The 124,599-nt window shown below is 47.9% G+C and overlaps 3 protein-coding genes and 2 long non-coding RNA genes across 16 annotated transcripts; 4 read left to right on the forward strand and 1 right to left on the reverse strand.

Annotated features, from left to right (window-relative positions):
- The first annotated feature begins 16,227 nt into the window (after positions 1–16,227).
- On the forward strand, positions 16,228–54,291 carry UNC93A (unc-93 homolog A). Of its 7 annotated transcripts, XR_011535665.1 has the most exons (11): positions 16,290–16,428; positions 19,423–19,524; positions 20,533–20,675; positions 26,065–26,246; positions 27,217–27,446; positions 29,076–29,201; positions 34,400–34,614; positions 36,723–36,858; positions 37,211–37,342; positions 50,289–50,363; positions 52,038–54,291. XR_011535665.1 is itself a non-coding variant. In XM_070603322.1 (10 exons), exons 3-10 carry the CDS (start codon positions 20,589–20,591, stop codon positions 45,771–45,773), a joined length of 1,374 nt encoding a protein of 457 aa, XP_070459423.1. In that variant the 5' UTR covers positions 16,228–16,428; positions 19,423–19,524; positions 20,488–20,588; the 3' UTR covers positions 45,774–46,302. The 7 variants fall into 7 exon arrangements, 6 of the variants coding, with proteins under 6 accessions (XP_070459423.1, XP_008512677.1, XP_070459426.1 ...); XM_070603322.1 differs by lacking the exons at positions 50,289–50,363; positions 52,038–54,291 and adding an exon at positions 45,508–46,302 and having other exon boundaries at positions 16,228–16,428; positions 20,488–20,675; XM_008514455.2 differs by lacking the exons at positions 50,289–50,363; positions 52,038–54,291 and adding an exon at positions 45,508–46,302 and having other exon boundaries at positions 16,249–16,428.
- A 3,589-nt stretch (positions 54,292–57,880) lies between these two features.
- Positions 57,881–62,992, forward strand: LOC139080840 (uncharacterized). Its single transcript, XR_011535666.1, has 3 exons — positions 57,881–58,333; positions 58,416–59,774; positions 60,798–62,992. It is a non-coding gene; the product is annotated as an uncharacterized lncRNA (long non-coding RNA).
- A 10,650-nt stretch (positions 62,993–73,642) lies between these two features.
- On the reverse strand, positions 73,643–114,081 carry TCP10L (t-complex 10 like). Of its 6 annotated transcripts, none has more exons than XR_011535663.1 (13): positions 113,997–114,081; positions 113,423–113,486; positions 102,536–102,665; positions 98,896–99,114; positions 96,228–96,350; positions 94,875–95,033; positions 94,162–94,342; positions 92,463–92,563; positions 91,196–91,300; positions 89,038–89,205; positions 85,560–85,644; positions 76,021–76,154; positions 73,643–74,856 (listed from the first exon to the last, which is right to left on the reverse strand). XR_011535663.1 is itself a non-coding variant. In XM_070603321.1 (13 exons), exons 1-13 carry the CDS (start codon positions 114,028–114,030, stop codon positions 74,667–74,669), a joined length of 1,605 nt encoding a protein of 534 aa, XP_070459422.1. In that variant the 5' UTR covers positions 114,031–114,081; the 3' UTR covers positions 73,643–74,666. The 6 variants fall into 6 exon arrangements, 4 of the variants coding, with proteins under 4 accessions (XP_070459422.1, XP_070459421.1, XP_008513040.1 ...); XM_070603321.1 differs by having other exon boundaries at positions 76,021–76,138; positions 94,162–94,270; XM_070603320.1 differs by having other exon boundaries at positions 76,021–76,138.
- On the forward strand, positions 89,958–92,222 carry LOC139080841 (uncharacterized). The gene is made up of 2 exons (XR_011535667.1): positions 89,958–90,371; positions 90,679–92,222. It is a non-coding gene; the product is annotated as an uncharacterized lncRNA (long non-coding RNA).
- GPR31 (G protein-coupled receptor 31) lies at positions 110,762–113,823 on the forward strand. Its single transcript, XM_070603326.1, has one exon. It carries the CDS (start codon positions 111,112–111,114, stop codon positions 112,252–112,254), a length of 1,143 nt encoding a protein of 380 aa, XP_070459427.1. The 5' UTR covers positions 110,762–111,111; the 3' UTR covers positions 112,255–113,823.
- Positions 114,082–124,599: the final 10,518 nt, after the last annotated feature.

Consider the following 124,599-nt stretch of genomic DNA (forward strand, 5'->3'; position numbering starts at 1 on the left):
AAGAATCGTCCCGTCTTTCCTGGTGGTGGAGGGGAGCAGAGTTTTTCTTGTGTCTGCCTTTCTCAATGGTTTCAGCTCAAGTCCTCCTTATGCCAGAGTGGCATCTTTGGGGTGACACCTTCTGATGCCTCCAACGGCCAGCCAGGGAGGTGGCTAAGGTGCTGTGTGCGGGGTTTGGTTCTTTCAGTTGCTACCTGGAGGGGTGACTTACTGATACGTCTGTACTAACGTGGTCGGACTGTTCATTTTTAGCGTCTTCATGTCCCAAACGGTCAGAGTCAGCAGGCCTGGCTCTGCGTAAGTCACATGAATCTGCGAACTTGCCGGACCAGCTGGTTTCCCCCCAATTACACCTTCCCCTCCAACCAGAAGGAAGGGGACACCCTGCCCCCCTCGGGCTTTGTGGCTTTGCTGTTGCTCCTGTTCCGCTGAGAGCAGACGCTGCGCTCCTCTTGAATGGCAGGCCAGCTCTGGCATCTGGAGAATGAGCCTGTCCTTTGATTTGGATCTGAGCTAAATGCTCTGGGATGAGGAAAAAGAGCAACAAGCATGGGCTTTGGGCACCTTGAAATGAGAATAATTTAAAGGCATTATCAGTTGCAGGGATGATAAGAACTTTAAAAAAAAAAATTAAGAAGAGAACTTTGGCAAGACTCTCAAAGAGGAGGCCTTTTCTTTACCTCATTGGAAAAATCCCATCCTGCACAGGAATATCAAGGGAACTTGGCGTTTTGTTTGTTTAGGAACCCCAGAGGGAATCTGACCCTCCAGGTCTCCCCCAGGCTGAACTGGACCACAGGCAGGAGAAGCAGGATAACCTCTTGCAAAGGGAAGTGGGCGGGATGCAAACATCCCCTGGGGGAGAGAGAAAGGCAGATGCAGGTCAGACTAAGGCAGCTTTTCAGCCTTGTGGTCCAGGCCTCTCTGCAGCCCCAGATTTAAAATCACCTGGGACTTGATTAAAATGCAGACTCAGAACCAGGCTCACTGACGGGAGCCGCTGGACGGCCCTGGAGGAATCTGCCCTTTGAAGAGCTGTTGTCAGTGACCTTTAGGTTCTGACGCCTGAAGACCGTGCATCTAAGGACATCAGCAACACACAGGCCAGAGAAAGGCAGTGTTCTCCTATTTTCCACTAACTTCATCTCCAAGGGAATATGTGCTAATTCTCAAAGAGGGTGGAGAATGGATTAAAGAGAATGACTAAAATGAGAGCGTTTTAATATGGAGAGCATTACTGGTTTCCTTTTATTGATAAGATGAGGTTTCCATATTGGGGGCTTCATATAAGAGAGAGATTGCCGACAGGAGAGGATGCCCCCCCAACCCTCTGCTCAGCCAAACAGCATAATGTCTCAGGGCGTGGCCGGTGCTGTGGGTCAGGCTGTGAACCCTGAGACCAATCTCTTAGCAGCCCAGTGTCCACAAGACCAAGGACCGGCTTCCAGGAACTTTACAGCCTTGAGGATCTTTTTAAGAGAAAGGGACATTTAGGGGCCAGTAACTCTCTAGCAATTACTCTGGAGGCAAAAATGCTAATCTTTTGTGACCCATTCCTTATCCTCTTTCAGGTGGGTATGTACTCTGAAAAAAAAATTGGATTAACAATAGAGCAAACAATATAATTATTCTCTTGTTTATACCAGTTTTCTCGTGTTTTTAGAAGTTCGAGTATGACACATCACCACTTAGCATTTCCCATGAATTAGCTCACGTGGGGACACCCTAAGTGAATTGAGGTTCCTGTGGGGTCCCTTCTGACTTTCGGGCTCAGACTCAGTCCTTGGGAGGGAGGCTAGTAAGCGATCCTGGCTTCTTGTGCTCCCATCTTAAATCCCAAAGAAGAGACATGTTTTTTGACTTGCTTCCAACTCATGGGAGCGGAGGGGAGGAAAAAATTCTCCTTTCTTTGACCTCCTAGATTCTCTGTCTGGGACCCTGCAAATCAGACTGACAAAAGACAGATTAACGGGAGAAAAATAAACAGGAGTTTATTAACGAGGGCAGTGGGCATGCACACCACGCAGGAGAACTCAGTGATTCAGAACTCAGGGGGGTGCTTAGAACTCTGGCTTCTATGGCATCTGAGCAAAGGAACAATAAATTTGTAGAGAAGTGACAAGACAAAGGCGAGGGGCTTTGAGTTTCTAGGGTGACAAATTGTGGGAAGGCAAATATGTGGGGGAGCTATGGAAGAAAAGGGCCACTTAGCAAAGTCTGTCTGCACAGGCTTGTTCTCCGTGCCGCCCTGTTTCCGGTGATAAGATTGTTCTCTCTCGTTCTGGCACAGGGAGGGGGGACACCCTCACAAAAGGGGCTTACGTTCTGCTTTCAGACAGGTTGGGGTGGGGCCAGAGACCCTATTCTGGGTCTGCTTTTTCTCAATTGCCTTTGGCTCAAAATCTGCCTTAGGCCAGAGCAGCGTATCTCGAGGTGGTGGCGCCCTCTGACCTCTCAAACAAGAATGTGTTCAGCGGCAGTCACACCAGACCCAGCCAGGAGCTGCCCCACTAACAGACCTGTGTTCCTCCTGCACCAAGAAGTCTGGAAGCAACTTCTGGGCTGGTGCAGGGCCCCAACTTGTCACCAGGGACACGGCTCCCCCTCCCTTCCTGTGTGCATCCAGTGCAGTCGTCACCTCTGGGTCACCAGAGGGCGGAGGGGCAAGAGTGCAGGTGCAAAGGAGCATGCTAGTCAGACAAGCCTCCTTTGAAAGGTTTTCTGGACATAATTGGTCATGATCACCCTTGGCTTCAGGAGACCTGAGAAGTGTGCGTATTTCTTGTGGGTACATTGCTCCCTCAGACAGTTTAGAAGATTCTGGCAGCAAGCGAGGACCGGAGAATGGATGTTGAATAGGCAACCAGCATCGGGTGATGTAGGGCGTGTCCCACAATTGCAATGGAACATGAATCTCACAGCCGCCAGGGCGGATTCCCAAGTCTCAGCTCCTCCCAGGGGACCAAACTTCCCTGACGTCTCCTGGCGACAGAGTTCCCGAGAGATGCTGTCTCATTGGAGCCCCTCCCCCATCACTCAGGCTTCATCCTGCAAGCCAACTTCAGCCTCCAAGAAGAATTGCTCTCAACTATTAAGTGCCTGCTATGCCAGAGGCACTGTCCTTTCTTAATCTATAATTGTTACCCCCTTGCATAAATAGTATTATTCTTCCCGTTTTACAGGCAAGAGGATTGAACTCAGACCGTGTGAGTAGCTTATTAATGGATCCACGGCTTGTGAAGTGGCCCAGCCTAAAATTGCCATCGTGTCTGACAAACAGAAATGGTAAGCAATAGGAAATATTAGAGTATATGAGAAAGCCATTTGGTGTAAACCTATTTCAGCCTGACTTTGTTTCTTCCAAAAGGGCCTGACTGTGGCCATTGAGCATGCATTGTATATCTGCTTTGAACATTTACTATGGCAAGAACAAATGGCCTTAAGATAAAGGTGCAACTTCCCCCCACATTGGCACTCACCTTTGACCACCCAGCTCACCTGTGACCCACCAGCTCGAGACAACAGACCTACCAGCCTGCTGTGTCCACCGAGACAGCAGACCTACTGCTGTGTCCATCAATCACTGTGCCGACAGAGCAGTCTCGCGACTATTGTAAAAGAGACATTTCAATCCTACGTGACACGTCCTCTTTGGGGGTATATAACCACTCTGTACACCCCACTTCTTTGGTGCCCTTTCTTCCTTCGGGAAGAAAGTCCCCAGGCCATGGTCCTCACATTTTAGCTCAGAATAAACTCACCCAAATTTTCATTTATAGATTGGTTATGGATTATTTTCATCGACATGTCCAAGAAATGTCAAAATCCTCATATTTTTGGCCGTGCTGCTCTCCTCCGCTCTGCTGGTCGGTTCTGGGGTATAGTTTATCCCAGTCCTCTCACATCCCTGGAAAATTTTCACAGGACACCGTTGCTCTTGTGTCTCCTCTCTTTCTCAAGTGTAAACAAAAAGTTCCATGAGGAGCATTCTTTAGAATTTAGATTTGTCAACTGTCAGGAAGAACTTAGACTTTGTCAGTCTCAAAGCCAAAAAGGATTATGGAATCCAGAGGGCTGCCCAGGGCTATCTGACCACCAAGACACCAGTAAATTAGCAAATTTGTCAGCTGCTTTCCCACAAGAGGGTCCTTCTCAGGAAGCCCTTCTGACGGGGCTCCAAGGAAGCCTTTGACTGTCTCCAAGGAAGACATTGGCCCCCAAAAGTGACAGCTGATATTCTGCTGCTCTGAGAGGGGTGTTGTGAAGGTTCTGCTTTCTGCCAAGACCCCCCGACCTCTGTTTTCTCATGTGTTGATGATTGCTTTTCTTTTCTTTTAAGAGAGTTCCAGAATCAATAACACTAATCTTAGCCCGAGAGATGTAATTCCTAGGAAATGTTATCATCCATGCGATGGGCAAAACTTGTCTGTTCTTTTTGTTTTGACTTTCGCTTCTGATTATTCATCAATTCCAGTGAAAGTCTTTTAATGGAAATCTTTGCTCTGAATTTTGAAAGTGTGGACAGCAACGTGTGTCACACAGGAAGATTATCTTTGTGTCAATTAAAGGATGTTAAGAGTAATCCCTTTACTGGAGAATTGTATGAACCAACTAAGATGTAACAGTTAGATATGTAGGAAAAAATTTTTATGTTTCAGTGGAAAACTAGAGCATATGCTTCCAGACTGTTCATTGTCTTTGAGCTATTTTGCAACTCTTTGTAAACTATAGGTAACTGATAGATATATAAATCCTGTCCTACTTAATAGTAATTTTAACTGGCTTCCTCCCTCTGTGGGAAATCCACTTTTGTCCTCATTTGTAATGTATTTCAAAATTCCTTTACTCCGGATACATTTGTGCTGTTTTGACTTTTCCTTTGAACCAGTTCTGACATCTATCTGGTTGCCAGCCATCAAATGCCTGAAACAAACTCTTTAACACACGTTATTTTCATATCTAGATGCAAGTCATGATTTCACTTTTTCTGAAAATTATCTTTCAGACACAACGCACAGAATATATTATACAGTTAGACTTGTGATCCGTTGCTAGTATTCTGCTATAGGTGAGTGACGTTTTAGACAACGGGCTTCCGGGAATCAGAAAACGTATTCTGCTCTTGATTTTGTTCTGAGTATGATTGCAATGAAGAGCCCCATACTTACAGCATGTCTGCAGAAAATACTCATATATTTTGCCTCAGGCAGAGCACTGCCACAGAAAAAGCAGTGGACAAAGCATTTAGTGAGCACTGATTATGTCCCCCCGCAAAGTGGAGGAGAGCAAAGAAGCCAGACGCCATCCTTGAGAGTAAAAGGGGAAAGAGTAAGAAAGGGCTTAGAACACCCTGGTCTACGGTGAGATGTCCAAAATGTGCTGGTGGAGCCTGAATCTGATTTTCAGTGGAATCCAACTGGGAAAAGCAGACTGTGAAATCCCCAGAAGATAATGCAGGGCAATCCACGATGTATCGTGAGCTAGTGGAATAGAACATGTTCTCGAAGAAACTCAAGAAAGCGCAGTCATCGGGAGCTCAAGAAAACGTCTGCTCTGGGTGAATCCCAGGACCCTCCTCTCGTCTTCAGCTGCTATCACTGGCCTTTTGTTGACACCTTTGTCTGAGCTTTCAAAACCCAAGCTCATCTTTCAAGCTACAGACTCAACTGTATATTAGACATTCAAATGCAGAGAACCAGTTCCCAACGTCTGCAAAACTAACCCCCTGCCTCGGGCGGCAGCCTCATGGCCCCCCTACCGCATGGGTCTCTTCTGGCCCAGATGGATTCCCTTTCAGGCATCTGTAGAGATTGGGGAGGGGGTACGAGCACATACTTGCTTATGAGAAAGCAAGCTACCTGCTTTACAGGGAAAATGCTAAGTTGATTACAATAGCATCCTAATTGCTGCCTTTCAGAGAAGGCTTCTAAATAACACTGTCTTTCAAAGCTGACATCCGTCCCTGTGCTTGAGATTTCTCTTCAAAGGGCTGCGCGAGTTGGACCAGGAATGTGGAGAGTTCTTTGCATTTATGGTCCTGCTATTTCGAATGACAGTTAGAAAGAATTGTTGATATCCTGGTCTTTAAGAACTTCAAAGACAGCCTGAGGCAGGCTCCGTTTAGGGGACCTGAGTGATTCCCTTTGTGGAACGCAGCGGGCTCAAGCCAGCTCCTGGAAGAACAAAGCACAGGGCCCTGAATGCCAGAGACCAGGACTTCCAGACCAGGAATGTGGGGGGGACCCCCCTGATCCTGGCTTTTCTGCAGCAGATGGATGTGGCTGGCAGGGCCTTCCTGTGCCTGGGGTGAGTCTGGACCCCAGAGCCAAAGCTGGAGGTTGCAGAGGGCGTAGATGCCAGAAAGAGTAGGGGATGCAGGTACCAGCAGGAAGAGGGGATGCAGGTGCCAGAAGGAGTAAGGATGCAGGTCCCAGAAGGAGGAGGGGATGCAGGAGCTGGAAGGCCCCCACCGAAAAGTGGCAGAATATGACACCCCAAAATATGCCTGTTTGGCATAAAGATTATTTGAGCTGATTATTTTGAGAAACAGAAGTCACCCTTTTGTAAGGGACATTTACATTTACAAAGGAAATCTTCGAGTGTAAGGGTGTCTCCCCCTCTGTGCCAGGAAGAGGAGGATGACTCGAAATCACAAGAGATTCTGGTCTGTGGAGAAGGCAGACTGAAATCCGCATGACAGCCCCACCCTTGTTTACTGGGCTTTTCTTGGCCACCTCCCATAAGTGGCCTCCCTCATACCCTTCTTCCTCTGTCTTTAGCTGAAGATGGCATTTAAGCCTGAGTTCTAAGCCATTTCAGGGAGTTACTCATTTTCCCTGAGTTTCTCCCATGGACACATCTGGTATACAAGTTAATAAACTTCGGTTTGTTTTTCTCTTGTCAATCTGTCTTTTGTTATAGGACTGGATTCCCAGAGAGAACTTAGAAGGGTAGAGGGAGAATTATGTTTTCCTCCCTACATCACCCAAGTTCTCCTGCCCAGGCCAAGCAGCGTCACTTTCACAAAGTCAGGGACGGGAACTCAGGACTTCTCTTCCTTTCCTTTGGGTGATTGAATAAACAACACAAGCAACTTAGCAAAACGTAAGGTCGTTTGCAGGATGTAACTGGGAAATGTACAAGATCAATACATATTCGTTCCCTCCTTCTCAATTTATTGAGCGTTCTGCCAGAGGTGGAGAGTCTGACGGGTGACATGAGGAAGACGCTGCTACAAGGTAGACTGAGGCACAGTAAAAACTTTGAGTTCGTGCAAGCAAAAGTTGATTCAGATTGGGCGGCGACAACAGAAGTGCTCAGCAGTACAGAAGCTCGGAGAAAGACTTGTATGGAGAAGGTGCTGAAGCGAAATAAGGAAATTATGGATTGGCTGGGGCTCAAAGCCCAGGTGGCTGTTTGTGGTGGGCTGTCCTTAGGTTTTGATTTCGTAGCCTGTACGAGTTTAGGTTTTGGTTTGCTTATGTGGCTGCAAAGATATCAGAGCCAACTTGGTCTAGTGGCCTCCTTGTTTAATTAATTTAACGAATAGACATTTAGCAAACCACGGTAGAATAAGAGTTGTATCTCCAAATTTTATTTAAAGTTGATAATTCTGAAGACACGCTTGTTTGAATTAAACCAACAAAACTTAAACCAGCTTTTATTTACCGAAGAATATCCTAGATCACATGAACTCGAAAAACCTTGGGGTTAGTTTCTATATTTCTGAAAGACATCTTAATTTTTATAAGCACTTATCTTTCTTTAAGCCAAGAGGAACTCACACCTGACAAGGTGGAGGTTGCTGGAGCCCCGTGTCCCTGGGGAACCGCGACAGTTAGACCGTGCCAACGTCTCGTGTTCCACGAAAGGACTCGTCACAGAGTCCCTTCATCACATGACATAGGTGAGACCCTGTCCACAGTTTCTCACGACCCCATAACACTCACGATGACCCCTTGTGCACCCGAGACAAGGCAGACCCCGCCCTCCAGCTCCTATTCTTTGGCTCATGGTTGATTAGCTGAGATTGGAGCTGTTTGCCCCCTGAAACCAGCCAGATGTCGAGAAAAGCATTTCCTGACCAGCTCACTGCCTGAGACTCCCCCGACTGTGTGCACCCCAACTTCAGGTGGCCCATCCACGGCTTGTCTGCTGCTCCCCAGGAAAGTCCAAGGCCAGCTGCCCTGCCTGCTCTGACGGGTATGTGTACACCCTCCTGTGGCAGTGGCCGGAATGAAGCCATCTCCTGCCCTGTGTGGTGTGATCTCTGACATCACACGTGCATTTCTGTGAGTTTTATGCAAAGACTAGGAAGTCTCTAGGTCCTCTTTCTCAGGACATAAAGAGAGCAGTCGTCCGCACCTGAACATTATTTGGAGTTTAACTGTTCCTTCCCAGGGGCATCTTTAAGGCTTTTACTAACTGAGGGCTAACCCTGTGTCCTCTGAATGTCAAGGTATGAAGCAGGGTGAGAGCGGGGTCTGCCCTGAGGGTCTGCTGCCCAGGCCCAGCCCTCCTGCCGGTGTGGGCATGTGGCCGGCTGGACAGTGGCCAGCTTCTGAACCGCCCACTGTTTGGCAGGACTTGTGGGACACTGGCACCTGGCAGGAGAAAAAGCCCATCCACGGGGCTGGGACTGCCACCTCCCCTGGGTGCTCTTTTGGCAAACCCTTGGCCCTCCCGGTTCTCACCACGGGGCCCGGAGTCTCCCCTCACTGCAGACAGACCACGTCATGAAAAGTCACATTTTATAGAGCCTTAGCTGCCTGGCCAGGCATTATTGCTGAGAGGGCCCCTCCATACATTTTCCTCCCCACCTCAGCCTCGAACGCAGCTTTCCAAGGGTTCTTTGAGGCTGGGAGTAAGTGTGGGGACCCTGCTCTGGTCCCGGGTCTCCAGGTTGCCTCTTATCCAACGAGGCATCAGCCCCCATACCTTGTCCTCCACACCCACTCATTCTAGCTCCTGATCAGTGAGGACAGCTGAGATCTTCTGCTCTAACAGGGCACAGGCAGCTCCAGGGGAGGGGGACGAATTGCTGATGTGGCCTCCCGGGGCTTCTCCATGGATGGCCTCCTGGGCAGTCATAAATTCATAACAGGACTTCAACCTCAGTGGAAGCTTCTAGAAAATAGGTCAGTTTGCTTGTTTGTTTTCCTAAGGGAAATACACAGGGCAGGTGTTTGCTGTTGGGGACGATTCCTCGTGCAGGTAAGATTGCGGAGCAGTCTACGTTCCCTTCCTCCGTCACTCCCACAGCGAGGTCAAGGGTAAGGCTGCCATGATCAACCTGGATCAGACAGGTTACCTGACTCAGCCACCGCTCTATTTCCCTAGCAAGAAAACTCTCTTTTCAAGTTTTCTTTCAATTCCACCCCCTAAGCAAAGACTACCTCCACTCTGACAGTCCCAAAGTAAAAATCTTGGGAAAGAAAGGAGCAGATTGGGACCAGCTCCAATCAGATATCCACTGCTGGTCTAGTTCACTCACGGGTTGGGGTGGGGGGTGTTCAGAGAGCACACGCCTGGCGTGAGGCAGTCCCTGTGATCCCTGTGACTGGAGAGGAAATGCCCCAGGAGGATGCGCATTGTCCCAGGGCCAGGCGAGGCCCAGGTGGCTTCCTCTGCAAATGGACCTGGGGAAGCATCTAGTCCTGGTCCCTGCAGGCATTCTCCTCTCCGTGTGAGGCCAGCAAGGATGTCTTCCCTTCCTCAGAAGCCTCCATTTGGATTCACCCAAGGATATCTATAGAGGGACAGCGTGTTACACCAGTTCTTCTGTTTATCTCTCTCTTACCAGTGACAGTGAGTCCTGAGTAATATTAACTTGGTATTTTTAAACTCTGAAAACATATCAACTCACTTGCGATACGACCTTGACTCAGAGCAAATTGTAATGTAAAAAAAATCATGTTTGCCTTCTAATTGACTTTAAAGTCTCCATCCCGGGGGCATATTCAACATTCCCATCAAATTCAACGCGTCCCGACAGCACCAGCAACTCAGCTCGGCAGACTGGAAGCAGAAGCCCTGTTTCTGTCTCTTGTCTGAAGTCAATTATACTCTGTTCACCCTGGAGTCCTGCTTCACCCACAACTTTTCCTACAACCAGAGACGCTGTGCAAATGCTTTGCCTCACTTTGCTTCCACAGTGATGGCGGACTGGACATGTTGCCTCTGCTCCTTTCTCTCATTTGGGCTTCTTATACCTCATACTTGCTTCCCTGAATGTTATTTATTCCTTCATGGAGCAGGTATTTGTTGCGTGCCAGTGATGTGCTGGGATCTGGGGAAGGGACCAGAGACAAAGCTGGGCGCAGTTCTTGAATTCTGGCCCCCATATTTGCGGGGAGAGTCAGACAACTTAGGCATTTATCTTGTGACAGTAGAAAGACCATGACTCAGGACAGACAGGTGCACTTGTAACAGCTACAAGGACATGTGGTCTAGATGGAGGAGGAAGTGGTCCATAGGGTGGCGTGTAACGTGAGGGGCGCACAGCAGAAGAGGATGATTCTCCAAGTGGAGGGAACAGCGCAGAAACACGAGAGGATTCATGGCTCACGAAAGCAAATCAAAATAGCTCAGCGTGGCTGGTTGGAGAGGCAGGAAAGGGGTTAGGGATCGGAGGGGTCAGGTCAAGACTGGAAAAGCAACCTGGGCTTCCAAGGCCCTAGTTCAGAGCATGGACCATGTTAACACCTGTAGGCAGAAGCAGTCAATGTCGCGTCCCCTGACCCCTACCTCTCTCTCTGGCTGTTTTATGTCTGTCTTAACTCATACGCAGACCTTTTTTTATATGGAAGGTATTATTTTATATATTTTTTCTGCTGTTCATCTTTTCAATTTAATAAAAATCTTGGCCATATTTTGACATGACTAGATATAGACTACCTCTTTCTTTGTGATGGTTGAACGTATGGCCCACCGTATGGAAGTATCATAATTTGTCTGGTAGCCAGCCTCTATCAACATGGAAGCTCTTTCTAGTTTTTTGCTATTCTAAACAAAACTATGGCAAGTATACTTCCATACCGATTTTTGAACACATGTGCATGCATCTGGAGAAGAAATGTATAGAATCAGAATTACTGAGCATGAACGTGTTAAATTTTGACCTCAACCAATTGCACCCCAAAAGGTTACACTGACCAGCAAACACATGTAGCCGTGTCTGTTTCCCCAGCCCTCCAACGCACTATTGCTATCAGTAGTTTTAATCTTCCATTCTATTGGGTGAAAAGAGGTGTCTAGGTGTTTTACTTTGCATTTCTTTAGTTAAGTGAGACGCCACATGATTTCCTATGTTTGCAAGTCATTTGTGCTTCTCTTCCTATAAATTGGCTTCTCGGATCATTCATCTGTCATTTCGCTAAGTCTCTTGTTAATTTCTAAGTGTTCATTCATTGTTTGCTAAGAAACCCACACCTGGAGGACTTCTCAGCCTCCGTAATTACGCGTGTGAGACAATTCCTTAGGTGTATCTCCTCAGTTCTGTTTCTCTGGAGAATCTACTAATGCGAAGAAATTAAGGTACTTGCCCACAGTCAAACAATAGCCTGGGGCGACACAGAATTCGAGGATGCTTTGGAATACACATACTGTGTCGTATCTGAGGGATATTTTGCAGTTTCACACTAATACTGAACAATAGTATAAGTTGAAAAGATAAAAACCACTTGTAAAGTAGGAAAATGGAAGCTCAGAGAGTTCATAACGTGTTTTTTCAGCAGTGGAACGGAGGCCATGGCCTGGACCTGACCCCAAAGCAGATCTCCTGACTGGGGGAAGCCGCCTCTCTGCTCATCCCTTTCTTTTGCATGGTGCTTGCTTTTGCCAAACCGTTTATACTATCCATTTTGGAAGAATGATGCGGTGACGTCCAAAGGCAGGGCTGTGCCCTTCGATTTAGGGTGGAGGAGTGACTCTCCCCGTCATCGAGGCCATGCTTCTTCTAGCTCACAGGATGGTCTCCGTGGTTCCTGGCTTCCTCTCCTTGGCCCTCAGATAACCTCAGAGTCTACACTTTCAAATCCCGGGCCGGCTTCTGAAAACCACCCAGTGCAATCTGTTCCTGTGCAAGAGGACTGGGGCCTCGCTGTGGCGGATGACAAACTCAGCACGCCAGTGCGTGTGACCTCTCCTCACAAGAGACTTCACAATCAAGTTCCCACCTGGTCTTCACCAGCCGTTCCCCACGGCCTCTAGCCTACTCTCAACAAAACAACCACAGCGACATAAAATGGCTTCAGCCACATGCTGTTATATACGTATATGTCTCAACGGCGTTGCTCTGACAGCCCACAGTTTACGGAAGTGCAGGCGGGTGGTTCTGAGCCTATTTATAGCCAGCAAGTAAATTCCGTCATTTTAATTGCTGCCGACAGTGAGATCGTAAATAAGTTTCTTCACCAAGGCAGAGGGTCACCTACAGAGAGGTGATGAATGGGAGGGCGCCTCGAATCTGAGAGATCAACACTTGCAGAAAGAGGAAACCGCAAATCTGCAGTGATTCAGGGGGTGTTTGCATCACATTCCACTTAAATTTAATGCCATTCAGAATTTCACACATGCCCGGTTTCTTATGCCTTGACTCATTAACCGGGTTGTGCAAACACCACACGGGGGAGCCGGTTTTTTTCAGACCGCTGCAGCAGGAGAGCCCAGATGTGCCGGTCAGAGTGGGCAGGGCGGTTGGCCTTGCACTTTTCTGGGGAGAAGCGGACAGGCTGCGGACACACCATCTACAGTTGGGGTGCTCACGGTCTGAGGGGTGGTGGTTCTCAGGCAGTGAGCTGATCAGGAAACATTTGGCTCCGGGCCAGCCCTGATGGCCTGGCGGTTAAAGTTTGGCGCTCTCACCACTTCGGCGGCCCGGGTTCGGTTCCCAGGCGTGGAACCACTCCACTCCTCTGTCAGTAGCCATGCTGTGGTGGCGGGTGGCTCACACAGAACTAGGACCTACAACTAGAATATGCAACTCTGTCCTGGGGCTTTGGGGAGAAGAAAAAAAAAGGAAGATTGGCAACAGGTGTTAGCTCAGGGTGAATCTTTCCCAGCAAAAAAATATATATATACATTTTTCTCTGTGTCCAGCTGGTTTCAGGGGGATAAACAGCTCCAATCTCAGCTGAACAACCATGAGACAAAGAACAGGAGATGGAGGGTCAGGTCTGCCTTGTGACAGGTACACAGGGGTCATCAGAAAGTGTGGACGGGGTGTCACCAGTGTCACCTGAGGGAGTGGCTCTTTGTGGTGAGTCCTTTCCTCAGACACAAAGGAGGGGGGAAGATTTTGGGAAACAGGAGCTCAGAGGATTTCATAACTGGCCCTGTGCTCCCATCCGGGACCAGGCGGCTCAGGAAAAGTTCAGCACTGACAGTGGAAAAACAACATCTTTCACAGTAAATGTTCAAGGACGGTAAGATTTCCTTGTTTCCCCAACCCCAGGTAGAAGTGTGGACTCTGCATAACAAAGTAGAGGTGGGCAAAGTGGTAGGAGAAAGATGTATGTTGGTGGTACGCCTGCAAATTATTTGTGGGATAAATCCAGCCTTGAAATACGCTTACCCCTTACCCGCCCCACTGCCTACCAGCTAGAAGGGAACAGGATAAAAACCAAGATACATGCACGCTCATGCACACACGCATGGACACACATAGACACACGCATGCACACACATGTACACATATACCCATCCATCTTAGCTTTCATTCCGCCATGGTGGGTCTGAAGAGCAAGAGGCCAGGTAGCAGACATTCCTCGTAAGGATGAAAGAGAAGTTCTAACTGCTAATTGTTGCAAGAGGGTGGTCACAAGAGAGAGCTTCCAACCAGCAATAGCCATCATAACTAAGGATGCCCCAAATACGGTAATTGACAAAACTTTCAAGGATAAATGGACTCTTCCAGACACCGGGGCCCTTTGGGACATGATGTTATCAAGTCAGAATCTCACGGAATGATAAATCCTTCCAGGAACGTTAAGACTCACAGGTCAGGTGTTCCCCCATTCTGGTGGAGTCTGTAAGTTCTGCCAAATCCAAACAATACTTACTGAATGCTGAGTGCAAAACACAGGGCAGAACGCCCGTCAGACCCAAGGGCACCTTGCTGCGGACAGATGGATGGACGGTTGGCCCTTCTGGGCGTCCCGGCTGGGGCCGCCCTGCAGAGCAAACCTCAGCCTCTTCCGGTTTAGAGACTGGAGAGAAATTGCAGGACCGCAGTGACATTTTCAAACCCTCGTATGTCTTCTCCTGCAGAAACCAGAAATGTAACCTTCCTCCCTAGGTCCTTGGTTTCATTCCATTTCACAGAAAGAGCTCCTGTTGTCCAGCTGAGCAGGTACGGCTGTTTTTGAGCCCCTGGGAATACACAGTGACATACCAAATCAATAACTGAGTACATCAGCTTAAAAAAAAAACCACAGGATACCAGGGATTGCTTAGAAAACATGATTTTGCTTGTAGCGCTCAGGCACGGCCCATTTTCCCAGGAAAAGCCCTGGTCCCGAGTTCCAGCGCAGACCTGCTGACGGGGATTCAGACGGTCAAATTGGCCAACTGGGTGTGCTGCCAATTCTTGGCTGTTTTAGACCATTCAGGAGAGATCTCCGCCATGGGGGTTCTTGGGTTCTACACCAGCCAGGTGTCCCACCTTGGGGACGCTGGTCACAGGCTTGCAGTGATGGCACCCAGACCCACAGAGGCCCAGCGCTCCTGCAGGCCACACGCTGTAAGCACGGAACGCTTACTCACCCTTGTGAGTCACAATCCTTTCAGTTCTCAAAACACATCAACAGCTTGATTTCTCCTGACCTAAGCAAGTCCTGAGTGGACTTCCCTCCCACCCGCCATGGCTTCTGGCACTACTACGGTCCCTGTCATAGAGGGTCAGGATGTGCTTATGGACGAACAGGATGAGTAGGTATGTGGTCCTCTCCCAACGGGAGGGCAGAGAGCGATGTCCACGCTGAGAGCAGTCCGTAGCTGCAGGATTTCAGGCTGAGAGAAGGGGCCGTGCCTTCTGTCCATCATACGTCTGTCTTCCCCGCATCTAGCGCACAGGAAAGCTGGGAATGTCTGCTGGATGCGGGATAGCTGTGTGCACGGCTGTCTGCCAGGCCTCCCCCAGGGTCCCAACCATGCCTCTGTTCTTTCTAGCTTGCCGTAGACAAGCCGGGCCTCAAGGAGTTGCCCATCCATCCAGTGGGGAACCAGCTGGAGCATAAATGACCATGATGAAACAGGATCACGGTGCTAGGACTGCGTGCCCCAGGAGGACGTCCTGCGGGGGCATCCAGGGCTGGGGGGGAGGGTGGGTCAAGCTCGGTGGAAGCACAGGAGGGTGTGAGTGGGGCTGTGGCTCCAGCGGTTTCAGCCTGAGCGCTGTAAGCCACGGGCATGGGGAGCGCTGGAGAGAAACTGAGGGGAAACCCATTAATGACGAAAACAAGAGGCCTAGCAAGAAGTTGGAGTTTTAGCTTAATTTTTAAAGTTCTTTATAACAAAATTTCTTTCTAAAAGTATACTTTCCTTTAAACATTTTTATTATTTTAAAAATTAGATGATCTTCCTAAAAATATGGAAATAGTATATAGGTGCATCCGATAGAAAGTGTACACGTGGCCCCTTCCTTCCACAAGGTCTATTGTCCAGAGTCTGTTTGTTTACAGACTTGTTGTATGTAGGTGTACAGATGTATATAGCTCACTGTGTGTGCATATGTATCTATTCATATTCATATGTGCACACACACATATGTGCATGATTTTTTCATTAAAATGAGCTCTTACTATTTTCTTTTTTTGAGGAGGAGGATTAGCCCTAAGCTAACATCCACCACCAATCCTCCTCTTTTTTGCTGAGGAAGACTGGCCCTGAGCTAACATCTGTGCCCATCTTCCCCTGCTATATATGTGGGATGCCTACCACAGCATGCCTTGACAAGCTGTGCACAGGTCTGCACCCAGGATCCGAACCAGTGAACCCCGGGCCCCAGAAGCAGAATGTGTGAACTTAACCACTGCACGGCTGGGCCGGCCCCTCATGCTATTTTTATTCAAGAACCAAGCAGTAATTCTCAATAGAGGTCTTTCTAAAACGTTCTCAATCACGTCAACTACTCTATCTATCAAGCCTATCTTTGTCCAGCTTGCCAGAAATTCCTTCCCAAAAAGGGTTAAGTAGTTCCCAGATAACCATCTGCTGGGGGAGACCTGTGGTGTACAAACATCCTGTGCCATTTGCTGAAGCGCAAACAGGTGTGATGCAATGATTTCCCAACGTACTGTTGGAAAGAGTCAGTCACTTCTCTCGCAGCCAGAAGCAACCCAGGAAACCGTCTCAGCTTCTGACACTCTCCAAGATTGAAGAAGCCATGAGCCACGACAGCAACAGGAACTAAGGAGGCTGCAACACTAGGTAAAATCGACATAGATAACGTTATTTCAGTTGGGGACAAAATTCACATTTTTTGGATGTTTGTGCATTGTGGGAGCAAAGACACAAAATTGTCTTTGCAGATTGACCCACGTAATCTTATGTCACTGTGGCTTTGACTTTACAGACAAAACAACCAATTGAAAAGTACCTAGACAGTTCCAGCATATACGCTGTGTATGCCCCTCATCTTGGCTTCCTGGACGCACACGCATTTGGCCCTGGGCCGTCCAAGTTTCAGCCTGAGTTTCCCTAGCGACCTCGTTAGAGCTGCTCGCTCCGACCTGCTGGCTCCCTCAGATGGTCCGGGAGCTGCAAAACGGGAACTTTCAGATTCTGTTGAGAGAAAATCTGTCTGGGTCAGCGTCTGTGGAGCTGAGCAGCTGTGCCAGCAGCTGGTTATCACTCCTCCGCCTTTGTGGAGATGTGGGGGGGCCGGGGGACCAAATGGGACCACCCTCCTCATGATTTCTATCGTGTGACCTGCTTTGTTTGGGGAACGGGACATGTCACCGTCTGAATTTGTTTGATTACTCTACTTGCATAGTTGCTTCTTGTCTGTCTCCTCCACTAGAATTAAACCTCTATGAGGACAGTCCCCTCACCGTTCTCTCAGTGTGGTGGTCCTGGCACTGGAATGATACCTGGCACAGGGTGGGCATTCAACAAGGGGTTGGAGAATAACTGTAGAAGTTGGTTCTATATCTAGGGCAGAAGAAGGCTCACTGGAAAGGGAAAAGGGATTATGCATTTGGAAAACAAAGAGGGGTGTGCGTGTGTGTGCGCACCTGTGTATGCCCATGTGTGTGAAGACTTTACCATCTCTGACTCATTCAACAGAACGTGTGAAAGATGCCTCAGATGTTATACCTGAGGGCCTGCCAGTCTCCTCCACTCTGGTATGAAATAAGGGTGCATAGACTTCCCAGATGCCAGGAGTTGGGGGCTCTGCAGATTCCCATGGAAGATTCTGGCTGCAGAGTCAGGCTGCTCAAATGTCCCACAATGAAATGAGTGCTGAGGACCCCGAGGGCAGGGAAGACGGAGAATCTCATGACAGCTTAGAGGGGTGGTATGATTCAAGAGTATTGTGAGGGTGAAAGTATTTTGGGCTATTTCAAGCCTTTTCCTGGGCCCCACTTCTGCTGAATTTGCCATGAGGAGGTCCCTGCTGTCTCTGGTCAGTGATGGGAATGAGGTGGAGAGAATTCGGCCAAGGGAGGATGGGATCCAGGAGAATCCCCATTCAACTCCGGGGGTCTCTCGATCCCGGTTCATTGTCACAGCCCGTCTCACCCACGGGTCAGCTCCGGAGCCTGCCTCTCCAAGCCTGCAGCTGCGTGGGATGCTAGCTAAGGGAAAACCCTTCTCCAGTCAGAGCTGTGCCTGAAACACAATTTAAAAATATAAATTGCTTAAAAAGAAAAAAAGCTCCAAGTACATTTATTTCCAAAGCATAAGAATTCTCAACTTAGGCGATAATTTTTTCCATTCCTTATACACACATTTTTCATCTTTATGTAGATGAAAGTCTGAATAATGAAGAGGACAGATTTGAATTTGTTTGGTGCTGCTTTTATTAACGAAGATGTCAGATTTAAATGTCAAGAAAATTGATATTAATTTGCTTACATAAGTATTTTCTCTAAAACAGCAAATCATTGATTATACTTGCCTTAAAGGAAAGGCAATCTTTATCTTCTTAGCGGGAAGTTTGCTGACTTAAAATGTGCGCAGAGCTACAAAATCATCTTTTTTTCCTCCAAGTGACATAGAGTTGATGTTAATTTTGAGGAGCGAAATGATTCTTGGTATCCTTCGAGTCATTTCTACCTAAATCGCTTCAGCCGCTTGAGGTTGGCCCCGGCCCAGGTTCATGGCTGCAGGAACACGTTGTCCACGATGCTGAAACTGGCTGAGGAGTCAGGGCAGCTTTTGGGTTTCTGGGGTTTCCCATTCTTGTCCCCAGCCCAACCACAGATCTGCAGGAATGGGTAAGTTATCGGGGACACACTTCCAAGCCCGGGTCCCTTTGATGTGAGGAAAGCATTGGTGACTACCTCTAAAACTGTCCTCAGCCTGTAAACAATCGGGGCACGGTGCCAGTGGACATCTCTTTCAAGAAGCCAAGGCAGACTGTAAAGTGTCTGTTTATTTACAAAATCCCTCTTAAGATAAATGAAGGGGAAGAACCGGGAGGGAGGGTGAAAAAGCCAACAGGAGTAAAGCAATTATGTCAGCGATGAATTCCTGACCAGAAAGAGCACAGCTAGGGGACGGGGAGGGCAGTGACTTGCAAAGACGGAAGCAGACCTCTGGGGTTCCTTTGCACAAGCACACAGCTCCTCAGCAGATGCTGGTTGGCTGTGCAAAGGGCTGGAACAGTAACGGGAGGAAGTTGCTCCCCAGAGCCAGTTGGCAAATCCAGAAGATGGTTCTGGTAAGCTTGAACAGTGGGTAGTGAGGAAACCTCAGGAATCTCCTAGTATCAAAGTACATCATTTGTGGGTGGTTGCAGACGGGCCAGAAGGGAAGTCAGCTAAAGTGATGCTGAAAAATCAAAAGGAAGCTAGAGTTCATTAACTGCTAATGAGATTCCTGTGGAATAGTCTGGGTTAGGCTAGGTGTTAAATTTCTTTAAATATTGCTCCAATGGGTATTTGCTCTGAAAGTTAAAATGTCATCTTAGCCGATCCACATTAACTGGTAATGACTATGTGTTCCAGGGGCTTTCATAATTATTAGCTTCTCCAACTTTTGCAACCCTCCTTTTTCAGGAGGAAGCTGAGGTTTAGAAACTGAGATGGCCCAGCTGAGGAGTTACAGGATGACATTTTGAACCTACACATCTCATTTGGTTCTGTGGTTAGCACTCCTTTGACTAGACTTTGCCGCTCACATGTCTGTATAAGTGTGATAATCCACATTCAGTCCATACATAAAGCCACTCTTTTCCTAAAAATGTTGTTTTCACAGGAATAAGTTAAGTTGCAAGAGCGATTACTTCATCATGCTGTTCAAATGGCATGACACACTTCCCTGACAGCACTGCCACCACGTGGTGCCTTTACCAACGCTGTAAGTTTCACCTTATTCATCCAAACTAGATAAAGATAATCAACTTCACAGAACTTTGGAAACTATCTTCAAACTAAGTTTTACTAACAATTAAATAAAACAATTGTACTAATAATTGGATAAGCAAATGATTTTGCTTGCTTATTAGCTAGGCGATATAGGGTTAGTTGTTTGAAATTTTAATTAATTAGAATGAAATGCAATTATGAATTCAGTTCTTCAGTTGCTGTCACCACATGTCATGTGCTCAGTAGCCACATGTGGCTGGTGGCCACCATATTGGACAGTGCAGGAAGTTCTCTTGGACAGCACTGCTCTAGACCTGACGTCTAACACTTCGGAAGCTCAGGTCCCTGTCTGCTAATGAGTCTAAGAGTTCTAATGATAATTATCAGAGCACCGTTGTGGGACAGCAGAAATGACGCATGTAAAAGTTCTATACTGAGAGAAGTTTGGTTTTTAATTATTGCCGTGCTATAAATCACATAGTCTTTGAGATGCTAATCCTTTGACCCTTGGATCTTCTAACCATGTTGACTCTTTGTCAGAAGTTGACCTATGTATCTTGAAGTTCACATTTATACTTTGTTCTCTCAGACTGAAATATATCCCACATTTTGCACCATTGACAATTTCTCTTAATGTGGAAGATACCATTATATCTACAATGGTGTATATAGAAAATATTATATTACATATACAATTGTATTGCACAATATATGTAATTATATTATGAAATATATATAATATGAAAATCATCACTTTATTGTAAGGACCATATCTACTAGAAACTGTAGGAAAAAAGTACAAGTACATACAAACTTTGGCCCTGTTAGAAAGTGGTGGTTGTGGATGGCAGAGAGGGTGAATGAATAACACGGTGGCACTCCACGGTGTCAGTGATAACCAAGTCCATTAACTTGTGACAGCCTTAATGACTAACACATGTCTAACTCAAACCAGGGAGAATGTGACTTCTTACACAGACTGCTTTTTCTGTGCTCCAAGTGGTTTCTTTCAAGGAACTACGAAGCCACTGATGGTTGACACCTGCCCTCAACACGATGGAGAGCAGCCTGAAGAATGTTCTGGTGGTTTCCTTTGGATTCTTGCTTCTCTTTACTGCCTTTGGAGGGCTACAGAATCTGCAGGTAAGTCACAACCGTCACAGTGTCTTGCCTTCTGAACGCCTCTTGGCCTCCAAGAGCCCCCATGGTCACTGAGGATGAGGAACGTGGGATTTCTTGTTACCCAGTTCACCCCCCGCCCCCAAAACGCTCTAAAAAAAAAATGGTGGTTTTTACCTGCCTGCGACAACATGCAGTTCCCACTCCCATCCCAGCAGGATTGCCCAACAGCGTGGGTGGTTGACCCTTGGGCTAGGAGATCGAAGGTCTTGGCTTAGCAATTTGATAAGATACTCTTTGCCTTTGGCTGGTTAAGAGGAGACACAGGACAAATCATCGTGAAGTCTATGCTTTCGTGCCCTCGGCTTTGTGGTCAAGGGCAGTAAGGTGAATTTATCAAATTTCGCTAGACCTTGTAGATTCCGTCGCTGCGTTAAGCACAGCCGTGGACTTGGATGAAGTGATCTCTGTGCAGTTGGATGCCCTGTGGCATTCCTCCCTCCTTGGGTCTCTCTAAGAGGTGGTGGCAGTGGTCACGTGTGCCCAGGAGTACACCTGCTGCATCTTCCCTGGGTAGTTATGTTTTAAGTCTGATCTTTAACTGTCTATGGAACCTCCAGGCATTCCAGGGACCTGTCACGAGGCCCCGGGTGCATTCCTTCTCCCAGCCTTGTGCCCTGGGGGCTGGGGGCGGCCACATAAAGATTTTTAGAACTTCTGATGACAAGTTGGTGTGGTCTTGCACGGTTTGTCAATCAGGAACAAGAGGTAGGCACCCACTGTGTGCACAGCAGTGAACTGGAAAAGCACACACAGGCGCTCAGAATCAAAGGGGCAGGACAGAAGGGGAGAGACTCGAATTTCTGTCCTCACCTTGAACTAGTGGGCTGTCAAGGAAGTTCAAATTCAGCTTCAAATCCTAAGTCCATGCGTTCCTCAGGGAATCGCTGTTCGGTCTTGTTTTCCATCAGGCTCGCAGAGAAGGAAACTGTAGATATTGGTGATTCTCAAAACCAAGTCTAAGAGGAAGCAGTCTCCTTTCTTGCCAGCATGGTTCACGGCTTTGTCGTCATTGCCTCTTCCAGGCCTTTCTGATGTTGTCGTAAAATGTTAGTGTGTAGGAGACACCTGCTTTGCTACATTGAATTGCGCTCACGTGGAGCACAGTATGTGCTGTCTGGAAGGAGACTTATGAGGGTGTGGACCCATCAGTAACACTTTCCCCAGGGAGAGCCTGCCCCACAGAAGGAGACCCTGCTGCTACACCCGCCCCAGGCAGGGCAGCTCCTCTGGGTTCGGGGCCTGGCCGTCATGGGCGTCCGAATTCTCAGGAAGCAGTTGTGGATCTGACAGATGCTCAGCTGAATGACAGCAAATTGGCCTCTAGACTTGAAAGTCCAAGGAGGGAGGGAGGGAGAGCCTTAGCAGCTCCCCAGGGGGGCTGGTCTCGCAGGCTGTGACTATGGCACGCTGAGGCCACAGACGAATGTGGGCAGACAACATTTGCCTCCGTGGCCCCCAGCTCTGTGGGAAGCTGGTTCAGGAAACACTCAGAGTGGCACCAGCACAGCACAGGGAGAGCGGTACAGCCACGGGGAGGCACCACACTCGTATCCAGGTCCTCCCCAGTCCCCCGAGGCTCTTGGAAGCAGAAGCACGTGCTGTCATCAACGTGGTCCCTTCTTCCTTGTAAGATGGGAGATGTTAAAGAACCAGATCTCCCACGCTGGCTTGGAACAATCCCACCCACCCACTTACCCACCCTCTGTCCCAGACCACCATCTTTCCTTGCCCGCTGATCCAGAAGACGTAAACGTGGTTTTACTGGGGTAATTACCTCTATCATCAGGACTGGCTTAAGCGAAAGAACATAATGACGTGGATAGGAGTGTCTTCAGAAATGACTGCCTCCCGATGATCTTGGAGGAACCTGCCTGTCCCTGTCATTTCCTTCTGCTTTCCTCTGGTTGACTTCATTCTCAGGCCCCAGAGGAGTGGCCAAGAGGGTTGCAAGCATCCGCACGGGCCCAGCCTGGTCTGGATTAGGTTGTGCACCTGTCCCTGGACCCAGACATGCGTCTACACAGCTTCTTCTGCAGCAGCTGCCTCTCTGTCACTTTTTTGGCTACTGATCTTCTGTTTATCATTCAGACCTCAACTTGAATGTCACTCCCTTCTCCCCCTTCCCTGTGCCCTGGATCCGAAGTCTGGGTGAGGCACCCCTGTGTCCACTCCCAGTGCTGTGGCAGGCACCACATGACACCTATGAGTTCCATGACTCCAGGACCATGCCCATCACTCTATGACCATATCCCCCTGCCTGAGACCGTGCTCCACACACAGAGGCACCGGATGGTCAGTTGGTGAATGGAGAAGTCATTGATGTGTATCAGCCTCCTGCTTGACACCCTTCGGGGGCTCTCCATGGCTTAGAGGTTCAATCCACTTCCCCAACTCAGAATCGGGGCCTGTGTAAACACATCCCCGACAACATCCCCATCCCACGCTTTCCCTGATTACCTCCTAATCCTCCAGATCTCATTTGACCCTCACTCCTAGAAAGTCTTTCTGACTCCACTGAGCTGGTCTTAGTGCCCCCCGCAGCCCCCCGCCAGGAGCTCTAAGCCCCTGAACTGCCCCTCTTGTGGGACTCCCAGCCCGATTGCAATTGCCTGGTTGCTGCTGTTCCCGACTCCTGTCAGGCCCTGGCCACCACGCGCTCCCGGAGGGCGGCGGCTGCTCGAATTGCTTTTGCATCAGTAGGGCCGTGCGCAGAGCCTCCCCTGAAAGTGCTTCGGGACCCATTTGTGGAATGAGTTGTGTGAAGATTCTAATTGTTCCTGCCAATAGTCTTACCGCATTCAACACTTGTTGTACTTATCCTCGTGCCCGTATTTGGTAGGCTGACTCCTAACACGTGCAAATACAGGTGTTTGAACATGGCCATTCAGGTGAAAAGAAATTGACTTTAAGATTTTGGTTCCCACTTTGGATATCGACATCTGGCTCTCTTTTCAGTGGTTTGCAATCTCCCTCGATTGTAAGCGACAAACAGACCTGGCCACTTTGCAGCAGCAGTGCTGTGAGTGGGAAGGAGTTCCAGGGCGCAGAAGTGCTGCAGGCTTCTCGTTAACACACAGAGGCCAGCTCAGGAACACAGGAGAACGCGATACCTAAGTACGAAGAGAGCCAGGGCTCGGGCTGGCCACATCTCTCTCTCACCCCACGCTCCTGCAACTAGAGCGACAAACAGAAATGTCCAGAGAGCCCCCACTTCAGAGCAGAGTGCTCCGTTTCCATCTTCTAACTAGATTTCAGAATTTTCCTGGGATTGGCTGTTCTTACTTTCAGTTTCAACTAATCAACAAACTTTTTTTTTGGCGAGGAAGACTGTCCCTGAGCTAACATCTGTGCCAATCTTCTACTTTGTATGTGGGACACACTGCCACTGCCACAGCATAGCCTGATGAGTGGTGCTAGGTCCATGCCCAGGATCCAGACCCACAAACCCTGGGCCACCAAAGCAGAGCATGCGAACTTAACCACTTTGTCACCAGGCTGGCCCCAACAACAAACTTTTTTTTTTTTTTTGGTGAGGAAGATTCGCCCTAAGCTAACATCTGTTGCCAATCTTCCTCTATTTTTTTTCCCCAAAGCCCCAGTACAGAGTTGCATATCCTAGTTGTAAGTCCTTCCAGTTCTTCTATGTGGGAGGCTGCCTCGGCATGGCTTGACAAGCAGTGTGTAGCTCTGTGTCCAGGATCTGAACAAGCGAACCCTGGGCTGCTGAGGCAGAGGGTGCAAGCTTAACCACTCAACCTTGGGGCTGGCTCCAAATATTTTTAAGTATCCGTTTTGGGCAAGAAATAGGGGGCGACTCAAAAAAGTGGAACATCTCCTCTGTATTCCACAGGATTGTTGTCAGCTGGGGTCACTTCCAGGGTCACCAGGTGGTAAGTGCTAAAGGTCAGGTGGCTGGTGGGGAGATAAACTCCAGCACAAGATGGAAGCAGAGATCTCCACAGATGGCGTTATTCAGGGAGGGCCTTGGGGACCCCTGATCTGCACTTGAAGAATGGGTGCTATTTGGGAAGAGGATGAGGATGGTCAGAGCATGTCTGGGATGGGGGTGGCTGCAGAGAGGAAAGGAAGAGAAACTCCTGGAGTAAGAGCTCGGCTTGAGGGATTTGGACTCTCCAGTGGACAGAAGTAGGTGAAAGGGAGTGTTTCTGAAGGTTGCACCTGCCGCATGGTACAGGATCTTTTGCTATAAGACATTGTGTTCTGTCAGGTTGACCAGGTAGGAAGGAAAGTCAACCGTCCAGGTGTTAAAGTAGCGGCTGTCGGATCTTCTAGACTAACTCGCTGTGTGTATAATCCTACAAGGTGTTCCACGTCTCTTTCTGCACCTTCCCCATTGGGATAATGACGTCTCTCTCAGCCATAAAGGAGAAGGAATGTAAAAGCTCTTACTTCTGTGTCCTCACGTTGTCAACGCTCCTTAAACGGTGGCGATCTGAGATTTGGGTTCTACCTTCTGCAGGGGAAGACGCCCTGTCAGGGGCATTTTTTCTCCTCCGGTGTCTGGTCCACCACCTGGAGCACACCAGGCCCTCACGCCATCACTGATTGTGGGGTGGACCCAAGCTGTGTGGAGGCAAAGGAAGCAGAGATGGGGGGAACACGCAGAAGGACCGTTGTGCAGGAAGATCCTGCGAATGGAAATTGTTCTCTTCCTCCACGCTCCCCTCCTCTATCTTCCTCTCTCTCCTCCTCCCTCTCCTCCTCCTCATCCAGGCCTTCCTTTCCCTCCTCTTCAGCCTCTTCTTTCCTCTTACAAGTGAAACAATAAGAAGAAACAATTATGCTGGGATTTCGTTCACAGCAAAAGCCAAACTTCACCCCTGCCATTGCCTTTGCCAGTCTGGTTCTGGTTACATATTTGACTTTTTGGTCCCTTCATACCAAGCTACACTAGGTGCTTAAGGGACAAATGACAAAAATATGAAGACTGTGAGTCTTCACTTACAGTGTGGAACGGGACCTTCGCTCTCTGCCTCGGGCTCAGCTTCCATCTTTCTCTCCTGCAGGTGCCCGGAGATGCTGCGGCTCCCTCATCGTCCCAGCAGCCTCTTTGCATTCTTTAGATGAAGGCAGTTGTCCCAGAGAGCAGAGGGCCCCTTTGCCCTCAGGGCCCACCCCGGCCCCAGCAGACTTTCCCTCTCCCTCATTTCTAGAAGCCGTGGACTCACTTTACTCAGAATTTACTGCAGTTTCCTCCCACATGGCACCGTCGGCTGGAGAAGAGGCCACCTGCCCAGGAAAGCCTCTTGCTGGTGGTCTCGGGGACCTAGAGGTGAACCATGCCCTTCGCCATGGGATTCTCTAACCAGAGCTGCTTTTGTCCCCACAGAGCAGCCTGTACAGAGAGGAAGGCCTGGGGGTGGCAGCGCTCAGCACCATCTATGGGGCGGTGCTCGTGTCCTCCATGTTTCTCCCGTCAGTTCTCATTAAGAAGTTGGGCTGCAAGTGGAGCATCGTCATCTCCATGTGCTGCTACGTGGCCTTCTCCCTGGGCAACTTCTACGCCAGCTGGTAGGCCCCCCGTGGCTCACGGCCCCCAGCTTCCCAGGCTGGGGACCACTAGCTGGCACACAGCTGGCGCTCGCCCCTACTGCTGCCCACCACTTCTGCTTTAAGATGAGCTCTGCTTCCTGAAATTCCTTTCTCAGATTCTGGGACAGGAGGATAGAGTGGCTTTCTTTCCGTTTTTCCCGCCAAGACGTCTCTGCCCCCCTCTGCTGGGCGCATCGCCTTCTCCTGATTCCCAATCCTGACCTTTTCCTGAGGTCTGCTGTGGGCCTTTAGCATCCCAGGGCACTTTTATGGTCCCAGGAAGGAGGGGGACGATCCGACTAAGATGTCGAGGGTGAATTTCAGGGAGACTGAGCAGAACATGACCAATGGACCCAACACCGTACCTCATCTGTGTCATAGAAATTGGATGAGGCAGGGCTGGAGCTGGTGCCAGTGCCCGGCCTGAGCTCTCCCTACCCCGATGGGAAGGGGTCCTCGGGGTCCCAGTTCTAAGCTCCTGGGCCACATGCCTTTGTTCCCAGGACATTCATTCGAGCATCTCTTAGAGGGATACTCCATTGCTACCCGGGACCTACTGATTACGACAGCTTCATGTTGTTCTTTTTCTCCTTACTATGGAGTTTTCATACAGAGTCCTCATTGAGGAGGACAATAGATAAATAAATAAATCATTTTTTAGTATAAAGCTGTTAGAAATATTTAGAAACCATCCCAGCTCATTGCTCATACTTGCATCACATACAAAGAAACGTCACTGGCACTGAATTTCACTCTTGCAAATGAACCTGACCCAGAAGAGGCACTGGTTTTGCTCATTTATCTTAGTCTAATGAGAATCCATCAATCTAACCAATCCATAAACATAATACTGTGCTTACAATGGGCCAGGCATGGAGCTTCCTTCTCCCCAAACACAGGGGAGAACAGAGGCGGGCAAGGCGCCATATGCTTTCATTTCTTTCTACAGGTACACTCTGATCCCCACCTCCATCATGCTGGGCCTCGGAGCTGCCCCACTGTGGTCTGCTCATTGCACGTACCTCACGATCATGGGAAACACACATGCGGAGGAGGCAGGAAAAATCGGCAAAAATGTGGTGAACCAGTATTTTGGCATCTTCTTTCTCATATTCCAGTCATCTGGTGTGTGGGGCAACCTGATCTCGTCTCTGGTGTTTGGCCAAAAACCCACTCAAGGTAAAAGGAAACGAGGCTTGGTGGTGGTGACTCGGGGGGCTGGATCCACCACCAAGAGTGTCCCCGATCGCATTTACGCACGTCTTTATTCTGTGATTCGAGCAGGTTATCACATGAGGCCCTGAAGACGTTCTGCTCAACCGGGTGGTGCCTGGCTCTTCCCCCCGGACAGTCTGGGTGGGTCTCATGGTCTATCTCATGCACTGGTGCTCAGAGGTTCTGTCCCATCCCTCCTTTGGGCAGAGGGAACCCCAGCAGAGGAATGCCCTGAGGAAACTGAGGGCCACCACCAATGGAACTTGGGTTCATGGAGTCATCACTGTTCTTTCGAATGTCTAAGAATGGGTTTGACTGACTTATTGTCCCACTGACTTGATCCATTGACCAGTGTTCAATGTTACACCTAAGACCACTTATCCTTAACTGCTTTGAACATCTGATGAGTGATGTCTGAACTCATCTGTCTTTATCTGACCTTGCCCAGACGTGGATATATAGCGTGTGTCTGTTTTCTGCCTGCAGCCTTTGATGTCTGTGTTGAGGATTTAAAGCAAAAGCAGGGGAAATAAATCTCTTCGACTCTTTCAGGAAGTCTTTATCAACGGGGGAAAATGTCCTAACCCTCCAAACTATTTTCAGGATTATTTCTCTCTCTCTGTCCTGGTGTCCCACATCCAGTCTCGCCTTTGGGAAACTGTAATCAAAATCCTTCTTCCTTTTTTTCTCATGCGGTATCATCACTTGCTAAAGGCATCTGAAGAAGAGAAACCATAGGTTTGATAGATACCAATTTTTACTTATTGTCGCTGTCCCCATCAGCAATAATTCAGCAGAAACTGGGCTTAAAATTCAGTCTCTATCACGACTGGTGTGAAATGGAGTGAATGAGTTGACTCTTACAGACATTTAGGCAAGGGAACTTAATTCTCTGAGTGATCACAGGACACAGATTTGAGGGCAGGAGGCATCTGGAGAGCACTGAAGGCCTTCTCAAACTTTTTATGCCACTGGCCTCCATGCTGCCTTCTCCTTCAATGAGCTGCACAGCTCACCAGCCAAGGGGATTTTGGGGCACTTTATGTGACGATATTTGTGTTATGAAAACAAAAAAACACTGAATAGTCTTTCTTCTACAACAACTTTCCCCTCCCTCTGGAGATTCTGACATGAGTCTGACTGAGAGTCATCGATAGTTCAAATTCTATTCATTTAGCAGATAAGGACACTAACATTCAGAAAAGGTTTGGAATAAGCTGCCTGCAGTCACGGAACCAGTGACAGACGAATCGGCAAGAGAACCCAGCGGTCCTGACACCCATTCTAATGTACTTTATTTCTTCTTGATTCATTTTGGAAATTTTCAATTATGTCAGGAAAGAAATACACCAAGTAACCAACATGTATTGTACCTTTGTCCAGTGTCTTAAAATCAAGTATACGGACATGTGCCTGTGGGCAAGTATGTTTGGAGACACTTTGTTAAACCCATGTCTTGTGACTTTGACCTGTTGTGATGGTGTGCCTTCAGCATATCCACGCCCTATGCACTGGGCACATCCATTCTTCAGGTCCCATATCCTATCAGATTACCTGGGTTCTCATATCCCCGCTTTGCTTCTGACTACACAGCGGCCATCCCAGAGGAGAATCTCCTGTCCTGTGGGGCAAGCGACTGCCTGATGGCCACAGCGTCCACCAACAGCACCCAAAGTCCCTCCCAGGAGTTGATCTACACCCTGCTGGGCATCTACACAGGTACGTGCTCAACAGCACTGTGCAGTGTCTTGAGGGAAGCTAACCCAATTCCTTCTGTGTTGAAAAAGACCATTTCCCCAAAGTATAACTAGTCTTTCTTTCTCTGAAAAAAATCCCTGCAAAATGTGTTCAGTTAGGGCATACTCAGGTATTTTTCACATGAAATCAGGTACACCAGACCACTGCTGTCTGATGGAGTCTCCAGTGATGATGGAATCATTTTACATGTGTACAGTCCAGTGCAGTAGCCATTACTTGTGCTTATCTAAATTTTCATTAACTAAATTAACAATACCATTCCTAAGCCACAACAGCCACATTCCAAGTGCTCAATGGCCATCCAGGGCTAATGGCTACCATATTGGACAGCACCGTGGTGGACCATGGCATTGGTGGCTTGGCTGGTTGTCTTTCAACTAACGTCCAAGTGACCTGGAAATCCAAAATCCCTATAAATTGCCAACTTTTTCTCAGGAATGAATTTGGATAGCTCCTTCTGCAAGGCTGGTGTTGGGCATGGGTCTCTCTTGCACCCACCGTCCTTGAATCAATGAGGCCTCAGGGCTCTCAACTCCTGGTCACAATGTAGCTGAAGGCACACAGACTAGAATTTCATGAAAAGGTGGTTGCCCAAAAGGAGTTAATTTTCATCATGATTCTTATCCTTCGAAGCTCATTTTAATGGAAAATATTTGTATTAATAGTTTTCTAAATAATTTAGAAATTCTAAATTTTCTAAATAATTTAGAAATTTAGAACCTTTGAAGTTGTTTGGATTTTTTTTTTTTTTGACCATTTGAAGGGAATTTAAATCTATTCTTCATCCTTGTTGAATTTTGGGCTTCTGAAAGGTCTTGGAATGTGCCCTTCTTACAGATGGAGAGTCTGCTATATGTTGGATTTGGTGGGAGTGAGTCCAGCATTCTGCTGGAAATTAAAGGTTAGAAAGGCTATGTGTATTGTTAGAGTTTGTCTCCACGGTGTGACAGTAAGCTGCCCCCAATACTCAGGTGTCTTTCAAAGTCACTTCCAAATCAGAGGTGCTGAGTGATCACTTGTAAAACAGTCAGTTTATGGTGCAAAGCAGAGGGGTGCAAAGCATGTGCCTGGCAACAGGCTAGCCCTCATGTGGTCCAGACACTAGGAAGACAGGAACCTCACCTTTAAGCTTAGAGTCCAATAAAGGGGACAGATACACATTCAACTCCCCACAATTTGATGTGACAAGTGTTTTGAACAAAGTTCCCAGTCGATGTGTAGTTACATCGTCTTGGGAAATTGGGTTCCAGAGCAGATTTGAGAGGAGGCGGCCCCTGGGCCCGTCTGGAAGGAGGGATAGGGTTTTACCAGCAGAGAGGGGGACGTGAGAGGGCACTGAAGGCAGAGAAGCCCAAAGAGGAGCGGGCGTGGCTGGAGGACAAGGGCATGGGAGGGGACAGAGGAGCCAGAGATGGGGGTGACCAGCTGTGGCCCATTGTGGAAGAGCTTGACACCGTGCCAAAGAGTCTGGACAGGTGCAGATTCTTTTTCTAGACGGAGTCTAATGTAGGTGTGATTTGGAAGTGCGGAAAAACAGTGGGCAGAGCAGCCAGTTAAGGGAATCCACAGGAGGCAGGGAGGATGACAGTGGCAGAGTGAAGACAGAGGGGAGGGCAAGAAAGTTTAGAGCAAAAGCCAATAGGACTTATCTATGGATTCGACATGGGATGTGGGAGAGAAAGGGGCTGGAGAAACCCTGAAGTTGAAAGCAGAATTCGTTCAGTTTGGGAAATGTCTCGCCTGATGCGATGGCAGAATGATGGGTCCACGAGGCAGCCGGAAACACTGTGTTGGGTTCAGGACGGAGGCCCGAGAGCAGGAGTGCATGCAGGAGCGTCTTTTTATGCGATGGTTGAAATCTTAGTAGGAGATGAGAGTCTTAGGGAGAAAAAGAAAGGATTGTTAGGAAGAAGTGGGTACGGCCCGGAACCCTGGGTGCACCAGCACTCAAGGCCGGGGAGAGGGTGGCAGCCTTTGAAGAAGGCAGGAGACAAAATCAAGGGCATCAAGGACTCCCGAGGTGGCAGCAGCAGTGAGGTGGGGGCTGAGATGGTCACAAGTGACAAAGGCTCCTGGGACGCTCAAGGATGAGGTTGGACACCAACAGGCTATTGACACCCATCAAGAACGTGATTTTGGTTGATGCTTCTGTGCCAGGGCCAGGTTGGAGTGGTTTGAGAAGTGAGTGGAAGGCGGGGCATGGGGAACCGGTGGAAAGTAGGCCCCAGCCTGCTTCCACCATCTCCAAAGCTTCTGCTGACCTGGAACTGCTTGTGGCTTTTCCCATCGGGTCCCAGTGTATCCATCAACATGGTGAGGATGGGAGGTCACCTCGCTGGTCCCTTCTCAACAGTCCCTGTCACCATCTCCTTCACACGGTGGAGAGGCTGGGCCTCATGGAAACGACTGGACTGAGTCAAGGTCCTCAGGTCCTGCCCCCAGCTCTGCCACTCCTAGTCATGCAGCCACATGCATGACCCTCCCATCTGTGACATGCAGTGGTCTGAGCAGAGGTGGCCAGCTTCTTCCACAAAAGGCCAGACCATAAATATTTTAGGCTTGAGGGCCGTATGGTCTCTGTTGCAAGATTCAACACTGTCTTTGCCGTGGAGAGGAAGCCACAGACAATGTAAACAAATAAGCGTGGCTGGGTTCCAGTAAAACTTTATTTACAAAATTGAGAAGCCAGCAGGCCTGGGCCCAAGAACTGTGGTTGGTTGAGCCTGTTCTCCAGAAAGAGCACTAGCCGCGGAAAAGCACATTTTCTGCATTTCAGGCTCTTTGTTACATTTCTATCCTCAAAACGTGGCTCTCTGCGTGCCTTCCCCAGTGAGGGTACGCCTCATGTCCCTGAATCTCCACGTGTCCTCTGGCAGCAGCCCCGGGCCCCACTTAGACGTTACACACAACTCCTGGTTCGCAGAGTCAACAGCCTAAGGGAGTGGGGGTCCAGACGTTTATGTAAAACAGAGACCATGTGTATGAAATATGGAGAAGCTGTCTCTTGTTATTCGGTTGTGGCTTTCTTGCAGGTTTTGTGTCTCCTTTCTCTAAGCAAGGCCATGCTACCAGAGAGACAAAAAAATTAGGAGAGGAGAAAAATGGACTAAAAAAAGGAGAAGGTCACCCCCCTGGAGTCATTTCCCAGGATTTCTGAGCTTTGTCCTAATGAAGTTTCTTGGAAAGCCATTCTCTTTAGAATGCAGCTTCTTAGTCGTGCATCACCAGCAGTGTCCCAATTCATGCCCCTTCGAAAGGTTCTGGGTCACGGGACAGCTCTGGACACACACATAGGAAACACGTGGCTTCCATATGGATGACTCACCTCTCATAGGCTCTGCTGGGGGGTCAGTGTCCTAGGGGGCTGCTCAGAGGCCCTCCTACAAGGTGAGACATGCTGTGGCCCGTTAGTGGAGACCGATACACATTTTCACGTGGTCCACACACAGTTAATGGGGTTGGTGTGGAAGAGCGATTTACAGTTGAAATGCCCAGAGTGCCCTTTGCCCAGGCGTGGTCACCTGCTTTGACAGTTGAGTGGCCAAGCACGACACTAGAGGAAATGAACGGTGACCATGGAAGGACCGTGCGCGACAGCGTTGCGGGCTTTCACAAGGTGTTTAATGAATTTGATTAAAATGCTGAATTAGTATGAAGTTGGGGAAGGGTTCTGTAGACAAAAATAGAGCTTAGAAGTCAATTAGCACTTCTCTGGGTGGAAATGCATTAATAGTGGAGTTTTCTGAGCTGGCAGCGAGTTTTACCGTTTCTGCAAACAGCTCGGAAGAGGGCCGACTCTGTAAACCCCATGGTCTCAGTCACGCTCAGCCAGCCAGGCGAGATCGAGGCATCTGTTGGCTGTAAGAGACAGAAAAATAGCAGATACGGTTGGTGAGATGAAGGAAAGAGAGAAAGTCATCAAATCATCTTTAAAGGATGACAGGTCTCAGCTATTCAAACTAGGAATAAGTGATTCAGATCTTTCAGAGCCGTTCTGAATGATTCTGACCAGCACCAGGAGACAGGCAAGATGGTCTGGTCACTGCTCTTGAATTGATCTGTGATTCCCAAAGCGCCATGTACGATTATCATCGCCTGAGTGAAGAAAAACAGGGGAGACATAAAGATATCAGAAAAGGCACCTAAAATCATTGAGAATGAAAAGTGTTCTATGTAAAGAAAAAAAAGGCATAACAAATGTCCATCCTCCATCTAGAGAAAGGAAGGTGATCTGATAAGGCGGTGGGTGGATGGGAGGGAAAGAGGCTAGTCATTGCAGCTTGGAATTGTGAAAGTACAGGATGTCCTCTCAAAGGAGGAAATGAATAGTTTTCTTTTTTAAAAAAATTGTTTTTGCATAGATAGCTCATTCACATGGTTCAAAATGCAAATATTGGAAAAGGCATGTGGTGGAAATTCCCCTCTCACAGCTGTCCCTTGGCACTCAGTTCTCCTGTCCCCATAGGCAACCCACATTGTCTTTAATTCCTAGACGTATTTAATGAACATATAAACAAATACATCTTTATGTTCCTCTTTATCGTAGACTCACAGTTCTGCATCCTGTTTTTTTCTCTTAGCCATTTCTCTTGGGAGATTTCCCCATCTCAGTATGTAAAGAACTTCTTTTCCTGTCTTCAAATGCACAACATCCCATTGCACTTGGGATCGACTGTGATATATGTCACCAAGTCCTACAGCAGGACTGTTAGATGAATAGAATTGGAATAAATGAAAAGCTTAGCAAATGGTAACCTTCCAGAATGCATAATCCTGGGAAGGGAGACTGGCTGTTGGTAGAAATTATTCTGAAGGTTAGGATGAGAGAAAGAGTCGATGGTTAAGGACCCTGAGGACATCTGGGGTCTCTCCCCAAGATTTTGTATTTTATGTCACTGAAGGCAATCTGGCTGACTGTGGCAGGTTTCATGAGAAAGCCTGCCAGCCACAAGTTAATTATCTACGGCCACGTGTGTAGGAATCCAACGTGACATTGGAGATGTGAGGCTTGGTCAGGCCCGGCTTACCTAGTTTCATCTTAAATCTGGATTTGAAATTGACCCGCCAGAAGAAGAGGGGACTGAAGTCACGTGTGCCCAGTGACCACCACCTCCTGGATCTTATAACACAGCAGCGTTCACTCTTTATTTTCCTTCCAGGGAGTGGCGTGCTGGCAGTCCTGCTCGTAGCCACCTTTCTCCAACCCATAAAGGATGTCCAAGAGAAAAGCAAAGGAGAGGAAAAGTCGTCGTCTTTTTGGTCCACTTTGCTGTCAACTTTCAAGCTTCTCAGAGATAAACGTCTGTGTCTCCTCATTCTGCTGCCCGTGTACAGTGGGTTTCAGCAAGCCTTCCTCTCGGGTGACTACACGAGGGTACGAGAGCAAGCTAAAAGCCAAGCACATGTACCACAGTGTACTGCCACACCTACCTGGGTTTGGAGGTCTCAGGGCCACCTGCCCTGAGCCCGGGCAGGCAAACGTGGCTGCTGGTGCTGTGCACGTCCTTATGATAGCTAAATTTATGGTTTAAGATATAGGCTTCCAGGTGACTGCAACTGACCTGAGTATGGCCTTATCTCCGGGGAACATTCTCCCTTGACGTGTATCTTCAGGGGCAAGGACCACAGCTATTTATGAGTCATCACGTGTAACATTTATTTGTGTCACGCCTGCCTGCATCTCACCCTGTGTCCTTATTTTAGAGAAGAGATAGGGGAAAACAGTAATCCATGAATAACACTGAAATTCCTTATCACTCTAGTTTTCAAATTGTGTGTTACAGTCTGGAAACAGACATGGCTCCCAGGCATTGTCACCCTGTCTGCTCAGATCACCCTCTTTCCCCAGATGCCTGCCTGGCCCACACGCTGCCTGCCCGCTTTGTCAGAAGGGGGAAGGTCTCTTTGGGGTCGGCCAGGGCAGGGCAGGAAGGCTGGATGAGCAGAGAGACCCTCATCCGCCGAGGTTGACACAATTGGACTCATGGCCACCTTCCATCATGGATCTCTCATGGAGTCTCTTCTCTCCAGTTCCCCTGCCCTGGTGGTACCCCGTCCTGAAGAACATTCTGGGATGCCATGAAAGGGATGCCACAGACAGGGATGTTAGAGAATAGAGACCGTTTTTCCAGAAAGTGTTAGATAGGAGCTGGGCGTGGTGGGAGCTGGAGAGAGGCAGGGTCAAGGCTGGCCCAGTCAGCCTGCATCCCAGGGGCATCCCTCGGATCACCCTCCTTATCCGGGAGCTTTCTCCTGCTTCATCCACACCATGGCTCCCTCCCAGGCAGAGTTGCCAAATTAGCAAGATAAAAAGCACAGTGCTCAGTTAAATCTGAATTTCAGATAAACCACACATATCCTTTAGAATAAGTATGCCCTGTGCAGGATTTGGGCGTCCTAGATTTTCTCTGGCATCCCTGCTCCCGGGACCATCTTGACGGAGAGTCTTAGAGTTCTAAAGAGTAAGGACACGATGGTCCCTTGGTGTTTGGACATGCCCTCATGTGACCTCAGCCGGTGTCCCCACCATCCAGATGTGGTGGGGCGTCCTAGCCAGTCCCCTTGTCTATGTCTGTGCTGATTCTGCCCAAGGAGAGGATCGGTGGGCACGCAAGGGTAACAGCTGGAGCCCAGGCTGACCCATGGTCCTGGCTGGGGGGCCACTTCATCCCTCACTGTCTGGTTGAGGAGCATTTTTCTTTCTTCTTGACTCTACTGGGAGTCCTTTCATTCTCTTTCCATCTTCTTCTTATTCTTATTTTATTAAGGCTTTATTTTTTAGAGCCATTTTAAGTCAGTAGCACTATTGAGAGGTAGGTACAGCGTTTTCACATGCCTCCTGCCTCCCTACACACAGCTGCCCCCATTATCAACATCTCACAAGAGGGCACATTTGTTACAATTGATGAACCTACACTGACACACCGTTATCACCCCGAGTCCATAGTTTATGTTGGGGTTCACTCTGGGTGTTGTACATTTTGTGGCTTTGGGCAAATGTATAATGACATGTATCCATCACTATAACATCTTACAGAGTATTTCACTGTCCTAAAAATCCTCTGTGCTCAACCTAAATTCATCACCCCTTCTGTCTTCTTTCCACTGTCTTATAGGCCCAATAGGAAGTGTTCAACCTCAACAAGAATAGTTCAAATTCGCCCTTAAGTAAATAATAAGTATAGCACAGCAGAGGGCAAAGGATGTATGGCAGGAGCTTGCCCAGACATCTGTCCAAACCATTCCTCATTACCTCTTACCCAAAAGGGGATTTTCCTTACAAGCATGGGCATTGTTCTCCCATGCTGGGACCGCGAAACCCTAGACAAAGGTTTCAGGCCACTTCAGCATGTCAGCTGTCACACAGCAGAATGCGTTTGAGCATAAATTATATTCCAACCATCAACGTGCAAGTTCAGAGCCAGGCCCTGGGGAGGCTTGAGACAAGCATCGGCTAACATCGCTCTGTGCTCCCTCCTCCAGTCGTACGTCACCTGCGCCCTGGGGATCCAGTTTGTTGGCTACGTGATGATCTCCTTCTCGGCCACCAACGCGCTGTGCTCCGTGCTGTACGGGAAGATCTCCCAGTACACGGGCAGAATCGCTCTCTACATGCTGGGTAGGTACACACGTCTGCCAGATGCTGGCAAAAATGGTGACGTGCAATAGAAAGAGCATGTGCCACTCGGAGTTGGTGTGAGGGCTGAGGGTGTATGTGGGACTGCTTTGAAATCAGTAAAGCCCCATGGCAGTCCATCCAGGGTGCACATACGTCAACCTGCACATTCAGTGTCAAAATCTACCTGAAGAAATGAGTTTGGAGTATTCTCAGGATACGTTGTTTAAGCCAGGAAACCAATGATCAGGAAGCTTCCTTTGGCATGAACGTGTCTAAGATGTGCTCAGCTGATGGTATGTCTCGTCTTAGAGCTGGCCCATCTTGGTACTCATTTCCCTCTGCACACTCGTAGGCACGGGCATCCACGTCTCCTGTGTCATCGCCCTCTTGCTGTGGAAACCACACCCTCATCAGCTGGCCATGTTCTTCGTGTTTTCTGGCCTTTGGGGCATGGCCGACGCCGTCTGGCAGACACAAAACAATGGTGAGTTCCCAGCATAGAGCACTTCCTGCTTAGGGCTCCCTCCCTCAGCCAGCTGTGCGGGGGACACATGGCGGGTGGAGGACCTGCCAACTTGGGGCCACCTGGGAAGACGCAGGGACGTGGCCTATCAGGAGAGTGTGGAGCCCCAAGAGGGCTCCTACTTTGTACTCTGAAGGTGAAGTATTTTCTCTGAGCATTTACTCACATGTATGATGCAAGAGAGAAAAATCACCCCTCGGTTCTTCACGGAGAGATTCTCCTTGGGATGGGCATTATCCTGCTTGAGTCTGGATGAGCTTCCACCCTGGTGGAAGACTACCTTTCTTAGTAATGGCAGTTCCTTCATGGCCTTCCACTGGAAAAGCATCTCTGAGTAGTGGGATCGCTCCCTGCACGCTTGGTGCTGGTGTACGCGGACGAAGACCCCTCCAAGGTGCTCTCAGTCAAGATGGGGAGATGGATGTGCAACTTCTGGAGCAGAAGTGCTTACAGATTCCTATAATAACGTCCAAGCAGGCTGCACTGGGGATTGGGAGCTGTCAATTTTCTGGGAGAATTGAGTTGGGGTTCCTCCTTGTCTGGGAAACACCTGGGGACTAGACATTGGGTCAGGCCAATCCACACACAAGCCACAAGCCAATGTTTCCAGGGACGGAGGCCTGGCTGGTGTCCCCACACCTGGGCATAGCAAGTGTACATGACCTCATCCATTGTGAACTCAAAACTTCGGGATGGCTACCTCCTTACGGTCTTAGGGTTGTCACAGCTTATAGACCAGCTGAAAAAATATCATGAACAAACCTAGTGCTGGTGGATTTAAAGGTTTGGGTTTCACAATCCTTTCTCAGTAATGCAGGGGGCTTTCCTGAAGTTTGAGCCAGATAACAAACATGTGTTTGGCTCAGTGGTAGAATCTGGTGTGTTTGGATCAAGGTCAACACCTGGAACCAATGACTACAACTATTCCCATGCTAGACTTGCAATATTGCTCAACAGTAGTCAGCGGAGGAGAGAGAAACAGAAACTCACGTCAGCTTTTCTTGGCAGTCCCAAATTATAACCCAGCGACAGGGCACGTTACCTGTCGGAATACTGGGCGTCTTACCAATGAGCTTCAGGAGAGAATTTCTTTCAGTATCCCCGTGGATTGGTGAAAGACACAGTATCTTACTGAACGCTCCAAGTGCAGATGCCTCTTGCTGTCTAAAACGTTAGCTGACGTCTCTGAACTCACTTGAATTTTAAAAAGTATTTACACATTAAAAGTCAAGTAAGGGACTAGAGTAAGTAGCCACAATACTCCATACCGTAATCCTCCAGGGTTTTCAAATGATTGCAATAAATATACTTGGTTTTCTTCCTCCCTGAGATACAGGAATAAATGCTTTAATTCACTCTCCTTTTCTTTTCTTGGACCTAAGAGACAGTCAGGCCAAGCTTTGGTCAAGATTGTGCAAAGTTACATAAGGTCCAGTGAATAACTCAGACCTTCAAGCCCAACGAGTAGCTTGAATAAAGAATCTCTTGAATAAGGGATGCTAATTTAAAATGAATTATTTCTGTCTTTTTGTCCAGGTAAAAAGTAAATTTTTTCAAGGAAAAATAAGTCATTGGGGAAAACTGTTCTTTTCATATATTTGAGAACTTCCTTTGGAGTCTACACTCGCCATCGTCTCTGCCAGGAGTGGTGTTTCAGGAACTGCGTTTCCTGCAGGCTGGCACCACCAGGCTCTCATAGAACTTGCCTGCAACATGGCACATCCGTGTCCAGTCTCTATTTTTTAAAAAACTAGAGATTTTGCATAGCTTTTGCCACCTCCCCAGAACAACTTGCTCTCATTTTGTTTTCTTAAATAGCAAGTTGGATTTCCAAACCTATTCTCCTTGAATGGGTGCCTCTCTTTTAAGAAAATACGTGAGCCCCATACTTTCCTAACTAATGAAATGGCATACAATTCAGTGCAATTTAAGCCTTCTTTTCAATCATCACGGCTCAAGGTAAAAACTGGTCACTCCAGTTCTCCAACTTAGAACCAAACCAGATGACAGAACCATGCGAGCTCCTTCCTGGGGCAGAATTGGGCAACTTGCTGATCGATGTTTCCCACTGGGCTCCAGTAATCCCTTTGGCCTCTGGAGCAGCAGATAGGGGCCAGTGACTCCTATCTGTTTATTCACCCTGACAGTTCATGAAAGATGGGTACTGTTGCCACGGCAACCCTTACAAGTCAATGCGCTGCGTTTATGATTCACAATGTCTGGTCTAAAAATATTCTTTGGCCCTGTTAGAGGTCAAAGGGGCTGTTTTTGGGCGGATAGGCTTGGAAGATCTGACTCCTCTTACATGCCCTGTTCATTTAACTTGTCTTTTCCAGCCCAAATAAGACTGTCCGACAATTTGTCCACATCCCCTCATCCGAGGACAGGAGTCAGCTTCCACCCAGTGCCTTCCCCGGACGATGAGGCAGACAAGTCAGGCAGGGAGCGAGGCTTTTCTCTTTCTAAATAAACTTTTCATTTTGGAATAATTTCAGGTTTACAACAGAGTTTCAGAGATATAGCATAGAGCGTCCCCCTATACCGTTCGCTCAGGGTGCCCTCGTGCTAACATCTTGCAAAACCATGGTATGTTTGTCCAAACCAAGAAATTGACATTGGGACCTGACTGAACTAAACTGCAGACTTTATCCGGGTTTCTCCATCCCCCACTCCAGGATCCCATCCAGAGGGCCCCGTTGCGTTTGGTCTTCACATGTCCGTTGTCTGGTCTGTGACAGTTTCTTGTTTTCCCTTGTTTTTCATGGCCTTGATGCTTTTGAAGAATACTGGTCAGGTATTTACTAGATTGTCCCTTAATTCGAGTTTGTCTGATGTTTCCTCCTGATTAGGCCAGGCTTTATGGGTTTTGAGGAGGAAGACCCCAAAGTCGAATGCCAATCTCATCATATCACGACAGCAACATGACTGATCACTGAGGATGTCAACCTCATTGATCGCTGGCCAACCTGGTACCTGCCAGTCTTCTCCAATGCACAGTTACTATTCTTTCTGTTCCCCAGCCAATTTTTTGGAAGCCAGTCATCACCAACTCTAGCCAACCATCAAGGGAGAGGTAATTAATCCCCGCCTGCTGGAGGAGGAGCGTAGACATAAATCATGTGTAATTCTTCTATAAGGAATATTTGCCCCTTCTTTCCAATTTATTTCGTTATTTACTCAACCATTTATCCACATCAGTATGGGCTCCTGATTACGGTACCCTCTGAGTTACAGTCCAATGCTACCGTAATTGTTCTGTGTCTCTGATTGTTCCAGCCTTGGCTGTTGGAATCTTTCACTTTGACACCTGCGTCCTTTGATATATTCCATCTATTTTTTTTTAGTACTTCCTTATTTTCTGGCACTAAAAAATATTCCAGGCCCATCTTGTAATTCTCCCCTGCTAGACCTAGAATCAGCCATTTCTCCAAGGAGTCTGGGTCCATTGTATCGGGTAATGGTGTTATAAACCAAAGTTCGAGTCCTGGGTGTGCTCATTGCTACTGAGGTAATGTTTCTCGGCCCTCTTGGCGGGAGTGAGAAGAGGTGTGTATGTGTACTGGTGTTTCTGTATTTGTGTCTGTATCTACACTCTGTTTATATCGTAAACAAGGATGAGTTCACACTGATGTCCTGACTCTAGTCCAGCACCACAGGCCATTCTAGCTGCCCCTTGCGGACATGTGACTTCTCTCTCTGACAGAGAGAAACCTGGCCCCCACAATGCACCATATTATGTACTGGTTCAATCTTAATGTACACGGAAAGCAACTTTAGAATCATTGAAATATTGTTTTTAGCCTACTTTCCTTTTCTTTCGAATGTCTTTCTCCTCTGCCCACCATGTCCTTACCTGTTGGAATTTGACACAATTAATGTGCTGCTTTCTTTATGTTTAGGTTAAAATAGGAACCAGAGCATAAGAAATTTCCCCAAAAACCTGTGTCTAATCTTGACCGGCTCTGCCATCTCCTCCTTCAGGCTGGTCCTGAGTCACTCAGGCATATGCCCAAATGAGGAAAATGGATCCCTCCCACCCCTGACTCCTTTCTCTGCATCTCCTTGAAAGGCATTCTGGCTGCCGACATCAGGGTCCTTTGGCTCGCTCCTTCTCCTGGCTCTGATCAGCTTTGTTTGGACAGAACTAAGCTTAGGAGGGAGGAAGGAGGAAGGGTCCCACCTCTTGTTCAGTTGCCACACATCTTCTTCAGTCTCTTCATTCCATTGCACAGCCAGAGGCACAGCCAGCTTTCCAGCCAACTTCTGGGTCCCAGGTCCTCCCAATCTGAACTCCTCCTGCCTCTCAAGCACACTGAGGTTATCCTGAACCCAAGAGTGCCAGCTAACAGACATCCCTGATCTCTCTTCCCTGCTGGTGTATCTCCCCAGTAGGGGTCAAATTTTAGCATCAGACTCAGAATGTCAAGTTCCTCCTTTGGCATATATGGCTAGAAAGTTTAAGTTGATGAAAAAACTCAGAAAGCTCAGGAGTCCATGGGTACTTAAGAGGCTGAACTGGACTTGAACCCACCGGAGCTTGATCAGGAGAGAGCGAGGAGAGAGTCCCCTTATCCTGGAGCACAGTGATTTATAATCATCGCAATCTAAATTTCATCTTGAAATCCCGAAAGACACCAACCTGTAGACCAAAAACATTAGTTTAAAATTAGGGTTGCCCATATTACTGGAATGCTCATGAAATTGGGCTGCATTTGCTCTGGCCCCACAACCCGTTAAGGGTGCTGTTGGACCTTCTTTGTCACAGAACATGACATAATCGACCACGGGTGGCCAGTGTGTCTCAACTCGGATTTTCTTCCCTAGTATCTTGTTTTTGTATCCAATCTTAAGAGTCACCCTCCAAAGAAAGACAAGAGATGTCTAAAATAATCCTTGAAGCTGACTAAATCCCCCAAATTTTCACTGTTAGATTCTCTTTGCACATTGACGTTCATTACGATGGATGCTTTACAGTCTCAGAGAACAAGGGTCCCTTCTGAGTGTTCCAAACAGCCTCTTGTTTTCCCAAACACACCTACGTTGTTTAAAATGTGTATCTTATCTCCTCTCTTACATCTGCTCAATGACCTCACCCTCCTGAATCCCTCCCATGGTAGACAGGTGGTTGAGTGACCAAAAGCCAAGAAGTGTCTCCTGGGTGTTGACATTTCCTGGGCAGACTTGCAGGGGACCTTGCTGCTGTGACCCCACATCTTTCTCCCCATTGCTGGTGGGGCCTCTCCTACAACCCTCTTCCCTCCCCTTTCAACTGTAGGGAGAAGGGGATGGCGAGAAGGAAAGGGACAGAATGAAGGCTGAAAAAGAAGGTGTTTGTGACAGTTCCATTGTCAGCGCTCCCTCCCACAACTACCCACCTTGTAGGAAACAGTTCTAAGAAAATCTCCCTCACTCTGCAGACCTCAGCTGCCCCTGGGAATAAACGCTCCATGGTACAGATGGTGTCTGGTCCCCCTGGGGCCGGGGGCAAGGGCCATCTGTCCATCCTGCCCCGTGGTGGGGATCCACACTTGGCATTTGGGTTCACTCATTATCTTACTCACATGCAAAGGTGGTTGCCCGTCCTGTATTTCCTCCACTCCCTCCCCAGGTGGGCTTTTTGGGTTATAACAGGAAGGGAAGAAGAGGAAAGGCAGCTCTCTCTTCCTTGGGATTGCCCCGCCATTTCCCCGTCTTCTTATTCATACTTTGAGATGGAGTGTTGGGTCTCTGACCCTGCAGGACGTGGCTTGGTGTCTGACCTGTTGGTGTTCTGCTCACCTCGTGAGGTCACCCTCCAGCCATTGGTCCACTTAGTCACTCAATAAGTATTTTTCCTGACCTTCGATAGTGTTGGAATAGCCATTCTAGATAAGAGTGGAGTCCACAGACTAGTCAAGCACAGGTGGAGAAAAAATAATGAGTGGCGGGAAGCGGGTGAGAGGCCTGCCTGAGTGCTATGGGGAGAAGGGCGAGGCCCTGAGGATGCTGGTGAGATGGCAGTCACGGAGAACTTGACAGAAGGATCACGGGGGAGAGGTCACCAGAGAGGCCTGGCAGAGCCCTTCACGTGGGGCCTGTCACCTGCACAGACACAAGGACCGTGGGGCTGTAATGGGGGCACTCTGGACTGTGGCAGGTGGTGCTCCGGAGGGACAAGGCCAGATCATGGAGGGACCTGCCCCCATCATGAGGTGCTTGGTCTTCCCCCAAAGCCGGGGGGTCCACTGAGACTTCTCAGCATGGGAGTGACAACATAGTTACATTTTAGAAAGATTATTGCAGCAACAGGGTGGAGGATAATTTGGAGGAGAGAAAGACTGGAGATGAGGAAGAGATGACTCCAGAGGTGACAAGAGATGAGGCAAGAGATGCACAGATGGGCCAGACAGGTGGGATCGGAGAGAAAACCCAAATGTCCGGGAGTCCAAGTCTGACAAATGGGCCACGAGCTTCTGGAGAGCAGAAATCACGGCTGTCTCTGGGGTTACAGAGCTCGGTGCTATGATTGTCGCCATATGGTAGGTACTTAGTAAATGTCAGAATGGATGGATAGAATAGACCAGACATTGGTGTCGGTGGAGGGAGGAGAGGAAAGGAGGCCTGAATGCGGCTTGCACGACCGTCAGAAAGCCCCGAGTTTGCTTCTGGGCTGAAGCGGGGGAGGAGGTAACAGAATCAGAAGGTTCAGGAGAGGGGCTCGAACTGATGGTATAACATCCCCGAGGGGACAAGAGCGAGTGGGGCCTCTGTGCAGGGACCCCTTCCTGGGCCTCGGTGGGAGGAAGGAGAGCACAAGGCGATGGGTCTGTGATGGTGGCTTAAGAAGAAGTTCTTTGTGAGAAGGCAAGTCCCTCGACAGAGAGGGGAGGGCGTGGGGACCTGGGCAGTGCGGGAGAGAATGGAGCAGGACGGGGCTGGCCCCAGACATCGGCCAGGATGCTCAGGACGGTGCCTATGCATCAACTTGTCTCTGTTGAACGCTGTCAGCTTCCTAACTATTAACCTTCCAGAAGATTCTTCCAGTCCTCCCCCAGGTATATCAAAAATTTCACGATGCTGTGAACGGGAAACAAAAAATCATTTCCTTTCATCTAGAAGCATCATCAGATTGTACTATTTTGCTGGGCTGCCATAACAAAGCACAACAGAGTGGCTTAACCAACAGACATTTATTCTCTCTCACTCACGGAGGCTGGAAGTCTGAGATCCAGGTGTGGGCAAGGCTGGTTCTCCTGAGCCCTCTCGCTTGGTGTATAGATGCCCTCTTCTCCCTATGTCCTCACGCAGTTGTCCCTCTGTGTGTGTCTGTGTCCTCATCTCTTCTTACGAGGACAACAGTCACACTGGGTTAGGGCCCACCCATATGACTTCATTTAACTTGATCACCTCTTTGAAGACCCCACCTCCAAAAACAGTCACATTCTGAGGTGCTGGAGGTCAGGACTCCAGCATATGGATTTTGAGTGGACACAATCCAGCCCCTAACACAGACTCAGGTCATCTCTCTCCCAAACCTTCAGGCAACCACCTGAGGGTTCTCAGGCCTTTGATCGAGGCCAGGTGTGAGCACTCGGACACTGCAGCCTTGCCTGGCTCAACGCTTGCTTAAGTCTCCAGGATAGGAGGGAAAGTCCCATACAAAGGTCCATTACTCCGCTGCGGTCACCGAAAATTCTGGGGTTGGCATCACTTATCTCGTAAGCTAGTGTGCATGTTTCTGATGACATTCCCTAAGAGAAAGAACAAATGTCTTTTCCTGATAGGATCTTTCCATTTGTCTTCGCTTGTGGACTCTGATGAGTGGCCACGCCTCCTCTTACACAAGTCAGATCTGCAAGCTTTGTTTCTCTCATCTACAAAGTGAGGGCTTGGGCCAAGCTTCCCTCCAGGGCTAACATTTCACAAATTCTCCGTTTCTTGTGTATATGATGGTTCTTCGCTGCTGGAGAGTGTCACTTGACTTGCTATAATCCACCGTGCGCAATGGTTCTGTTTTCTAAAAAGGAATAGTTCCTGATTTCATCAAGAAAATGGGGTAGTGGGATAGCTACACTATTTTCAGCAATAATTGAAAGCATTGTCGGAGGTTTCACGGCAATGTCTTCCTCCCATTCTGTCCCCTGCAGCCCTTTATGGCGTTCTGTTTGAGAAGAACAAGGAGGCTGCCTTTGCCAATTATCGCCTTTGGGAAGCCGTGGGGTTCGTCATTGCGTTTGGATACAGCACGTTTTTGTGCATCTATGTCAAACTCTACATTCTGCTGGGAGTCTTGAGTCTGACGATGGTGGCGTATGGAATTGTTGAGTATCTGGAGTCCAAGAACCTGGCCCAGCCACTGGCTATGGAAGAGACAAAGCCAGCAGAGGAAGGAGAAATACAGACAAAACTGTGAAAGCAACCCCCCATGGGAGGTGAACTCAGAGGGCAGCAGCAAGAGAGTCTTGTTTGAAGGTGCCTCAGAGTTTGTGGTTGATTCTTCACAACTATTTCAGCAATGGATGGCCATTCTGAAGACAGAAAAAGGTTTCATTTTTTAATGTATTTTTTTAATTCGATCAAATTTTCAGTCCACTATCTCATCAGTAGACATTAAGAGTATCCGTGAAGGAATCAGTTAATTTCAGATACAAAAGAAAAAAGTTTAGGGTCCAATCAGCCAATTGGAACTTGCTTAGGATCACAGAAACAATGACTTACACTTTTCTTTGTGGTTGTCATGGTGGTTGTTTTTAAGAATTGGGAGCCTGCTTAAAATAATGCAGCCCAACACCATAATTTTACAAATGGGTAAACTGATGTCCAGGCAGGTCAGCTGACTACCCCCCAGAGTCTGTAAGTGACAAAGCCAGACTAGGGTTCGTCACGTCTTAAAATGTAGAGAATGTGAGTTTCTAAATAAATGCAATTATATTGTGGACTTACCTCCTGTCCAAATAGTTTCATTCTAAATACTCATATAGGTCACACACACAAGTCACAAATAAGTGATCTAGCATGTCATAGACCACCGGAAGGCTTCAAAAGTAATTTCAAATAAGATATAACATGTAAGACTAATGAGATGATAGAACTGGACATAGGGCGTACTTGTTACGTGTTATGTGCCCGTCTTGCCATCAGTACCTACATCCGACAGCGGGCTTTTCCATTCCTTATCTTCTTTGAAGGCTGGGAACGTGGCGATGCGGTCCCCTGCCTCCATCGAGTGCTTCTTTTCTTTCTGTGACATCCTGTGCCCTCTTATTCTCTCCCCTAGATTGTTTTTTCTCCTTTCCTCTCACTCCAAGATGCCTCCTACCCCCCTTCCCTCCTCAGTCTCTGCTCTTCTCCCAGGCTTCTTTCTACATGTCCTGTGAGCGTGCCCCCACACATCTTCCACACTTCTCTCTCATCTGTGGACAGCCCCCCACCACAGTCTGCCCTCCTCCAATCCTAAAGCAAACCCCTCCGTGGCCCCTCCTTTCCAACGAGGCGAGTTCTTTAGTCTGGTCCAGGGTCGTCCAGGGGGCCACCATGCTCCCCTCAAGTTCCCTCTTCCCTCCTGACCTCCCCTCACACGCTTCCTCCACCTTGAATGCCTTCCTGCCCCCCAACACCAATTCTTCAAGCTTAATGGAGCTCGATGTCACCAGGGCATATGGGCTGTTCTCCTAGCCTATGTAACATACATTTATTATATTTATTTTTCGGATGAGCCTCTCCCCCTACTTGACCTTAAGCTTTCCAATGTCTAGGCTGTAACACCAGCAGGCACTAAATGAATGTTTGTTGAGGGAAGAAAATGTATCAAGAATTCAAAGAATTGTTAACCCATCTCGGCCTCTCCACGAAACACCAGTCAAACCCTGGCCCCTTCATTCACTCATTCATTCATTCACTCACTCAGTGCTAGCTGGGCCCCCGTGATGCTGGAGATGGAGTGATGAGCAAAGATGGACACGGTCCTTTCTCCACGCAGACAGTTGTCAGCCAAGTGAGGAGACAGACGTTGATCAATTAAATATGAAATTCCACCTGCTGTGAGTGATCGTGTTTGTGGCCTCTCCAGTGTCACTTGCCCCCTGTTAGGATTTCGCCCTGACCCCCCCAGCTCCTGTGGCCAGTGGGACTCTGCTTCCCATCACCCAGGCTCAACTCTCCTTCAGCACCTTCTCCCTCCACCACCCATGGGGTCAGGGATAGGTCCGGCATTCCTCCTCAGATCCTCTGACCCGTCTCCTCTGGTCCATCCTTGGAACCGCCACCTTACTCCACCCCCTCCCCAACCTCACCGTTTCCTAACTTCCATCCTCCCTACAGGGCACCAGTCCCTCCACACAGGACTGACCACTCCGTCCTGAAGCTCAGCCCCTTTGAGGGTTCCCTCCTGTCTCAAAATCACAGTCTGCATCCTGACCATGACTTTCCAGGCCCTTTGTGACTTAGTTCCAGCCTCCTCTTTTGCCTAAGGTCCATGTCAGCCAAACTTAACCATCCAATATTTCTCTGAAGCACCTGGTTCTTTCCTCATGGGCCCTTCGCTCGAGCTGCTCTTGCGTCTCTATCCAAATCGCAGTCATCCTCCCAAACAGAATGGCATTGACTCCCGGGCACAAGTGAAATGCCGTAACTTCTGGAAGCCCTCCACAATCTTCTCAACAGAGCTAGGACCGACGTTCTCTAAAGCTCTCAACTCTGTTTTCTCGTTTCTGGCCCTTTATGGCAGACCAACTCATGTCGCATTTGTTGGCAAGATACCTGACCATCTTTACATTTCCCACAGTGTGGAGCTTGGGTTGTTTCATAGAGAATCAAAGCTCAGCAAGGATTTGTATGGGTCTCAACGAGGAGCCGGTGACATGCAGCGTCCCCTCCAACCTGCAGGGTTAGGATCCTGTAAATAAACCATGTGGGTCTCCTGGACACCAATTGGGTCTAAGACAGCCTGCTTTGGAACTGATCTTTGGTTACACACCCAGCTCAGAGCATTTGAATGAGAGATGCCCTAATGTACTCAGGAACCCCCTCATACATTTTGGGGGGCCCTTGAGGATTATCCTGGAGATACCGGACCAGACTCTCCTGACCCCACCAGGCTCATCTCCCAAGACATGGATGGCACTGAGGTCCAGTGGGAAAGGACCCACAAGCTGAGAGGAGAGTAGAGTCAGGAAGCCTGTACATGACCCTGGAGAGATCCCTATACGGATGTGTTTAAATCATGCCCCCAGGTCAGAGCCGAGGGGCAGAGTGGAGCGCCTGTAGTCTTAAGTTTGATTTTGTTTTATTTATTATTTTTGGAAGCCTGGGAGGCACCCTCAGCAATTGTTGACCTTGGGCATGACCTCGTGCATGGAGCAGATCGCTGTTGAGCATTTGAGGGACATGTGCACTGAGCTGACTCAGCTTAAAAGGCAAAGGTTAGCCACTCAGTACTGTTTCTAGGAGTGCTCAGTTCCTCCTGAGCCTGGGTGCTGGTACCGAGAATACTCTGCCTGTAGGGATCTCTCTGATGATCCATCAGACACCAGAAAATGAGGAGAATGTGAGCAGAGAGGCCTGGTCTTGAACCCCAGGCCCAAAGGTCCAGCTTCTCCCAACTGCAGGGAGCAAAGCCCATTTCTGTGAAAGAGGTGATGCGGAACAGGGCTGCATCTCCGAGTGTTCCCGAAGCAGACATCTCACCGGTTTGCAAGACCTCGCTTGAGGCTCAAGGATCTGCAGAATTCAGATCAGATGGATGAGCACACTATCTTGTTTTGCTGCTGTGGGCACCCTCGGGAAAATGCGCCAGACGATGCTTTTGCCAGGAGCCCAAGCCTCCGCGCATGACTGGAGGTTTTCAAGCCAAGCTCGCCACAGGGCATGCGGGCTGTCTGGCTGTTTGGTTGGCTGGTGCTGTCGGATGCTCTCGGATGAACAGCACTTTCCCATCTGCTGTGCACACCCTCCAGCTGCTAGGTTGGTCCTCCTGGCTTTCTCTGGAAGACTGCCTATGGCATTAGGGCCTTTTCTTTTCTCTTTATCCTTTGAACTCATTGATGAGGAGAATCTGTGACTGCGCCCGAGTACCCTGGTGCAAGGCCTAGAGAAAAAATCCTCAGGCTCTTGTCTCTGCCTGTCAGTGGGTGAAGGATGAGTGGTTCGTCCCCTTGATAGCGTCAGTATTGCGTGCGTGTTGGGAACACTGAATTGCAGCAGAAAGTAAATTATTTAATCTTGTTCTCAGTACTCCATTTGTAAAATGGGAATATTCCTACTTCATAGAAATCATTAGGGCAATGTGCTATCATAGAACACTGTCAAAACTGTGCAATGGAGCAGGAAGAATGACCATCCCCTAAGATGAAGGTTAAATACAGAGTTTTTTCGTGAATCCTAACCCTCAGTGGAGTTCTTACAAAACCTCAGTTGGATTTGATCCAACGCTCGTAAATCTCTTGGCCCAGCTCCCAGGGCTGAGCTGCAAACACATTCTTTCATGACTTGCTCAGAGTAAGCAACAAGGGCAAGATCTAAAAGTAGACAATGTAGGAATGTATGTCACAATATGTTATTAAAAACTTCCCCCAAATTAAAGGTATATCTAAAAGAAAACTGCTAAATATAGAAATAAGTTATTTCAAGTTCAAAGAGTATAATAAAGAGACAGGGAATGTGTCAAGAATCTAGGCTTAGAGCTGGTATATATATATACTTACTATAATTTACTAAAATGAGTCCTAAGTTTACGAGCACTGAACACAAGAAAATACAGATGATACAATAGTCATTATTTGACAAAAGGAGGCTTGCCAGTGTTTTAAAACAGATTAATTTTCTAGGTACTAAAATGTAAAGGAGTTTTCGTGTGGGTCCCTAACCAAAGAACGTGGACAAGCACAGCAGACACCATCTTTGATGGGTGTTTTTGTATGTTTTATGGCAGTTTGGACATTGTGATCCTTGATCGAGGCTGAGGGCCCTGCAGCTGGAATGTGGTTCTGGAAACAGGTTGGGCCAGGTGAGCTGGTGAGGCCCAGGGGGTGGCTCTCCAATGAGGTAGGTTTAGCCACTTTCTGCCACACCCTCCAGGAGACTAGAATCTTCTACTCCAAAGCCTGAAGGCCTTCGGAGACCCTAACCTTAACCTTGACCCTAAGACTAACACAGACTGGATTAGGGTCTCCTCCAACCTGGGTTAATTCAGTGAGTGAGTGAAAATACACATACCATTTAACTAGTGAGAGAGACGATAACAAAATAAGTAATATAAAATGAGAGAGTTAAAAAGCACTCAGGTATTTGACAATCTTTTTCAGGTTCATGTCCAAATTAAAAAAGGGATTACTTTTCCTCCTGAGTTCCTTTCTAGTCGCAACTCAAACCCAGCATCTACACCAGCTGGGGCCAACTCCAGCTCCCTCTAGAATTCTCTTTCAGCATAGCACTGCCCTCCCTTCTTCCCTGGCCATATAACCCCTCTCCCGGCCTCTCCTCGGGGCCCACGGTCTGTGTGTCTTTCCCCATCTCCTGCTTCTCTAAGCACTCCTACTGCTTCATAAAACTACTTCTTCTCCAGCTCACTGGGCCCAAGCTTCCTGGTTTTCTCTTTCAAAGATCAGTATTAAGTATATGAAATATTAATCTAAATACAAAGGATGCAACTACTGCTTCATCTCAGCTAAACTTTGTGTCTCCGTCCACATGTGCTTGATAAATAAATGGCAAGCAATAGGACATATTGGAGTATATGAGTGTGGAGGATCAAAACTGGCCACCCCAAAATGTGTCTCTTTGCCTTGATAAAACAAAAGACCCCGAAAGAAACTTTGACCTTCCCCCTAACTGCCTAAACGAATTTAAGACAAAAGACCTGTCCCCAGGACAGGCCATCGCCATAGATAGCTCTGGGTATCATAGACTGGGAGGGTCCTTGCTAAGCCCACTGTTATAGAAGTTCTGTCTACCAAACATTTGCTTTTCTATTTCCATGTGGGTTGCCTTGTTCCCCTTTGAAGCCACAAACCACTAGCCCAACATCCTCCTTTTTCTGTAGCTGAAGATGATATTTAAGCTGGCAGCTCAGCCATTTTGGTGACTTGCTCAGAATTCCTGGGCTTCTCCCATGTATACACGTTATTAAACTTCTTTGATTTTCCTCCTGTTATTCTATCTCATGTCAATTTAATTCGTAGCCCAGCCAGAAGGACCTAGAGTAGGTAGAGGAAACGTTCTTCCTCTCCTACATGAGGAAGCCATTTGGCGTAAAACTAATTTGGCCTGACCTTATTTTTTCCAAAAGGGCCTGATGTGGCCGTGGAGCGTGCATTGTATACCTGCTTTCAGTATTTCTTTTGTCCCAAAGACAAGAACAATGCCCTTAAGATAAAGACAGACGTAAGCTTCCTTGAGGATAAGCGTCTCTCCCTGGGCTAGCAATTGATCGCTCATCTTCTGTGCCCACCCAGCTCAAGACCACCCACCTGCTGCCTGCGGTGTGAATTACTGTGCCAGTCAGGCAATCTCATGACTGTTGTGAAAGGGACATTCCAATCATATGTGATCCACACTGTTTGATGGTATATAACCACTCTGTGCACCCCACTTCTTGGGAGTGCTCCATTCCTTTCTGAAAGGACGCTCCTGGACTATATGATCTGGCTCATTATAAACTCACCCCAATTTTGATTTATAGGTTGGTTATGGATTATTTGTGTAGACATGCTGTAGTGCGGTGAGCTTTCGCATGCAGACCAGACTGGATACATGCATTGTTCCGGGCCTTCTGTGTTCATCACTCATGACTCCTGGCCTCCAGACACTCTGCTGCTCATCCTGGGCAAGCAAGCCACAGAGGGGTGAGCGTCTTGTAAGCACTTGGGAGCTGTGCATTGCAGGAGAGTCCCCCAGCCCAGGGGGCATGGTGGCCCCTCCCCAGGATCATTGCGCTCTGAGCCCTTGACCGCCTGCAAACCTTCCACATGCCTTACCTCGATTTCATCCTCAAGACTCTGGGGCATTGGGCTTTTCTTCCCTGATCTCTGACCCAGGGGTTCCCTGCCCTCCTCAGATGCCTGGGCTCCAGCCCAGGGGTCCTGCTTCAGCTGGTCTGAGGTGGAGCCTGAGCATCAGCATTTTTAAAAAGCACCCCCTCGCGGTTTGAATGTGCAGCCACTGCATGAGTCTAACGGAGCACTGATTTTAAAGCATGTTTTCTCTGCTCTTGCTGCAGTATGCTTGCTTAACTGGTTCGTGGCATGTAAAGTACATTTTTACAAAGTGGGAAATTTTTTTGAAGAGTTCTCAGGATTAAAGATATTCCTTATTATTATTATTGTCATTAATCATGGCAGCTCACGACACGTGACGTGGCAGGATTCCGTTGCCCCTTGGATCCCATGAAACAACATACAAGTAATAAGAGTTCCACCAACTTTTAGCCCAACAGCTGGGTGAAACTCCAACCCTAAGTGGGTCACCCAGTGCCCTGCTCTGCCTGGAGCCCCTGGCAGCAACACCTTGACGATTCGTGTCCTCTTGTGTCCTGGTCTCCAGCCTCAGCCATTCCCGGGACATCAACAGTGAGCCTTTCTACATCCTACCCTGGTCCCCTGCACACCCCCAGCCTCCATCTGCCTCCACCTGCCTCCACCCTGCCCTCTCTGGAATTCTCCACCCCCTTCTCAGCCCCATGCAGTCCTGCTGGCATCCTAATGTCGATTTCCCTGGGATCTGGGTCCCACCTCTCACTCAGCAGCCTGTTGACAGTGGCCTTCTCTCCCTTCAACATCACTCTCCCATAAAGAGCCACTCGCAAATATCCCTCCAGCTGCCCCAGCCCGGTCCTCCCTGACTCCTCCACACCCCAGCTGCCACCTCCCACCAGAGGCCTGAGCCCTGCTGATTTTGCTTTTTGGAAATCTTCCAAACCCCTTCTCTCCTGTGGTTTCTGTTGATTCATAACCCGATGAGCAATCTTTCTGGGTGTCAGAATGACACATTTCCCTTCCTCACAATCCACCCAGCATTGCCACTTTCTTTCAGGAGGGAATCAGAATGCTTTCTCTGGCACACAGGACCCTCCGCCGTTGTGGCCAGTCTCATCCTCGCCCCCACCCCTGTAGTATTTTGCCAAAAATATAAATGTAAATTTCTCTCACATCCCTGCATCTTTGCAGTTACTGCTAGCTGTGTTAAATTTCCTTTCCTCCTCCTGCTGGCCTGGCTAACTGATTTAGTGCCCCCAGTGCAGCTTAGATGGCACTTCTCCTGGGAGATCTCTTGAAAACTGCCCTGCTCCTTGCAAGCAGCAACCTGCCTGGATCAGGTGCCCTTCCAACGTGTTCCAGAGCGTTCTGCCCTTTGGTCACAATGGCTCTTACAGCTCTTCCCGTAATAACAGTCTGTCTCTTATCTGTCCCCTCCCAAGTGTGAGGGTGAAAAGGGGGCAGATGACACGGCTGGAAGATGTCTGAATCGGGAGCAGCAATCAGGCAATTTTCTTCTCTCTCCTCTTTGTTCTTTCCTCTTCTAGGTTCAGCACCCTGAGAGGGGCAAGAGATCCGGAAAAAAACCACATGTCCAGAGGGCAGGGGGAGGAGGAGAAAGAGTGTGTGGAACCGTGTGGTCTTCGCTTTTCCAGGCCGATCACACTCCCCACCCAGCGGGCGGCATGCCACCAGTCCCGCTGCAGGAAGTTGGGGGGCGATGACGGTTACACGGCGCCCCCTGGCGGGCGGGGGCGGCCACGGTCACCCTAACAAACATGCGGGCAGAGAAGAGTCCGTCCTCTCCTCCAACGAAGGTGAAAAGACCCTCTGGTCAGGGTCGCCTGGGATTCCTACGGTGCTGCTCCCACCCCTATAGTGAATGTTCCCAGCCCTGGCTCGGTGTCCTGTGCATTATTTCTCTTATGACAGCACATAAATCTGACTCTCAATGAGACCCTCCTTTGCCTCTTCTCCGATTTCCTTACAAAAATAAAACAAAACAACTACAAAGTCTTCCTACCAGGCTGCTTTGGAAGGTAAAGCCTTTAACCCAGGAATCCAAAAGCAAATCATTCATCTACGCGGTTGCATCTACACTTACCCTTAGGATATTTTCATATAGTATGAAGAATTCCGTAATTAAAGAATAACTCTTCCCCTCCAACCTCTGGCAGTGCGGGGTTTCTATTTCTTCCTCTCCGACTATTGCCCTGGAAGGTGTTCAGTGGCAGTAAACTAGGACCATGAGATCCACGAGGACCCACCTGGACAACCTCGTGATTGCACCCATGGGCACCAGTGTGCTGTACACACGCAACGACCACGGAGCCCAGTGATGAAATTCTGAGGCCAGCAGAATGTCCTTTAAAAAAAAAAAAAAAAGCCAATTTGGGAATGTTTGCATTCAGTATAGAGCTGTGGGCCTCATTCAACATTCCGAGTATGGTGAGGACTCCCAGGGCCATCATTTTGAAGGTCCTTTCGGCCCGCCCCCTCTGATACTCTCTCCTATGCCTTCCACCCCGCTCTCCCACCCAGCATCCCGTCGCTCTGCTCCAGGCAGAGTTTTGAAGAAGGCATTCTGATCTCTGCTGTCCCAGCCGCCTTTCCTGAGACTTAATCCTGTCCCTTTAACTTCCATTCTTGACCTTGACCAATCCCAGGCGGGCTCATTTTGCCCTGAACAATTCTTGTCACGCAAGGAAATGATCTAGCAGGCAAATTCGACTGTATGTGTCCATTCATTCAACCAGTATTTGTGAAGCAGTGGCCAAGTGCTCAGCATTGTTCTGGGCATGCTCAGTGCAGCAGTGAATGCAACAGCAAAATTTTGCTCTCAAGACATTTCTGTTCTAAACGAGTAACATACTAAGTCATCGGCGGGAGAGCAGGGTGAGGATGAAACGGGATGGGGTGTCAGGACCGATACTCCTGTGGAAGAGAAGCAGCTCTTCTGCGGTGAGCGGAAGTACCAGCTTCTCTGCTGAGGAGGTGAGGGCAGAATCAGCAGGTGCCCAGTCAGATAAAGGGGAGCCACCAATAGTCAAAGGCTGCACAGCGTTGGGGGGAGATGGTCAGACATGAAGCCAGAGAGGAGCCAGACCAGATCAGGGAGGGCCTACAGCCCAAGGTAAGAGTATGGAGTTTATTCTGAGCAAGATGGGAACTGTATTAGCTTCCTGTGGTGCTGTAACCAAGTACCACAATCTGGGGTGGCTAAAACTGCAGGACCATATCCTCTCGCAGTTCTGGAGGCTAGAAGTCCAAAGTCAAGGCGTCGGCAGGACCACACTCCCTCTGAAGGCTGCAGGGCAGGATCCTTCGTGCCTCTTCCAGCTTCTGGTGTCACTGGCAGTGCTGGATGTTCCCTGGCTTGTAGCTGCATCACTCCAGCCTCTGCCTCTGACATCACGCAGCTGTCTTCCCTCTGTATGGCATTTTCCTCTGTGTCTGTGTGTCTCTTCTCTTCTTCTTTTAGGGACACCGGTCATATTGCATCATAGGCCCACCCAGTCCAGTATGACCTCATCTTAACTAATTACATCTGCAGCCAGTCTGTTTCCAAAGAGGGTCACATTCTGAGGTGCTGGGAAGGACGTGAATTCTGGGAGGGAGTCAATGTTCAACCTAGGATGGAGCCCACAGAGGAGGGACAGGATATGACAATTTTAAAAGGCTCCCTCTGGCTGCTGGGCAGAGAAGACACAGTCAGCACGAGGGTGAAACAAGAAAGGTCAGTTAGGAAGCTATCGAATCTTTCCAGCAAGAAGTAACCGTGGGTGGCACTGAGGCCATCACGGTGGCCGTGGAGGGCTGAGAAGTGGTCTGACTCGGGATCCACGTTAAAGGCACAGGCTACAGGATGCCCTGAATTGGAGAAGGAGGGCCAAGGAGAACTCTAGATGTTTGGCTTAACAAGGAACTGTAAGAATGGAGTGGCCACTGTCTTAGATGGAGGAAGCCTTGCGCAGGAGTCAGTTTGTGGGGTAAAACATCAAGAGTTTGCTGTTGAGCATGTTAGTTTTGATATGTCATTAGACATCCAAGTGGTTTTGCTGAGTGGCAGTTGGATATAAGAGGCTGGAATTCGTGGGGGATGTCATACGGAGAGAGATTAAGTTGGAAGTCATCGCCATACAGATGACATTTAAAGTCATGGCACAGAAAGGGAGACCAACTCTGAGCAGGTGGGCATGGAGGAGAGGAAAGAACTGGGGTCTCAGTCCTTGCATCTTCCAGGCTTCTGAGGTCAGGGTGAGGAGCAGGAGCCAGGAGAAAGTGCCCAGTGGGGTAAATGAGGACCCCTGAGTGACACTGCAGAGCCCCGTCAGAGAAAGCGGTCTGGAAGACAGAGCCATGGACGGGGACGATTTCTGCTGGTGTGTTGGTCAGACAAGGATGGATCACTGATTTGGCAATGACGAGTTCACTGGGGTCCGTGGCCAGTGCAGCTCCATGGAATTTTGGAGGATGAAGACCTGAACCAAGTGGCTCAAAGAGAGAGGAGAAGTGTAGACAGTGAAGATTTCCACCACTTACTGGAGGGTTTCTCCAGAAAAGAGGCAACAGCTAGAGCGAGATAGGGGTCAAGGGTCACCACACGGTTGAAATAACAGGAGCTGGGAAGGACAGGGTATGAAGATAATTCTAGATCAAATTCCTCATGTGATATTGATGAGAAAAGCAAGAAAAATGAGTAAGATTAACGACTCATGTTAGGTCACACAGCTGGTTAGTTGAAGACATGGGGTTAGAACTGGGGTTCCTAACTCCTGGTCGAGGGTATTTTTCTACTAAAAGGCTAGTTAATGATAATAACTCCAAATGCTGTTCTTCAGCTGAGTTATATACACTTAACTTTTTGGAACTTTTTATTGACTTGTAACATAAAGACAGGAAATGTACAATTGTGTGTGTACAGTTTGATAAATTTGCACAATCTACACACACTCATGAAACCAGCACTCAGATCAAGAAGCAGAGCACCACCAGCATGGACCCCCTGGGGGACCCATTCCTCTTACCTCCCCATGGGCAACAACTTCCAAAACTATAGTTTACTTTTTTGCACATAATTATATGTTTTGCTCTCTTAATTAAGTTTTTATTATAAAAATACCACGTTCATGTAAGTCCTTCAAGCAACACTGAAGTGATGGTGGTAATAAATAAAAGTCCGTTCTCAATAAAGATTTGCCATCCTTTCAGCAAACCAGCTGCCGTGCTGGCTGTGGCTTTGCAGTGACTGTTTACTGGCGAGGGGTCAAGCCTTGGTCGCTGGTTGGGAGGATCCGTGGGGGGCAGAAAAGATGTCCAAGTTTCCTTAGATTGAGCTGTTTTTCATTCTCTCTCCTTGGCCTTGGCAGATGGTAGAGGGAATACTTTTTCAACCACCCACCCGGGTTATGGGTCTTTGTGCTTGCCTGGGGAGTGGGACCGAAGGATAATAAAATAAGGAAAGTTTGACTTATGGGTTCAGGGCTTGCTTGGACTTTGCCAAAATTCTAGATTTAAACATCATAATGAATCCAGCTTCCTTTATTATGCTGTCAGAGGAGGACATGTAAGGTAAGCGTGTCCTGGCCCAGAGAGCGGGCTTGAAGATGAGGTCAGACTGATGCTGTAAGACAGGACGCTTGTGAGGTCCACGCACCTGAAGGGAGAGCGCCCCCAAGGGTGTTTGCTTCAGCCGGAAGCAGAGGGGGAAGGCAGTCCTGGATCAACTGCCACCGAGAGCGAATGCACCTCTGGGTCAGTTCTTCGATCACAAAGTCCAAAATCCGTGTGGTCAATTACTTGGAGGCACCGGGCCGTCCTGAAACCTTTCCTTGTCTGAGGAGGACCTGAGATCCCATGGAGAACTCAAGCCAAAGAGAGAACTGAGCCCAGTGAACAATTCAGAGAGATCACCAAAAGGAGGCCAAACGTGGAAAAGAAACAGCTTGGGGAAATGTGTTTGCTCACAGTGCTTTTGGGGAAAAAAAATCCACATTTCCATCAGGTAAGTGCACACTGCCTTTTCTTTATTGTTTAAATGCCCTCGGCAATCTCCTGCAATCTTAATAGCTTGCCTTCTTTCTCAGCCAGAGGCCCCAGGTGGAGGCTGATCGGGAAGTCTTAGAAATTCGTGCAAACATCTCAAATTGAAGGGGAAAATTAAAAATTGATGAAGAAACTCAGGATTTATAAATTGCTCACCTAGATCATTCCAGCCCAGAAATCCTTACCTGTGTCTGGATTGCCTCCCATGGCTGTGCACATCACTCGGGATCGTTGCCAGACCCATCCTTCATCTGATGCTCGTGGGGACAGTCGGGGGAAGAAGTTAATTACGCTCCATTTTTACAAAATTTACCAGCACATATGGCTGGAGGGTATCCATAAATAATTAACAAGTGAACACATCAAACCAAAACAGAAAAATGCCTTCTAGGCTACATTTGATGAATTGCTTTTATTCTCGGTTTGCTAATTAGAAAATCTGCAAAGTTTCCCTTTTGCTTGTCGTAACTTAGCCAACATCTTCAGTGTTGTGTTGTGCAGTTTTTATATAGTTACGTGAAACAGTTTATTGGTCCTGAAAGGGTCTAACAGTGTCTGTAATTGACTAGATGTCAGCGAAACATGAAATATTTATCCACAGGTTTAATAACATGCCAGAGCCTAAATGAGCCAAGTACAAAGATCTATGGTGAGGCTCCTAGCTTTGAAATGCCAGATGGTTCTCTTCAGTTATGTCATAAAGTCCACAGGTGTGGCATGCACTGGCCAGAAGATGGAACGAGAACACGTGAACAGCCCACAACCTTCGCCGGAAGGATAGGTCCGACCAGGGTCACCGGTATAAACTTGGCTATAACAAATAATAAAGATTCACTTTGGAAACTCAACTGTTTTTATGTAGAAATAATATATGTTGAGGTCCCATGAGGGCAAAGCACAAGGAGATCCCAAAAACCCTTCAGAGGAGCCCACGGCCTCTTCTCATCTGTAATTAGCCGCTCGGAGTCCTTGGGTCTCTAGCTGACGGGCCACCGAGCGAGCCCTTGGCTGTATGTGGGTCCCGGTGGAAAGAGGAAAACCCTCTGAGCGTAGGTGAAGGAAGAAGCAAGTGAGCCCTTGGATCCACATCCTGAATGGGGTCCTGAGCTCTGGACCCCCTTTGTGAAGGGAGCAGGTTTGCATCGCTAAGCAACCAGGACGTCAGCTCCCAGTCCTGCTCTTTTCAACTGGGCCACACAGCTGCTGAAGAAAGACCACAGAATCCACACTCAGAATCAGGGCCTGATGAGCAGTCGTTCCTGCATTCCTCTACGCCAAGTCCGTCTCAGGGACAAGCCTATAGAAGTCACCCCCAGAACTGGAGGGTGGCCCCAGTGCAGGCCCCCATCCCGGGACCCACCCCTTCTTGAGACCACCGGGGTCCAGGGCCGCTGGGAACGGTGAGTATGCATTCTGACCATTGGGGGCACTGTCCAGTCTAGCCTTCATCAGCATTCCTTCCCGACCTGGGTTGCATTGCTTCCACCCACTTCCAATCCATAAAATGCATAGAGCACCCACCATGTGCTAGGTTGTCGCTATACGAGGGTAAACGGGATAAACACAATTCCTGAGATGAAAGTTATCAAAGAGAGAGAGCTTAACGGAAGTGTGCACCATAGCGAGTGGGGAAATTCAGCTGAATTCAACCAAAACGTTGGAAGGCCAATGTTTTCCAAGAACTGAGAGATGCTCAGGTCATAAGACTGATCAAGATAGTCTCCCGGAACGCACATGGCTGTAAGGTAGCAGAGAACGGTTTTTTCCATGAAGTAAGTATGAAGCAGTGTGGGCCCCAGAGGAGGGACGCAAGTCCCCACAGTGGGGAGAAAGGAGTGGCATCAAGTTGGAACCCAGGAGGGGTGTGACGTGCAGAGGAGGAGGAGCTCCAGGCTGGGAAGGCAGCCAAGCCATCGAGGCCCTGGCCGCAGCTAGTGCCTTGTGTCCAGACTCTGGGCTCATGACCCTCCCGGGAGGGGCTGGGACCTGGAGGCTGAGAGACAGCTCTCAGCTGAGCAAGGGGGCTGAGGACTCATGATGGAGGCCGTGAATGCCGTGCTAAGACGTGTGGCCTTCAGACATACGCAGGCAGCTGCTGCTGACTGCTCCCCCGTAGGTGGAAACCCTGCCTTCTTACATTATTCATAAAGGGGCAAATTCAGCTCTGTGAGTCCTGGGACCGTGGATAGAATTTTCATCTCAACTCAATCCTGTTCCACCAGTGTTTACTGAAGGCAAACACATGCTCAGGAGTCTGGGGGCAAGGCGTTGTTGGAGTGGCCTTTGCCCTGGGAACCTGGACGTTTTGATGGTAGAGCAGAACTTTCCTTGTAATCTACACACACAAAAAAATAGCACCTGGGCTCTGATTTCAAATAATAAAAAATGGTTCTGGGTTTAACGCAATCCCAACTTTTTTGCAGAAGAACGTGTATGTAGTATGCAGGAAGTCATTTCAAGTCGGCCAACTTAAAAAATGCGGCGAATTATATATATACATATATTTTTTTAATGTGAGAAGCAATCTGTGTTCCATATAAACTATGCCACAACTGTATGCTATAAAATACACATCAGGAAAAAAGGATGATCATTTCCAAGAACGACTCTTCTCCATAGACTGGCTTCACCTACCTAGAAAAATTATACAAGAGGCCAACAGCTACTGTTGGTTCCTATTTAATAAAAATGGAATGCTTTGTATGCCTAAACAACTAACTTCTAAATCTGAAAGCCGCCTTGCTAAGCGGTGTAAAATATCTGTTGTGCATTTGAGTTTTACATTCACAACAACAGAGCACATGGTTTTTTATCTATTTGCAGTACTACTGAAGGTGAGTCTATCAGTAGCAAAAAAGTTAGCAAAACCACATTTCACAAGAGACACATGCAAATATGGGCTAGAGTGAATCCCCAGCAATTCCCCATCAAGGCAGGGGAAATATTTTTGGAATTTTTGAAATCCTAAAAATCGAAGTCTTTTGAGAGAAATATGTGCGGTTTTCTTTCTTTCGTCTTTCCACACGTAAGATACAGGCAGAAACACTGGTCCGGTCCAGTGACTGGTGTTGCTTCTCTACGTAGGCAGAAACTGTGAGTTTGCAGGGTCTGGTTTCAAAGTCACCCAAGTGTCCCTCTGCTTCCCCCGAGAATCCGTCCTCCCTCCATTCAGTGACAACTGACGTGCATGCGTTTAATTACGTGGCTTCATACTACAGCTGGATCCCAGCGCACGTGGAAAGTAGCCTGGGGTGTCTGTGCTTTTGAGCAGCGGAAAGTGCTAAAAAGGTAAAGTCTCAATAAAAAGAATAGACTTGGATTCTTTTTTGTGGGCCTGTCTTGGGAGGAAGAAAGAGTGAGAAGTAGCAGTCTGACAGGCTCTGGATGCTGGGAGCCAGCCCCTCCTACGTAACTCCTGCTCAGAAATCAGTCTAAGAGGAACAATGGGCCCGCAGAGGAGTTCTCAGGACTCACAATTCCCGAGGTGGTGGAACACTTTGTGCTCGGCTGACTTCCCTCCCACGGGGCCCCGTGTGCCCGAGAACATCATCAAGGTATGGGAAAAAGAAGGCCTTGCATCTTCCTAAGCCAGGAGAGTGTGTGGCCAGGGCTGAACCAGACGCCAAGACACCGTAAAACCCCATAATTATAACAACGACTTAATCATACGTTTGAATGTGGCTTCTGAAGAGTCAGGTTGTTCCTGCTCTTTCGATCCTATTCCCGCTCTGATTACATCAGCTGTGTTACAGCCAACAGAAGCCACGGGAACCTTGATTGCTCAGAAATGTGTGTCTTTTGCAGCACATGACAAGGAGAGTTTCGCCTCCACCTGTTCCAGCCCGGGGAAAATGGGGAAATGGTGGTTCTGCAGCAACGCGTGCTGTTTTCTCCGTCCAGGCGAGGGCTGTGACCTTAGGAACGCTCCAGTGGGTGACACCCACAGTTGCAGAGCTGGACACACATCGACAGGACGTTGGCCTCCGTGGCCTGCTGCTACAGGTGGTGATGGAGCAGCCGCTCCATTGGCCTCCAGGCCCAGCGTCCACTCAGCTGTGCTTGGTCCCGGGTTCCTCCAGCAGAGTTAAGGCGCCTTCCTGGCAGGACTTCCTCTAATAACAGAGACAAAGCACACGGCCTTCATCCTCTGGGCTGGGGCGTCCCCTCTCCCTTGGCGGTGGCTTGGGGAACAGCGCCTGCATTCTAGTTTCCTTCTGACAGTTTGATGTGGAGCCCGACCTTTATCTCATGGAATGCCCGGACAGGGACAGTCTCTACCAAGCCCCATGGACAAATGAGCCCTTCCCAGTGTCCGTAGGTGTGTGGCGGCACACCTGTCGAGGACACGCCCACTTCACAGAGCCCCTCCCGAACATCTTAGCCTTCCACCTGAGAGAGCATCTGGAAATGCCAGTGGGAGATCACGACGCTGTCGGTATGACTATGTATCTATAATCATCTTTATTATTTTACTAATAATGTGTGAACTGGGGCAGTTTGCATATTATTAGTAGAGTTACACTGTGACACATTTCAGAGCCAATTAGGACACATCAGGGGGACTGAGCAGAGAGGCTGAGAACTGTGGTTCCAGATAAAGCTTTTCCAGGCTCAGAGAGAATGTTTAATGGCTTCTTTTCAGAGCATCTGTGCACCCTGTTCTAGCTCTGCTAATTGGGCAGATCCACCTAAGTTCAGGTTTAAAACTGAGGCGGATAAGTCGACAAGCCTCAGCTTCTGTCCTGGCTGAGAGGCGAATATTTACAAATAATTAACAATTTCATATTATAGTTTTATAATACATATTTCTATATCAAATCCGTGTCACATTATGCATTCCTTTGCCTTTTTAATCTGAGTACTATGAGCCCAACTTAAGCTTTTATGGATAACTTAAATTATTTATAACATAAGCATCAATTAATATAAATTGATGGCTTCGCGAAATTGCCACGACCCTCCGCCTCTGCCAAAATACCCCAGACTGCTATAATTTTGTAAGTTGTTTGTATCCCTAATTAATTTCCTTACATTAGCGGTCATTTCTTTTTGGTTTTAATGTCATGTCATCAGTTTCCCACCAGTGAATCCTATATGTTACAGGATGGAAGTCCAAATATATACAGTTATTGATTTAAGCACTTGGGCACCTGGGGTACAGATGTAAAGGTCTGTCTCATGTCTATTTTAATTGAGAATAGTTTTCCACGGAACTTTGGGTTCAAGGCCTCCTTCCTTAGGTCCTCCCTTACCTCTCCCCTCACCTCTTCCCTCACCTCCCCCTTACTTTCTCCCTTACCTCTTCTCACCTCCTCCCTCACCCTCCCACCTCCTCACACCTCTCTCCACCTCCCCCTCACCTCCTCCCTCACCTTTTCCTTCACCTCCTCCCTTACCCTGCCTCACTTCCTTTCACCTCCCCCTCACCTCCTCCCTCACCTCCTCACCTCCCCTCACCTCCCCCTCAGCTCCTCCCTGACCTCCTCCCTCCCCTCACCTCCCCCTCACCTCCCCTCACCTCCTCACCTCCCCCTCACCTCCTCCCTCACCTCCTCACCTCCCCTCACCTCCTCCCCTCCCCTCACCTCCCCCTCACCTCCTCACCTCCCCTCACCTCCTCCCTCACCTCCTCACCTCCCCTCACCTCCTCCCTCACCTCCTCACCTCTCTCTCACATCCTCCCTCACCTCCTCACCTCCCCTCACCTCCTCACCTCCCCCTCACCTCCTCCCTCACCTCCTCACCTCCCCTCACCTCCTCCCTCACCTCCTCACCTCCCCCTCACCTCCTCCCTCACCTCCTCACCTCCCCTCACCTCCCCCTCACCTCCTCCCTGACCTCCTCCCTCACCCCTCACCTCCCCCTCACCTCCTCCCTCACCTCCTCACCTCCCCCTCACCTCCTCCCTCACCTCCTCACCTCCCCTCACCTCCCCCTCAGCTCCTCCCTGACCTCCTCCCTCACCCCTCCACCTCCCCTCACCTCCTTCCTCACCTCCCCCTCACCTCCTCCCTCACCTCCTCACTTCACCTCACCTCCCCCTCAGCTCCTCCCTGACCTCCTCCCGCACCCCTCCACCTCCCCTCACCTCCCCCTCACCTCCTCCCTCACCTCCTCACCTCCCCTCACCTCCCCCTCAGCTCCTCCCTCACCTCCTCACCTCCCCCTCAGCTCCTCCATCAGGTCCTCCCTCACTTTGTCCCTGAGCCACTGGCAGCAGAAGGCCAATCTTTGGAAACTATAACACAGAGAAGGGAAACACACATGAGTGCTCCTCCTAGAGTCCACTGACCACGTGGCCACACCTTGAGCTGGAGCCCACCCATGGCTGGGTCCTGCCACAGCCATGAGCGACCTTGCCTTGTCACCATCCTGGCCCCTAGAGAGAGGACTTCCCTCTCAGCTCAGATCACTAAGAAAATAACTTATTATGAAAATCGCCATGGATAGCTGCACTTTTAGCCACGAGGAGAACCATCTCTTGGGAGACGAAGCCGTGGTATAACTCACTGACTGGAGAGCAGCATTGCCCAGTTCTGTTCTTCTCCGTGGCTCCCCAGCCACGGACCTGCAGAGCCTGGAGAAGGCCAGGCTCCTAGTCACTGAGTGCTGACTCCACATGTAACGAGGCTCCGGCCAGAACACCCCACTTTCTTTTTCTTGAGCCTCTGATACGTTTTTTCCCAAGATTGAGGAGTAGGTGGAGATTGCCCGAAGTTGGACGATAGTCAATTTGTGTTATCTGAGTATTTCTTACAGAGGTTTTGTGGGATGGTATCTGACGTAACACAAAATTTGAGAGATTGTCCTGTCAAATAAGTTTGCAAAACATGACGTATTTCTTGGGGATAGAAAGAAAGGAAACATGTTTTACTTTGTTCAATCCAGCTTCCATATTTGACTCAGACCTCCCCCAATCTCTGCCCCCACCATAAACACACACACACACACACACACACACACACACACACTGCTTGAAATACATGTTCATACCATTGAACACACTTTGAAAACTTCGCTGTAAGTTGCAAAGGTTGAATTGTTGTGGGTCTTTTTGGAGGAAGACTGGCCCTGAGCTAATATCTGTGCCCGTCTTCTTCTATTTTATATGTGGGACGCTTGACACAGATGGCTTGATGAGAGGTGCTAGGTCTGTGCCTGGGATCCGAACCTGCGAACCCAGGGCCTCTGAAGCAGAATGTGCGAACTTAACTGCTACGCCACCAGGCTGGACCGACAAAGATTGGATTATTTAATAGTCACTCCAGCTCTGTAAATTCTGTATGCTCCTGGTCACAGCAGTAACAACGCTGAAAAGGACACATTCATTTTGTTGACACTGCTTCTGTTCACAGCTCTTCGGGAACCCTCCTTTGGATCACCGCCCTAGCCTGTCACCACCTCAGTATCAGAGGCGAGCCGTATGCTACCGTTGGCTTCGGATTTGGAACGAGGTCACTTGGAAAAAAGCGGTCCCCATCCTTCCCTACAAATCCTCCCAACTTCAAATCTGGAGGAAAAAGTGGGTGAGCAAGCTGGGCCACCCTCCCTCCTCTTCCTTTCTTTTCTTCTTTCTTTCTTGTCAAAACTGGCTTCACTGAAAATGCAGAACATGTCAAAATTGACTCCCTTTGCATCAATTGGATTCTCTCCAACAGCACAGAATTTCTACCAAATAGGTTATTTTGTCGCCTTGTGTGATACGTGATGCATGACCAGTACTAACGCTGCCAAAGAAACAAGTCAAAATTGCCTGAACTTGGAATTTTTGATGAATACGTTGTTTTAGGACTTTGGAATATCGACATTTCCCCTAAGAGGCTTTGATGCTTTTTTTTTTTTTTTTTTACCATTTTTGTAGTTCATAATGGAACATCATGCTTCATCATCAGTTTTGATTTTTCTCAAAAACTGCCTTGCTTTCTTCCTTTGAAAGTTCAGAAAAATATCGAAGCTGTATTTTCTGTTGATCTTTCAAATAATGAGGTGCAATCTTCACATAATCGTTGCTTTTGTAGAATGAGTTCTTAAAAACTCAAATTTTTCTTCTCCGCTATTTTTCTCGCAAATCACCACTTATTTAAGTGAATCAAGACTCTGACCACCCAGAGGCCCCCAAGGGCCCTGGGGATGTGAAGTGGAGACCCTCACGAGACTGACCTCTGCTCCTTGACCTTCTTGGGCCAAGAAAATTCTTGCTCATCCCATCATATCATCATTTCAATGAAGCTTCTTTCACACGCTCGAATTCATTTAACCATAAAAATTTGGCATTTTTTGGTTCTAAACAGTGCTCACTATGGAGGCCAGCAGGATCACTACAATTACGGGCCCACCACAGAGCAGCCCTCGAGAGTGTTGATGGTGTAAAATTGCAAACATTTGTAACACGTCACTAATAGAAGAAATACGCAGGTAAGCTCTGAAGAGCTAGAGAAAAGTGCCCAGGAAGGGGTACATCTGTTCTTGGAGAAGCAGCAGAGATGGGCGTTTCTGTGAGAGAGACAAGTATCCAGTGAGACTTAGAATGTGAGGGGAGGTACAGACAACCCAGCTGGCCGTATGACGTGGAATTTTTTATGTGACAGCTCCATGAGATGTTATTGTTCCTGGCAGAAAAGAAAGCATCTGAAGAGTCCTAAGACATCAAAGCTCCAGTATTTACTTGAAAAAGTTGTCCCAGCGGAAAGAAGCCAGACACACAAAGTCACAGGCTGTGTGATTCCATTTGCATGAAGTGTCCAGAGGTGGCAAATCCAGAGACACAGATAGCAGACTGGTGGTTTCCAGAGAAGGATGGAGAATGACTGCTCATGGGCACAGCGTTTCCTTTTAGGGTGACGAAGATGTTCTGGAACTAGGTGGGGTGACGGCTGCACAACATTGCAAATGTGCTACATGTCACGAATGGTAACTTTTACATTGCGCTTATTTCGACACAATAAAAAAAGTTAAAGCAAAAAGAAAGAGATGGGCAAGACTAAACTACTGTGAATAAGGATGCCCAGCGGGTGATACAATCGTAAGAAGCAAAACGCAAGGAAATGGTTCCTGTCAATGTCAGGATGATGATTACTTATTGTACTTGGGGACGTGGAGGGGCTTCTGAGATGACTAACAAAAGTCTATGACTGGACCTGGATGGTTCAGAAAACAAAGGCAGAGAGAGAAAAGTGTTCCAGCAGCTTTAGACAGGAGGCTGTAATGCATATTTTGTTCACTGCCTCTTTTCATTCATATGTACATGTATTTGTTCCCAGCCTTGTCCCAGGAAAGAGTGAAAGGAGTCAAGCAAGGACAGAAGCACATCAAGACTGTTCTGGTCTTATATGTCAGTCGGGTTCCTACGTGATAGTATTTGGCAGAAAAAGAGGCCTTTTCCCCAAATGTGCAGACGTTCTAATGAGACCAAATCGTGCAACTGCCATCGCTCGAAAACCAGAGATTACATCTTCCTCTCCCTCAACGTTTTTGTTTTCATTTTTTGGGGTTTTTTGGTGAGGAAGATTGGCCCTGAGCTAACATCTGTGCCCATCTTCCTCCATTTTATATGTGGGATGCCACCACAGCATGGCTTGATGAGCAGTGTGGAGGTCCGTGCCTGGGATGTGAACCTGCAAACCTCGAGCCACCAAAGCAAAACACACGAACTTAGCCACTATGCCACCGGCCTGGCCTCTTTCCCTCAACATTTTTAAATCTCACTTCTTTATCATGAGCCGGGTTGGAATGACTCCTTAGATGTGAAGATGCATCTTACAGATATGGGTGAAGCACGTGGTATTATGTTTTAGTTTTTGAGTATTTGAAGTTTTAGGGCCAAAATAGTGTTGGGCCATCAGTCAGGGAAACGTGTGGAATGTGGGCGGTACATCTCTAAGGTAAAACGTGGGCCAATTAAACTGAGATGAAAATGGGCTAACGTGAGAATTTCAAAAGCAACAGGAAACCTTATACGGGAAGAATTTGCATTCACGTGCACAGACGCCAAGGATACGGAGGAAAAAATCACAGACAGTCTCGCTGAGGTAGGACAGTCGAAACTATGAAGTAAAGAGACTTACTAAGGAGATGTGTGTAGTTATTTAAAAATCCTTGGACTTCCACTCTGGAGAAGATTGACTAGTTGTACATGTCCCGATTCCTCCACTAAATGCAAGTGAAAACCTTGGGCAGTGCGTACGAAACCAACACAAGGAGGCACTGAAAGGTGGGCAGAAGGCAGCCCAGCAAGGGACCCCAAGAAAAACAGGGTGGCAAGTTCCCTGGGGTTTAGTGTTTTGAATCTTTTCTTTTGCCTCATACCCCAAACTCAGTGCTAAAGGAGCCGGCAGACTGGAAACACAAGCAGACACAGACTGCAGAAGCCCAAGCCTGCTCTCGACAAAAGGCCCAGGAGAGGAGCAGCTCAAGGAAATTGCAACTAAAGGACCCTGGGAAATGGGTTGAGATCTTTGGTTCTGAGAAACCTTCAAGGGACTAGAAGTGTTTTTCACTTGAGGGTTAGCTTCCTATTTCTTTTCAAACCTGGAGTCCATTTCCCTTTGACTCAGGGCTCCTGGGAGCAAACAAAAGAGGAAACAGGAAATCACGATCAGAATCTTCTGGAAGGAATGGGATATAAAAGAAAAGAGTGTTCCCATGACATTGAGGTTGCTCTGGTGTGTGGAAGGCAATAGGGGGAATGTGGTACCCACTCACCAAATTCTCCTGGAGTGGAATGGACAGAGCTAGAAGTTTCTTTAAACAGTCGTTCCAGCCAACTGTGGATGACACGTAAGGAGGTCCTAGAGGCCACAGATCTCAGGCCGAGTTGAAACAGACTCTGCAGGCATCAAATGTAAAATTATTTTAGCAGGAGAAAGGATAGGTGGCCCTCAGGGCTCTGCAGAGTCCTGCAGACACCAGCAGGAGGCAGCACCACGCGTGGTCCCCTAGCCAGCCTCTTCAGACGTCCCCTTCCAGACTTCCTCTTCCTTGTCTGTTGAGCAGACTCACCAGTCTGTCTGTGCAAATGTGTGTGTGCAGTTCTTAATCACAATTCACCTGCAAACCGGTTAGTGGCACAGATGATGGTGGAGGCAGCAAAGGATGCTCCTCTAGGACCTCTTATCACCCCTGCAGGGGAACCTGTCAGGAAGGGATGGTGAAAGGCAAGGCATCCCCCACATCCTCCTTAGAGATGCTAAGGTCCCCAAGCATTTGAAACCCTATCAGCAGTTACAATCTTCGCTAGAATTGCCAGGTACCTTTGCAGTAGGACAATGTGTTAGACAAGGGTGACGACTCAGGCTGGCTTATGGGATAAGGGAAATTCATTGTCTTGTGTTACTGGGACCCATGGGAGAGATGGCCTCAGGCGGGAATGGACGGGGGCTCCTGTGTTCTTCACAGGACCTTAAACTTCTCTGTCTTAGCTTGGTTCCATGTTAACCCATTCCCTCTACAGCTCTATTTTGCTTTCCTGTGTGGCTCAGCCTGACACCGTCCCATTCTAGGATCCCAGGGTAAAGAAATTCCCCTATGGCCTAGCGGTAAATTTGGTGCACTCTGCCTCCGTGGCCCAGGTTTGGTTCTCAGGCACAGACCCATACCACTCGTCAGTGGCCATGCTGTGGCAGTGACGCACATACAACATAGCACATGATTGGCACAGATGTTAGCTCAGGGCCAATCTTCCTCAAACAAAGAAAAAAAATTATTTTGTTTTGGTGAATAGTCTATCAAATCTGTGTTTATTGCCTGGGGTGATGCACAGCTATCATGTGATAAGACATGTGACATCCATCACGAGAATGTTCAAGCTTCAGTCTTTAATTGAGTCAAACATTTGGTTGTCAGTTAAAAAAGAAAGTAAAATCTCTATATACAAACCAAAAAAAAAAAAAAAACAATAAAAGGAAAGAAATGTGCTAAAATCATATTCTAATGTTTATATTGGTGTTATGAGGATCATCTCATTAATTTCTGGTTTTCAAGATCTGGGAACAACATAGGAACAGAATACATGGCTGGGAGGGGACTTGTCAGTTTGCTGATGTGCTAGTGTGATACGAATGAACAGCTCCCAGAAGAGAGGCGACTCTTGTTCCTGAGAATCCAAGGGAAGGGGCAGACCGGCTCGTGGGCACCGGGGGCCTGGAGTCCTTCCAGTGGAGAGGGACATTTGCAGGATTAAACTGGTCTGGGGACACAGGCCAGGAGTCCATCTGGGGCAGAGGCAGTGAGTCCTTGCAGGGCACTAGATGAAGGGCAGGGGCTCAGGTGACCCAGGTGGACACGAAGCCCAGATTTGGGATGAGGACTGGGTTACATAATGAGCTGAGGGATGTTGTGGCGAGGGTACTTCGATGGTTCTCTGGGTCTCATGAAGCGATACCTGGGTTCTGGGGCAGGAAACCCAGCTACTGGGAGAACGGTAAATCCTATTACTGAGTGTAGGGTGCTGTCAGGCAGGCACTCAGCCACTGAGACAATGGGGAGACGGCAGAGCATTTAACTCGAGACAGGTGACCTCTGGTGAGTGACATAGGTTGGGATGTATGCCCAGGTGTTTAGATTTCTTTAAATTTTACTTTCTTACGTTTGTTTCTCATATGGTTATACCTGTAATTTATTTTTTTCCCATAAGGTTTAGGGGGTTTTTCTAAATGGAAAAAGCCTCAGAATAGAGCTTTATTTTATATCTCCATTTTCTATACTTTTCAGAAACCTCATAATTGGGTATATGAAAACAAACCCATCCTACAGGTACAGAAATGGAAGACACAGGAAGGAGGGAGAAAATTCAGCCTCTGTCACGTTGCTCATTCATTCATTTATTCGTGCATTAAGAAGGGCAATGTGCTGGTGCTGTATCATCGAGGCCCATGCTTCCCAAACTAGCATCTTTAAAACACATATTGTTGGCCCCACCCAGGTTTCCAATTCAGTAGGTCTGGGTGGAGCGTGATCCTCTGAAGTTCTAACAAGTCCCAAGTGATGTCATGCTGGTGTGAGCCACATTCTTCTCTACCTTTTCCCATCTGAACGAGTGACTTGGGTTTAGAACACAAGGGATGGTTGGGGGAAGAACGAGGTAAATAACACAATTCCCTTACCCACAGCTAATCTAATTAAAGAGTTTTTTCTTTTAGGCAGGGCAAGAACTACAAGTGACTATGAAAAATAAAAAGATTAAAATAAACATAGTAACTATTCCAGGGAGATATAAAAATTAACTATGAGCCAGCCCTGATGGCCTGTTGGTTAAAGTTTGGCATGTTCCACTTAGGCAGCCCAGGTTCGCTTCCTGGTCATGGAACCACACCATCCATCTATCGGTTGCCATGCTGTGGGGGCCACTCACATGGAAGAAGTAGAAGGACTTACAACTAAGGTATACAACAACGCTTTGGACTTTGGGGAGAAGAAAACAAAAAGACAAAAGATTGGCAACAAATGGTAGCTCATGGTGAATCAGTCCCGGAAAAAAAAAAATTAGTTATGGACTGATGAAAAAATAATTAAGGCTACAGAATAGGTTCAAAGTGAAAGTCTGTAAAAAGGAGGGTAATTAACCATTGGGTTTTGTCTTTTGTATTAGGTGTTTGTTCGAAAGAACCAGCCACGCTAAATCTATAGTTTCATGTTTAAATATTTAAGAAGATTTAATCTAAATAGAATCAGTCTTTAAATGCTTAAGAAAAAATGGTTTCAAAGTTGAGTTTAACAAATTGAGCACTAAACAAAGTACTCATTTTTGTGAGCGTAGCCCTCCGTGTTCAAAGCTGATCTGATTTTAAAGAACCAACAAAGATCAGAGTTCATGGCGACCTTCTCCATGTTATCGGCTCACCCATTTATGCCAGAACTAATTTCCAAAACCCCCAGGCACTGCTGTCCTTGTTGTGAGGTCAAAGATGAAGAAAGCCTGGTGTCTACCCCAATTTGCTCTAGGTCCCTGGGAGGGGCACAGGTAGACAAGTCATGGGAATAAGTGTGGGGTGTACCCAGAAGGGCGCAAGGAGAATCAGAGGAGGTCTAGGGGCACCTACCCCGGGGCTGGCTGGGGTGGATCAAGGACGGCTTTCCAGAGGAGTGGTGGCCACACTGACCTCTGAAGGACAATAGCAGTGACTTGGATGAAGATGGGGTTGGTCCTCAGGGAGGGGCCTGTCCTGGGTGAGGGGTGCTCAGGCTGTTGGGAGGGGCGAAAGTTGAAGTAGGAGGGGCAGTGTGGCCAAACCTGAGGAAGCTTGGGTTCCACACTCTGGAGGTGTCTGATTCAGGAAAGCGAGGAGCCACCAAGAGACTCCACACTGCAGAGAGAGGGTTGATGAAGCATACATTTCCGAAGCAGTGCTCTGAGTCAAAATGGAGGAGAGGAACCTGTTGCTGATCTTTTCTCACCCATCCTCACAACATCCCTGGGAAACACATGTGACTGAATGTCGTACGCTGAGGCAGAATGAAGTGGCCAATAGTTGAGTGGCTTTGGCAAGACTGCGATAGGCAGCAACCCAAGTGGGACCAGCTTGAAAGCCTCGCTCCCCACTCACGTCCTTCCCTCTAGAACTTCACTGCCCACTCATCCCATTTTCCAGCAGTGAATGCATCTTGCTGTGACTGTTTCTATGAAGTTCTTAATGCTACCTTTTTGACCAGCTAAAAGTGTTTACCTACTGCTTGTAAATATGTGGATATATACCTCCTCTTCAAAATGGTGTTATACACATAAGCAGACTGCACATCCAAATAAAAACCTTGGAAGAGGGTTAAGACCTTGAGTTAAATTCTAGCGTTTTGGAAATCAATATGAAAGTTGCTTTAATAAGCTTGTCCTGATTTCCATCATGCCAGAACTCGCACCACACTTGGGGGCCTCCAGGCGAATGCTCCTGGGGAGTTAACCTTACTTTGATTAGAGATCTTACGCGCACGACCCTTCAGGAGTGGACTGCAGATCTCATACATAATGCAAACTGCCTGTCAGGCAGATTATCTGACGCTTGGACATTGGTTGCTGACAAAATTATGCATTAGTTTCTTCCCCTGATCTCCACAAACGCTCAAAGTGTTTTTTTTAATCTGTAGAGCAGTGTTTTGTTTCGTTTGCTTTAATAAAAATTCTCAGCATAAGCCGATTCAAAATAATCAAAGCAATAAGCAAGTCCACTTTTTCAGGCGAACCAAAAGCAGATTTCCGATAATGGATTTGTTTTGCCTGTTACGTCTGATAAACAACCTCGCCTCGTTTTCGCAGACCTCTTTAAAGAAAACGCCCTCATCCAGTGTAATTGCAGTTGAATGCTTTTATTTTTCCTTCAAAGCCAAGACAGCACATTATTCTTGAATTACTTTAAATAACATTACCGAAGTATTGAGGACTACAATAATGTGCACACCATAGCCTTTAGGACTGAAATAATTATTGGCACTAAAATATGATATTTAATTTGCATCACATAAAAACCTGAGTACATATGGAAAGAATTTACAGAAATGTACATCTTGCCCTAAGACCTCTCAAGAAATTATTCCTTTCCTGTGTTCTGGGGACTCTCCATTTCAGGAGAAAATCAACTAAATGCCAATTTGCTTCTTATCTTCTAAGCTGCCTGCAAAATGGCACAAGAAGTAAAGAAGTGGTCATTGCTTTCACTTTGAGATTAAAAAAATCAAGAATTTCAGGAGGTGACCTATTGTCCAGGCAGCGACGGGCCATGAGACCCACGTCACCCTAACCCTGGGGCAGACTCCCCATGGGTTGGCTTGCAGTGGCTGGAACTGTCTTCCTGTCCAGCCCAGCAAAGTCATGGGCATCGGTGCTGCAGGACGATGGTGGGGACCAGTCAGGCTGAGCTCACGTCATTCAGGAGGGGTGAGGGACGCCTGGAGTGGGCTAAGGACAAGACTGCACGGAGTGAGAGTACCCCAGAGCCTGTTAATCAGCTGACGCGAGGAGCTGGCCCTGCTGAGCACCAGGCTTCATCCTCCGCCCTCCTGGGCCCATCACATGGCAGAGCTGGTTCTTGAGATGAGCAAAGAAGCCATCTTGCTGGGGGTCCCGGACGTCATTCTTTCAGCCTCCTGTTCTCTGACCAGTGTTGATCTAACCACTTTCCCTAACCAGGAAACCCAGGAAGTAGGATGTCTCTTCCCTTACAATTTCTAGATGACTTGGGTAATCTGAAACTTTTGTGTGGCTCTCCATTATTTGGGGCAGTCAATGTATTATTAGTTTTTTGTTTCTGTTCTTGCAAAAAATACAGTTGGAATTCACACGTAATATTGTGTTTTGAGCGATGGTCTTACTTCTTGTCCAGGATGATGTTTCCAGTCTCGTCTTTCATCCTAACCCTACCAGAGGCGTACTTGGTCTCCTGGTGGCCGTTGCAATACACAGTCTTGCTGGTGCCGTCGGGGTATTCCCTCCTCTTGAACTGGGCCGTGTGGATTTCCCTCTGCCCGTTGCTGAACACGATGGTTTTGTCGCCGTTCCTGGTGGAGGAGAATGATATTGTGAGTCAGCCTGCACAGCAGCCAAAGCTGCCAGCGTGGAAGCAGGTGTGCCTGAGTGACATGAGCACCCAGCTCTGTATCACCCACTCCAAATCTCGGTGGGTGAGGGTAGAGAATATGCAAAGGCCAGAACAGTGAAGGCAGCCAGTGGATTCAGGGTATTGACAGAAACTCAGGGGGGCTGAGAACAGGCGTGTGGGAGAATGCCAGGAGGGAGCACTGGGGAGGACTATTGAGTTTGTTCATATGGAAAGTTTGATCTTGAAGGTGAGAGGACAGGTTGCAGGATTTTATATGGGGGGTGACATGAACATGCTATACTATCATTCAAGATAAACGACCACAGAGGCCATGTAGACTATACTGACGGCGTGACGACAACTGGGGAGGAGTCAACTGCAAGTCCAATGGAGATATGACGAGGGTTTGTGGTGGCAGAACTGGAGGAGAGGAAGAGTCAGAGGTCACAGCCCACAACAGTTAGGCGCCATTGGCTGTCAGAGTCAAATGAGCAGGAGAGTCTCAAACAATCTCTTGACCCACGTCGGGGACGGGATGGGTGGGGCTGACCTCAGGGCCTTTACTCTCTGCACACACTGGCATCAGCAAATAGCAAACCCAGTGAGCGCTTTCTTGGCGAGTCTTAAACAGTTGGTTAGATATATTCTACTGTGGACTCAGGCTCCCAGACGACATGGTCTCAGGTGGCCATATGCGGAAGACCAAAGTTATTTTTATGGTCACAATTCAAGCATGATGGATGTCAGTGAAGAAAACAATTAAAAATCAGTGTTTGCGAGGTCAGCCCAGTGGTGTAGTGGTTAAGTTCACGTGCTCCACTTCAGTGGCCCAGGTTTCTTGGGTTTGGATCCCAGGTGCAGACCTACACACTGTTTATGAAGCCATGCTGTGGCAGGCATCCTACATATAGAGTGGAGGAAGATTGGCACAGATGTCAGCTCAGGGCCAATCTTCCTCAGCAAAAAGAGGAGGACTGGCAGTAGATGTTAGTTCAGGGCCAAACGTCCTCCAAAAATAAATAAATACACAAATAAATAATTGAGTTAATTTTAAGGAATTATTGACTACGCAAACCAAAAATTTGGGAGAGTTCAGATTCACATCACCTGTCACAATACTGACCTTTCCACACTCACAGTTGTCCCGTCAGGAAATACAATCTCTTCTTGTCCGTCTTTAAGATGTTTCACTGTCCCATCCGGAAACATGATTTCCTTTGAGCCATCAGGATAGAATTTTTCTGCAGAACACAATTTCTAAAAATGTGTTACATGGTATTTAGAAACATATTATGTCTAAACAAACTGTAAAATATTATAGAGATTGATTAAAAGGAGAGGATTTTCTTTTTTTCTTCTTCTTCTCCCCAAAGCCCCCCAGTACACAGTTGTATATTCTAGTTGTAGGTCCCTCTGGCTGTGCCATGTGGGACGCCATCTCAGTGTGGCCTCGTGAGTGGTGCCATGTCCGCGCCCAGGATCCGAACCAGCGAACCCCTGGGCCGCCAAAGAAGAACATGCGAACTTAACCACTCAGCTATGGGGATAGCCCCAAAGATTTTCTAATCATCTGAGCTTATAACTAGCATTGCCAGGTATAGTACAAAATGTCCAATTAAATTTGAATTTCAGGAAAATGACGAATAATATTTTAGCATAATTATGTCCCAAATAACGCATGGACATACTTACGCTCAAAACTTATTTGTTCTTTATCTGACATTCAAATTTAACTGAAAGTCCTATATCTTTATTTGCTAAATATGGCAACCTTACCTTTAACAAAAGTTTAAGAACCTAAGGCTCGCATGAAAATAGTCAAGAAAAAGCACTCTGTTAACAGCCAGGATTAAGTTTGCTGTGTCCACTGTTCCAGCCAGAACAGGAACAACATGCAGACCAATCTTTGCACATTCAGCAAATGTATCTTCCTAAACTAGGACATTTGTGGCAACACTTGGCTGCTCGATACACCTTGTAGTGATCCACTCCAATAGATGAGTGACATTCAAGGCCTGGTTCTGTACCTTACTCATTCGTTTTTTTATTTATAATTGAACATCTTGCTCCAGGCAGACTGATTTCCTCCGTCTCATTAAGACACAAAACCTAGATTCCTCCAACTTTGCTCCAATAATCTCACTGACTAAAATTCTCCTTTCCTTCCATATGCTCTCTGGTTCTCCCGATCCTACCCTTCAAGGTCCAAGGTCATCGTTAGTCCCACAGCAGGTGACCTTGGGCCTCTGAATGCCTTTGACCCTTAGTATTGTAAACATTCTCTGTTACTTTTTCGTACTGACTTGGGATGTCAGTCTAGAGAATGAATTGTGGTAAAGAACTGTGCCTGACCCTCCACAGTGACCTCCACAGATAACACTGCTCTTTAACCTCATACAAGACAGAACCTTTAAAAGTCACAGGGCTTATGGCAGAGCGTACTGGAACACTGCTACACCGAATTTTATTATAGGAACAAAGACATAATTAAATTGCATGCATGTGACATAAATCACTATTTGCATATGTTTGTGAACAAAAGAAAAGCTGCTAAATCAAACTTAATTTGTCAGCTTCTATTTGTTCTCTTAATATCCATTTGCTTCCTTTTTATTCGCTTTGTCAACTGTTAGCAGTTGCTGGCAGACAATCAGCAGCACAGAAGAACTTAAGAAAAATAATATAGGTGAGGAATCTTACAACTGAGGAAAAATTCTGCCCATTAAAATAGTGTTTAGCACAAAACTGTAAAAGATTATTTTTGTGTGGTGTGTGGATGGAACACCCAGAAGAAACTGGGGGGCTCTTCTTTGGGACAATATTTTTGAGAACCACTGAATACACAGACATCCTGGTGTGGAATCATACACAAGTCTGCTGATTTGTATGAACTTCCAAGAACATGTGTGTAACACACAATTGCACCTCTAAAATGACAGGAGTGGGAAACAGTGGGGCCTTTGTTTGACTCTGCTCCTGAAATGTCAATCATAGGCAGAAGCATTGAAGATACGGGAAATGCATCCAAGAACAATAACAAGGCTTAGAATTCCTGCTGGAAAATTAAGTGATGTATTAGAGACATTCTACATGGACCAGCTGAGATGCAAAGAGTTTAAAAAGCTTAGGGACAGAAATGAAATACAGATCTATAAAAATATTTTTCTTTTTCAAAAGACGTGAATTAACATTAATCAGTCACCCGATATGGCATTCGTGAATGAGCAAGTGTAATTTTTCATTGTCGAAAATTTACTAAGGCCACTGAAGAAAGCGATTGCTCTAGTGTCTGCCTCTCTGCTTATTTGCCTAGTCAGAAACTAAAGGACAGATTGTGAAGGCAAAAATCCCAGCAAGATACACCAGGCATTGGCTGGAAAATGAGGACACCAAGGAAAAGGGTGGACCTGCTTGGGGGTATGTATGTCATAGGTGATGACGTGTTTAAAGATGACCTTGGTTCTCTCTTGGCAGCAAGGCGGATCAGATACTCTGAATACACTCACACTGCAAAATATCCAGTAATGCTAAATAAAATAACATGAAACATCCATCTAAATGAAGACCCACATTCGTGGAAAGGGCCAAAAATCAGAGAGATTGCTGAAAAGCAGACAAGAATCTTGATGCTAGAGTGGTTGTGCTGTTTTTGCTGATCTCAGGATCCAAGAGGCTCAACTCTTAGTAACTCTACTGGGAATGGGAACTTAGCCCCTGCCTAAAGATGACACTCTCACAAAGCCATACCCCCAATAAAATGGTGGTCCTAGCAAATGGAGGGACTAGGAAAATATCTGCCTGTTTCTGAGCTCTCTGAAGAATTTATAACCACAGGCTGACCCTCAATTTCAATTGAGTTTAGCAATTTTGGGGACTCTGAGACACCCCAAACTAAGAAACAACTATAAAAGGGTCCCTGGCTGGCAGTGCCCTGGGGCGTCTGGCAGAAGCAAACACAAAGCTTTCCAGATTGACATCCCCAAACTGAGCCCCACAGGATTTCCACCCAACAGGAGCCAAGAATTCAAACTACAAAAACAGGGAGGGAACATGATGCCATGAGGAAGTGTCAGCAGACAGCCAACCTGTCACCAACGCCATGTGGAGCTCCAAAGCTATATGCATGATGTCACCAGAAACAGGCTATAAAGTAAACAAGTGTAAAATATGTTAAGAGTCAAGGAAGAAATTGAAAACAAGAGAGAGAAAGATGATATTAGCAAAAAAGACCAGGTAAATTTGAAAAAGACTGAAAGGAGGTGAAATATATAATTTTTAAAATTAAAGCTAAAAGATGTGTTAAATAGCATATACTATTTGGCTGAAGAGAAAATTGATGAAGCAGGAGACAGCATTAAAGTTAACCAGAGTGTAAGAAAGACAAAAAGAAAATATAACGTGAGAGGAGACAGGAAGGTTATCATAATTGTAACTGAAGGTACAGAAAGTGAAAGAATGGAGGGAAACTAATGTTGGTAAAGACCAAAGCTGAGAACATCCCTGAACTTGTGATCTGATGGTCAGATAAGACAGAGGAGAGGACACCCAGTTAAATCTGAATTCCAGATAAAGTATGTCCCACGTGTGTGTTGCATAGAACATGGTTTTAGTAAGCAATCATTTGTTGTTTACCTGAAATTCTAATTTGACGGGGCATCCTGACAAGTCTGGCAGCCCCACCTTACGGAAGACATGAATCACCAAATCTAAGATGCCCAACAATTCCTAATACAATGAATCCAGGTAAACCTACAACCAGACACATCGTAACAAACCTGGAGACAGAACATTTCTTAAAAGCAGCAAGAGAGAAAAGAAAAAAACTACTTTCAGAGGAAAAAATTAAATGCACATCAGACCTTCCACTAGATGCCGTAAGGTGGTAGAATAAAATCTTCAACCTGCTGAGAAAAATTACTTGTTGTTCTTTTCCTCAAAATTCTCCAGGGAATTTCTCTCAGAATAAAAGTCAAAGTTCTCACAATGGTCCACACGTTCTGGCTCCTCGTTTCTTTGACCTCATTTCCTCTATGCTGTCCTTACTCCATCCCTGCCAGGCTGGCCTCCTTGATTTCCCTCAGACACACCAACCTCATTTCACTGCCTTTTCCTTTTTCTAGAATGTTCTTCCCCTGATATCCACATAGTTTTCTCCCTCTCGCTTCATCCATGTCTCTCTTTAAATATCACCTTTTCAGAGAGGACTTCCCAGATCACCCTATAGATAGAGTGTGGACGATAACAGCAAGATATAAAATAATAATGCCCCCTCTCTATGCACATTCCCTTCTCCATTATCTGCCTTTTTATTTTTCTCCATAGCTTTTAATAGAGCCTGATTTTTATTGATTGATTTTTACCTGTTTGTTGTCTGTCTCATTCCAGTAAAGCTTCATGAGTTAGGAATGTCTTAAAATTTTGCCCTAAAACAACCCCTGGCCCGGGGTAGGCACATAATAAATATCTATTGAGTAAAAGATGCAGAATTGCATATCAAGACAAATTCTCCTTCATGAACTAAGGTAAAATAAAGGACAATTTTCAGACGAAGGAAAACTGAGTTAATTGCCCCATCTGAGAGATGAACTTTAAAAGGAAGGAAATCACACCAAAAGAAAGGCCTGTGATGCATAAAATAACATAGAGCCAGGAAACCTACATAAATGTGAAAAAATCTAAAATAAACATCGACCGTATAAACACAGTAATAACTGTGTCTAATTTTCAGGGTGAAAAATGCGCTAGAATTAGAATACTGGCTGAAGCAAGCAGAACAGCATGAAGGATGGAAGGGAGTGATTAGAATTAAAATGCTCCAAGCTCTTTGTGGAGGGCAGTCAGTCTACCAACAAATTTTTTTTTTTTTTGGTGAGGATGATTGGCCCTGAGCTAACAACTCTTGCCAATCTTCTTCTTTCTGCTTTAGGAAGATTGTCACTGAGCTGACATCTGTGCCAATCTTCCTCTGTTTTGTATGAAGGACACTGCCACAGCATGGCTTGATGAGTGGTGTGTAAGTCTATGCCTGGGATCCAAACCTGTGAACCCCGGGCAGCCGAAGCAGAGCACGAGAACTGAACCACTACTCCAGCGGGCCTGCCCATACTGATAAATTTTTTACTTGCGAAATAAACCTTCCAGTTAAAGTAAAATTGTCTTCGGATTGTGTTTTTTAAAATTTTTCTACGTTGCTTATAAGAACACACTTAAACATAAAGATTTAGAAATAGCAAAAGAAAAAGAAATCCCAGACAACAGTACCAAAGTTAATGGCTATGAATTTTCCAGAATGGATGAAAAAATATGACTTTATCCATCTAAGAAACACAGCATATTCCAAACTGAATAAATGAAAAGAACTCCTAGGGACATGTTATGGGTTGCTTTGTGTCCCCCCCAAAGTTCCTATATTGAGGTCTTAATGCCCAGGAACTCAGAATACAGGCTTATTTGGAAATAGGGTCATTGCAGATGTAACTAGTTAAGATGAGCTCATACTAGAGGAAGGTGGGCTCTAATCCAGTATGGCTGGTAACATGCTCAGAAGTATTAAAAGTTAAAGGGGCACCGATATATGAGCCCACCCTCAAGGGGATCAGAAACGATCACGAACATATCCATGTGTGTATGTCCATGTACACATACGTGCACACGTTACCTATACGCAGAGAGAGAATGGCAAAGCAGATGTGGCAAAAGGTTAAAAATTGGTAAATCTGGATAAAGAGCATACAGGAGTTCTCTGTGAATCCTTTAAGTTTGAAATTGCATTAAAATAAACAAATACATTTTTTAGAAAAAAACCCAGAGCCAACAAAAAATAAAGGAACTGGACAACACAGTTAAAGAGTTTGATCTGATGGATAATACAGAGCAATGCCCAAGAAGGAGAGCACACGTTCCTCCCCAGCTCACGCAGAGCCAGGACATCCAAAAGAATGACGTTGAAAAAAAACAGGAACCACATAGACCATGTTTGCTGAATATAACACGTAAGTCAACTTAGTGATATGAAGGAATTAAATGAACAAAATTGAAATAGAGGGGAAAAGGACCACATTGCGATTCATTTCCAGGATCCACAAATATGACAGAAATATTTGATCATTTCCTGAGTGCCTGGTTGCATAGTGACCCACCACCTTACCCTCTGAATGATGATGTTCGTTTGGCCCCAGAGGATTCTGTGCCCGACACTCGGTTTTCACAGGCAGAGCCAACTGTCCTGGACACACCCCTTCTTGGGTTGATTAATTGTATTTGCCAGAAAGAAAAAGAACAGCCAGCTAAATGTGAGAAAACTAGGCGAGATCACTTGCAGGCTATTGGTTAACCTGACAGCTGATACTGAAGGTGGTTTGGATTCTGTGGGTTATAGACTCAGAGAAGGACTCCCCCTCTTAGCGTGGGGAAGTCTTGGTTTTGTATAATTTCAGCTTGTTTGTTCTGAAAAGCTGAGGGCAGTACCAACCCATCTCCGATTAATCGTAAAGAACAACAAAATCGTGAAGCACCTGATAAATACGATACTTTTGTGGTTTAAGGACACAAAGGCAGAGCAACGAGCCCTTTGAATTAAACAAATAAGCCATCGCTCGAGCATCAAGCAAGGAAGCTGGTCCTTCGACACAGACACCGGCTGTGGCTGCTCCTCTGAGAGTTACGCCTTCTCTCATGACTTGCAAATCGGCTCCGAAGGCAATGTTAAAATTATTTGCAGCGGTCAGCGAGGATATTTAATGACGTTCCATAGGAAGCATTCAGCCCAGTGCGGGCTCTATTCTCAAACTGACTCCTCACCAGGAAGTTACACTTTTCCTGTGCCAAGCAGCCAGATTTAACTATTTCTGTTGCTACAAGCCAGGCAGGAAACAACACAATGCACAAGATCCAGAAGGGCGGAACGTTTTCACAAAGAACGGTGACGGCCCGGCTGAGAATGCGGGAGGCTGAGAGAGCTACAGAGCCACAAAGACAGAAGGCCGTTCCAAAGTCCACAGGAAATTAGCCGCAGGGAGTTTTTGCACAGAGTATTGGAGTTGGCAGATCTGCTTGGCACCATAATTAAGAAAAACTTGTATTTACAATGCAAACCCGCTGCCACTGCAGAGGCTGGAAAAAGAGGTCCCACTTGGACTAAAGGCTTTGAAGCAAGGAAGGGGGCTCTGGGTGGAGCAGGGCGTAGGACAGGAACAGCATGGGCCCCCCACCCCCGACCCCCGCCCGCCCTGGAAGTGGCTCAGGACTAACTTGGACAAGGACAGCAAGAGTGATCAGAAGAGCTTCGGCTCTTAACCACAACTAGCATGGACCGTTGCCACCCACACCTCACGATAGAACCTAGAAGATAATATCAGACACATTCTATAGCTGGTTCTCATACGTGTGTAGTGAGACGCATATGTAAGTCGCATCACATGGTGTAGATTTAGTTGATGTCCACGTAACCCCTTTGTTGAGTTTTTAAAGACTCAGGCTAAAAATCAACAACCAAACCTCCTAGTTATTGAGATCCTATGTATTTTCCCAAAAGATGGGCTAAGGAGCATATTAATGCATAGTCCACGAAAAGAGCATACTGTGGTGACCTACGTTTATGAAACAATGAACACTATTTCTTCTCTTCCCTTCCCAAGGAGCCTCAATCACAAAAGAATGTTCAAGACGGGGTGAAATGCAGAAAGAAAGATGGTTTAGCTTCACATAATCCAGCACTTTCCAAATCTATCTGCTGGGCCAGGCAACTCTTGCTGCTGCTGTTGCTGTTGGCAAGTGTTCTAAGAATAGTTTGGGGAAACGGTATCCTAGTTTCAAGAGTCGGGGCGCCCCACCCAACATTTGGGGGATGGAGGAGCTCCCCAGACACACAGCTGCCCTTGAAGCAGCCTCTCTAACGAGGCTTGTCCCTGGCAACACCACTCCTGGCTCACTGGATGGCTTGAGCCATCTGAGAATTCGTCGCCTACCCCCCTGGGTCCCCTAACAGTGGTCCATGGCTTGGTTCTCTGACTCACGTGCTTTGGATGATGAGACTCAAACAAGGAGGTCAACCTGCCTGGGGTCACCCAGCGAGGAGTTGAACGTGGCTGACGGCAGTCTCCGGGTCAGCGTTTCTCTGACCTCATCCCCTACTCAACTGTGTCCCCACTGGATTAACCCTAAACCCTGTCAACGTCACTGCGGTGAACACAGCATCAACTCAGGTGTAAACTCCAGCATTAAGTCTTTTTATTTTGTTTTGCGATTATGGTTAGACTGCTTAAAATAGGAAAAGGAAAGCAAGGAATGAAATTCAGACCAAAATATCCATTTCCTAGAACTCACTTTCAGATTAGTTTATAAGTAAGACTTGTAGGGACATTATAACTGCCGGAGAGTTCACCTAAAAAACTCCATTGACTGATCACAACATATTAATAAGCAATTTAAGGCCTTCTGCGTAGCGAGCATCCTTCGTGCTGGTCGCACCCACAGAAGAGAGGGCGGGTTTTCAACAGCAGGAACGAAGCATGTGGCTGCACAATGTCAGTGTGCATCCAGCATCTGTGTCTCAGGGAGATGTCTGTGAAAAGGGCAGATTTTCTGGTCTAAATTCCAGCCTTTGTTGGAGCCATTTGGGAGCTGCCCACGGCCAAGAAAGGCCAGCTCAGCGAGAAGGTGACCACCATTGGGCACTCCTGCGTACGGCAGTTCTGGGAGACGCTCGGCCCCATGCTGGCCGCAGGAAGCCACCCTGAGGACACAATCTTTTGGAAATCTGCAAAACTCAGCCCAGAATTAGGGCTTTGTAAGTTTCAACAGGGAGGGCAGCAACTCAAGAAGACAGAAATGCCTCCTATTTCACAAAAGCAGCGGTGATAAATACAGGGGACAGGGAAAACGTTGGGAATGCAACCTACTTCTAATAACGAATTATTAGGAAGAATTATTAGAAAGAAATAACAATTTCTTAAAAATGTACTCCAGAGGTGAAATTCACGTTCAAAGTTCTAGTGGACGATGACGGTGACGTTGGTGATGACAGTGGTCCTGAAACCGAGCATCTTGTAAACGGGACAGCTGTCCATCAGTTTGCTCCATGCAGAGAGCTGCGTTCTCACAGGGTATTCAAATCATTAATGTGAAAAACAAAAATAGGGATTCAATGCAATGAGAGAGAAAGTTAAACCATTATAGGATATAGCAAATTCAGAAAGTCGAAACCCTCAGGGTTTAACCAGAGCATTGCATTCCAGCGCCCCAGTAGCAGCTGAGAAAAGAATTTGACAGCCTGTGACAGAATGAAACAGTAAAGCTAATGGCATGCCGTTCATCTGGAATTTTGCTCGTGCTGTTCAACCATGCCCGTGTGGAAAAGCCAAAGCACAACCAGCTGCCTGAGGGCTGATGGCATTGCTTCGGATTTGGGGGACCTGGGAGCATTTATGGACGCACACTAAAGCAGCAGACTCATAGTTATTTGATAAAAATCAGGAAGAAATGCATACCTGGGTTTTCATTAAGTAACGTAAGCCCCAAATTATCTGGACAGTGGCCGCCACGGAGAACTTGCCTAAAAGGCGCCTGGGTCTGGTAAACCTACGGTTTCCGCCTAGAGCGCCCTGCATATCACGCACACATAGTAGGCACTCAACCGCTGAGGTTTATGGTGACGGCACTTACCTGTCAGCCCGTTAGGAAACTGCACCACTTCCAAACCATTGGGATAGATCGTGTGCGTCGTCTGAGCACTCGCATGATGATATATCTGTAAGCACCAGGAACAGTTGTGTTGCGATGCAGTTTGCGCTACTGTTTTGAACCCAGATTTAACCCAGGAAAGTACTCCCTGCACAGGGGAGGGGCCTGATCTGTCCATGAGAAGGGAGTGGGGACTTTGGAAGAGGAGGGTCGATCAAAATAATCCATAACCAATCTATCAATGAAAATTTGGGTGAGTTTATTCTGAACCAGATCTGAGGACTCGCTTAGCTCGGGGCCTTCCTTCCCTAAGGAAGGAAGGGCGGCAAAGAAGTGGGGTGCGTGGAGTGGTTACATACTGTCTTGGATCAAAGAGCATACATTGCGTATGATAGGAATGTCCCTTTTACAACAGTCACGAGATTGCCTAGCCGGCACAGCACAGCTGTTCACACAGCTGGGTGGCAGGTCTACTGTCTCCAGCTGGGTGGTCACAGGGTGGGCACAGCAATCAGTTCCTAATGTAGGGAGAGATGCTCATCCTTAAGGAAATGTCAATGTCGGGGAAGTTGCATCTTTATCTTAAGACCATTTGTTCTTGTCTTTGGGACACAGCAAATGCTTAAAGCAGATATACAAGCCGTGCTCAGCGGCCACATCAGGTCCTTTTGGAAAAAAAAAAACAAGATCAGGCCTGAGCTGGCCTGAACCATAAAGGAGGGAGGGGAAAGTAAAAAAAAAATAAGGAGATGGAAACAAAAATCTGCATAACTTATACGTTTGATTTCAGAGTAGAGAACTTAGAAGGAAGAAGTTTCGCTCCACTCCCAGCTTAGGGATCCTGGCACGGCCCCTTCACAGGGTCATCTACAGTGGCAACCTCTGCCCATCAGGAAAAGAGGCTGAGAGAACACACGGAGAGAATGTATTAAATAAAGTTGAATTACTGGAAAAAATCGTTACTGAGATTTAAAGGACTGAGCTGTTCCAATGTCTCAAAGGCGTTCTTCTTCTTGCAAGGATAATTGGTTCGAAAGGGAGATGGAAGCAGAGAATGCTGATATCTCCATCATTTCAGCACGGATCATGTTCTGCCCAGGGCTCCTTTCAAGGCCCGGTTTTCCCTCCAGACCAAAGAGATTACAATGGAGAAAAGCAGTGCCCGCTCAGTAGGTGCCCTGGGAAGGGGCACTTTGCCTCCAACGACTCTTCACTGTGACCACGCGAAAGATCAAGAGGGGAGCATTTCCTTCCAAGGACGGCACTGGGGTCCTGTTCTCCCTGGCATCTCATCTTCATCGTCATCTCCATCAATTCTTGGATTTGTCCCAGTCTTTGCATCTCTACACTCTCCTGAGTCTGGCTAAGAAACAGCTATTTGCTTCCCCCAAATGAGGGAAACTCAGGGTTCAAAGTTTACAAAGAGTATGGGACTGGCCCCCCGGCCGAGCAGTTAAGTTTGCGGCTCGCTTGGGTGGCCCGGGGTTCACTGGTTTGGATCCCACATGAGAACCTACACACCCCTCATCAGGCCATGCTGGGGCGGCGTCCCACGTGCCACAACTAGAAGGACCCACAACTGAAAATACACAACTATATACTGGAGTTTGGGGGAGAAAAAGAAAATTTAAAAAAGAGGAAGATCGGCAACAGATGTTAGCTCAGGGCCAACCTTCCTCACCAAAAAAAAAAAAATTTACAAAGAGTTGAGGTAAGTTACAAGATCAGCATTCACATATTATTCACGGGCTTGAGACATAGTAAAAATCCACCATTCCAATGGGGTCTTCCAGACTCTCTTTGTTTGCATTGCCTTGCAAAAAAGGGGATGTGCGGGTTAGCTCAGACCAATGAAAGAAGGCATGGCGGGTGACACGACTGCAGCACGCTAACATCCGCCCTTGGGAATGGCCAGAAGGCTTTAGCTGGGGGTAAAATAACAGAGCGATGAGCAGATCCCTCTAATTAAAACCAATAAAACAGAAAAAACATGAGCTCCACAGTCATTCAGAATTCCCAGGGCCCTGTGCTTCTGAATGTTTCTCAAAGCTTCGGGAAAAGCACTAAAGTTGATTATTCTGAAAGATTTTTTTAAAGAAATGCATAGAGTACAATTTGGTAACGTTTCAATACTAAAAGAATGTTGTCAATCTACTACAAACCTACCCTGATCTCCAGGCCTTATTTATAATGATTCTTTATAAATTACCCAGTTTTCTTAAGTTAGAATGGAGTTAAACCTTGAATTATTGCCTCTCTGGAGACCTTGTCTGTAAAACCCCCAAATTCTGCTGAATCTATTTTCCCCATATCTAGTACCCTAACATCACACAGACATGCTGGATGTCCTGTTGGGGTCACACGCGCATCACAGCTCCCCGACATCAAGCAGGCCTCTACCTACGATGATCTACAGCTCACCTCCACATGGCTATCATCCACCAATACTAGTTAGAACTATGAGTTACCAACTATCAGTTAGTGAGGTCTTAACATGCACCAAGCCATACTTGTGGGTCTGAATTTAGACCTTCTAATAACCCATAATGGGTTTTCCCAATCTTGGCACAATCGACAATCTGGGTCGGATAGTTCTGTGTCATGGGGGACCATCATAGGCCACCATCCACCAGATGCAATAGCAACTCCCATCACCCGCAGCTGTGACAACCAAGCGTCTCCGACATTGCAAAGGTTCCTGGGGCTCAAAATCGCCCCCAGTTAAGAACCACTCACCTATGAAACAGGAATTTCCTGATTTTTCAGATGCAAGAACAGAGGCGTGATGAGATTAACTTGCTCACATTCTATACACGGTCACTGAGAGCGGTTCAGCCCCAGATTCCTGTGGCTCCTAGACCCGTGATTCCTGCTGCACCCAGCACCCAGCGGGGGGCTACAGGGAGACTGGCCCCTCCTCCCATGGGACTGGGTAGAAGCTGCTGGACTGAGGAAACGGAAAACCATCGCTTTGATCTGACCTCCAGCCTGTACCAGGTACGAGTTCATGACCCTGCCTAACTTTACAGCAATAGTAAATCTAATTCTTCAATAAACGCACATTCACTAAGTGTTTGCTATTGTGTTCCTGGAGAAACTGAGGCAGGGGCATCATTAGCATACTGTGTCATTTAATTTTCATAATCATCTTTTGAGTGAGGTCAGGGCAGCTTACCTATCACAAGATGATTGAGCGAGATTCACAACAAGGACCGGTGCCGGTGGCGAGTTTCGGTTCAACGTGGAGACCTGAGGTTCCAGTCAACCAAGACTCTCCCTTGCCCAAGAGCACCTGTCCTACAATAGCCCAAGTAATGAAAAGTCCGTCTTCTGCCCAGTTCCCCATCCCTCATCCTTGAGCCCCCGGAAGAGCAACGGTGCAGATGTGCAAAAATTTTCTGAATAATTGGGTGGATTTTGATTTAAAAAAAAAAAAGACAACTATGTAGATTGTACACACCACTCTCTGATCTGGAAGGATCTTCTTCACGTCCCCGTTAAGAAACCGCAGGACCGTGGTCTTCTTCTCAGCACTGGTGTTGGTGGTCTTCTTGTCAACACTCGTGTCCTTCTCTGTGCCTTTCGAGAAGTTGATGACTTTACAGCTGTCACTGAGCGCCTGCTCCACCTTCGTGAAAACACAAAAGTTCCCAAATGGAAGATTGCTTAAAGCACGATTATTGTGGTTTCATTATTTTTCCTGCCATTCAAAATCATTTTGTGCCCATTGCCTGCATGGCATCTTCGATGCCAATTGTTGTATTTCCACAAAAAACAACTCACTAAATTGATTAGCTCCAAATCCCCATCTCTGAATCTGGATATGAATAATGAATGGTATGATTTGCCGTACAAATGTCTGGCTTTCTTAAAGTCGTGTTATGCAAATTTACCTAGATTATCAAATTATTAGTTGTCAGTCTAGATAATTCCTGGTCATTAAATTTGGTGAATTTGGAAATCCTGGGCCATATAAATTGCAGTAATTACTGTGTAAGCGTTATCCTTGTACATTGTCTTTCCATCCCATCCCTTTGATCCACATTCTCCTTTGTCCCGAAGATCTATCGATTTCAATTAACAATCGGCAAATCTTATTTTACTTCATATGCATAATGCTGAACCAGGAACTTAGAGAAGAATATCTTTGTCTTCAGATTGAAAATATTATTCGTGCAAAGATGAACAGAAGGGAAAAAACTGACAGTAGTAATATCAAGATTTCGCGAGTTAATATTTGAGCCTGTGAAAATTCCAAGTGGTAAACTATGTTGTCATTGATTACGTGACCTTGTTACTCTTAACCACAGCTCAGGAATAAAGGAGTTAATTCAACTGAGAAAACATACAGGGAACTGAAAGCTAACGCCTGGCTTCTGCAAATCTCTTGGGCAACTCATCCAACAGTACACGATGATGTACACCACCTGGGGGCCAGCGCAGCAGCCATCTGGTTTGAGGTTTGAACCAAGACCACTTGTTCGCTCTGGTCCCAAACCAACTGGATAAATGAAGCAAGGTTGTGTTCAGTCCGATCTTAGAGATTAATTTCTTAACCAACAATAAAAACTCCAACGAGGCTGAAAGGACCAATTACTTCTCAGATATGAAAAAGCACAGATAATGTTTTAAATGCTCCACATAAGAAAATTTTTAAAATCAGGTAAAATTTTTGCACATACGTGATAAAAAGAAGACAAGAACAAGCAAATAAGTACACGAAGAATTTCAGCATACCCAGTGCCAGGCTTGCAAGAGACAGGCACAAGAGGAGAGCTAAGAGGAGATGATGAGGTAATGGAGGAAAATGGAGCCGGGGGGGGGGGGGCGGGGCGTGAATATAGGGGCAGACAGGTGGATTATGCTCAGGAGACAGAAGAGTGAGTCACCTATCTTGTGCCCCCAGCCTTTGAGGAGTCCTGAAATGAGTGATTGACTCATCCATGTACTTATTCAAGGAATATCACTTAATTCTCTTGGATCTACCTGTTGAGACGGTAGGATAAAGTAGTTAAATTTTATGGAAGTTTTTTTCCCCTGAAAAATCTAGATAGCAACCATTTTATCTGCTTATAAGAACTTTAATCCACCTCTATTTCAGGCAGAGTTAAGTCAACAAAGCAAGAACAAGGAAGACTCCTGGCTTCCGAAGGCTAATGACACAGGCTCACAACGAATGAGCTGTTGAGTTGAATGAGGAGCTGGACCATCCCTGTTCCAAGCGTGACACAACGCTGCATTCTCCTGAGAGCTCACACAGCATCAGCTGCTGCAAGTGAAGCTTGCCCCTTCTCCCCCCATTCCTGAGATGGCAACCGCCCCCGTGGACGCATCCTTCAGGAACTGAAGCTCTCCTCGAGAGTTAAATGTGGAGACTGAGAGAGATTGAGGCAGTAAGAGGCAAATTATGTTAAAAATTTTTTTTTTTTTTGCTCTTAGAAAGTTTGCTGCTTTATTTGCTAGAAACAAACTGACAGCCAGCAATGCTAGAAGTGTCCTCTCCCATAGATGCTTGCCTGGCCTCTGGGTCAGAGCCCCTGGGACGGTCCGGGTGGAGCAGAAGTACAACGCACACAGGAATGTAGCTTAGCGAGACAGGACCATCTACAGCAGCCTACCTGGCCGTCTGGGGGTTGTATTTCTTCTGCTTTTTCCTCCTTTTTTATCTTAGTGTCCACGTGTTGTAATGCATTTGGGGAAGATACCGCTTCTACAGGAAGATTCTGCAGAAAGAGAAGAATCATTGTCTCGCGAGGTCTCCCTGAGAACTGCGGTGATGAGGCGGGAGAAGGCACGTCCCCAACATCTTGCAGCATCTCACTGAGTAGAAAGCAAGGCTGTGCTCTGGGGAGTTGGTGCCAGGACTCTGGACCGCATTTTATGTTTTTAAGAAGATGTACATCCCCAACTTGCCTGTAGTTCAATCTGGGCCAGGATGATCATGGTGACAACAATTATTTCCACTAATGAAATAACGTCCTAATCAAGAAGCCACTCGCAAGAGCATGTGGAGTTGCTTTCTGAGGCACTGAGATGAGACGAGTGCGTTTGGTAACCAGAACAGCCCAATTCAGAATGAAATAAAACCCAGAGAAAAATGTTGCCACTTCTCACTCCCTTCATGATGTCAGAAAGGGCAAAATAGGATATGGGCCCTTCACATGACACGGGAAGGGAGGGGGGACCCGCTCTTCCTTATTTTCTCACCAGTTGTCTGCTTTCACATCCTAAATAAGTTTACAGCCCAAATTTCCTCCCGAGGAGAAAATTATTTCGTTTTTGTTGACATTTGTTATTATATATAACACGTAATAAGTGGACCGCTAACCGGGGCTTAGAAATATTTTTGTTACATTTGTCTTTGATTATATTAATTTAGGTTAAAAACTATAATTAAAAGTAATATAACACCGGGGCTGGCCCCGTGGCCGAGTGGTTAAGTTCGCGCGCTCCGCTGCAGGCGGCCCAGTGTTTCGTTAGTTCGAATCCTGGGCGCGGACATGGCACTGCTCATCAGACCACGCTGAGGCAGCGTCCCACATGCCACAACTAGAAGAACCCACAACGAAGAATACACAACTATGTACCGGGGGGCTTTGGGGAGAAAAAGGAAAAAATAAAATCTTTAAAAAAAAAAAAAAAAAAGTAATATAACACCTTGATTTGGGGAACTCAAGGATGTAGAAATATCGATCTTGTTTTTGACCATGTGCTGAAGGCAATCAACTTAAAACTAGAAAAAAAAAAAACGTTTGTACTTATTGAAAAGGCTGAACTCCCTCAGGAAGGAAGGCAGCATTAGGAATCGTCTTGCTTTTCTGTCCTCCCCAGGAAGACGGGAGGGGGAACGATCCCTTACTGCTGGGGGGCCAGGTGCCCACTCACCTGGGGCTCGGCCACGTTCGGGGAGGACCCGGGGAACTCATCAGTCTGCACCTGGGCGGGAGAGCTGCCCACAGGACTCTGGGAGGGCGATGTGCTCGTGTCTACGAAAGCAGAGAAGGCGAGTTTAAAAGGACAGTGCACACACACTGGAAAATACCCTTATCCCAATGCAATTTCTAAGTCTGATGAAACCCACTGTGAACATATTCTCTTCTTTTTCATGAGATTACTACATAAATAGAGGGTCAGTTATACGAACGTAGGGTCAGTCAAGAACACGTGACATTTGATCATGTAAGAAACATGAACTATTTAATGAATATACTCAATAAATATCTACTGGATGTCACTCTTCTTCAAGTAATAAGATGCTTCAGGAGAGGAAGTTGAAAAGGTCTTGTCCCTGCCTTTAAGCTGCGTATGGTCCAGTGGGGAGATGGAGACAAGAAGGGAAAAATGTGGTCCACGTGATATTGGGTTGTTGGACCAGGAGCCTGGTGGAGGAAAGCCACTGGCTCACAGGGGAGTCAGGGAAAGCGTCACCAAGAAGGTATTGATTATCCATTGAGACAATTCTTGGAGGTTTGAGCCGAGGCAGGAGGAGGTGTTCCATTGTGCATGTAAGTAGCAGAAAGCGCGAAGGGTGCAATGGGTAAACTGAGGTTGTTAGGAGGCCTGAGCGGGTGGAGGGTCCACAGGGTAGCAGGGTGGCAGGCAGGTACGGGCTGCAGGTGAAGAGAGTGACATGCCATGCAGAGGAATGTCAAGTTCCCTAGGGTGAGGAGCTGCGGGCCGGTTGGAGCCGTGGGGCAATACATCAGCCTCGTGTTTGTGAAGCTGGCCCCAGTGGAGGTGAAAATGGAGTGGAGGAAGACCGTTAGGCGGACTCAGAGAAGACAGCACGGTGCCCGGCCAAGCTGGAGGGTTGAGAACGGGGAGAGTCGAGAGTCAAATCGATGGAGCAGCGTCTAGCCAACCTGGGGGGGGAGGGGAGGAAGGGGTCTGAAACAGTCCGTACGTCTCAGGCCCAGGGGACTGACGGATGCAGGATGGCAACTGATAAGAGGTCCCGCATTCGGGGATGCAGGCCTGTAAGCAGTTCAGGTCTGAGGAAGCTGAGAGTTCACGTTTTGGCCTCGAGTCTGCAGGCCCCACACCTGAGGGGCACCGCCCACATCACAGGCGGTGCCTATGCTGACAGCCTCCAGCAGGTGTCACAGAGGGTGCTAATTTTCTGATGGCAACCTGAGGAAGGGGGCCCCTCCTGACTCACCCAACTGCACTCCCGCTGGTGAGGCCCCTGATGCAGAAGGCTCTGCACGGTGGTGCTGACAGCCCTGGAACTCAGGAAAAGGGGGACAGAGGCCAGATCAGGAGTGCTGTATCAAGGTGGCAGGGAAGGCCCAGGGAGGCACGAGACTGCCCGAGGGCCCACGCAGAGAAAAGGGAGAGGCCGAGGCCAAGGCCAGCCCCCCAGAACCAGCTTTGGCTGTGCGCTGGGAGGAGGCTGGGAGCGTTGGCAAGACCGACAGGAGAGGACGCCTCAAGGGCCTCGGAAAAGGAGTCAGAAATGAGGATGCTCTGTGACCTGTGGGCACTTGCTGTGGGAAGATTTTGAGCAAACACTTCCATGTCACACAAGCCCACATCTTAAAGCAGGAGGCAAAATAGGAAGCAAAAACGCTCATGATGATCTCACCATTTCCGTCTGCGGCTGGCTCGTCCTCCTTGAGCACGACATTCGCAGCTGGCACTGGGGACTTCCTGCCGTTCGATTTTTGCAGACTTTGGGAAGATGGGTGTGCAGCCTGGGGGCAATGACAGTCGCAAACCTGACACTGTCCCTTCAGCTGGAGGGCCTCAAGATCAAAAACTGGGAGCTGCAGAAAGTCATTTTCAACTGTAAACATGTTTTAATAACATAACATCCGGGGACTTGACCATAACCACAGCTCTATGAGATAGGCCATTTTTTTAAATGCAGAAATACAGAGAGCATAGCAGAGCAAGTAATGGTTGATTCAGTTAGTTTATATTTTTAGCATTAAAGACAAATCTGAAGAAATCCTTTTTTTTTTTTTTTTTTGGTGAGGAAGATTGGCCCTGAGCTAACATCTGTGTCCATCTTCCTCTATTTTGTATGTGGGACACCTGCCACAACATGGCTTGATGAGTGGTGTGTAGGTCCACGCCCGGGATCTGAACTGGTGAACCCTGGGCCGCTGAAGTGTGGCTTGTGAACTTAACCACTATGCCATCAGGCTGGCCCAAGAAATTCAATTTTTTTTAATCTAGGGAAATTGAATTATTCTAAATAAATTTAACCTATTTTGAATAATAGAGTATTCTTGTTAGAACTATGTGGAATTTTTATCTAAATCTAAATTTTAAAAATACATTCTCCAATGTTACCTTTTCATCCTCAAACACAGTGGGCTCGTCTTCAGAAGGAATGTCCCTCCCAGTGGGCATTGCACTTCTGACTTGAAGACTTCTGGAAAGAGTTTTATCTCCGTCTCCACATGACATTCTTTTCCCTGAGTCAATTCTTTCTATCTTTATACTTATTGGCTGAAAATAAACATGGGGGTACTTTTGCGTTAATAACAATCACATTATCCAAAAATATCGATAAATACATGGTGCTGGTTGTCACAGAAGCTAGACCATTATAACCCCATTTCTATGTCCCGCAAAGTAGAACTCTTGTTATATCTCATTTTCCATTTTGCAGCCCATGTTTTTGTGGAATTCAGGGAAGTTGTGATTGACCCTGTAGAAAAGGTTTGCCATCACAACAGAATAAATTGCTCAAAATCGAATTTAAAAATGTATAGCAGGAATTTTCTTCTACCCTTTGCATTATTCAAAAGTTGACTGTTTTGAGGTATGGATAAGCCAATTATTCGTTCACTCATACATACCTTTATTAAGCAATTATACTTCCTGTGTCTAATTAATTCAGTGCAATACGGGAACATACGGGAAGCCTGCATCTCAGAGGAAACCAGACAGCAGACAGTCTGCGCAGCTCATCCTGGGACTCAGATGGTCTCTACTCAAACGTTCCAAAAAAGATACTTCTCCCACTTTTAATAAATGCCTGGATGAGGCAATTCCAGACCCTCCCACAAGGAATAAAATATTTCCCGCTGAACAGTTGCATTGGGAAACAATGCCAGGACATTCGATGATCTTCAGGAGTTTGGGGGTCTTCTCAGCACAGGTCAACCCCATTATCCACTGCTGGATGGGGACACAGACAGGCTCCCAAGTGTGAGGATGACCCAAATCTGGGATGGTAACAAATACGCTGGGTGGCAAAATATTCTAAAGAGGAGGGAAGTTTCACCAGGAAAATGCAATAGAGATCAAACAGCATCCTGCACCGAGGTCCTGAAATGAACAGCATACGCTCCGCATGGAGAGAGCCTGTGCTGAAGCAGCAGGTGCGAGCCACAGCGGTGACCCGGGAAATACATGGCTTTAAAGATGTGCGATGCGTGAGCCAAACAACATTAAAACACGTGGCTACTTAAAACCCCGGCCTCAGGCTGCATTAAGAGAAGTAAAGCGGCCAGCCCTCCCGTCTGTGGTCAGCCCCCCGCTAGGCTCGCTGCTGTGAGCGCTCAAGGAGACGGGGATGGGAAACCGGCCGTTACAAGAGCTGCTCCTGCAGGGAGGCGGGATACACGGGTCTGGGTACCAGACCTCTGCTTCCTTTCACAGGTTATAAACACTGAGGGTCACCCGGGAGGGAGTTACGTTTTGAGACGACGGCCTTTGTCCTACGAAAGTAGCACTGTGACTTTGGCGGCCCGCGTGTTTGGGTGCTATTTCCTCATCAGCGGTCGGAGGTGGAGTTTTTCCAAAATTAGATTCTGATACCTGAAAGGCAATTTATCACAAATGAATTTCAGGAGGAATAGCAACTGTAGGATAAATTCAAATTTTAATGCATTCGACAAGAATTGCAATGCCCTAGGGAGAAGATAGGGAAGTGATGAGGGGCGTGGGCTAGTTTCTGCCCCTCAGTGTGTTGCAGATTCTCACAGAACACAACACACCATGAGCACGGGGCCACTGTGTGCCTTGTGTCTCTCACTGTCGTCCGCTGTTTCAAGACAGCCCAGATTCCCAAAGGAAACAAAACAAACAACATCCCAATTTACTTCTGTGGATTACGTGTCTCCAACAGAGAAAGTATTGAAGAAGAAAGACAACTGACCCTGTTTCTAGGGCTGTCCCTCACATTTCCTCAAAGATTTAAATGCAAAATCTCAAGGTTCCCAGCTCAAAAGCAAACTCTGGAAACAGCAGGCCCTTGGGGTGGAATGTGGTGTTTTCAGTTCTTTTCCACGCACACATACCTATACTGTTTGTATCTATGTGGAATTCACATATCCGCCCTGTTTTCTTCAAGTCGAGGTGTCTTTCTGAGAGCAGATGCTGTCCTTGTGAATAGCCCTACGACTCTGTGACCAGCACTGTGCACAGAGTCTGCAAGGTTTGGAAATTCACCAAGCGCACGAGCTCAAAATGAGAGGGGGGGTGTGTGTATGTGTGTGTGTGTCAGTCACTGTGCCATGTCAGAAATGCCCTAACTCTTTGAACTGTAGACATAAAAGTTCGCACAACAAGTGCGGATAAGAAATGTTAGGGCTTTCCTTAGCCCGCTAGAAAATACCCCCACTCAGATTTTGAGTGTGTTTACAGGGTTTCTTGTCGACATCTGTGCACACAACTTTAATGATTCCAGTTGCTTAGACACGTATGCAGGAAACAGAACACAGACATAACACAGACAAAGCGATCAAGCTCTGGCCACAGTCACAACCTCTTCTGCACATTCCCTTAGTCCCACGACCCAGACATGAAGACAGATGTTAGGTAAAAGCGGGCCCGTGTTTAAAGGGACTGACTACGTCCGTCTAAGAATGCTGACTCTTCCTTTGAGATGAAGCAGGGTGGTCTGCATTCCATTTCTATAAAGCTGTCACACTGCATGAACAGAGCAGCTGAGGTCCTGTGAGCAGGTTCTGGGTCCAGATCCAGGCCCTGCAGTTCACTGGCCACACGACCTTGACAGGAGTTAGTAATAGAATCTATCTCCCGGGGTCATGGTCGGGAGTAAACAGGGGTCCCGAGCACAGGCCCAGTCCGTGTAAACCCTGGTCAGTGTTTGCCGCTGCTGTTATCACGTGCTGGAGCGACAGTGGGAGCCCTGATGCCTTTGTGGGGGCCTGGAATTGGCCACCCCAAGATATGTCTCTTTGGCGTGATGATTATTTGAGGCTGGTTACTTTGCAGACAGGAAAGCAACTGAAAAGTAGAATTTACTTAGCCTTTGTAAGAGACATTCACATTGTAAAGGAAACCTCCACCTGTAAAGATGTCTCCCTCTCTGTACCAGGAAGAAGGGGAGAGGACCTTGTCTCTAGAAACTCTTAATCACTGGGGAAGGCAAGGACTTAAATCTGCATTCGTTTACTGTGCTTGTCTGGTAACCTCCTGTAACTGACTCCCCCTCCACCCCCAACATCCTCCTTTGTCTTTAGCTGGATATGGTATTTAATGTGGTGGTTTCAGCCATTTTGGTGAGTTGCTCAGCTTGCCTGGCCTCTCCCATATATACATTGACAGGTGGAAATGGCAAGCAATAGGATATATTGGAGTACATGAGGCGGCCATTTGGTATAAGTCTGGTTTGGCCTGACTTTGCTTTTTTCCAAAAGGGCCTGACTGTGGCCATTGAGCATGCATTGTATATCTGCTTTAAACATTTACTATGGCAAGAACAAATGGCCTTAAGATAAAGGTGCAACTTCCCCCCCCTCATTGGCATTTCCTTAGGGATAAGCATCTTTCCTTATGCTAGGAACTGATTGCTGCGCTCACCTTTGACCACCCAGCTCACCTGTGACCACCCAGCTCGAGACAACAGACCTGCCACCCTGCTGTGTTCACTGAGACAGCAGACCTACCTGCTGTTTCCATCAACCACTGTGTCGACAGAGCAGTCTCGCCACTATTGTAAAAGGGACATTTCAATCCTATGTGAAACATCCTGTTTGGGGGTATATAACCACTCTGTGCACCCCACTTCTTCGGTGCCCTTTCTTCCTTCAGGAAGAAAAGCCCCAGACCATGGTCCTCAGATTTTAGATAAAGCTTTGTTTAATTTTCTCCTGCTATTCTGTCTCATGTGAATTTAATTCATTCTCCAGCCAGATGAACCAAGAGAGGGTAGAGGAAATGTCTTCCTCCCCGACACCTTTGACTGATCACCCATTATTTGTGAGAAATGGAACTGATTTAAAGAAAGCCCTTTCACCTCCTGGATGGGGAGAGACACCACAACGCCCCAGTGATGAAGCGTACACCTTTGTTAATGATGCTACTTCTAAGTAAAACAAAAGGAGCCTTTTGGTACCAGCATGTCGGATTTCCTTCTTGGGGGGTGGGAGGCTGTGTGAGTCTTTTTGGCCTCCAGTCGCTGCAGCTCTGAGGCTCTCGGTCCATCCCGCAGCAGCTCCAGGTTCTGTGTCAGCAGAGCATCTATCTGGTTCTGGAGTCGGCGGTGAGCCACAGCCCACCAAGCCTCCTGCCTCCTGACCACCTCCCGGAGCTCGGAGATCTGCTGCTGCAGTCGCTGCGGTGAGAAAGAGCACACCAGACAGCCCCTCACACGTCACGGCTGGTGCCCGGACATCTGATGAGCTAAATGCAACTATAAGACCCACATCCGTTTTTGTTGAGTAGTGTCCATTATGAAGGATGCCACATGACATAACTGGATAAAGAGGGTTAGCGAATCATTGTTCTTTGTTAAAATATCACTGTGGCAAAAAGAGGCTGAGACTTCTTTCATGTTTTTCTTCTTCCTCTTATCCTTAGGGGTCAGTATAGACAGGAGTTAAGAGCATGAGTTTTGAAATGATTCAGACCTAAACTGTAATCCTGGCTTCACCACTTCCTTGCTGTGTGACCTCAGGTAAGCCACCTAACCTCTCTGGGCCTCAGTTGCCTCTTGTCCAAACTGGTGACACAAAATGACCTCAGATTTTTATTTTGAGAATTGAAACCTGTGCTGAATATAGAACTCCCAGGACAGAGAGTGGAAAACGCTGAGGAAGTGTTAGTTGTTATTTTTGTACCTACTTCATGCAGTGATGTCCCTCATAATGTCACACAGCTTTTCATGCTAATATACAAAACAGACTTCAAAATAAAAGAAATACGAGCCATCGGGCATAATAAAGGAAACGTTCAAAGTCATTTCAGAAAGGAGATTTTAACCTGTCTACATTAGAAACAATTTGGTAGAGAACTCTAGAATAAAGAAAATAAGATATGAAACTCTAGAACTTGAGGAGAGTATTTTCCTTTTATAGAGATTATCTCTGAAAAGTCATTAGCATCACATTGCAAATGAACTATTAAAAGAGAAAATACAATTTGGGAAGAAATTAGTGATTACATTATTCTCTTGGTTTATTCTAGAAACAGCAGAAAAACAATCGCATCTTAATTTTAAATTGAATTACTATTCTTCTTCCCCCACGGGAATTATCCTAAAATGACTAGCTTTGTGAAGACTGGTGCTGTGGGGCTTTGGGGCAGAGGGCGAGGCTGGGGGGGAACAGGGGATCTTGGAAGGATCTCTGTTGGTCGAACCCCTGGTCATGTTCCCCTGCGTGGAATCTGCACCCGACATGTTTCCAGTAAAGGCGAGAGGGAGAAGCAGAGATCCCAGGGAGGGACGAGATGAGTGTCTCCACTTAGAAGCCAGGTGGGAATTAAGCTCCACGACTGGGTCGTGTGTGTGGGACTCCCGGTGTGCTGGCCACTCTCCCACCCATCCTGGTGACCAGAAGCTGGACCTGGAAACAGCGGTTCTCGAGTTCCATGGCCCATTGTCTCGGATCCGCACAGCCTGCCTGGGAGCGGTGTCATGACCCCACATTGCCGATGAAGAGATGGGGCAGCCTCGCTTTGGGGACTAGAGTTTCATTCTGATTTTCCCCGGGTAGGATGCAGGAACAGCGTGAAAATTCACAACGACATCCAGATCACCCCCTTTCGTTACAAAAATACCATTTACTGAGTATTTGCTTAGCATTTGCCTAAACGCTGGGCACCTGCTTTTCAAATGTCAGCGCGTGTAATTCTGAAACAAGCCTTTGCATGAGCGCCACTATGATCTCCAGCTGAGAAATCGCCAAGCTGAGGCTCCCGGGGGCGGGTCACCAATGCGAGGTGGCAGGGTCCGTAAGCTGGGGACCCTAACTTTGCACTCAGAAAGTTCAGATCCGGGGCTGGTGTTTCTTCTCAATTTTTTTTTTCAAAACATCTTTCACCTTCCATTGCTGTCGGTCAGTCACTCGTTTATTATGTCCTTTGGGCGCTTTCTTTCCGCCTTCCTTCAGTAACTACAGGGCAAGTCCTCAGGATCGGGGACTGACGTGCTGTCCGCTGATGTGTCTCGAGAACCCCACACAGTGTCTGGCACACCGCAGACCCTCCACGAGGACTGTCAACTGTTTGAATTCTCCCCGTTTTAGCAAACTTGGGAAGACAGAAGCTAACATTGGGGAAAGGATGGCAGAAAACAAGAATGTAGCCAAAGATCAAGAGAACAGAGAGAGGAGAAATCTCAGGTTCAGAAGCCCCAGGAGGTGCCAGACGTCCACCAGAGTTGGGGGACAGTCTGAGCACCAGGCTTGGGGTGGATCAGCGTACCTTGTGCCTCCCTCCTGGCCCAGCACTGAGTCATTTGATGGAAGGGGTTAATTGCTTAACTGTCAGCACGATTCACTAGGACCCCTTTTCCGACTCTGGTTGTGAGGAGATTCTGTCACTGTTGTCACAATGTCCCCCACCACCTGCCCTTTCCTGGGAGTCATGGAGTGGTAGAGTGGAAAAGCTTTAGCCTGGTCCCCACAATGCTGGAACCTGGACCCTCTTTGAAGAGAAGTTGGAAATATCACCCAACCCTCTAAGCCACAGCATTTCCACCCAAATAGATAACTGTATCTTCTGTGCCCTCGAAACATGGTGTTCTAAAGGTCCCGGAGGGAGTGCCACCTCCGCTTTGCTGAGGGCCAGGCCAGGGTTCTGCTGGGTTTCCATCGACTTGTCCACTTGCCTGTCTCCCCTCCCAGACTCTGAGGTCGACCCTGAGGTGGGGGCTCTGCACGTAGGTTTGGGGCTGTGTCCCCCCTGTGCTGGCTCCGGGCCCTTAAGCCAGGTGTGAGGCGCCCCATCTCTTCCTCGGTGACGTGTGATCCTGATACTTGTCACAGGTTGGTTGTGAGTCTCCAAGACGATAGAGCATGGAACTCGCTTATGACAGAGCCTGGCACTCAGGAAATAGTTATCATCAATGTTCCGTGGCTCATAGCTCTGAATTCCCAGAGACACAAGCAAAACACCTGTGTTGTATTGAAAAAGATAGTTTATCAACTGTTTAGAAATTAGCAGAGGCCACGGCATTTTAAAGCCGACACACCAGCTTTTCCAGGGGGGGTCCTTCCTTTGACCCTGTGTTGCAAGGATAAACGGGATTGAGAGAAGGTACAGTCCTGTGTTGTGTGACCACGGTGGCTGGACAGAGGGCACAATGGACGGGGGACATCCAGGGCCTTCCTGGGGACAGAGGGTGGGGAGACTCACCGAGGAGTCGGGCGAGGAAGCTGCTGGAGCTCGGGGCTGGGCGGACAACTTAAGTGACGTAAGCTTTGTGAGTTTTTGAAGCAAGTTTCTACAGTCTTGTGCCCCCTCTTGGGTTGAGGAGGTTAAGCTGAAATACTCCAGTTTAACTCCGCATCCTGCCTCTGCTCCATCAAGGCACAAAGTGGCAGAACGGAAGGCACCCCAAGCCCCTCCTCAAAGGAGGCAAATGTCGATGTCCGTGAAAGCATTACCGAAACGGCTCACAAGATGAGAAGCACAGGGACCCCGCATGCCGGGTCTCGGGGGTAGGGTCCAGATAAAAGCTGGTGAGACTAAGTCAGCACAAACACAAGCCCTGTGGCGCCCGGCATCCCAGGGCCCAGTGTCACCCGGCTCACCAGCATCTCCTGGGCCTGGCTGTCCTCCCTGGAGAGTCCGGCCACCTTCTGGGGGGTGGTCCCGGCCCTCCCATCCTCTGGGCCGCCGGTCTCTGCTGGCTCCTCAGCCTCCAGAGGAGCGCTCAGCATCCTGGGGGAAGGAGGAGGCGGTCAGGAGCCGGGGTGAGGCGGCGGGTGGGACACAGAGCTCCCCTTCCACTGTCGGATGGAGTGACCACTCTTCATCACAGCCCGTTCTCCCTAATAAACTAACCCAAGTAAAAGGTCATCTCAGTGTCTGGGAACCACACAACGGAGGGGCCCGAACAGGCCACAGGTGATGGATAGTGATGGATAAAAAACACTTTAATTCATAGAAAATCAGCCAAACTCGAAATGGACTGGCTGTCAGCGCTCCCTCCATGTCATCAAGATTGTCTCAACGGGAGGTTGAGGGGACCAAACGTGAGCTGAGCAGTCACCGCACCTTACAAATCGAAACAGACCCATCTACCACGTTGCCTCGATGGCTTTTCTAACGCCCCCAGCGGGCGGCGAGGTTTGGACCGACTGGGGAGGCCGTCGTGAGGGCCTGGCTCCTAGAGACGCGGGGAGGGGCTGTCACCGTGCCCCAGGCCCCTCCCGAAACAACCAGAAAGGACGGTCGTCCTGCCTTCAAGCAAGCCTTGAGCAAAAGGAGGTGTGTGTCAGTGCACAGCGTCGCTCTGTGCTCGAGGACACGGCCAGGAGAGCATCCTTCAGAGGCCGGCGTTGCTGCCCGTGACGCAAAGCCGCACAAAACAAAAGCAAAAGCAAAACCGGAAAACCAAAGGCTCCCTGGGATGGTGAGGCCTCCTCCCGGAAAGCCCGTCTCAGCTGACTTTCCTTCATTTCTAGTCAAGGAAGCCTCTACCAGGAAGAGGACCAGCGGCTGACTCAGAATCAGACCCCTGACTTCCCCTGGGAGGGTTTACAGACGACTCAGATTGTCCCCATCACCGCCCGTGAGTCAACAGAAATGTATTCACAGAAAAACTCCAAACTGCAGATGAACTTGGGAACGAACAATTTAACCACAGCCGTAGAAGAGTAAGCTGGGGGAAAGTGCTCGTTTCCTGAGGAAAGAGAATCCAGTAGACCCACAGCAAAGACAGCGAGGCACCTAGTCATCCTGTCATTCCTTTCCCAGCTGGGTTTTACTAAAGTCCCCTTCAGAAGCTGGCTTGAGTGTATCATTCTTGTAACCCTATTTCTCTTAAAAAATATAAATATCCCGGAGTCTCAGGCCCCAAACTCTTAAACCCCTCAGTCTAGGGGAGACAAGTCCTTTCAGCCACCCCAACCAGACGTGGTCACCTCGCCTAGTCCATGGCGGTCCCTGGGGGCAGGATCCAGTTCCTCTTGGCCGTGACCTCCCACGGCTGCTCCTGTCTCCCCCCTCCTTCCCCATCTCAGAAAACAGTGCAGATTCTAAACTGACTCCCTGTCTTAAAGAAGCGTACCCTTCTCATACCTCCCAACCCGCCATCAAGCTTTCTGATTTCCTAAGCTTCAGCTATAATTAAATATTTACAAATACGTGACTGAGTCACAAATATGTGATTTTCTAGTCAATGGGATATATCTACCAACACAGGAAACTGGGGGTGGCAAAATTCCCCCTCCCAAGTGACCCCCCAAAACTGTGTTTAATATCAAATGTTTAACATGCAATATATAGTAAGAATTCGTTTCTCTTAGCACGTATTCTTGAAGAAATATAAACTGTCTTTTGATGTCAAGACAAATGATTTGCTACGAGAGATGTTCGTGAGGAGAAAATAAGATATGCAAGTTTACACGGGAGAAATGGTTCAAAATTTCATCATTGCACAAAATGCCTCCCCGTCTAAATTGTCCACACGATTTTTGTGATAATAAAGATGAGAAACTAGTGGGAGAGACAATGCCTGGTGTTAAACGTTACCCATCATTTCTCATCGACAGTCCTGTATAGGTAATAACCAAATATTTAGAAAGCCAGCAGATGGAAGCCTTTGGACATGCATGCATTCTACTCAGTGTATGAGTGGTCCCAGGGACCCTGGTCACAGCTGTGCTGTGGGACAGGGGTCCAGCTGCATCAGGGTCTGACACAGCAGCTCCCCCAATGTCTCATGACCACCCTAGTTCCATGGTTCCAAGGTCACATCCTCCCTGGACCAGTTAGGTGGGTGAATCCATGTGCCTGGTGCTCTGGGTTGTGCTGTTGGATAGTCACACTGTCTGTCCTACAGCCTTGTGATCAGCAGGACGCCCGGCCTGGGTGCAGCGTCCCCTGCAGGAGAGCGCGAGCCACATAAAGCAGCATAGAGGAGGAGCCCTCCCTCAGTGGTCCAGATGCCGCTGCAGCTTGGCGCCTGCTGGCAAGGCCAGGAAGCAGGCTGCGCTGGAGGACGGCCACAGAGCCCGCCGTGCTCTGTCCGCCCAGACGTCCTCCGCGTCCATCCCTTGCACAGACAACGTAGGTGTTATTTATGAGGATAGGGCTCCTGACCTTGATGAGGAGATGGCAGTCTGTCACTCCCACCCCACTGCTCCTTGTGCCCGGGGCGACCGCAGGCCAGCGGCTCTGCAGGTCTCCACTGCCCCAGAGGGTGCCCCGGGGATGTCAGAGGTGTTGTGAGAATAGAACGAGGGGGTAACTGACGAGGAGGAGGTGGGAACCGGGGCAGAAGCCTCCGGTGCTGGGTTTCTTCACCCCCGTCTTCAGTGTGAAGATCATTTGGGGGAGAGTATCCTCTGGTGTAAGGTCTTCCCTGACCGGAGCACAGGTTCAAGGACGTTTCATTTAATATAAAGCAGAGAATTTTGCTAACGGCGTGTGGATCTCTGCCAAAATCTGCTAAAGAGACACGCGGTGGACGGCACTTTGCCGGCCACACCCGGCGCCCGGGGCTGCCTAGCCAAGAGCACCATCTCCTATTGACAGATTCCGCTTTCTTGCGCTGGCCACCATAGAAAGGCATCTGTAATTTCACATTACAGAAAACAATACGGAGAGTGAGTTTTTTAGAATAAAAGCACAGAGTATTTGCAGGCAAGTTCATCCTATTTACTCACCGATTTGACTTTATTTCTTCATTTTTTGTTCTCTGCCGTTGATCTTTCTATTTCTGCATCAAGATGAGATTAATTCCCATAACCTAAGAATACATTTTAGTATCTAATTTTAAAAATGCTCTTGGATGCTTTTACCCATTCTTCCAAAAGAAAGTTCCAAAAACTTGTTCAATTCTAGGAGAAATCCTGCATGTCTTTCCTGTCCCCCACACAGCCACTGACTCCTTCCCTCATGTGCCTTCAAGGATTCCCTTAAAATGTCCCTTCTGGGGCCGGCCCTGAGGCCGAGTGGTTAAGTTCCTGTGCTCCGCTTTAGAAGCTCAGGGTTTGCTGGTTTGGATCCGGGGTGTGGACCTATACACTGCTCATCAAGCCATGCTGTGCTGGCGTCCCACATAGAAAAATTAGAATGACTTACCACTATGATATACAAATATGCATTGGGGCTTTGGGGGTCGGGGGAAGAGGAATTTTGGAAACAGATGTTAGCTCAGGGCCAATCTTCTTCACCAAAAAAAAAAAAGTGTCCCTTCTCAGAAAGGCCTTTGAAGGCCAGCCTTTCAAAATAGCACTGCTGTCACCATGTTGTCCACTCTCTCTGATTCGCAACACTCACTCCCGCCTGATGGTCCACTCGCTAACTGTCCATTTTCCCCGCTGGACGCTGATCCAGGGACACAGACTTTGCCTCGATGCCACTGTACCGCCAGGGCCAGAGCGGGACTGGACATGTATCAGGTACCCCAGCAGTTTACGGAATGAGCACCCAAACGAATGACAACGTATTTAACAATCACCGCTTTCACACACAAACAAATGTAAGGAACACCATTTCTGATGTGTTAAATCGATTTCTCCATTAGCAACAAAACTGAAAAGACCACCTTGTGAAACCTGGTCTTATTTACGAATTCTGTGCTTTCAGTTTTACTTCTGCCCCCCTCTTCCTCTTGCGTGTCCACTCGGGAAAATCTATTTAGGGGTTTTCCATCATTCTGAGTTTGAAACTCCGTGCTTCATTTTAACCCGTACTGAAAAAATGAAGGGGAAAAAAAAAGCTTTTTTACCAGGAAGTGCGTCTGCACAATCCATGTTTTGACTCAGTGTTGGAGCCTGAGGACAATTATTCCCCTTTCATTAAAGTCTTATTTTTGTAGGATTACAATTTTTCTATAACAATGAATCATGTTCAAAGTGATCTCTTATGCATGAAACACTGATTGCATTAGTAATTCAGTCCTTTGATGATATTCACATTATGGGAATGTTCTGAGGTTGTGAAAATTCCTTTTATTTTTTTTATTTAAAGATTGGCCCTGAGTTGACATCTGTTGCCAATCTTCCTCTTTTTTATTTTCTTCTCCCCAAAGCGCCCCCAGTACATAGTCGTATAGTCTAGTTGCAGATGCTTCTGGTTGTGGCATGTGGGACGCCGCCTCAGCAGGGCCTGATGAGCAGTGCTAGGTCCACGCCCAGGATCCGAACCCGCAAAACCCTGGGCCACTGAAGCAGAGTGTGAACTCAACTACTGGACCATAGGGCCGGCCCCCGAAAAATTCTTTTCCACCAAACCGTACACGCCGATATGGGCTCTGAACTCTGCCACATCCATGTGAGTTCTAACCTCTGAGATGGTACTTTCAGCTTCTTTTTCTGAAACAATTCCACTGGTTTTGGAAATGACCATAGCTCCTTTCTCCAGCATCACACCCTCCCCCCCCACCCCCCAGGACTGGAGGTGGAAATAGGACAAAAGGAGTGAAGTGTGACCTCACCATGGACTTGGAAGTAGTGCCAAGCTCAGGTGAATGAGTTATTCCTTAGAGAGAGGGAGGGCAGGGTCACAGAGGGGGGCAATCACCTAAATATGAGAGAAGGAAAAGAACATGAGATGTAGTGAACTTTTGAGAGGCTACAAAAACTCGCTAACCGAGGTTGAGAAAAATCACTAGCCTTCCCAAAATGCTATAAACGTTGCACAGCTGGGCACACCCAAGTCTGTGGTTGTATTCACCCAGCTGTACTTTCCTGCCCCGGGCCTCACCCCGGCACTCAAGCAGACTGTAATTTTCTCCTCCTTCCCTCCTGACCCCGCTCCCACCCACCTCCACTTCAATTGCATCTTTTCTTTACTTGTATCATGTTATTCTTTACAAGTGTGTTTATTCATTGCTCTTGCCCACTGGAATAGAAGTCTCTTAAAGTTAGGAAGTATAATATAGAATTATGAGCATTTGTAATCTCATCACAAAATGAGTAACATTTAATATGTCCTGATTTTTTTTTTTCTTTTGGTGAGGAAGATTGTCGCTGAGCTAACATCGGTGCCAACCTTCCTCTATTTTATGTAGGATGCCACCACAGCATGGCGTGATGAGCAGTGCTAGGTTTGCACCTGGGATCCAAACCTGTGAACCCCAGGCAGCCACCAAAGTGGAGCACACGAACTTAACCACTATGCCACCAAGCCAGCTCCCTGAATTTTTTTGATTAAATAAATATGTGATAAAGAATTTAACTTTGACCAAAAAGGGGGCTGACCTTTGCCCTTAGCTGCTGATCTCCAAGCCCAGTGGCCATGGAATGTTACGCTTGATAGGGGTGTCTTTGCCTGGGGGCCTTGGGCAGGCAAGTAGTAATAATGTGATGTGATAAATAAATAATGTGATAAAGACTCTGGTCACCAAGGCTCCAGGGGGCTCCCCTGGTTGACATGCCCGGTGCGTGTTGTCACACATCTGTCCGGGGAGATTAATGCTTCCTGACTCCACAGAGGAGGACAATGGAAGCTCCATGCTGATTACTCTCCAGAACTCTGTCCCATGTCCCTCCCCTCGGCTGATTCTAATCCACGTCCTTCCCTGTAATATGACACAACCATGAATATAACAACGTCCAATGAGCTCTGTGAGTCCTTCAGAGAATCATCCAGACTGAGGGGTGTCTCGGGGACCCCCACACCTACAGTTGGTGTCAGAGAGGGGGCGGCTTTATGGGGACCATCCTGTTCCTCCCAACTTCACAGTTGTCTGACGTCACAGCAAGTGACAGGAAAGTCTAAGTCAGAGTATTTATTCAGTCTTTACAAAGTCTTCCTTCTGGCTATTTTCAGACATAAAAGGAAAACTGGAAAGGAAAAATGCATAGAATTACATTTGTATGTGGGTTTAAAGCAACAAGTCCGTTTTCACTTAAATTTAGGAACAGGCGTGTGAATGAAATACGCACCACACAAATGGAAGTGAGAACAGAGAAGTAGCCCAAATAGGAAGAGCATTGAATAAACAGGACTGGTGATGGAAAATGAGTTTCTGGGGATAATAAGATTTAAGAAGACAAGATCCCTGAGGGAGAAGCTCAAATAGTATGACTTTAAAAGACAGGAAGGAAGGAACAATTCATTCTTTTAGCAGTAAGGAAGATAAGTCAACGTGCTAAGAAAAAGAAGCAGAATTTTAAAAAATCTCATAACTTTGGTTTCCTATATTTAAAAAGGAAAATATGTAATTATTAATGTCTGTGTCACTTGTTGAACTAGAATACCTATATCTTAGAAAGTTTTTGGTATAAACTGAAATCTGCAATTAAGAGGTAGCTTTCAAGGTCTGTCAGAGTTTCCAATGAGCTGAGAGAAAGAGACTTAATCCATTTCTTTCCTGCGTTTATGCAACTTCCATCCCTGAAGAGTTGGGTGAGTTAGCAGCTTTTCTGGGTGTCATTGTGCGTGTTAGAGATGAGATACACGGTCTCCAGCCAACCCTCCCCTGGAACCCATGTTGTATTCCATCCTCGCGTGCTCCCGAGGAACCGTTTATAATGAACATGTGGTTGGCGAATCCTCGTTCACAGAAGGTGTCGCTGTGTGGGCAACAGTCGGGACATTTCTACAATTCCAGATGCTCAGAGGACTCACCAAATGCATCTTCTCGGGGAGCAAAGAGGCAGGTGAGCCTGCACGATGCAGAGATGGGGTGATACACGGGCTGGCGGTCCAGCTGGAAAGGACAATCCTGCTATAATTAAAGCAGGAAGGAATACGAGTGCAATTACCTGAAATATCTCACAAGGAGGTAGCCCGGTGGGGCTTCTAGAAATACAGGCTTTTTATGAACTCAGGAGTGAAGCTGTTCCGATCAGGAAATGGTACAGCAGCGTGGTCAAGCCGGGCTCTGGTGGGAATCTGGGCTGGACGATCCCGCTCCCGCCCCTCACTGGCCTGTGACCTTGAGCGTATTACCCAACCTCGCTGTGCTTCCACTTCTTCATGCATAAAATAGAGTTTAAACTTGTAGCTAGTTCGCCTCATTGTTGCACAGTTCTTTGCAACAATGACACATGATAAACATGAGGCAAACTTTAGTAACGATTCCTGTCGAGACCTTTTTAAAGCTTTCAAGTTAGATCTCAGAAATGACGGCACCAAAGCGACACAGAACTGATGTTTGGTGCGAAATTGTGTGACTATGTTGGGAGAGAAAAAAGAGTTTTGTTAGAAATCTGAGCATCAGATAGAGGTTTATAATGACAGTGAAAGTGTTGAGTGCCCACCGTGTCCCAGATCTGGTGCCAAGTGCTTCCCCTGTGTCTCAGATACAAGGACCTGCAGGCGGTGTGATCACCTTCGCCTCACAGGTGGAGAAGCCAGGGGGCGCCGACGAGCATTTGCCTCCCAAAATCTCTCTGCTGCTAAGTGAGAAACCGGAACTAGGACTAAAGTCTGTTTAATATCAAAACCCAAGCCAGACTGAACAGAACCATAGAGAATTAGGGTCAACCGTGGGTCAACACCAATGTGAATTAGGGTCAACCGTGGGTCAACACCAACGTGAACTAGGGTCAACCATGGGCCAGGACCAAGGTGAACCAGGGTCCTGTATGGGTCAGGACAAAAGTGAATTAGGGTCCTCTCTGGGTCAGGACCAAGGTGAATTCGGGTCAACCGTGGGTCAGTACCAAGGTGAACTAGGGTCAGCAAAGGGTAGAGATGACTGGATTCATTCAATATTTATTTATTGACCCTCATTACTTGCCAGGCATTGTTTTGTCCCTGGACACACAGAGGACCGCAAATCTTCTTCCCAGTGAGTGTAGGAACCAGATCTGACTGTCAGTGTGTGAAATCAAGCCACGAGCAGAGGGTCTCCATAAATGCCCTTTACTTATGAAAAGAAAAGCTTCCCCACGAAACATATTCAAACTGGAAAACAATCTTTTTGTTCCAACCATTATTTTGATCTTATAAGGACGACAGTGTCTTCACATAATTAAACTTTTCCAGCTCCTTCGGCCACAGCTGCGGAAGCACAGTCGCACTCACCCGGCCGTTCTCAGGATGTTACTGCTCCAATTTAGCGCCAGATGATGTGAAGTGAAACACAATTTCCCCTTTTTTAGGGCAAAACAGAGCAGAACAGAACTGCAAGGGGATCTTTCCCCTCCCCGCAACCCGGTCCTCTTTCCTCCAAAAGTTTTGCTTTGCTTTTGACTTTATTCTGATGCTGGTGCTGCATATTTCCTTGTTGAGAAAATGCAGAACTTACATCTTCTGTGGCACGGGGAAGATTTTTTTTCTTTCCTTTTGTGTGAAAGAGCAACGAGCATACCCCGAAGTCCCGGGTCTCTGCAGTTGGCTGCCACCCTTGAGTCGTCTCCAGCCGCTGACCCGCAGCGTCATGCCCCTGGCCCGCAGCGTCATGCCCCTGGCCAACTGCTCCGTGCACAGCGCGGCGGTGGAGGGGTCGCTGGCCGTGCTGCTCGTGCTGGAGTGCGGGCTGGGCCTCGTGGGCAATGCCATCGCGCTGTGGACATTCTGCTTCCGTCTGAAGGTGTGGAAGCCCTACGCCGTCTACCTGTTCAACCTGGTCATCGCCGACCTCCTGCTGACCCTCTGCCTGCCCTTCCACGCCGCCTCCTACCTGACACACAAGACCTGGAGCCTTGGACTCTCGGCCTGCCAAACCCTCATCTTCCTGCGGGCCCTCAGCCGCGGGGTGGGCGTTGCTTTCCTCACGGCCGTGGCTTTAGACCGTTATCTCCGAGTGGTCCACCCGAGGCTCAAGGTCAACCTTCTGTCCCTGCGGGCAGCCTGGGGCATCTCCGTCCTCGTCTGGCTCCTGATGGCAGCCCTCAGCCACCAGAGCTTGTTCATCTCGGAGGCTGCGTGCCCCACTTTCGAGCCCCAAGGAGATTTCTCCTTCAGCGTTATCTGGCAGAAAGTGCTCTTCCTCCTCCAAATTATTCTTCCCTTTGGCCTCATCTTGTTCTGCAATGCCAGGATCATCAGGATTCTCCAGAAGAGGCTCCGAGACCCCGACAAGCAGCCCAAGCTGCAGAGGGCCCAGGCTCTGGTGGCCGTGGTCGTGGTGCTGTTTGCCCTGTGCTTTCTGCCCAGCTTCGTGGCCCGAATCTTGCTAACCATCTTCCGGAGGTCAGACAGCTGCAGGGTCCGGAGAGCCCTGGAGCACTTGTCCGACGTGACCAGCAGCCTCACCTACCTGCAGAGCGTGCTGAACCCGGTGGTGTACTGCTTCTCGAACCCCACCTTCAGACTCTCCTATCGCAAGGTCTTCTACACACTCAGAGGCCGAGGGCAGGAAGCAGAGGCCACAGGCTGCAACCTCAAAGACTCCTACTCGTGAGGACAGCGAGCTCCCTCACCCCCGTGTGGATGAGAACCCCCTGGGATCTAAGTAAGAATGGCCATGAGGCAGGATTCTGGAAGAAGAGGAAACCTTGAGACTCCACCACAAAGATCGGGGAACAGACTTGGACATAACTGCCCCAAATGGCACTAAATATTTTCTTTTCCAAGATTTTCTTCTGCTGTTTTACGTAACTAGAGCAGCAGATCAAAATTAGGAGGCTGGGCCTCCCTTTATACACGATGAGGAGGAAATGGCTAAATTGAAGACTCCAGCAGCCACTACACACCCATTCCTGAGTTAAAGGGCCTGGATGGACGAGCAACGGAGGAGGAGAGGCTGCGGGCTCGTTTCATTCTCACTCTGGTCTCGGCAAGTCGGTTTCATTTCTGTGCTTCAGATTGTAAATACCCAAAATCTCTGCTTTCTTCTCACCTATTGCACAGACTGGTGACAACCGACACAGGAAAGTCAGGACTTTGGGGTTCTGCGAAGAGATTCAGGGTATGTAAGTTGTCTTCCACGCTAGGCTCTCCTGAGCACATAAGGTTTTTAGTTTTATAAAATCTCACTGCATTTGTATAGATGATACTCCACAGCAAAGACAATGCAGTTAGTTCCCTGGTTTATTATAAGAAACATTTTCTTACTAAATTTCTCAAAATGGCCTCTAGAACTGTTGTTTTTTCTTTTTCACTTTGAATGCCTAAATGCCTTTACAATTTACTTTGCCTCCCCCGCTATGAAGACAGTCAGTACTTTATGCTTCCCGGTGTGAGATACCCAAGTGCCTGTGAACTGGTGATTTCCAACCCTAAACCATGACTAACGGGTGCAGAAGGGCACCAGGGGCTGGGGTGGGAGGTGGTACCTGCCTTCTCTGCACAGGTGGGAGACACCACAGAGAAGTGGGTACCGCCTGCAACCCCGGCTCCTGGACACGCCGGCAAAGGCTGCATCTTTTCATCTCATGCCTCCCCAGTGATGCCCCAGCCTTGTAGCTCATGTTGGTGACAAAGGATTTTGAAAGTCACCTTCCTAACAGCTTTATGTTTCATTCTCTGTTCAGACCTGGAAGGATGGTCCCAAAAGGGGGTCACCAAAATGCTTGAGGTCTACTTTGTCATGACATGGGTCCCTGCAGCTCCACACCTGTCAGCCTTACCTGGAGCTGCACCTGTGTTGTCCACATGGAGAGACCGCTGCTTTCCCAGGCAGACGCATGATCTCTGTAATATTTAAGGTTAAAAGCGACGGCATTAGGCAAGAGAAAATGGCAAAACTCCTCCCCCCCCTTCCCGGAACTGTGTGCCTCCCAGGTAGGCTCCTTATCAGAACCAAACTTGCAATGCTAGGGTCTTCCTTCTACTGTGCTTCTGCCACGTGTGTGAAAACCCACCTGACAGAGGGAGAGGAATGTGCCCAATAGCTCCCAGGGGAACATGAATCTGATCAGAAAGCCTTTGCCACTTTCTCCTAAGTGAACAGACTTCCAAGGACTCAGAAGGGGAACGTGCCCAGAGGAGGATGTGAAAAGTCTGAATAAAACTCTCTGATGCAAACACATCCTACACCGCCCCTGTTTTCTTTTTTCCTTTGAAAAGAAATGTCTCATTTTGCTTCCCCTGAACGTACGGCACACACAACTTTAAGTGCTGCTTTTAAACAAAACCTAACATTTAACATAAACATTTTCCATATTATGATAAACTCCCCATAGGCCTTCTTCGCTTGATTACCCAAATGTCTATCCAGGGGATGCGTCTTAACCATTTTCCTGCCTTTGGACGTGGAGATCCGTGACTCTCTACACAGGTAAATCCACACTGTGAAGTCACATAGACATGGAACAGATGCCATGGCAACCGCATGTGTCCTTGGGTGGGACAAAAACAGCCACCTAAAAGGCTTGCCAGCAAGCACGACCAAGCATGCAGGGCCCCCGCTGGCCCTTCGCTTGGGCATGGCATCCACTCCAGGGGCACAGCCACTAGCTGCTCCCTGCACCTCCCCGCTCACACCTTCAGCGTGGCAAATAGGGGCATCTCCTCACCCTGTTGCTGCCTCCTAGGGTCGACTGCTTCCTGGGCAGAGCCGGCCACCCTCCCCTTTGCTCAGCCGTGGTCCTAACGCAGCGCAGCTGGCTGGGCGATGGGGTGCTTTTAGAAAACCCTCCTGCCAGAGTCCACACTGGCCATCCTGACTCAGTTGGTCTGAGGAGGGATGTGGGCACCGGGATTTTTAATTTCCCTCATTCGTTGTGTTCATTTACAGCCAGGGCTGAGAGCCACTGGGTTCGTGGCCAAGGTCAGGGCCTTTGGCTCAGCCTCCCGCTTTGTCACTTCCCAGCTTTGTGACCTGGGACAAATCACCAAACTGCTCTGAACTTTCCTCTTCTGTAAAATGAGGAGACAAACCCTGACTTGTGGGTTATTGTGGGGATTAAAGAAAATCATACGTACGACCCTGCTGAACACCGAGCCCAGCACATGAGAAGAATTCAGGAGGTGCTTCTTTGCTATTTTCAAGTGATCCGTTTATCCTGTCACCTTTGTTGACACCCCAACCAGCCTGGGGCCCTTTGGGGACACAGCTTTGCACCCACACATCCTTCAACACAGAGTCTGCATACAATGGGTGCTCAGTGAACTGAATGCTGAAAATTTCTGCAAAATCAAGGGTTAATTACCATTCTTTCTTCTAGTAAATCCTTTCTGGATCTTTTCTAAGGAAGCTGACAAGTTTTATTCTGCACATCTGTGAAATGGGGCAGGTTTTTTTGTACATAGGAAGATTCAGGATGCTGTGAACACCCATCTCTGAGGACGCTCCTGTGGCATCCTGTCCCATTGCTCCTCTCCAAGACGCCCTGCAAATACTCAAAGGGCGTTCTCCCTTAAAGAGACGGAGTAACGAGGCTCTTAGCCTTCCCCAAATTATTCCCTCGGAGCAAGGAAATGACTCAAGAGGAGAGTGCGGGTAGACAACAGATGACGGGCCTCAGAACCGCAACTATTTTGCTGTCAGTAGCAAGTTTTAGTTTCTTTTCTCCAGTGACTGACTTCTTGTAATGAAGCAGGTGCACCATCATCTGTGCATCTTGCAAATCTCAGCATCATCTGAATCCCGGCATATTGGGTACTGAGAGCCAGGAGCCCGGATTTTGCTCCGAGTGATGGATGTCTTTCCTTATTCAGATCATGTGATCACTGTGTTAAAACGCTCTTAACCTTGTCGTTTCTCTTTCCAAAATCCGAGAGGCCACTGATTCCTCCTTGGCCATAAGTGAGTCCTCCAGATGCAGGACATCCTGCATGGGATGCTATAGTTTCTGTTTCTTGCAAATTCCTACCCACCTGTTCTGGTCTTGCCCCTGACACCTGCCTTCTGTGTGGAACCTCACTGACAAGACCCCTCCTGGACCCCAACACAGCGAGTAATTCATTCTCCCACCCTGAAGGCCGGCCTGTGGTGCTCACGTCTGCTTTTTCCATGTCGGCTCCTCAAAGCTCACACGGCATCACTTCCTCTTTGCATCCCAAGCACTTTGCCCAGGGCCTGGAACACAGTGGACGCTTAATAAATTTGTGGAATAAATAATTAATGAACGAACAATGAACCTCACTTAAAGTTAACAATTTAACTTTATTAATTATGTAATAGGTTGATTTTCTTTTTTAAATCTACTTTGAAGTTTGGATCCAGAGGCAAACTTAAAATTATATCTCCAAGAATCTTCTGGGAAGACACTAACACGAAAGAAAATACCATCATTTTCATAGCTATTGGAGAAAGCTGTTCCTCTGCATTTTCATAACCATTTCTGCCAATAAGTCAGTCAACAATTTTGATTTATTTAGGTTTAGGATAATGAGCGGACTCCACGTTTGCCTGAGGGCTTGGTTGGGGGCTGTGAAATGCCTCATGTGACAGAGGTTTCCAGAACATACTGCTAGAGTTCATAGGGTCCCCAAACAATAGGCATCCTCAAAATGCCTCTTTTTTAAATTGTGGTAAAATACACATAAAATTTACCATCTTAACCATTTTCAAGTGCACGGTTCAGTGGCATTGAGCGCATTCTCATTGTTGTGCGACCATCCCTACCATCCATCTCCAGAACTCTTTCATCTTCCAAAACTGAAACTCTGTCCCCATTAAATAGCAACTCCCCTTTCCCACGTCCCCTTCCCCAGGCTCTGGCACCACCATTCTACTTTCTGATTCTGTGAATTTGACTATCTAGGGGGGACCTCATATGAGTGGAATCACACAGTATTTGTCTTTTTGTGACTGGCTTATTTCACTCAACATAATGTCTTCAAGGTTCAACCATGGTGTGGCATGTGTCAGAATTTCTCCTCCCTAAGGTTGAATAAACTTCCCTGGCATGTAGCTACCCCATTTGGTTCATCTATCCATCCGTCCATCCGTCCATCCGTGCACCCTGGTGTTGCTTCCACCTTTTGGCTGTTGTGAATAATGCTGTTATGACCACAGGTGTACACGCATCTCTTTGAGTCCCTCTTTCACTTCTTTCACGTAGGTACCCAGAAGTGGCGTTGCTGGACCATATGATAATTCTAGTTTCCGTTTTCCAGGGAATCGCCATACTCTTTTCTACAGTGGCTGCACCATTTTACATTCCCACCAGCAGTGCACAAGGGTGCAAATTTCTCCACATGCTCATCAATAATTCTCTTCCTTTTTTTTAATAGTAGCCACGCTCATGGGTGTGAAGTACAGAAAGTTCTCTTTGAAAATCAGAAAATGCTTAGTACCTTCAGACACTAAGAAGAAATCCCTGTGCCAGAATCCCGGAAACCCAACCGGGCCCACAATGAATTCATAATGAGGCCACACAGTCTCAGTTTCAAGTTTCTTTTTCACCGAAACCATAGGCCAGAGGACAAGTGCTGGTGAACACTGTCAGAGAAGCCGTCACCTGGATGCCAGAGCCTGGGGACCTTCCCCGTCAGTAGGATCTGGAGCTCTGACCCCAGGCTCTGAAGTCAGAATGGGACACCAGGCTGTGGGTACCCCAGGCGGGGAGCTCTGAGGCCTTAATTTGAGTTTTAGCCCCACTGCTCACTGGCTGTGTGACCTAGGGCACATGGCCATGTGGAGCCTACATTTTCCCCTGAAAAATTAGCACACTTTCCTCAAAGGGTCCTTGGGATGACTGGCTGAGGCACAGAAGCCCTTTGTAAACGGGGACCGCACAGAGAGGGGGAGAATTCCGCTCCTCGGCAGCCAGCCCTGCTCCACTGCCACCGGAGGACCACGCTTCCCAGAGGACAGTACGAAGGACGACGACCTCTCCACACTTGACACCAGTGGAACAGGGACCCTGAAGAGACATAATAGTTTGTGGGTTGTGATCAGAAAACAGAAGAACAGCGGAATGCAAATGGCTTCTCTTTTCCTATCACTGGGCAGAGCTCCCTCCTCCATCCCACATCCTAGCACGCACCCTGTCCCAGCCCCCACCTTCCTCCTTCCTCTCTGCTTAGAGCATCCTTACTCCTGCTCCAGGACATTTCAAGGCCTGGTCTCCTAAGTGATCTCCCTTTCACGAGAATTCCAGGGACACCTCCATGGCCCTGGCTGGTCCTTGATCGTCTCCTCCTCCATAGCCTGACAAAATTCCCATAAGTCAGGCAGGCTGTTGGAGGGTGTCAACAGTCTGCACTCACACACACAGTGCCTTCTGTGCCTCTATAAGCCACCACAGTCCAAAATATTAAATGCACCGTCGCAGTTGCCATAATAAGTGATTCTTGTTTACAAAACCAGTGAGGGAAACAAGGAAAGTATTATTGCCCCCCATCTACAGATGAGCCCACCGAGGCTCTGAGAGGTTCAAAACTCTGGCCAGGACCACACAGTTACTAAGTGACAAAATCGGGACGCCTAATGCCCAATTGGAAGAGGTTGGACCCAAGAGTTTACGGAGAGAAAAGAAAATAACAGAGCATGGATTATACATCAAGTCTTTCTAGACACAGGGGTACAGAGTTGAAAAGATGGCCCCTCACCACAGAACTCACCCCTTGGGGGCCTTTTGTCATTCGAGCAAGAATGTGATGCTTTCCCGGCTGCTGTAAGTGGGTATCACAAAGTAGGATCAGAGCCGCAGCCCAAGCCAAGAAGTCAGGGACAGGGCGACGGGGGAGGAGCTGGAAGTGGTAGTAAGATGCATTTCTTCGTCCATCTGTGCATTAATTAGACAAGTGTGCGTGAGTGTGGAAGCACATGCCGGACGTTGGCCATCGCTGGTCCTGCCCTGGTGACAGCTTCTCTCCAGCTGGACACAGACTCTAAAAAGTAAAATATGGAGAACGAATGGAGGAAGGAGCATGTGAGATGCTTGAAGGCCCCCAAGAGCCAGCAGTGTCGGAAGATAATAGTGGGGACCATCCTGGGTGGGGAGGTCAGGGGGCCCCACCGAGAAGCTAGCGCTCCAGTGAAACCTGGCAGGATGAGCAAGCACCATCTATGCCAGAGAGGAGCAACCGGGCAGAGGGTGGGACAGGCCCCAGCAGGAAGATGGGGCCTCTGGGAGGAAGGAACAGAGCCATGGGTGGGAGGCTGTGAGTGAGAGCTGAGAGCCACGTGATACAAGGAAGGGGCAGTGGGGACCATGGTGTCAAGCCTGGCAGGGGGAAGTCAGGATTGTCTTCTAAGAGCAAAGACAGTGACCGACAAGGGTTAAGCAGGAGAGGAAGAGCATGCACTACAGGTTTAAAATTCTGCTCTGGCTGCAGTGTGGACAAGGCAGGCGAGAGAGTGACAAGATGAACCAATGTGCTACTGCAATAGTCTGTGCATGAGAAGATGCAGCAGGGGCGAGGGGCAGTAGGCACAGACACATGCCGAGATGTCTATGGAGACAGAACCGACTGGCCTGGGGGTGGCCTGACAGTGGGGTCTCTTGGTAAACAAGGTGGGTAAAGGCGACATTTACCAAAAAGGGAAAGACGGGGGCAAAAGGAGGCTTCTGGGAAAGACGCAGAGCTCTCAAGCTCCCTGTGGCATCTGAGACCCCTTGGAGATGTGTGGAGGACACTTCCAAGAGGCAGGTCTGTTTGGGAGCCTGGAACCTCAAAGAAAGGTCCAGACTTGTCATCAGCATGTGGGGGGGGGTGGGCCTGAAATGCAAGGATGAGGACGTGGCCCCAGCGAGGAGGGCACAGGGAGGGGAGGCAGAACAACACAACACTGAGTCGGGGCAGCTCCGCATTGAGGGGTCAGACAGAGCAGGGGGCAACAGCGACACAGGGGAGGGGCCACGGACAGAAACACGACCCCCTCCCCACGGGGTCACCAGTGAGGGCGGTCTGGGAGGCTGACCAGAGGCGCGCATTCCTTGAGTCTGGAACGCCAAGGTCACAGCAACCTTGACGGTTCCAGGTCAGTGGGGTGGTGGGGACAGGACCTAACTCCGAGGTGGAGTGAGCTGGAGCACAGCCGAGCACCGAGGCAGGAAGGGGCGGAGACGGAGGCAGGGTGGTGTAAAGAGGTGGCTTTATGTTTTTATGTTGTATTATTAGACGGGAGCAACACCATCTGCTGGTCCACTGATGCTGCTGAGCTGGTGGGAGGGGACACAGGGACATGAGGGGTGGGGACGGGAGAGCAGAGGCCACCGCCGGAGCATCTCAGCGCTGACCGCAGAAACGTCGATGTTCCTCCCCTTGGTGTCAGGGGCTCCTTGGAAAGCCGCTCTCCCTGCGTGGCTCCAGGCTGCTGGTCCAGGATCACGGGGTGTCCAACGGCTCCAGGCACTCAGGGTCCACCCGGCAAAGGCCACGAGGACGAGCCCAACCCCAGAGCCCATTTCCAGCCTCCGCTCAGGGCTCATCTGCCGACGACCCCTTGCCACAACAAGTCATAAGGCAGAGTCCCAAATCAGGGGGGTTCGTGTACACTGGACCCACAAGGGGCTGCAGCCAGCAGGTGGCTGTGCAATACGCAGGGAGGGAGGAATCGAGACCCAGAATCGATCCGCCAGATGGCCCTTGTCAGGGAGGGGGCCGCTCCCACGTCCGAAACAGGGGACAGAGGTCTGCGGGTGCAGACACAGAGGATTCAGAATTGGGCAGAGAATGGTGGGCTCCTGCTTGACAGCCCCACCCCTTGGGGAAGTGCCGACCAGGGGAGCACGGGAGCATGTGTGGGGACAGGGGAGCGTGGAGGAGTGAGCAGAGGGAAGCAGGAGCATCTGCAGGGATCGGGGGGGCATCCTTTGTTGGGGGAGGACAGCCCGGCCCAGAGCGATCGCTCCGCGTGCATGGGCTCAATGGTGCAAACAGAACAGGAAAATGCAATTTGGCTCAAACCTAATAGGAGTTAACGCTGGTTCACATGGGAGCCCCGGGGAGGGGACCGGTCAGTGGGAATTCAGACCGAATGGGAATTCTGCTGGTTTTACCCACTGGTTCCCAAGGTGCCCTGGGGGTCGGCTCCAACCTACCCAACAAAGAGCATTCACCAGGCGTTATTTTGGGCTAGACCCAGACATGCAGCACTGCACCTGTCACTCAGGATTTCTGGCTAGAACTGAGTCCCACGCCCAGGGCCATGGGGAGTGTGGTCCGGCTGCATGCCCAGGACACAGAGCCTGTGGGGGTGACTGTCTACCCCACAGGGATGGGTCATTTGAGAGTAATCAGTGAGAAGGGACAAAAGGGCTGATGCGATGGCCGAAGAGGCCATGGACATCTCCGTCACCATGAGCCCATAGCCCCTGCTCCCTTCAGCAGGGCGCTGCCTGGTGGTCCTGATGCAGAGCCTCTGGCTGGGCTGCTGGCTCACAGTTGGATGGGAATCATTTGAAGTCTGATCTGTAGGTGACTGTGGATGACTGAGAGACAGCTCCCGTGTGTCCCCAAGGCCAGGCTCCCGAGTTTCGGCAAGAGTGTCATTGTCAGCTTAGACAGGGTGTCTCCAGAGCGGACCCCCTCCTTTCCCTACTCCTCACGCAGCACAGACCAGAAGCAGTAACAGTTCCCAATGAATACTGACTCACCCCAAATGCCACCCTGTCCCTCTGTTGTCCTAGCAGTCAGGGGAAGACAAACTCTGATATCCCCAGAATTTAGAAAGCTAGAAAAAAGAGATGCCTAACTTTAGAATTAATTAGTAGGAGACTATATCACTTTTAAAAAAAAAACAACTCTTCTTTATTAGTTAGAATACCCTAAAAACTGCCCTAAAATATATATCTTAAAAATATATATATACTCTATTTCCTAAGTCGTATGTAAACATAGACACATTCATAAACACATATGCTATCACCAAAACAAAAAAGCAAACACCGAAAAACCACAATATAGGTGGTCGCACAGCAAAAAAAAAAAGAAAAGTCAAAGAGCCAATCTACTATTGTATGAATGTTAAAGGCAAGAAAAAAATGAATTGTAGCAATATTGGAATCAGATTTTTAAGCTTCATCATTGTTCTAAAGATTTTACACCAATCTTCAGAGAACGTAGTATAACATTCTATCCATTTTATGGATTCGTTTTTGAAAGTAGACTTCAAAGTGTTCGTACGAAGACATACACGCCAAATTCGCCACCTGGGATTCTGGAGAATTCGTGGCATCGCTCCCCGGGGAGCCCGGTTCTGGACCTGTGAGTGCGGCCCGCGGCCACCAGAGGGCGGCAGCGCCCCGCCGAAGAGGCGCATCCCTGCATCCCGGGTGAAGCCAGAACTTGCTTACAGCATCTCATAGACGCATTTCTCGTTCTCCGCGGGAAGACGGGGCCCCTCTCCTTACATGATGGGCTCAGAAAGAGGACCCCAAATGTCATGCTAAATTCAAGAATCCTGGTAATCTTTCAAAAAGAGGCAGAGAAATGAAACTTTCTAAAGAAAATATTAACCCTAATTGCAAATGTAGACAATCCAGACTGACCAGGGCAGATGCAGGGGAGGTCATCAGTGAGACGTGGGTGGAGAGGTCCGCTCAGGGGCAGAGGGCTGACCCTGCCTCCCTGGAACCCTTCCTACAGGCCTTTGCTGAGCCCGCCTTGGGCTCTCTTTTCCTGCAGATCCAGCTATTTCTTTACAATTGACAATCTGTTCTTTTTTTGAAGTGAGTGGTCCAGCTGTTCCTGCTTCCACTGAAGTTCGTTTTCCCAGCATCTCTCCTCCCCTGCTACATAGTAACACAAGTACCGTGTGTTCACTGTGATTGCGTGTATGTGGACACGTGGCCACGCAGCGGGAGACATTTCCCCAGCTTTCTGTCACCTGGTTGTAACCACGTGACTAAGTCAAAGCCAATAGGTTGGGAGAAGTGAGTCCCACAGCTTTCAGGCTGTGCCCCTAAGGATAAAGGTCCTCTTCTTGCTCTTTCTGTTGGCTGGGGCAGGAATGTGATGGAGGGAGCTAGAGCAGCCCCCTTGCAGCCTGAGGACAGCCTGGAGTTGAGGACAACAGCATCCTGCTGGTTGTCCTAGGTTGTCGACCTGACTGTAATATCATAAAGAAATAGATCAAGGGATTAGAAAAGATATAGCTCTTGCTTTTAGTTCTCTCATGGATTTACCTAAATAAAACATCAGGAAAATTACTATATTAGCAAAAGCAAATCAAGGAAGAATGTCAGAAAGCAATCTGGCAATTGGCAGCAAGGGTTACAGGTCCCCCGAGGGCCCTCCAGCAGAGCGTAGACTACATCAGAGGGGCTACGAGGATTCCAATAGTCTAGCCGTAAATGTGAAACGTCACCGTTCTGCCCAGACTTGCAAGATCTGAGGTGCTCCAGGAACTGAATTATGACACCAGAGGCCACTCTGAAGTCACAAGCCAGGAATGCCCTGTTTATACTAGTGAGTGCACAGAATGGGGTCCTGGCCTCCACGGGCACTGTGTCAACTGCCTTCTGCAGCCATGGCTGCTGCTACCATCCTGTGGTCCCTGGAAAAGAGGGAGCTCTCTGCATGGGGGACAGAAGTGGCTTGGGTTTGGGGAAATTCCCACTGCCCTGCAGGAGGACTGGAGGGGGTAGGGAGTGGGGGCAGCAAATTGGCCACGAGAACTGTGACCTGGGTACTGGAGCTCGGTTACCGTGCAGGTTACACACATGGGTGTGGTCTGACACTAGATCACCACTGACTTCTGTCGTCTTCGTTCTGCGGGGATATGCATCTGACAAACTGAAACAGGACTGAATATTTGGAACACAATTTGTTAGAAGGGAAAAAATACCTGGCAACGAATTCTCAAGTGTTTGAAATTAACTTTAATGTGCAAAGTCTCTCTACCTTCAGAAAACCAGCTGTTAGGAGCTGAATTATGTCCCTCAAAATTCTCAAAATTCACCTGTTAGAGCCCAGACCCCCAGGACATCAGGATGGGACTGTATCTGGAGATGGGGCCTCTAAAGAGGTGATCAAGGTAAAATGAGGTCATTAGGGTGGCCCCAACCTGATGTGACTGGTGTCCCTGTAAGAAGAGGAGATCAGGACACGGACACACACAGAGGGACAACCATGTGCGGACACAGGGAGGAGACGGCCATCTACACGCCAGGAGAGAGGCCTCAGGAGGCACCAGCCCTGCCCACACCTCCATCTCAGAATTCCAGCCTCCAGACTGTGAGAGAATACATTTCTCTTGTTTAAGCTGCCGGGTCTGGGATATTTCATTATGGCAGCCTTGCCAAACTAACGCACTAATATTATGTAAGCATATACACTGTATCCATTTCCACCAGGTTCTCTGTACTTACACCTCCAGAGTGCCTAGAATTTGCACACATTATCAAAAATCTTAAAAGGATTTGAAAATATTATCCTTTTCTGGCCTCATTTAAAAACTAATAAGTCCTCAGAAGCAAATCAACATGCAGTTTGCAAGGTGATATTTAAGTGCCTATTGTCAAGGTGTGCAATTTGCAAGATTATACTGTAGCACCTAAATTTTCCCCTTTGTTGAGACTTATGTATAATAAAATCTCATTTATCCAGAAATAATTGATCAAGACCATCTTAACTACTTTGTAATGGGAACCAAGAAATTTGTCTTCTGCTCAGCACAAATAGGTGTGATTGCACATAAACACACACACATAAGTGTATGTAGTAAACGTATGCATGTGTATATGATTAATTTACTAATAATAGACTAGAGGGTCCTAACTCACTGTCTATATTAGGACACAGTTCTGATGCGTGCAGAGAGCTGGTTCTCTAAACATCATAGAACCATGTTTGCAAAGAGTGTAGAGGAGAGACTAAAGGCAGACCCCTTAGGATCCAGCCAGAGCCTGACAGTGAGAGAGAGATGGGGAAATCAATGAAAAGAAGACACGGGAGCTGTTAGGGA

The sequence above is a fragment of the Equus przewalskii genome, chromosome 32 (assembly GCF_037783145.1).
Source record: "Equus przewalskii isolate Varuska chromosome 32, EquPr2, whole genome shotgun sequence".
In the NCBI taxonomy this organism is placed as follows: Eukaryota; Metazoa; Chordata; class Mammalia; order Perissodactyla; family Equidae; genus Equus; species Equus przewalskii.

Coding starts and splice junctions, on each gene's coding strand:
- TCP10L (XM_070603320.1), bottom strand. CDS start 114,030: ATGGTTAAGACGCATCCCCTGGATAGACATTTGG. Junction 95,034..96,227: donor AAAGGCCGTCGTCTCAAAAC/GTAACTCCCTCC, acceptor GTTTATTTTCAG/CCAATAAGTATAAAGATAGA. Junction 91,301..92,462: donor CGAACGTGGCCGAGCCCCAG/GTGAGTGGGCAC, acceptor CTCTTTCTGCAG/AATCTTCCTGTAGAAGCGGT.
- UNC93A (XM_008514301.2), top strand. CDS start 20,589: ATGGAGAGCAGCCTGAAGAATGTTCTGGTGGTTTCCTTTGGATTCTTG. Junction 20,676..26,064: donor GAGGGCTACAGAATCTGCAG/GTAAGTCACAAC, acceptor TTGTCCCCACAG/AGCAGCCTGTACAGAGAGGA. Junction 37,343..37,670: donor CTGGCAGACACAAAACAATG/GTGAGTTCCCAG, acceptor TACCTTTCTTAG/TAATGGCAGTTCCTTCATGG.
- GPR31 (XM_070603326.1), top strand. CDS start 111,112: ATGCTGGTGCTGCATATTTCCTTGTTGAGAAAATGCAGAACTTACATC.